The sequence below is a fragment of the Podarcis vaucheri genome (genome assembly GCF_965113315.1).
Source record: "Podarcis vaucheri genome assembly, chromosome: 5".
Lineage (NCBI taxonomy): Eukaryota > Metazoa > Chordata > Lepidosauria > Squamata > Lacertidae > Podarcis > Podarcis vaucheri.
In genome coordinates, this window is record NC_138763.1 from 11,373,722 (window position 1) to 11,517,900 (window position 144,179).

General features: G+C 43.6%; 2 protein-coding genes and 1 long non-coding RNA gene across 5 annotated transcripts; 2 read left to right on the top strand and 1 right to left on the bottom strand.

The window, feature by feature from the left end:
• The first annotated feature begins 52,733 nt into the window (after positions 1–52,733).
• On the top strand, positions 52,734–81,108 carry CCDC39 (coiled-coil domain 39 molecular ruler complex subunit). Its single transcript, XM_082224026.1, has 20 exons — positions 52,734–52,926; positions 56,306–56,425; positions 57,667–57,813; positions 59,742–59,900; positions 60,374–60,466; positions 60,559–60,687; positions 61,260–61,451; positions 62,554–62,657; positions 63,345–63,477; positions 65,660–65,854; positions 66,917–67,081; positions 67,591–67,728; positions 67,926–68,134; positions 71,824–71,947; positions 74,248–74,407; positions 75,969–76,075; positions 77,687–77,827; positions 78,011–78,190; positions 78,367–78,440; positions 80,590–81,108. The coding sequence occupies exons 1-20, from the start codon at positions 52,798–52,800 to the stop codon at positions 80,726–80,728; spliced, it is 2,838 nt and encodes a 945-aa protein (XP_082080152.1). The 5' UTR covers positions 52,734–52,797; the 3' UTR covers positions 80,729–81,108.
• A 542-nt stretch (positions 81,109–81,650) lies between these two features.
• TTC14 (tetratricopeptide repeat domain 14) lies at positions 81,651–105,070 on the bottom strand. 3 transcript variants are annotated; one of them, XM_082224128.1, is made up of 12 exons: positions 104,809–105,062; positions 93,813–93,937; positions 92,531–92,730; positions 91,177–91,261; positions 90,925–91,054; positions 89,847–89,999; positions 87,945–88,016; positions 87,191–87,310; positions 86,965–87,087; positions 85,870–85,987; positions 84,199–84,308; positions 81,651–82,563 (listed from the first exon to the last, which is right to left on the bottom strand). In XM_082224128.1, the coding sequence occupies exons 1-12, from the start codon at positions 104,952–104,954 to the stop codon at positions 81,660–81,662; spliced, it is 2,286 nt and encodes a 761-aa protein (XP_082080254.1). In that variant the 5' UTR covers positions 104,955–105,062; the 3' UTR covers positions 81,651–81,659. The 3 variants fall into 3 exon arrangements, with proteins under 3 accessions (XP_082080254.1, XP_082080255.1, XP_082080256.1); XM_082224129.1 differs by lacking the exon at positions 81,651–82,563 and having other exon boundaries at positions 82,659–84,308; positions 104,809–105,070; XM_082224130.1 differs by lacking the exon at positions 81,651–82,563 and having other exon boundaries at positions 84,197–85,987; positions 104,809–105,068.
• A 785-nt stretch (positions 105,071–105,855) lies between these two features.
• On the top strand, positions 105,856–108,753 carry LOC309532764. Its single transcript, XR_014220015.1, has 2 exons — positions 105,856–106,189; positions 107,191–108,753. It is a non-coding gene; the product is annotated as an uncharacterized lncRNA (long non-coding RNA).
• The last annotated feature ends 35,426 nt before the right edge of the window (positions 108,754–144,179 follow it).

Here is a 144,179-nt window from a genome sequence, read left to right on the forward strand (position 1 = left end):
AGGTGAGTGGGGCTGAGAGACTTCAGAGAAGTGTGACTGGCCCAAGGTCACCCAGCAGCTGCATGTGGAGGAGCGGAGATGCGAACCCGGTTCACCAGAATACAAGTCTACCGCTCTTAACCACTACAGCACACTGACAACGACCCTGTCTTTTGCAGATGCAGAGCCTCTGCAGGGATTGCTCCCCTCCTGTGGAGGATTGGGAAGGAAGCTGCACACCCGCCAGCCATATAGTTGGTGGGGCGCAGCTGGCAGGTGTGCAGGGAAAGGGGAGGCTGCCGGCAAAGCCACAAAGCTCCTGTACTCGCTAGTGCGTCCCTGAGAGGCTGGCGCCCTGGCGCAACGAACCACTAAGACCAATGGGAAAGACGGCTCTGTTTAGACTTCATCAGGCCTCAGTTCTGAAACATTTTTAAAACCAGGATTTATCCCTGGAATAATCCAGGTGAGATACTGATGAAACAGCAAACGTCTCCAAGCATGTGCAGAGTAATTTTTCTCGCACTGCTGAGCAATTGCAACTTTGGGGCTGTGAGGCTTCCAAGTTCCAGGGTAGAAGATGCGTAAGACATAGATTTGGCTAATCTAAACAGAGCAGCTTCTGCCATATGTCTCATCCCTGGCCAAAGAATGAATTAGATCAGTGGGAGGTGCTTTTTATTTTTTATTTTTATTGGAATTTTTATTTACAACATAACATAAACCCCAATACAGAATTACAATAAACATAACACACAACAATACAAACAACCAAATAAAAGACTTCCTTTATCCTGTATCTGGCCTCCTTATTTACTTCTTATAAGCTGTTTCCTTTATGAATAATTATTAGGATTTTTCTAATTACGTATAACTTAAATATCCACAAAGTCTCCTGCAGACATTAATCGAAACAAGTCCAGGTATGTACTGTATTTTAGGGAACTGTTTTGTGAAGTATACTCTGCATTTTCCCCATGCTTTTTGAAACTCTTGTCTAGTGTGATCTCTAATTGCCTCTGTTAATCTAGCCAATTCAATATACTCTAACACTTTGTCTTGCCATTCCTTTTCTGTTGGCACAATTTCTTTTTTCCAGTTTTTAGCAATTAGTATCCTTGCCGCTACTGTGGCATAGAGGAATATTTTCTGATCTTCTCTTGCTATACCTGTGTCCGTTATCCCTAGTAGAAAAGCTTCTGTATTTTTCATAAAGTTATACATAAACATTTGTTTAAGCTCATCATATACTATATTCCAGATGCTTTTGATTTTTTCACAGGTCCACCAAACATGTATAAGTGTCCCCTCTGTTTTACCACACAGTGGGAGGTGCTTTTTAAACCATCCCAGTGGTTTTGCACTCATTAGTTTGATCACTGGGAAACGGTGAAGTAGTCAACTTAGAAGTGCAGAAGTTCGTCACGAGCTCCCCAGGAGGGTCCATAAATATGACCACCCCCCGGAGAGTCAAAAAATTCAAATAGCTGTGTTGATCCAGTTGTGCCGTAGGAATATTTATAACGCACCCTGCAAGCTGAAGGTTCCCAGGGCAGCATAATAACAAGTTAATAAAATATACACCAAAATATCAGGGATGATGGGAATGACAGTCTAAGAACATTTTGAAGACCACAAGATCCCCATCATTGTACTATATCAAATAACCTCATCCTTAGAGGATGAGGGGGGGGGTAATCCTTTTTTTTTTGAGGGGGGGGAGTGGTATTCACTCAGGACTGTATTAACTCAAGGACCACCTTCCCCATATGAACTGACCCAGACCCTGCGATCATCACCTGATGCCCTTCTTCATGTGGCTCCTCCATGAGAAGCTCAGAGGGTGGCAACACAAAAACGAGTCCTTTTTTGCAGTGGCTCCTTGTTTGTGGAATGCTCTCTGCAAGGAGCCCTGCCTGGTGCCTTTATTACATATCTTTAGGTGCCAGGCAAAAACTTTTCAGCCAGGCATTTGGCTGATTAACATTCTATGGAATGGGGGATATTGGTTTGTTTTCCTTTTCCTTTTGTTTCATTATGCATTTTGCGTTTTCATTTTATATTTTATGTTGGACTCAGCTACATTAGTAAAAAAAACACCAGTGATTTTAATGTGTTATTAACATACAACACCAGGTGGTGCCAGAGAGCATAAAACCTTTCTGTGGCATTTTTACATAAGGTTTCCCCCCCCTTTTGTTAGAACGAGTTAATTTCTGACTAATTCATAGCGTCGCGTCCTGTGTGTGTAGATCCATCCATTGGGAACCACCCTGTAATCTTCAGGTGAACAGTGGTATTTAAATTTAATTAATAAATTAAACAAATAAATAATCACTAGTGAATATCCACATGGCAACTACATTCCTTCACCAAAAGCAAGCAAGGACCAAACTACAGGTGCCATGGGCTGTTTGCATGGAGCCAGATAGCAATGAAGCTACCATTGGATGTAGCAGAGGGTTCTGCATCACTTGTGATTTATACAACTTTGAAAAATAATACTTTGAAAAATAATACTTTGATAATATTTTTTATTAAGTTTTCCAAAAAAAGTACACATAAAATTCCAGTACATATTATAAAAGAATTCTTTTCTATTTTCGATTTCCCAACCCATTTTCCTTGATGCTATTCTTATCTCCCCTTTGCTGAAACCTATCTCCAATCTTTTTTTTTATCATAGTCGTAACTCAAAATTATTTCTGTTGCTCTTAGTTCGAAACCTGGTTGCAGATTCTTCATATTGTAATATTTCTCCAAATAATCCTTCATTTGAAAATTTATCCTTCAAATACAGACCTGATTTTAGCTCCACGGTCAACTTTGTAATTGGGTGTGTATTTAAAAGGTACAAATATTGTATTAGAAACAGTGCACAGGGATATCTTAAAGCAGCTAAATGGCAGCAGTGTCTGCATCAAATGCCTGCAGAAGTCCTTTAGTCCTGTCTGCTTGATGAGCTCAGAACCCTCAGAAGCTTTAAGAGTTGCTAGAGACAAATGGAAATCATTCCGACTTTTAACACATGCTTGCTTCAAACGTCAGTGAATGGCCGTTGTAAAACTGGAGTGGCCATTAAAACTTCAAAAGTAAAAGGGACGTCTGACCTGGATTTCACTTCCTTTTCCTACTTGAGAACCTCATCACCATCTCTAATTATATTGTGTCAGCCTGAATACGTCTTCAATCAACTTTTTTAAAACAAAAACAACCCTCACCTCCCCATATATAACTAACGGAGTGATTCTATAACAAGGTCTGCTGGGACTTGGGAGCTTCCTGGCACAGTAAGCCATCTTAACTCCCTGATGCTCAGCTCAGTAGGATATTTGCTGGTGTAACACCTTCATCCCAGCTAAGCCAAGCCCCACAGATCTTAAACTCATGTAAGTGCTGGAAAGGGGGCGTGGCAGGGGCAGGACTAGAGATGGTCACGTGACCTGGCAATCCTGCATAAATTAAGCCATCAAACAGGATGGTGTCACTCGAACACTATTTTAAAGACTCGTTTTCTCTCTGCCAGGCTTATGCAGGGGGCGTCAGCAGCCCCACTGCTGAACAGAGTTTGGATCTGGGGTAACTTCACGCCGGCTTAATTTATGCCAGCTTGCTTTACGTTAGCTTCTTATGCATAGGGTTGCTCCCCAATTCTTTGCCATTGCGGTCAGTCAATATCAGTGAATGAACTCCTTCAGGTTAATTCATGCACCAAATTAATTCCAAAATCCCCGAATTACACCTGAAAGTAGCTCTTATAATTTCAGAGTGAAATGAACATGAATTATGTTTCTTGCGAAGTTGAGTTTGAGGCAATTTTAATTCACCTCAATTTAGCTCCGTTTTAATCTAATAATTTAAATGCATTTAACTCTGTGCTTGCATTTCCCAATTCTAGCTATCTGAAACGTGATGCTGCTGTTTGAGATTTAAATATGATAATTGCTGGGGGGGGCATAAATAAAGCAATTGTTCACCTTACAATGTGCGTGTGTTTTGATGTTTTCTTAGTCTTCATAAGAGTATTTTATACTTTAGCGGAGCAGCTTGTAAAATTCTGAAGGCCGGTGGGGGGCGGAATTCTGAAGACCATGTGAATGAATTGCGAATTGAACTGTGAATTGAAGTGAAATGGAGTTAGTTCATTTTTAGAGGGCGTGAACTTGAACTGAAACAAATTCCTTTTCAAAATGTACAGTGGTGCCCCGCAAGACGAATGCCTCGCAAGACGAAAAACTAGATGAAAGGGTTTTCCGTTTTTGCATTGCTTCGCTAGACGAATTTCCCTATGGGCTTGCTTCGCAAGACGAAAACGTCTTGCGCTTTTTTTTAAAGTCGCTTGAAGAGGCGCAGTTGCGACGGACCGTGCTTCGCAAGACGAAAAACATCGCAAGACGAAAAGACTCGCAGAACGAATTCTTTTCGTCTTGCGAGGCACCACTGTACACTCCAAGCACTGATCTATTTCACTATAAGGCTAGTCTTCTGCAGAATGTTGCCTATGCCAGTGGTGGCCAAACTTGGCCCTCCAGATGTTTTGGGACTACAATTCCCATAATCCCTGACCACTGGTTCTGTTAACTAGGGATGATGGGAGTTGTAGTCCTAAAACATCTGAAGGGCCGAGTTTGGCCACCACTGTCCTATGCATTTCAATGTAAGTCTCTCACAGGATGCAGGTCTGAGCAGGGCCAGCCCACTCATGAGGCAAGATGAGGTGAGGTGACTGCCTCAGGTGGCAAGATCCACAGGGGCAGCAGATCCCAATGTAGTCATTTATTCCCCACCCAACCCCTTGTTCCTGATGTAGATCTTCACTCACCCTTTCTTCCCTGGCAGGAAGGGGGCGCCATTTGGTGGTTTGCCTCAAGGGCCAAAATGTCTTGGGTTGGCCCTGGTTTAAGTAGACATGTTTGGCTCAAGCTGAAGAAAAGGCAAGTGAGTAAGAACCACCACGGGTGCCTATGTCACTAATAATGACAGTTGTGAGGTGATATTTATGGCGTGCCAACCAAGCGTAAGACACGTTACAAAATATAAGAGGCCAAGAAGCTCACAATCTAAAATTCAACACAGAGGAGACACCAGAGAAGGGAAATGGAACGGAGGCAGGGGTTAATGGGGGAAGTATATGCATTTATTTCTGTTACAGATACTGAGTTAAATATAATAATAATAATAATTTATTATTTATACCCCCAGCCACTCTGGGCGGCTCCCAACAGATATTAAAAACACAATAAAATATCAAACATTAAAAACTTCCCTAAACAGGGTTGCCTTCAGATGTTTTCTAAAAGTCAGATAGTTGTTTGTTTCCTTGACATCTGATGGGAGGGCCTTCCACAGGAGGCCACTACTGAGAAGGCCCTCTGCCTGATTCCTTGTAACCTCACTTCTCACAGGAAGGGAACCGCCAGAAGGCCCTCGGAGCTGGACCTCAGTGTCCGGACTGAATGATGGGGGTGGAGATGCTCCTTCAGGTATACTGGGCCAAGGCTGTTTAGGGCTTTGAAGGTCAGCACCCAGACTTTGAATTGTGCTCAGAAATGTACTGGGAGCCAATGTAGGTCTTTCAGGACTGGTGTTATATGGTCTTGACAGTCGAGTATGGGAGTCTACGGGTTAAGCCCAAGACATAGAAAAAGTAGGGTTTGAGAAGAGATTTTAAGGAAGGAAGTGAAGTGGTATCACTGTGGTGCCTGGACAGCAGAACTGTTTAGGGTGCTGTACACAATTTGACAAATGATTTTGTATCTACTGTATACTAGTGCTTTACTATAGTTGGAGATCATGTCTCTGTAGAATCTGCATTTTAGCTGCTCTAACTTAACCAAGGGAACAAAGGGGTTGATACACTGCAAATCTAAAATGGTTTAACCACCGTAATTTCCCCCAAAGAATTCTGGGAATTGTCATTTTAGCAACCAGACATCTCCAATAGGGAAATCTCAGCAGCTGCACAATGCTTTACCCAATGGGCTTCTTGGAAGAAGCCATGCCAGTTAAACTAGCAGTCAAGAATCACGATGATCTCTTGGTTTGTATTGTTGAAATGTGATCTGTGAATGGTAGACGACTGATGCTAGGAGGGGATGCTCAATTGACCATTCCACACAGTTTTTTCCCTTGGAAATCTTGATGAAATATTTGGCAAACAAGGGTCAGATATGTATTTGAACTGTTTGTGAAACCTTATTGGAGTTGCCCCATCTCAGTTCTTTTCAACATCCTTCTAGAAACAGGGTAGGTTTCTTTTACCCCTAGAGACCTGTCCTTTGCCACTTGTTCACAAATGTATATGACTGGTTGTACCCTTGCAAGAGGGCATGAGAAGACACTCTCCTTCCCTTGATGATGGAGGCAGCTCATGTGTTCACTTGGGGGGTTTCTGCAAAATCAAGTACTACAGACCGAAGAATCACTTGTGGCAGGTAGGAAAGAAATTTCAATAAAGTAAACTCTCAGTATTATCAAAATTATACATTTGGGGCTGTTAGCATGGCCTAGAAAAAGATGAGGACAGGCTCATCTCATTAAATGAGAAGAAATAGTGGAATTAGCTTGAATCTAATTACAAACCACACTATCTAATGTAAAAACATGACTGTTTTTTCACTCCCATTCATTTTGGCTAGTAATTAGTTTTGGCCTCTAAAATGCCACCCTTTAATCATCCAAACACAGATGTGATTTGCCGTGCAATTTAATCTTGCTTTAATGAAGAACTAATGGACGCATCGCAAATTACTTTCCCTGTTGGAGAAAAATTCTATTTCCTGCTTTTCAAAAGATCAAGAGTATCTTGTGATAATAGCCCAAGCGGCCCTGGCAGCCTCCTTGCGCAGAGCAAACAAGCTCTTTTACTCAACTCCCAATTCAATGGAGAAAAAGAGGCTACAATTAGCAACAAAGCAGGGGAAACGGGGCATTGCAGCCGAATCACTTTCTGCAGCTCAACCCCCGGCAACCACTGCCTTGTTAGAGCCAGGTCTAAAGTGTCAGGAGCGAACAATGTGCCGTGATAAATTACTCTCTTCAAACAGCTGCACTGCTAATTTTCAATTATACACACAAATGGTTCTCAGATTGGAAGAAAATGGAGTGCAGGGGGGAGAATGGTTGTAGATTTCTCTGTTTGTTTGGCGGGGAGAGTGAAGGTGGGAGAGAAGCATTTCCCCACCCCAAAAAGAAAACCAGTGCATGCAAGATCTATCTTCCAATACCAGCTGATGAGCCATCCCAAATTGCACCGTATGGAGCACATCTTTCTTAGTTATCGTGGGTGGATGCAGGTGATCATCCTTCAGAGACTCATTCATGCCCTGCCCTTTAACCAAAGAGGCTCTGGGAGCTCTAAAATCAGTACTGAGATGGCCTTTAGGCTTACAATCTAAAAAGACATGGCACACGAGGAAAAAGGAAGAGGAGGGAGGAGGGAAAAGCAGGGCCAAACTCTTAAAGCTGCCGTTTTTATAACACAGCTAAGTGGCAGCAACTTGTTGCCAATGTCAATGGCACTTCTGGGTGCCTTGCCCTTTATTTGTTTATTAAACGTGTATACCTCCCTTCCTCTGTAGATCTCAGGGTAGTTTGCAACATAAAAATACAATATAAAAAAGACAAAATACATGATAAAAACAAGAACAAAAAACACAAACCAATGAACCGACCCCCATCATATCCAGGAGCAGATGTGTTGACAATGTCCAGGCTATTAGACCTAGGACTCAGCTACATTAGTAAAGAAAAAGCGTTTTAAATGTGTTATAACACTGTGACACCAGATGGCGCTGTGGAGTTCCAGCTTTCAGCAACGTGCTTTCCCATTATGAGGTTTGCAATGAATTTTCCTGAAACTTTTTTTTAAAAAAATGTGTCTAGTCTAGAGCTAGCCCTAGATAAACTGTGGGTTTGCTTGCAGTGCATACGTTCACAAGTCTTTGGCTCTGTTCTGGGCGAATAGCCCAAAGCCAAGAACCAGTAGTCTGAGTTGGAAAGCACCCTGCTATGTCTGTACCACCAAAAAGTATTTATTACAAATAGGAACCATTTCAGAAGCCTCTCTGCAGCTCTTCCCTCTCCTTGAAAAGCAAAATGCCTTATGGAGCGATCCTAAGAATGGGAAGCTACTTTAAGTTATACCAGCTTAAGTTAAGCAGGCATAAGAGCCAGACACTGTTCAGGATCAGGGCTACAGTTTTGGCGGAGCGAGTCTAAGCCTGGCAAAGGGAAAACAAGCCTTTAAAATAGAGTTTGAGTCACACCACCCTATTTGCTGGATTGATTTATGCCAGATTAACAGGCCACATAACCAAATCAAATGGGTTTAGGGTTCAGCCTCAGCCCCACAAGTATCCCCCAACCCCAGCCAGTCCCTGGAAAACCCTTAAGATCCACCAGGATTTGGGGACTTATGCCAGTGCAGCCTGTCTGAACCAGGCTCAGCCAGACATCTGCTGCATCCTACCTTTGTTCATCCTAGTGGATCTAGGCTGAGAATTGTGCCCTTAATGTGGAGAACCTACACTTAGGAACCCCCTGCCTCTTGATATCAGACACGAGCCTCCACTGTATTCTTTTTGTCATCCGCTTAAAACATTTTGGTTTAGGGAAGCTTATCCAGACATGTAGACGTTCCATGTGTTTTACCTATTTCTAGCTACTGTTAACTTTAAAAAGGTAAAGGGACCCCTGACCATTAGGTCCAGTCGTGACCGACTCTGGGGTTGCGGCGCTCATCTCGCTTTATTGGCCAAGGGAGCCGGCATACAGCTTCCGGGTCATGTGGCCAGCATGACTAAGCCGCTTCTGGCGAACCAGAGCAGCGCATGGAAACACCATTTACCTTCCCGCCGGAGTGGTACCTATTTATCTACTTGAACTTTGACGTGCTTTCGAACTGCTAGGTTGGCAGGAGCAGGGACCGATCAACGGGAGCTCACCCCATTGCGGGGATTCGAACCGCCAGCCTTCTGATCAGCAAGTCCTAGGCTCTGTGGTTTAACCCACAGCGCCACCCATGTCCCTGTTAACTTTACTCATCTCTTAAATGTTTTTAGATAACTGTTTTAACTTTTTTTATTGAGAATTTTTAACATGTATATTTAATTTTTGCAAGCTGCTTAGAGATTTTCTTATTTAGATAAATTTTTTAAAAAATGAATAAAGGGGCAGGCCTGTGGCCTGGACCCTAACTCTCCACCACTTCTCTCTGAGCTCATGCATCGTGTCTGAGGCCCCTGGCAATGAATCGTTGCTGTGCCTGAACTCATGGGCTGCAGTTCCTAATTCAGGATACGGGATCCTTGGCTCTGGGGTCTCTGGCATCTTGAGCTTGGGGTTCTCCAGTTCAGCGATGGTGCTGAGGTCCAGCGCCTCCTCCATCAGTACCACTAGTTCCTCAGCCTCTGGGTCAAGGTCACTACTGGGTCATGGCAGCAACCCCATGAGGTAGGAGAAGCTGGGGGGGGGGGACTAGCAAACATCCATATGTCCCAAGGAGTGATATTTTTGGAACTGAATAAACAGCACCCCAATTCAGATGGCAGTATTTGAGGACAATGAAGGTATGCTGTGAGCAGGGCTTTTTTCCCCAGCCAGAACTCAGTTCCAGCACCTCTCAGGTGGGCACCAATGCTTTCTGTTCTAAGGTGGGCAATAGCACCTTCTTCTTCATTTAGAAAATATAGCATATATACACAAAATACACAAGTCCTGAAATGACAGAGCAGGTAACACTCCTATCTGCATAAGCAGCGAAGGAACATTGTCTGACTGTCGGTAAAGTCATAGAATCATAGAGTTGGAAGAGACCACAAGGGCCATCGAGTCCAACCCCCTGCCAAGCAGGAAACATCATCAGAGCACTCCTGACATATGGTTGTCAAGCCTCTGCTTAAAGACCTCCAAAGGAGGAGACTCCACCACACTCCCTGGCAGCAAATTCCACTGTCGAACAGCCCTTACTGTCAGGAAGTTCTTCCTAATGTTTAGGTGGAATCTTCTTTCTTGTAGTTTGGATCCATTGCTCCGTGTCCGCTTCTCTGGAGCAGCAGAAAACAACCTTTCTCCCTCCTCTATGTGACATCCTTTTATATATTTGAACATGGCTATCATATCACCCCTTAACCTCCTCTTCTCCAGGCTAAACATGCCCAGCTCCCTTAGCCGCTCCTCATAAGGCATCGTTTCCAGGCCTTTGACCATTTTGGTTGCCCTCCTCTGGACACGTTCCAGTTTGTCAGTGTCCTTCTTGAACTGTGGTGCCCAGAACTGGACACAGTACTCCAGGTGAGGTCTGACCAGAGCAGAATACAGTGGCACTATTACTTCCCTTGATCTAGATGCTATACTCCTATTGATGCAGCCCAGAATTGCATTGGCTTTTTTAGCTGCCGCGTCACACTGTTGGCTCATGTCAAGTTTGTGGTCAACCAAGACTCCTAGATCCTTTTCACATGTACTGCTCTCAAGCCAGGTGTCACCCATCTTGTATTTGTGCCTCTCATTTTTTTTTGCCCAAGTGCAATACTTTACTTTTCTCCCTGTTAAAGTTCATCTTGTTTGTTTTGGCCCAGTTCTCTAATCTGTCAAGGTCGTTTTGAAGTGTGATCCTGTCCTCTGGGGTGTTAGCCACCCCTCCCAGTTTGGTGTCATCTGCAAATTTGATCAGGATGCCCTTGAGTCCATCATCCAAGTCGTTGATAAAGATGTTGAATAAGACCGGGCCCAAGACAGAACCCTGTGGCACCCCACTAGTCACTCTTCTCCAGGATGAAGAGGAACCATTGATGAGCACCCTTTGGGTTCGGTCAGTCAGCCAGTTACAAATCCACTGAGTGGTAGCATATTCAAGACCGCATTTTACCAGCTTCTTTACAAGAATATCATGGGGCACCTTGTCGAATGCCTTAAAAAAGTCAAATGTTTTAAGCAGTGCTTTTTTTTCTTTAAAAAATGTTTAGGGGTACTCTCATTTTGACTCAAGAAATTCACAATTTTATAGTTAAAATCGGGGGAAATAAATACAGCAAATGGACAAAAGTACAAAGATTCAGAAAATGTTTTTTGGGGGGATGCGTATCCCCAGAAAAAAGAGCCCTGGTTTTAAGAGTCAGCATTTTAAAATGGAACGATCCATTCTGGATTCTTGGGCCTAGCATCCTATAAACTGGGAATCTCTGCCGATAACGCCATTTGCCCAAAACACTTGCCTGATATTTTGCTGGCCAGGCCTGAGTCCATGATCTTCATGGTCAGTCAGTTTTGTGTGGGCAATGCAGACCATTCACCTGAGAGCACTCTGTTGAAATACAACACAGAGAAATCTTGCCCTTTAAAAAGGACGCTCAGCTAGTCCTTTATTTGTGCAGAATGAATGTGTTTGATGGGAGACCTGGAATCATGGTGGCTGTCTCCACTGGAGCCAACACACACACACACACACACACACACACACACACACACACACACACACAACATCCCTAACTTAAGGACAGTCACACTAGCTCCCTGGTCGGTGTGTCAGGAACCAGCCTGATTAAGGATGGTTGCAAGGGCAGCACTACCACCATGCAAATCTATGGTCAAAGTTAAGAAACGGGTCTCAAAATGCATATTTAGGTTAAGAGCGAGTCAACAGGTCTGAAGAGGTTGGAGAGGACTGTGGTTATCTGCCAGGTGAGCCCACCATGAGAATGAAAGCCCCTTTCATCCTGCAGGGGTATTGGTAGGGACCTTGCTGCCTTGAGTCTCTCCAAGGAGGAAAGGGGGTGAATTTAATTAACTAATTAATTATCCAAATTTAAATAAAGGAGCATTCATTGAGACACAACATTTCTACCCTTTGAAATAACGTTATCTCCCTAGATCCTATTTCTCTGTGAGGTGGTGAAGCTAGGTCTGGGATGCACAAATTAAGATGGTAGATCACATCACTTTCCTTAAAAGAAAATCCTTCCATATATCCAATGTCCCCACTGTGGAAGGACATGTGGGTCCAGAATTGGCCTCCACAGTCACTTATGGACTCACTGTTAAGAGCGTTTTCATGGAAGACAATCTTACTCGGCTATGAGTGAAGAATTGGCCTCCACAGTCACTTATGGACTCACTGTTAAGAGCGTTTTCATGGAAGACAATCTTACTCGGCTATGAGTGATCACCAGAGAAGAAGAAGAAGAGGAGGAGGAGGAGGAGGAGGAGGAGGAGAGAGATAAAAACTACTGTAACTTTTCAGGGAAAAGCATAGGCTAGAATAAGGTTACCGGGGACACTTATTGTTCGCTACATACATGTGAATGCTGAGAAAGCTGTAAATCCAGGGACTGTCCCTGGGAAATGAGGACGTCTGGTAACCTTAAGCTAGAATCCTACTGTATGATATTTAGTTTTCTCTATTGGGATAAAGGAAATTGTATCAGGAGCATTCAGTCATGTGAGCACCCACACTCTCCGGCACCCACTGGTCTTCTGCAGAAATGCCACCCAACAGGGGTTACACCCATGCCATACATTTAAAGCATATTTATACCATTTAACCAGCATGGCTTCCCCCAGAGAATCATGGGAACTGTAGTAATCACAGAGCTTCCAACCCAGCAGCTTAATAAACTACAGTTCCAAGGGTTCTTTGGGGGTAATCATAGGCCACAAATGTGCTTTTAATTAGAGATTCCTGGGATTGGGTTACTTGGCATTTAGCCACTAGACCAGGCATCCCCAAACTCGGCCCTCCAGATGTTTTGGGACTACAGTTCCCATCATCCCTGACCACTGGTTCTGTTAGCTAGGGATGATGAGAGTTGTAGTCCCAAAACATATGGAGGGCCGAGTTTGGGGGTGCCTGCACTAGACCATGGGTAGCCAATATGGTGACCTTCAGATGCCTACAACTCCCATAATCCTTTGGCCATGCTGGCTGGGGCTGATGGGAGTTGGAGTCCAATAACTTATGCATTATGTTGCTGTCCCACATTTGCAAGGACATTGCCAAAGCATAAAGTGCTTTACTTTTGCATCCTCACATATTTCTTGCCTGAAATGAAGTAGTTTCATTATAGTGTTGAAAACTGTTTTTTTTTTTTTAAAAAAAGGAAAAGGGGGGAGGAATCTTCAGCTTAAAAAAAATAAACAAGATTTCCCCCCTTTTTCTGATGAGTGCCAGCGAGTCTGTCTATAAGTTTCTCGCATTGATTTGCAGCTGACGGCTAAAAACGGCTTATACTGATTTTGTTTGTTTGGAGGGCAGATGATAAAACGTTCCACCCAAATTAGTAATGACAATTTTTGTCTCCAGAAATGTACATGCAAATGTAATGGTGTTTGTTGTCGTTTCAACATCTCTGCCATTATTGAAACAGAAGAGCCAGTACTAATTCTTGCTGTCATATTTTTGAAAAATGAAAATAAGGCTTTTAAAGAGTCGTCAAGGTTTTCAGCGTGGATCATTCACCGCTGGCATGCTCTTAGGAGAACACCCTCAGCCAAACAGCTAAACAAAAGCTAACTAGGGTTCTGGTTTCTAATCTTTTTAGGAAACATACCCTTGTGAGATTTCCAGCTAGAGAGCCGCTCTGAAATTTGAAGCACTGAAGTGGGGAAGAAAGGTGTGTGGATCTCTCAGACAGAGCCCTACAAACAAACAAACAAACAAACAAACAAACAAACACAATGCCCCACCAATCTGGCCAGGCCTCCCCAGCCATTCTGGCTGGCTTCTAGTACATAAAAACATAGTAAAACGTCAAACATTAAAAACTTCCCAATACAGAGATCTGGGTGTATGCCCCTGCTCCATAATTCATCTATTTATTTTATTTTATTAAATTTATATCCTAAAGGAGCCCAGAGTGGCAAAGACATCAGTGATAATTAAAAAGAAGGTAAAAACTTTTAAGACAATCTAAAAGCATCTAAATGTATATAAAAAGATAAACACAGTACCTACCTTTCAACCTTTCTCCAGTGAAAACAGGGACATCCTATTCCATATTATTAATAATAATTATTAATAATAATGTTATTATTTATACCCTGCCCATCTGACTGGGTTTCCCCAGACACTCTGGGTGGCTTCCAACAAATATAAAAACATAATAAAACATTAAACATTAAAAAAACTTCCCTATACAAGGCTAAAAGGGACGCGGGCAGCACTGTGGGTTAAACCACAGAGCCCAGGGCTTGCCGATCAGAGGTCAGCCAGAAGGTCGGCGGTTCGAATCCCTGTGACAGGGTGAGCTCCCGTTGCTCGGTCCCTGCTCCTGCCAACCTAGCAGTTCGAAAGCACATCAAAGTGCAAGTAGAAAAATAGGTACCGCTCCGGTGGGAAGGTAAACGGCGTTTCCGTGTGATGCTCTGGTTCTATTACTTTCTTTCACACACCTTTAACCTAATTTCTTGCTTCTTTTTCTATTACACATTGTTATCCATCTTATTAAATATTCCAGTATTTAAAACGGAACTTGTTCCGATTTTTCAATATGGTTTTGCAAGTATCCTTTAAACACCTTCCAGTCCCTGACTATCTTCTCTTTTGAGATTCTTCCAATTTCTCCCATTGTTTTGGATATATTGTAGTAGTCCAATACTCAATATGCTGGTTATTTTTACCTGGCCACGCTTCTGTTACGTTGCGGTTGTCTTGTAAGTTGCTTCCAATATTTTGCATGGGAAAATAAGGTGGATATTTATTGAAACAAATGATTTCCAGGGTAGGAATGCAGGCAGAGCAACAGCTATCTAACAGTGGAAAGAGGTTAGAGCAGGGGTCAGCAAACTTTTTCAGCAGGGGGCCGGTCCACTGTCCCTCAGACCTTGTGGGGGGCCGGACTATAAGCCATCCCCCCCCATGACTCTCTCCTCCCTTCTCCACAGCACTGGACAAGCCCCAGTGGCTGCTTACCTGTGTCTTGCGAGCAGTAGGGGCTGGCAGCGGCGGTGGAGGGACGATGAGCAGCAATCAAAAGGGCTCTGGAGAGGGGCTGCTTAAAATGGCGGTTGCTTGAGTGCTGCTGTTGCTGCTGGCACCAACCCCCTTCCTCCTCTAGGCAGGGCAGGGAGAAGCCAGGAGGAGGGAGGGAGGAGGAGGCGCTGCTGCCACGGGAGGGAGAGGGAGGGAGAGGGAAAGAATGTGCATGTTCGTAATCCATGCAGTGATTCCCAGACCATCCGCAGGCCAGATCCAGAAGGCAATTGGGCCCGATCCGGTCTGCGGGCCTTAGTTTGTCAACCCATGAATTAGAGCCTACATTTGAAATTGCACCAACGAATGGAGGTGGTAAAGATCACAGGGCGGTTACAAAATAAAAACACAAAAATACACACCATAGTACAGTGGTACCTCTGGTTGTGAATGGGATCCGTTCCGGAGGCCCATTCACAACCTGAAAAGAACACAACCTGCATCTGCGCAGGCCGTGATTTGCCACTTCTGCGCATGCGTGTGAAGTCATTTTGCATGTCTGCGCATGCGCGAGCAGCAAAACCCGGAAGTAACCCTTTCCAGTACTTCCGGGTCGCCACGGGACGTAACCTGAAAACGCGCAACCTGAAGCAAACGTAACATGAGGTATGACTGTAATAAACAACAACAATACCCCACCACCATATGCAATAAATTATGCATTGTATCCAACAAACTACAGTGGTGCCTCGCAAGACGAAATTAATTCGTTCCGCAAGTTTTTTCTTCTTGCGAGTTTTTCGTCTTGGGAAGCACGGTTTCCCATAGGAATGCATTGAAAATCAATCAATGCGTTCCTATGGAGACCGTCCGGGGACAGAGGAGAAGCGCAGCGTGCCTTCCCCTCTGTCCCCGGACCTGTTTAAAGCAAGGGGCGGCAGGGAGAAGATTGCTTCTCCCCGTTGCCTGCCCCGCAATCTCTGGGGACAGAGGCAACGGGGAGAAGTGATCTTCTCCCCGCCACCCCTTGCTTCAAAAGAGGTCCGGGGACAGCGGGGAAGATGCGCTGCGCTTCCCCACTATCCCCGGAGCTTGCGGGGTAAGCTTCGTTTTGCGAAGCAAGCCCATAGGGAAATGCGTCTTGCGAAGCGGCTAACAAAACAAAAAACTCCTTCGTCTAGCGAGTTTTTCGTCTTCCGAGGCGTTCGTCTTGCGGGGCACCACTGTATATGTACCCTTCTTATTGAGCCATGGGACTTTCTCTCTCTTCTGCCTCCACAAAACCCAAAAGGATCTTCCGAACAATACAATCAGTATTGTACTTACCTATCAGTACTGTAACTACCAGAACCCGCTTGAATTAAGTAGAATAGGAAAGGTCTCTACACGTAATCAGATCAATACTTTCTGTACTAAGAAATGCAAACTGACATGAATTCCGTGTCAAATTTATCCGAATGTAGAGATGTCCGTATGCTATTTTCCCTACTGTACTCATTTTTGCAAAGCAATTTTTTGCTAAAGCAATGCATTTTATATGTTATTTTCTTGAATACATGCATTTTTATGCATGCTTTACCCTAGTACAGTACTTTTGTCTGCATTACTTGGATGGAGACCTGCGTTGCAAGATCCAGAGAGGATTCTGTTTTGCTTCAGGTTGCACAAAGTGGGGATTAGGTAGGTGCACCTTTAAATGCGAAATTGAACTGAACTTACCTCCCAGAAAACATGCCTAGGATTGCTTTGCAACCCTCTTAAAGGGAAAGCTGTGCTGCTTAGCACTTCTTGCCCAGCTAACACTTATTCAGCAAAATCTATGGAGCTTGCTAGCCTTGTTTGCATTTAGCTGGTAATCTTTGCATAAGGATTAACTCCTCTCCCGCAATTATCAGGCTGCTGTATTAGAGACACGGGAAGGTTTTGGGTGTTCAATTTACATTTCCTGATAAATTCCATTTTGTTTTCTTTGCACAAACATATTGATCATTCTGATTTCATAGGCAAACCTATTTGGTATTAAGGCTTGGGATCCCTTCAGAACTGCCTTCGGTTAAAATTTAGAAGCAGTGCAGGATCTGATATTTGAGAGGATATGCAAACTCAGCCTCTGTTTTTGTGTGCCTGCTGTGAGTTAACTAGACACTGTGGTTTTTTTTAATGAAACAAAAAGCCATCATTTTTATTGCTTTCTTGTAGTTTGACTGGATTTGTTTTCTTTTTTCCTTTTTTTTTTGTTTGACTGTATTTGAGAGCGCTTTTCATTTCAGCAACATAGTAAAATCAGTGCTCCCCCCCCCCACAAATGATTTAGGGGTGCTCTCATTTTGACTCAAGAAAATCACCATTTTATAGTTCAAATCTGATAAAATAAATACATTGGTACCTCTGGTTGCGAATGGGATCCATTCTGGAGGCCCACTCGCAACGTGAAAAGCTCAACCTGAAGCACTGTTTCTGCGCAGGTGCATGGTGCGATTTAGCGCTACTGTGCATGAACGAGCGCGAAACCCGGAAGTAACCCTTTCTAGTACTTACAAGTCGCCGTGGGACGCAACCTGAAAAAACGTAACATGAAGCAACATGAGGTACAAAGATTCACAAAATGTTTAGGGGTATGCGTACCCCTGTATCCCCCCAGAAAAAACACACAGTGGCAGTAATGTTCTACAGGGCAACCTTGATACACCAAACAAATTCGAGCACAGCATATCCTCCAGCATGTCCCCATACTTCTGGGACATTTCCGGAATTACAGAAGCCATCCCAGCTTCTGTTTTGATCCTAGAATGTCCTGGATATGTGCCGGCGCTGGTGCTTGCAGTGATGCCATGCGTCTTTCGGTAACAAAAAACATGCATTCCAATTTTCACCAGGGGCATGTTGGTGGGAATGGCACAGCAGTGCAAAAAAAGAAGAAGAAAACAACAACAACAGTATTGCCCCTTGAAAGTGACCCAAATTTTGGGTTTCTGCCTTTCGGATATTCTGCAATGAATCAGTTCTCTTGACACTTGAAAGTTGCTCCTCCGGAGAGTGCCTCCCTCTACTAGTTGATCAGTTGGGCAGAACGGGGATGCCTGTTAGTAGTGGAGTCTGTTTTCTGCCTTTAAAGAGTAGAGTAGGCCAACTGTTATGCATCCAGTGGTCTGTGTTTACCTGAGCTTGAGTCTGGACTAAGGATTCTGAGCCCCTGGTTGTTGTTATTGATTAGATTTACGTATATACTGTCTTTCATGATAAGATCTCAGGGCAGCTCACAGAATAAAATTCAAGAGAGAAACATGAAAATAAGTAAAACAAAACATGTTGTAAGCCTCAGGTTTTAATCATGAAAAGGGGGCATACAAATAAAATTATGTATGTGTGAATGTGCATAGTGTAGGTACATGGCTGATTAATATTCTACAGCCTTTTAAATGCGTTTGGGGGAAGGGGGTTATTGTTTTGCTGTTTTCCCCCACTTAATTACTTGTTTTCATCCTGTATTTTATTCTGTGAAGTGCCCTGAGATCTTACGATGAAGGGTAGCATACAAATCTAATAAATAACTTGGCGCTGTGGGTTAAACCACAGAGCCTAGGACTTGCCGATCAGAAGGTCGGCGGTTCGAATCCCCGCGACGGGGTGAGCTCCCATTGCTCGGTCCCTGCTCCTGCCAACCTAGCAGTTCAAAAGCACGTCAGAGTGCAAGTAGATAAATAGGTACCACTCTGGCGGGAAGGTAAACGGCGTTTCTGTGAGCTGCTCTTGTTCGCCAGAAGCGGCTCAGTCATGCTGGCCACATGACCCGGAAGCTGTACGCCAGCTCCCTCGGCCAATAAAGCGAGATGAGCGCTGCAATCCCAGAGTCAGCCACAACTGGACCTAATGGTGAGGGGACCCTTTACCTTTATGTATGCTCTTACTGTGACTCCTATCCTGAGGCAGTGGGGGACCATTATACCACCACAGCAGATTCTGTTTCCAGTTTGGCAGCTAGCAACTCCAGTTGTAGATAGAGGCATGAATTGGGGCTGTTAGGCTCAAAGAACCCTCAACATCTGTTCCCATTCTGTGAAGTGGTTCTTACTTTGAAAGCACTGGGCAGATTCTCCTCCCCCCCCCCCCCCGCTTCTGCAACTCCTGCAGATTATTTTAATACTTTGCTAAGTATTTTAAGACAAACTAAGAAGTTGTGCCTCCTAATTATGAAGCAATTACCATACAAAAGGATTATTATTTTTTATGTTTCGAATAAGATGCCACCCCAGTTTCAGATGACTTCCTCCTCTCCTCCTAAAAATAAAATAAAATATGGCGACATGAAACGGAGAAGGAGGGAGGGGAAGAATCGGAGAGGCAATACTGAATTGTAACAAGCCACTTTCTTTCTTTTTTCTTTCTTTTTTTTCTTTTTTGCTGAAGTGGGATTTTACTCCTTCTAGTTTATAATCGTTACAGAAATTTAAACCTCAAGCCATTTCAGTCCAAGCTTATACTAAGCTTGTTAGTGGTTTCTGATGCTGTATATGATAGGGTTTCAGCATTACCATAAATCAGCAGAATTAACTATGATCTTCAGAAGCATGCTTGAAAGTGGGTGACAGAAGTCTGCAATTTGGTGCTCTGAATATTATGATAACATTCTATATTAAATGTTTATAATCTACTTATGGCTGAGCTTCAAGTATATTTTATATATTTGCGCTTTCCCCCAATATTGGAAATCAGAGGCTATCATGGCTTTCCGGGGCGACAATATTAGCAACCCCCCCCTCCATTTTATTTTTATTTATTAAAAAAAAAAAACAGAAATCAGAATGGCAACAAAACGGCGAGATGAAAGTTTCTTTCCTTCTAGAAAAATTATAGAAAGGTAATTGGGACTCTGTTTGCTAGTTAAATTATGTTTTAGAAACAGAAGACTAATACAGTTTGCAAACTGTCCAGGCATTATATAGGGAGAGGTCACTTTCCTCTACAATTTTGTCTTTTCCCATACTGAAACTAAGACTGTGTAAATGCCTTGCAGCAGAGAGCAGTTTCCCCCCTTATTGTTATTTTATAAACTTTATAACATAAAGCACCACATGAAAAGTACTATATTCATGTTACATCATTGTACATTGTACCACCCCAACAAATCAGAGAATAGTAGCATTAACAGTACAGTTCCGGAGGTCTGTTTGTAAACCAAAACAGGTTGTAACCCAAGGCACACTTTCGCCAATGGGGCCTCCAAATTTTTTTAGTTCATAATCCCCCCCAAAAATGGGCTGTAATCCAAAAAACGGTTGCAAACCGGGACATGCATTTCCGGGTTTGACGTGTTTGTAATACAAAGCGCATGCAAAATGCAAACCAAGATGTATGCAAACCAAGGTACCACTGTACCTCCTAGCCTTATACCCTAAAATTCTAAGCATACTGAATAGCACTGATTGATCTAGACTGAATCCTATAGGCTCTCACACATTACATTCAATAAGTTTACAATTTGTGTACCTGTGTACACTAAAAGTCAAGATGTACACTCATAAAGATATTTACATGTTCAAGGAGTGTATAGTCTGTGTACCTGTACACCCAATATTTTAGCTGTCTGGTTCACCAGAAGCGGCTTAGTCATTCTGGCCACATGACCCAGAAGCTGTACGCTGACTCCCTCGGCCAGTAAAGCGAGATGAGGGCCGCAACCCCAGAGTTGGACATGACTGGACCTAATGGTCAGGGGTCCCTTTACCTTTACCATCTTGGCTGTGAGTCCTGAAAGACCTGCTCCCTGCCTTGCAGGCCTTTTCCCACTTGGCCTGGGAGGGCAGAGCCCTGACTGACTCCAGCTACAAAAGCTGAGGCTGCTGAGCAGATTCCTGGAATGGGGTATTAGGGGGTTGTTGCTGTTATTGATAATAAATTTTTGCATTTTCATATTGGAGTTTCCTATTATTAATGTGGAAATCGTTCCATTTGGTTGTGCACTTTCTGATGCTTTATCATTTAGGACTACTTTTGTTACAAATGTATGTCGTTTCTTATATGTTGCAAGACGCCTTGAACTTGGTTTTAACGTCGGAAAGGCGTCATACAAATAAAATGATTGATTGGTTTGATTGAAGTGTACATTCTTTCATACAGTGGGTGCGTTCAGACACAATGATTATTGCATGAGTTTTCTGTGTTATAATGCTGGTGCTTTTGACCTGGTTTCTAATGTTCCTTTCGCAGTGTATTTTCTGTCGCGCAACAGAACTGTGGCTTTTTCACCAATATACTGCCTTGTCACACTGAGTTCCATTCACACCAGTGGGTGTGGTATGACACCACGGCAGATGAGTCAGAGAAGACCTTCCCCACAAACTTTATGCACATGTGCACTTCTGTTCCCCCTCAATATTGTCCAGTGATTTTTCTAGATTAGTGAGATGGCAAATTCTGAAAGCAATCAGCATGAACATTAGCACTAAACCTCTGCCAGATCATTGTTTCCCAAACTTGGTTGTCAGGGATGATGGGAATTGTAGTCTGAAAAACAGCTTGGCTACCCAAGTTGGGGAAACCCTGTGCTAGATTCTCCTCGATTTCCAAAAGTAGCTTTCATGTCATGTGAAAAATCACATAGGATGTGAAAATTATCAGATAAGAAGATGTTGGGGAAACGAAATGAAGTTCCATCTGAATGCAGCAAAACAATTGTACATGTGAAGAGATAGCTTGTATAGAAGGCTATAGAATTCTTCTTTCTGTTGTTGTTTAGTCGTTTAGTCATGTCCGACTCTTTGTGACCCCATGGACCAGAGCACGCCAGGCACTCCTGTCCTCCACTGCCTCCTGCAGTTTGGTCAAACTCATGCTGGTAGCTTCGAGAACACTATCCAACCATCTCGTCCTCTGTCGTCCCCTTCTCCTTGTGCCCTCCATCTTTCCCAACATCAGGACTTTTCCAGGGAGTCTTCTCTTCTCATGAGGTGGCCAAAGTATTGGAGCCTTAGCTTCAGGATCTGTCCTTCCAGTGAGCACTCAGGGATGATTTCCCTAAGAATGGATAGGTTTGATCTTCTTGCAGTCCATGGGACTTTCAAGAGTCTCCTCCAGCACCATAATTCAAAAGCATCCATTCTTCGGCAATCAGTTTTCTTTATGGTCCACCTCTCACTTCCATACATCACTACTAGGCTGAACACAAGATGAGCCCTGCAGGATCATACCAAATACCCTTCAGCATTTTGTTCCTATGGTGGCCAAACAGATGACTATGGGATGCTCAATAGCACATACAGTATGTGCAATAGCATTTTTCTGCTTATGTGCCCCAGCATTTGGTATTTAGAGGCACATATGTTATTGGATCTGGGACGCGGGTGGCGCTTTGGGTAAAACCTCAGTGCCTAGGGATTGCCGATCGCATGGTCGGCGGTTCGAATCCCTGCGGCGGGGTGAGCTCCCATCTTTCGGTCCCAGCTCCTGCCCACCTAGCAGTTCGAAAGCACCCCTAAGTGCAAGTAGATAAATAGGGACCGCTTTATAGCGGGAAGGTAAACGGCATTTCCGTGTGCTGCGCTGGTGCTGGCTCGCCAGAGCAGCTTTGTCACGCTGGCCATGTGACCCGGAAGTGTCTCCGGACAGCGCTGGCCTCCGGCCTCTTAAGTGAGATGGGCGCACAACCCTAGAGTCGGACACGACTGGCCCGTATGGGCAGGGGTACCTTTACCTTTACCTTTTATGTTATTGGATGCAGCATATAGCCACCATGACTAGCAGCTATTGTGAACTGATAACTACTTACATGTCGACTGTCAAGACAGTTACTTGTCCCTGTTCCATCTGCTCAGCTTTTGAATATATCATTTTTTAAAAAAGTCTCGGATGCGTTAGCTGAAATTCCTGCATTGCATAGGGTTGGACTAGACTAAATCACTCTTAGGGTCCCTGCCAACTCTACAATTCTCTGATTCTATTATTCTATATATAGCCTATTTCATGACTTTGATGCACGGTTTGCGTTGCCACATGTGACCATCAATTTGCCCTCATGAACCTGATTACTATTACACACAAACATCATTTGTTGCAGTGATCTGTCATATTTTCAGAAATACACACAATTCTGGCAACACAGGCCATATATTTCAGTGTTGCCAGCTTTCCAAATGGAGATGAATTGTCTGTACTATTTGTTTCACTTGAGGAGTGGATAGTTGAGCCCATGACAGGTGCCCCAAGGCTAGCAGCCCCAGAACTTGCCTGGGTTGCCCAACTCTCAATCCAGCCCTACTTATGACCGATAAACTGGTGTTATTGTTTTTACTGATACCAGTCTGATGAGCGGATCTGTTTAGGGTTTAAAGTTCGCATGACCAACATCTTACCTGTTTCCGAATTTCAAAAAAAATTCTTTTGTATTTTATTTTTTGGTGGGGTTAATTTTTTTTGTAAGACAGTGACACAATCAATTTCAGAAATATAGAAATGGTGTGATAAAAGAAATGTAGACCTTTGTCTGAAACTCTGTAGGTCTATAGCCTCGTGCTCCATCTGTTCTCTAAACATATTTTACTTAGTATAAAGTTAGACATGAAATATCCTGAGTGAATGAAACGTTCACTCACTCATTTCTGCGTACTGCCATTTTTAGAAGAGAGGATTTCAACAGGTGTGTCTTTCCCTCCCATTTCAGCACTGTGGTGACCAGAAAAGCCGAACCCTCCTTGCATTCTCTGCTGAAATACCAGCAAGTAAACTCCCAAAAAGATGCAATGTCCCTTTGCATGTACAGGGTTTTTAAAAAATGCAAACTGCATCAGCAAAAAGGGTAGAGGAGAAAGGCTGATAATTAATGGGATGGGATCAGAGCAGCAAGGAGATAGAATTCCACCCTTTCCTTGGATTCCTCCCCTGCTAAAGTCCAGGAAAACCCACTAAATCTAGCATTTGCAATGGGAGAATATTCCCCATCAGCACCAATGGGCGTTTACACCCAAATACAAACATTAGAGTCAAAGGAGAGGTTTTCATCAGGATGGTAGCAGGGAAGGAAACAGCTGCTTCTCTGCAGATCTAATTTGCATTCAAAGCAAAGGCTAGATAGTGCACAACATACATTTAAAGCACACAAACACCCACACCCACACCCACACACCCCGGCACTGTCAATAATTGTAGGAACTGTAGTTTAAGGGTGCCTGGAACTGCAACTCTCTCTCTAAGGGGCAAACTACAATTCCCATGGCTCTTTTTTTGAGAGGGGGGCTGTAAACGTATGGTGTGTACAAACCTGCATGTAAGATGCAAAACCACATCTAACATCGTATATAATTTGGCCCTAAATTAAGAGGTTGCTCTAATATCAAAACAACTCTCAGGGTGCAAATCTTGAGGTGATTTAGGGACAGCTGTCAGCTAACTCCTTCTTCACTTGGTGCAACTTCTAAGCACTAACAAATTCCTGTTTGTTACGCCATTGCTGGTCTCATTATTACTGCTTGATACATTCCGTGGATGTCTCCTCTTCTGCAGGTAGTATTATGTGAACCTCTCACCAGCTCCTTACGAGTGGACCAAATCCGGGGTCACTGAGCATGTGGAAGTAATGGACTTCCCCTGCTGTCCTTGCTCTATGCAGAATGCGTATTTGCTGCATCTACAGTGCTTAGGTGCCTCGCGGTAGAAGCGTCGGTAAATGTTATTCACATTGGCTCTTGGTGGCCAGACGCAAGACAAAACGCAGGATTAATCTGCGCCTCTGTGGAATTGGTGGCATGGCAAAATAGTGATACCTGCCCCGAGCCTGCGGGTTGAGACTGGGCTATGAATGGAACAAAATAAATAAAGGCGGCATCCGCGTTATCAGGAATGGAGTGAAGCAGAGCTGTAATTAATTACTAACGGAGACACAGTGCAACAGTTAAAGTAATGAAGCTAATTTATTAAAATAGAAGTGGCTCGGTGGGTGAGATAGCTTGCAAAGATTCAAGCCTCTGAAACAGGAGGCTCTTATCTATTTATATATAAAAGAATTCACCACCACCATCATCTTCCTAGTGGGTATGCATCACTCAACAAATAAGGCCACAATTATAAAGTCCCAGCACCAAGACAAAATATAGCTGAATTTTTCTTCTGAAAGTCTTCCTCATGGGTGATGTGTGAAGGAGGAAAGTCCTTTCTGGAGTTATTTGTTGATACCCGTGTTGCCTTGAATGAATTACTAAAGTTCTGAATTTAAAAAATAAACGAAAAGTGAAGTGCCTGAATATGACTTTTTACTGCCTTGAAAAACTTTTCTTCAGATTTTTCTGTTAGGAAGGGGTCACGGCCCCTTGAGCTGCTTCTCAGAACCCCGGCGATTTAACCAAATATTCAGAAAGAAGATTTCATGAAAAGAAAAGAAAAAATTAGCATGTCATACCCTGCCCTCTTACTTTGAGTAGGTGCCAGTTAAGATGTTAGGACATAACCTCAATACAACCTAAGTATGTATGGTTTGGTATTAGAGCCTTTGCTGTGGAGCAGTTTCCTCATGTTATGAAGGACTTTGCGGTATTCAGCTTAACAGAAGAGACACCCACCCACCCAATATGGAGAGGGAAGTAAGACTGCCAACCCCCCCCCCAAAAAAAACATGCTTCTGACCCTCCAACCACATCTTGTGCAGAAAGTCAGCTGAGGTCTGATTCCTTATCTTCCGCCTTGGTCACTGAAACCCTCTGACAGTTGTCATGGCTGCCATGACAACCATGCCACTGGCCCAGTGCATGTATCAGGCCATCTCTCTGAACCTTGTTTTTCTCGACTGGGCAGGAAGAAGGTGGTGTTGACATCAGTCCCTCGTCATGGTCAGATTGCTTCCTGTTCCAGGCTTTCAGCAGTTTTACCACTCTGTAGATGATTCGCCCTATTAGGATGATCCAGCCACGGAGGCTTGTTGAATCCAATGGGTTTCTGGACGGCTCTAGGGAATTTTTCTGGCTGATGCAATTGGCACTCCTGTCAAAGTCCTTGCTAACTTTTGGAATATCTTGATGACTCGGGCTGTTGACAAGATCACCTCTGAGCACCTTCTCCGACTTCTTGGAACTTCTCCGACTTCTTCAGATCCAGGCAATAGTCAGGAACCACACCTGTAGAAGTCTGGTTAGCGGATGCAGAAGGCGATTTTGACATTCCTTCAACCAGAGTATTCTAAAGTCTAGTTAGACAAAGCAATAGCCCCACCTGTTGGCAGCTTCAAAAAACAAACTCTGTGAAACTATGCAGCCCGATCCTATACACTTTTACTTGGCTTGCTCCTAGGTAAATGTGCGCAGGATTGCTGCCTTGCTGCTACTTGATTACATGCCATGCACTTCTGTTGAGTCAGTAATTGTTTGCAAAACCCCTTCTCTTCTTTGATAATCCTCTCATTTAATCTCGGAGAAAATGAGGCTGCAGTTCAGGTGTTAATTGCTCTGGAAAGTAGTGTAAGTGGCTGATAATGGGAAAGTTCCCTTCCCCAGACTGGTGAAGTCTATCTGAAGACTACATGGTCCCAGAGAGGTCATTTGGCGCAATGGCAGGGTCTTTCCTTCTATTCAGGGGCTTGTTATGAATATAAGAGGAGCTGGGTCCTTGCAGGAGGGGCAGGATTTTTGAAAAGGAGATAAAATATTTCAAAATGGTATACTGGTAAACGTTAGACATTGACAGGAATGGCTCCACTATGGAAGGCAAATGTGAGTCTCTCACATATAGGCTTCACACTGCACACAGCATGCAATATATCTTGCCAATAAATGTCCAGCAGTTGGTGCTCCGGATATCTGTGACTAAAAGAAACTACGCTCTGTGCAGGAAACAAACAAACCAATAAGACATGAAGTACATACAGGCAGAAGCTACCTCTAAGTTCCTGCTAACAATCACTTATTAGAATGAAGTGTGTATACAGGAGCACATATATTTCACGACTGCAATGCAAACACTGAATTTGGTATCAGCTATGGGAATCAAATCACATACCCTCCAACACTCCTCAGATGAAAAAAGGGGCATTTCTCACTCCCCTCACCCCACCCGCAACTGACCCTCCTTAATCCCCCATTTTTGTGGGGGACCCCCTCGCCACAGAGCATTTCCTGGCAGAAGAAAGCCACCACCACTGCAATAATGTGACACAGTGCACACACACCATTCTGGGAAAGAACACCTTAATACCAGTTTTATTTTATTTTATCCTTTGGTAGATTTACAAAAAGAAAAGCACACCAATAAATAAATTTTAGAAAGGGGCAAGATTAGACATAGAAGTACAAAGTACCGTATTTTTTCGCTCTATAAGACGCACCAGACCACAAGATGCACCAAGTTTTTGGAGGAGGAAAACAAGAAAAAAAATATATTCTGAATCTCAGAAGTCAGAACAGCAAGAGGGATCCCTCTTGCTGTTCTGGCTGCTGTGATAGCTGTGCAGCCTGCATTCGCTCCATAAGACGCACACACATTTCCCCTTACTTTTTAGGAGGAAAAAAGTGAGTCTTATACAGTGGTGCCCCACAAGACGAATGCCTCGCAAGACGGAAAACTCGCTAGACGAAAGAGTTTTCCATTTTGGAGGTGCTTCGCAAAACAAATTTCCTATGGGCTTGCTTCGCAAGATGACAATGTCTTCCGAGTTCCTGCTGGTTTTTTTTCCTCCCCCCCCTCCATTTTTCTAAGCCACTAAGCTGCTTATCAGCTGATCCGATCAGCAGATAAGCCGGCAAAAGCCGCTAATAGTGCTAATCCTCTAATCCGTCAATGGGCTTGCTTCGCAAGACGAAAAAAACGCTGGACGAAGAGAATCACATGGATTCTTTTCATCTTGCAAGGCACCACTGTAGAGCAAAAAATACAGTAATTTTTTAAAACAACAACAAAAACCCAAGACTCCTTCTTCTCCTCCTCTTCACTCCCCCTTTCTTCACACCCAGGGTGGCCTTGCCCTTTACCTGCAACTCAGAGCTGGTACATCACACAAGGCTAGGCCTCGTGGTGGCAGCCTCTCCAGCAGCTGCTACAAGCTGCTCAAAGGAGGAGGCAGACAGAGGGGAGAGGCCATGGGATGCTCCCTCTCATCCACCACTTCCATCACCACCATCACTCAGGACAAGCACTGCATCCTCCTCCTCCTCCCCCCCCCCCCAAGTTTGGCAGTGGGTGGGAGGAGGAATAGGGACTTTCCAAGATCAAATCAGACGCTGGGATGGCTTTTGTAATTCTGGGAATGTCCCTGGAAAATCGGAACACTTGGAGCATATGAAATCAGCACTGAGATAAACTCAGTTGTTGTTACAGTTACAGATAGGTAGCCGTGTTGGTCTGCCATAGTCAAAATAAAAAAAATCCTTCCAGTAGCACCTTAAAGACCAACTAAGTTAGTTCTTGGTATGAGCTTTCGTGTGCATGCACACTTCTTCAGATACATTAGTGTATCTGAAGAAGTGTATCTGAAGAAGTGTGCATGCACACGAAAGCTCATACCAAGAACTAACTTAGTTGGTCTTTAAGGTGCTACTGGAAGGATTTTTTTTATTTCAGTTGTTGTTAGTCAGCCAAAGGCCTGGTTATGGGGAAATGTTATCGCCTGGTGCCTAGTGAAGGCGCCAATTGAAATGGATCTAGAAAACCAGTTTCCTCCAGGAGCACCTGGACCTGGTCTGCGTGTGCATGTATACACCCATGCATAGCAGATACATGTAGAAGGGCAGAGCAAATCTAACAAGAGGTTGGAGAGGGGCAATCTGGTGGCAGTACCCAGGGCCATCTTAAGCATATCCAGCACTGTGGTGCAAAGCTCCCTCCGGCACTCCCCCCCCCATTTCCCAGAGTTTTTTAGGGAGGACGATGCTACCGGTGGGGTTGGAGGAGGCAGGCAGCAGCTGGAGGGCGGCTCCTCTGGAGGGGAAGAGGCAGAGGCTGGACGTGGCGCCTCCAGCTGAGCTGGCCGCTTTGTGCCACAGTGGCCATGGCAGATGGAGGCTCTGGGCACGACGCTGCTTTGACGCAGCATGGCGGAGGCGGGCAAGGGCGGAGAGCTGTTGCCAGGAGGCGCCGCGTCCAGCCTCCGCCTCTTCCCTGGCACCCTTCAGAACTTGGCGCCCTGGCGCCCCACGCCACTAACCTCTATGGGTAAGACGTCCCTGGCTGTACCCCTTCACCCCAAGCCCTACCAGCTTCTACTGGTCAGGGCAGAAGGTGTGGGCTTTCTTCGTCCTCTTTGCTATTCCAGCTCCAGCCCCCAAGGGATAGAAAAGCTTCTGGGGCAAAAAGAAAACAAGAACAAAAACAAAATTCAAATGAACATCAGCAAAGAAGAGGGATAGACAGCATCTTAAAAAGCAGAGACATCACCTTGCCAACAAAGGTTTGTATAGTTAAAGCTATGGTTTTCCCAGTAGTGATGTATGGAAGTGAGAGCTGGACCATAAAGAAGGCTGATCGCCAAAGAATTGATGCTTTTGAATTATAGTGCTGGAGGAGACTCTTGAGAGTCCCATGGACTGCAAGAAGATCAAACCTCTCCATTCTGAAGGAAATCAGCCCTGAGTGCTCACTGGAAGGACAGATTGTGAAGCTGAAGCTCCAATACTTTGGCCACCTCATGAGAAGAGAAGACTCCCTGGAAAGGACCCTGATGTTGGGAAAGATGGAGGGCACAAGGAGAAGGGGACGACAGAGGACGAGGTGGTTGGACAGTGTTCTCAAAGCTACCAGCATGAGTTTGACCAAACTGCGGGAGGCAGTGGAAGACAGAAGTGCCTGGCGTGCTCTGGTCCATGGGGTCACGAAGAGTCGGACACGACTAAATGACTAAACAACAACAACAACAACCACTGAAGGGTGGGGGGAAACCACAAGCCTGGTGTTACCAGCAGCTGCAGCAGGGCATGAGCAAAAGGTCATCTCAGAGAGGGAGCAAATACATATGGGAACAGGCAGTCCTTTCCGTTATTTGGTCTCAGAGACATTGAGGGTGTTGACTGTGTGGTCTTTGAGGCTCAGGTTGTGACCATGGCAGGAGGTGCTCAGGACAGATGCATCCTAGATACATACCGTAACTATTTTCCTAGGGTGGGGGGGGGGGAGAGGAAAAGATGCTGGAGGCAAGCTTGCATTCTAATAAATTCCTTTGACTGCTCTGAACTATTCATTAGAAAAATGAGCGCTATCATGTTCTTTCACTCTACATGTACTTCCTTCAGGGATAAATGCAGTGTGACATGTATCAATTTTTGTTAAATACGATGTAACAGGAGACGGAAGCTATGGGGCTACAGTTGGGGAGGAAGTAACCACAGATATCACCCCCTTCTCCCCACCCCCAATACCATTTATTTAACATGTCTTCCTTTAGAAAAGTTGGAAACACAGACATTATCCCAATATTTTTCTGCTTCTACCTGATATATAGAAGCTAACTAAATAATGATAACAGGTTGCTGAAAGCATTGTTATATACAAGGCTGGCTCTACCACTAGGTAGAGGAGCAGGGATATATCAGGGTACCACTAAAAGTAAAGGTAAAGGTAAAGAGACCCCTGACCATTAGGTCCAGTCATGGCCAACTCTGGGGTTGCGGCGCTCATCTTGCTTTATTGGCCAAGGGAGCCGGCGTACAGCTTCCAGGTCATGTGGCCAGCATGACTAAGCTACTTCTGCCAAACCAGAGCAGCACACGGATACGCCATTTACCTTCCCACCGGAGTGGTATCTATTTATCTACTTGCACTTTGACGTGCTTTTGAACTGCTAGGTTAGCAGGAGCAGGGACCGAGCAACGGGAGCTCTCCTCGCCGCGGGGATTCGAACCACTGACCTTCCGATTGGCAAGTCCTAGGCTCTGTGGTTTAACCCACAGCGCCACCCACGTCCCTCAGGGTACCACTAGAGGGCAGCAAATGGGCATTTGCTTACTTTATTATTATATTTTTGGCTTATGAGGACACCATCTTGGTTTTCTGCCACATGCTCCAAAATAGAATGGCCCTTTCTGTTTGCAGAAGTAATACAGTCAATGCTATGTTTTCTTAATGCACATTGTTAATCTGTCTAGGTGAAACAAGGCCCAGATAACAGGATTTGGAATAAGGCAAAATGTGGGGAGGTGTGTGGCTGCAACAAAAAGTTGCGTTGTGGAGTCTGGCTGTACAGGATTCCAGACACTCTATTCCATATACCCTCCTATTTTTCATTTCCACCTCCAGTGGTGTGTCTGCATGCACACCATACATTTAACATACGCGTGCGCACACACACACATGACTCCTGGGGAACTGCAGTTTACCCCCTCCCAGAACTATAATTCCCAGAACCCTTAACCAACTAGGGTTCCCAGGTTTCTTGGTGGTGGTGTGTATGTGTGCTTTAAATTTACGTTGCGCACACAGCCTTCTGTGCCAACTGAAAAGTCCAATACTTACTGGACTGTTTTGGGGTGTTGTGAAGGGTTGCATGTTGTTGTTGTTCTGTGCTTCTGCAAACCTCGGTTTTAGCAGCAAGTCTGCTGATACTCCCTTCTGTGTCTGGGTAATGCCATTTTGGCTACATAACGATCGACACAACCTGAAGATCAGAAGCAGAATAAAGACTACCTTAAAGGCTTACGTTGCACGCAAGTTTCTACATGAGTTGAAAGGACAGGGGGGAGAAGGGCAGAATATAGGGAGGGTTGTTTTGGGTTTTTTTAATCATTTTTTCATCAGGGCGAAAAAGAATAATCCAAAGCGTGTCGGAAATGGAAAACAATTTACTCGGGACTGTCTCCTTAAGTGTCACAAAACTCTTCTCCGGCTGCTGCGACATCCTCTAATGACATTACAGCTTGTGGCTCCCATCTCATCTAATCTGTTAGCAAAATCCGAAAGTCACTTATGTCAGTCTCTAATGCAAGCTAAATGAGTCTTCCCAGTAATAAGAAGCTTCGCAGAATTAGTTTTCGTTCTGCAGAAAATTGCCATGGGGGCCGACACTTTTATCTAAAAATTTCACTTGTGCATAAGCAAAAAACTCATATATTATTTGGTTACATTCCATCAGTGTGAGGAATAACATTGTGAGAATTCAATGCATGCTAATGATATATAGAAATCCACCTGCTTTCCGATAAAATGAGTTTAATTTTCTGTTGCCCACTGCCTGGTTGGCCTTTCATAAATTACTTATGCACAGCTATTATTAAAATAGAGGGAAAGCAAATTAGAAAGTCGGCATATCTCTCTACTGGATTTAACCAAGGCAGGACTGTGACAGCTAGAGTCAGCGTTTTTGAAAAAAAAACCCCCTCTCCTCTCTTGAAAATTTTTGCATCTCTATACAATTCTCTGCCACTGTTGTAAACGTTCTGACCTGCCTTCTTACCAAATTAACCTAAATCCTTTCTATTTTTCAACATTAATGGAATCCTCTAGAGTCCTGCTGATATATATTAAAATATATTTATTGGTTAATTTGAATTCCAGCCATATATTTTTTTTGTACTTCATTTCCTGGCACTTCTGTTATATCTCCCCAGTTTGGAGCTTTAGCACGAGAAACCTTACAAATTAAGATAAATGCATCTGACAATTATCAGATCAAAAACAACTTAACTTTCATTGGAATATATGATTGCAAATTTCCCTTCCTGATGAAAGAGAAAAATGAGGACTTTCTCCTTGAAACAGTTAATTGGATTTTGAAGCACTGTACATTTCAAGCAATTGGTACAGCTTTGGGCCGGTCTGCGACTATATGACCCCTTGGCTTTACAAACAGACAATGGGCTTTCGTTTTCTCGCAGGTCTTTCAAGTCCATAGTTCACGGTGACTTTAACTTTAATTTCTGTTAATGATATTATTTTGCTCTTTTTAGGATAAAACTTTCGTGTGATGGGTTTGAGCAACAGTGGCAATCCCATTAGCGTCTCAAATTGCACTCTTTTTAATGCTGCTTGCAGCATTATTTCATTTTATACTATCTTTTCACACACAAACACATTTCAAACGCGTACAAACACACATACATATGCACACACATATAGAGAATTTCCAAGTATTCTAGGAGATACATAATAATAAAGGGTAAAGAAAATTAAATAAATTGAAGCTGCAGCCTCTATCCATTTACCTAGGAGTAAGTCCCATTGGACTTAGTGGGGCTTACTTCTGAGTAATAATAATAATAATAATAATAATAATAATAATAATAATAATTTTTTATTCATACCCCAGCCACTCTGGGCAGCTTCCAACACACACAAAAATAATAATAAAACATCAAACATTAATAGTAACAATCTGATCCAATATAAAAAGTCACAATAACTTTAAAGTAAACATCTTATATCAAATAAAGCAACTTATATCAAATAAAGCAATATTTGTTCTGTGAACCACCCTGAGACCTCCAGGTATAGGTCGGTATATAAATTCAATAAATAAAATAAATAAATAAATATTCAATAATCCATTACAATCCATTAGTAGACCATACGTTTGCACTGTAGATTAAGCCTTTGTACAGTGGAAGCTGATAATCTAATAGTCAGAAACATTGGGTTGTAGCCAACATTAGTATTACTCAGAGCTGGATTTAGGTTTGATGAGGCCCTAAGCTACTGAAGGTAATGTGACCCTTTATATGTCCAGCTGTTCTTTGTCAACAGCAAATTGTCACTGTTTTTTGTGTTGAATATATGCTATATGGTAATTTATGGACCTAACAGGTATCTAAATCCATTATCACATAACAAAATATGCATTTTATCAAAGTAATTGTTGAACTGAAATGCAATTAAGAAGAAGTATAATAATAGTGAAGTACAATTAAGAAGTATATTAATAGTGAAATAAGTACTAAGCTCTAACTTAAAATGATTTTTTTATTCATAACGAACTTAAAAATGCAAACACATTGGCATTTGGCAATGTTCCTTTAGAAACACTATTTACAAGGACTCATAATTTTTTGGGGCCCCCCCAAGAGCGTGGGGCCTTAAGCTATAGCTTGTTTAGCTTATACGTAAATCTGGCACTGGTCTTACTCAGAGTAGACTCATTGAAAATATTGGGCATGATTGACTTAGGTCCATTAATTTAAATAGTCTATTCTGCACTGAATACAACCCCTTGTGGTTTCACTCAGGGATCTGATGAGAAGAAAGGGCAGGGGCTGATCCTGTTCTCGTGACTGGACTGTAGTAGCAGGGGGCCTGGTGAGAAAGAGCGACTCAGGGATTAGACTCACAACCACCCCATAATTGGGCCAGAGGAAGAGTGTTATTCATTGCCCCCCAAAAACCCACCACTTGCATTCAAGGGTTTCAGGTACTTGATATATGTCCATTTGGTGGGCAGGATAATTGCAAACTGCAAAGTTACTCATTTTCATTTTCTCCCTCTTTGACCTGTGTCCATGGAGCCCTTGTTGATTCTGTGCAGAAACACCACATTTTCTTGAAGTTCGAAGCAATGGCAACAGAAAAGGTGACCACTTACACCTTGCCCAAAAATAAGACAAAAGGGGTCATGGTTCTGCAAAAGCTAATTTGTGTGCATTGATGCAAATTTATAAATAATTGCTGACCTCCCTCACTGCAGATGGTGACAGCAGTCACAAAATTAAAAGACGCCTGCTTCTTGGGAGAAAAGCAATGACAAACCTAGACAGCATCTTAAAAAGCAGAGACATCACCTTGCCAGCAAAGGCCCGTATAGTTCAAGCTATGGTTTTCCCAGCAGTGATGTATGGAAGTGAGAGCTGGACCATAAAGAAGGCTGATCGCCGAAGAATTGATGCTTTTGAATTATGGTGCTGGAGGAGACTCTTGAGAGTCCCATGGACTGCAAGAAGATCAAACCTATCCATTCTTAAGGAAATCAGCCCTGAGTGCTCACTGGAAGGACAGATCCCGAAGCTGAGACTCCAATACTTTGGCCACCTCATGAGAAGAGAAGATTCCCTGGAAAAGACCCTGATGTTGGGAAAGATGGAGGGCACAAGGAGAAGGGGACGACAGAGGACGAGATGGTTGGACAGTGTTCTCGAAGCTACCAACATGAGTTTGACCAAGCTGCGGGAGGCAGTGGAAGACAGGAGTGCCTGGCGTGCTCTGGTCCATGGGGTCACGAAGAGTCGGACACGACTAAACGACTAAACAACAACAACAACAACAACAACAACAACTGTCCTCCCATCACTGCCATGGCTGTGGTACACCAGGAAAGCAAAGGGTGAGGCAGCAGCAAGGTTGGCATGCCGCAACCACATTGCCAGTGCCAATCCAGTATGCTTGCTGGCATGTTTGCACCCCGCTGACCTTGGTGCCACCTCATCCCTGCCCCTGCTGTTATGCTACAGCGATGGCAGTGCTGGGCAACACTTCTTTCTTATAGTTCTTTATCTTTAAACCAGACTTGGTCAAGGCAGCGTAGAGGGCACCTTCAAATACGGAGCTGTCCCCCAGCGCTTCACCACCACTCCCCAAAGCACTTAGCACCTGCCATGCCACCTGAGGTGGCTGCCTCACTTTGTCTAATGGCAGGGCTGGTCCTACATATAGGAAGAGCTGGAATTTAAGCCATTTTTTTCCTTATGAACACCTAATGGTTGCTTTATGTCAGGTGTCCTCAACCTCTGCCCGCCAGATGTTTTTGGCCTACAACTCCCATGATCCTTAGCTAGCAGGACCGGTGGTCAGGGATGATGGGAATTGTAGTCTCAAAACATGTGGAGGGCCGAGGTTGAGGAAGCCTGCTTTATGTGAACACTCCTCTGAATACCAAGTTTTAATATCACAAGGCTCAAATTTAAGTGATTGTTATGCTTACATGGGCAAGACTGGTTCACAGAATAAGCTTTAGTGGGGTAGGAGAGCTGAAAATAATGTCAATATATCTTGTATCTGCCGACGAATGCGCCCCTTGGGTTTCAGATAGCACATGGGAAATTTAGGGCTGCCATACATCCAGATTTTCCTAGACATTACCGGGATTTCAAAGGTGGAATTGATGTACGGGGGGAATTTCCAAAAGGCAGCACTTTGTCCTGGATCTTAGGCAAGTCAATTAAAAAATAGCCATTTTTGTGCTTTCGTAAAGGAAAGCTCAACAGCTTTTGGGGTGTCCTTGTTTTTACTTTTTGAAATATGGCAACCCTAGATAATACATGGGTCCTCCTGACACTTTGGGAAGGAAGAAACTAGGATTCCCTCTCCCACCCCTCATATTTTCAGTCTTCTTACAAACTCTTCAAAGATACAGGGGTTTAATCATGAGTACATCGACACATCAATAACTTCAAGTTTCTAAATATTTAGAAATAAATTTGCAAGTAACAGGCATTTAACATGCAGGGGAACACAAGCAAAGTTATCAACTAGAATCCGCCCATGTTAAAACTTAAACAAAAAGGCAAAGCAAAAGACAAAAGGCATAGCCTTCCAGTTAATGAACTGTAGTAATTAATAAGTAATAGTTAAATAACCCCCTCATTAGGAACCAGCTGCTCTCCAACTTCCACTGGGTCCTTCTGTTGCTTATCTTTCTTTAGTATTGTGTATGCTCTCTGAGTTGTCCAATGGTTGGGATTAAAATAACTTTCAGTTTGATTTATTATTATTATTATTCATTGGTTAGTTGCTTTATGCCTAGGTAGATAGTTTATGGTCTGAAGCTCAACATCATGTTTATGGTCTGAAGCTCAACATAAAAAAAACGAAGATCATGGCCACTGGTCCCATCACTTCCTGGCAAATAGAAGGGGAAGAAATGGAGGCAGTGAGAGATTTTACTTTCTTAGGCTCCATGATCACTGCAGATGGTGACAGCAGTCACAAATTTAAGAGAAGCCTGCTCCTTGGAAGAAAGGTGATGGCAAACCTAGACAGTATCTTAAAAAGCAGAGACACCACCTTGCTAACAAAGGTCCGTATAGTTAAAGCCATGGTTTTCCCAGTAGTGATGTATGGAAGTGAGAGCTGGACCATAAAGAAGGGTGATGGCCAAAGAGTTGATGCTTGTAAATTATGGTGCTGGAGGAGACTCTTGAGAATCCCATGGGCTGCAAGAAGATCAAACCTATCAATTCTTAAGGAAATCAGCCCTGGGTGCTCACTGGAAGGACAGATCCTGAAGCTGAGACTCCAATACTTTGGCCACCTCTTGAGAAGAGAAGACTCCCTGGAAAAGACCCTGATGCTGGGAAAGATGGAGGGCACAAGGAGAAGGGGACAACAGAGGACAAGATGGTTGGACGGTGTTCTCGAAGCTACAAACATGAGTCTGACCAAACTGCGGGAGGCAGTGGAAGACAGAAGTGCCTGGCGTGCTCTGGTCCATGGGGTCACGGAGAGTCAGACACGACTAAACGACTAAACAACAACATATAGTTTATTAGCAAAAAAACAACAACAATAAATTAATGCAATTTAAAACCAGATTTTTATTTAAAAGTGAACTATACAAAAATACATAAAATGCTTACTCAATAACATATTAATAAGGACAAGTCTTACCCCACCCCAACTAAGAAGAGCATTGCCACTGGAGGAACTTAATTCCCTAAGGCCTGACATCTGATGGAATACGATAAGCTAGCTACGATGGCTTATATCTTGGGTTGGTGTTTTTTTTTTAAGTTGCTGTTTATATTAATATTGTTTAATTTTACAATTAACAAGACTATCAATAATATCATATTCCTGTTTACAGATTGCATTGTGTTGGTTTTTGTTGTGTGTTACTATTTATGACCTTTTATAAACTGCACATTCTTGATGATTGGTACTCACGATACTATTGGGGTGGTCATACACGATTTTTCTTTCCATACTGGTTGTGCCTGCAAAATGTTTGGAGTTCTCACACTGCTTCATTTCCAACCAGTCACATATCCCATAACTTCCTGCTGAAATACCACAACTTATAATACTGCAACTGTTTTGGTTCTGGTTTTGTCCTTCTTTTGTTGTGCTATAGCCTCTCCAAACAGCAAAAATGTGGTAACATTCAGGAAGCATCATGTAACAAACTGAAGCAGAATAAAATCCACCACAGTTGTACTATTGCGCTCTCTCTCTCTCTCTCTCTCTCTATGTTTGTGTGTGTGTGTGTGCTTTAAATTATGTTCATTATTTGTTGTAGGTCTCCGAGAGAGTGACTGGTATTAGGTGATGAGCACACAAAATAATTAATTAAATAAGGACACATGACCCCCCCCAAACTAGTTCACCCCTCAATGTCCAAAGATGCTGAGAACCAAGGAAATTTCCCATGCACAATAACATCCTACACAGAACTGGGCAAGTACCTTTACCAAAACATTTCACTAAGCTACAAGAACAAGACAATATATGCCTCTCAACAGGCATGGTAGCAATCTCCTCCAACCCCCTAGGATGATGGGAAGCAAGACTATGGCAGGTGACTTGGAAGGTTCCACTTCTGGCAGAATTAACATTCTCCAGTAATTGGCTCACTGCCTCTTTAGCCGCAAAGCCATTGTCAAACAAAACTGGGAATAAGCAGGCATTTGACAAAGCATCATTTTGAGCATAGTATACTGAAAACAACATCCAAGTCTTGTTTGCGTAAGCATGCAAATTAGCTGGCTTAAGGGCAGAGAAAAAAACAGCGTTCCCTTGTGATGACTTTTTTTTTTCATAGAAAACTCGCTCTACTGTATTTGTTTGATAATGGATTCATGCCTATTGTCCTGCCCTTCACTCCTCATCAACAAGAGCACTTCAGTACAGAGAAATATGATTTTACTGCAGAGGAACAAAAGCGAGTGAGAAGGCAGAGGGGAGGGGAGAGGAGAAAACAGCGGATGGAATATTATTTGCATCTGTGCAAATAATGCATTGCAAGAAATATATATGCTGTTTTATTATGAGATAAAGCAAGCCAGCTTGTCTAGAGTGCACCTAGTGTACGGAGGAGGAATGTCTTTGTTCGAGGCAAAGTTCTTAACCTTCATGTATATTCCTCCTTGTACGTCCATTAGCTTTTCTCTTTATAAATCTGTTCACTTGCTAGATGCCAAAATGTGCACAGTGCATTTGCACAGGGCTGCATTATCATCAAAATGCCTTTCTTTCTAACAAGTGACACTCAAAATAAGGTTCTGCTTTTGACTGTGAGCACTGAGCTATAGATAGTCTCTAAAAACAAAACACACTTTATAGCTGCAGAGACAGGGAACAGGTGAACCTTCAGATGTTGTTGAGCTCCCATTAGCCCCCAGCTAGCATGGGCAAACGTCAGGGAAGATTGGAGATTGTTGTCTGGCAATAACTGGACAACCACAGGTTCCCCATCCCTGGCATAGGGCCTTTTGCATAATCAGTAACCCTGCATGATACAAAGTCCTCATTGCACATACAGAGCATGGATTTATGCACCTGTAGAGAGGCCTGTCCTGCTCTCATTCCTGCTCTTGTCAGGTGCTCAGTGAGTTTGCAGGGCAGCAGTTGAAGAAGGAGCAAAAAGGGTTTTCTTGTGTGTTTCTTTGTGGCTGATTAGCTGTTTTCCCTGTGTAAAGGTCAGAGGGGGCAGGGTTTCTGTTGAGGCAGGGGATTAGCTGTGGGAGGAGCTTGTCAGAGTTTGCAGGGCAGCAGTTGAAGAAGGAGCAAAAAGGGTTTTCTTGTGTGTTTCTTTGTGGCTGATTAGCTGTTTTCCCTGTGTAAAGGTCAGAGGGGGCAGGGTTTCTGTTGAGGCAGGGGATTAGCTGTGGGAGGAGCTTGTCAGAGTTTGCAGGGCAGCGGCGCGCGCCGCTAGGCGCGCGCAGTTATACCCATCTTTTAGATTTAGGGGAGCTAGTCTCAAACGTTTGTTGGGGAGACCTAGGTTTTTTTTTTTGTGGGGGAAGTTATTTGTGCTGTCTTCAAGCTTTTTATAATGGAGGACCTCTGTAGCCACCCCCAACGACACGATCTCAAGATGGAAGGGGAGGGAACAGCTGCAGTCGCCTGCGATTCCTGCGCAATGTTTGCCATCTTGCCAAAGGTTGCAGGCAGCTTTACCTGCAGCAATTGCATGTTGATTGCCCTTTTAAAAGACAAAGTCCAGCAACTGGAGGAACGTGTAGCTACGCTCCAAAGAATTAGAGAGCTGGAGCTCTTCTTGGAAGCAACAGAGCACACCGTCCCCACCGAGGAGGAGACAGGGGACTCCCCTGAGGAGGCTAGTTCACCAACACAGGAGCCAGATATATGGAGAAACGTAACTCAAAGAAGTAGGAGGCCCAGGGTTCACTCTGATTGTTTAGAAATACACAATCGCTTTGAGGTCCTCTCCCCTAGCATGGAAGACGAAGAGCAGACTCCATTTGAGGATCTCTCCCTCATTACAGTCGATCAGGTATATGAAGACGAGCAGCAAAGTCAGTCCTCAGGGAATGTGCAGGCGACCTTGGAACGGACAGCTCACGGAAGAACCCTGACCAAACCCAAGAGGAGGCGTGTAGTGGTGATAGGGGATTCCCTACTGAGGGGAACAGAAGCAGTGATCTGTGGGCCTGACAAGATGTCTCGGGAAGTGTGCTGTCTCCCCGGGGCTAAGATCCAAGATGTAACTGAACGACTGCAAGGAATCATAAAACCCACTGACAATTACCCCTTCCTCTTGGTTCATGTGGGAACCAATGACACTGCAAGCAATAGCCTCCAGAAGATCAAAAGAGACTACGAGGCTCTCGGCAGGAAATTGAAGCAACTAAATGCACAAATTGTCATCTCGTCTGTCCTCCCAGTTGAACGACGTGGCCCAGGGAGAGAGGGGAAAATAGTGGAAGTGAACAGCTGGCTTCGCAAATGGTGTAAACAGGAACGGTTTGGATTCTTAGATCACGGACTGCAGTTTCTTGAAGATGGACTTCTGGCAAGTGATGGGCTGCACCTCACAACGGTTGGGAGAAATGTTTTTGCCAAAAATCTCAGAAACCTCATCAGGAGGGCTTTAAACTGACTAATGTGGGGGAGGGAGACAGTGCTCCTGAAGGTAGGAGTATATCAATTAATGAAGATGATCATCCAGATGTCATAGACCAAATGGAGCAAACAGCACGCGGACCTAGTGGTGGGAGGAAAAAATCCTTAAATAAGAGACACGGGGGAATGATTAATGGACTTCAATGTCTGTACACTAATGCGCAAAGCATGGGAAATAAACAAGATGAGCTTGAGCTCTTGGTACAGCAAACTAAATATGACATAATAGGCATCACTGAAACCTGGTGGGATAAGTCCCACGATTGGAATGTAATAATGGGGGGATACAATCTATTTCAGAGAAATAGACCAGACAAGAAAGGAGGAGGAGTGGCGTTATATGTCAGGGATGTGTATACCTGTGAAGAGATCCAAGATTTAGAACCTCAAAGCCAAAGTGAGAGCATTTGGGTCAAAATTAAGGGAGAGAAGAATAACAGAGACCTCATTGTGGGAGTTTACTATCGATCCCCAAGCCAAACGGAGGACATAGATGATGCCTTCCTGGAACAGATGGCCAAGCATGCAAAAGGAAGGGAGATAGTAGTAATGGGGGACTTCAATTACCCGGATATTTGTTGGACGTCAAACTCAGCCAAGAGCATAAGGTCAAACAGATTCCTCACTGGACTTGCAGACAACTTCATTGTCCAGAAAGTGGGAGAAGCAACAAGAGGAACAGCCATTTTAGATCTGGTCCTAACCAATGTTGATGATCTGGTTAGTGGGGTAGAAGTGGAAGGATCATTAGGCGCGAGTGATCATGCTCTTCTGAAGTTTACTATACAGCGGAAAGGAGCAGCCAAGCATACTAGGACTCAATTTCTTGACTTTAAGAAAGCCGACTTCATAAAACTTAGGGAAGTGCTGTGTGAGATCCCATGGACAGCAATACTAAAAGGAAAGGGAGTTCATGATGGCTGGGAGTTTGTTAAGAGGGAGATAGTAAAAGCACAACGTCAGGCAATACCAATGAGACGGAAACATGGAAGGTGCCTAAAGAAGCCAGGGTGGCTATCTAAAGAACTTTTAACTGAATTAAGATTAAAAAAGGATGTGTACAAAAAATGGAAAAGGGGGGAAACCACCAAAGAGGAATTCAAACAAATAGCCAGCACGTGTAGACACAAAGTCAGAAAAGCTAAAGCACAGAATGAACTCAGGCTTGCTAGAGAGGTTAAAAGCAACAAAAAAGGCTTTTATGGGTATGTTCGTAGCAAAAGGAAGAACAAAGAAACAGTGGGGTCACTCAGAGGAGAAGATGGTGAAATGCAAACAGGGGACACAGAAAGGGCTGAACTCCTCAATGCCTTCTTTGCCTCAGTCTTCTCCGATAAAGAAAACAATGCCCGACCTGAAGAATTTGGAGCAAATGATTCAGCAAAGGAAACACAGCCCAGAATAACTAAGGAGATAGTACAAGAATATTTGGCTAGTTTAGATGTATTCAAGTCTCCAGGGCCAGATGAACTGCATCCAAGAGTATTAAAAGAACTGGCAGATGCGATCTCAGAACCACTGGCAGTCATCTTTGAGAATTCCTGGAGAACAGGCGAAGTCCCGGCAGACTGGAGGAGGGCGAATGTTGTCCCTATTTTCAAAAAGGGGGAAAGAGAGGACCCAAATAATTACCGCCCAGTCAGTCTGACATCAATACCAGGGAAGATTCTGGAGCAGATCATTAAGCAAACAGTCTGTGAGCACCTAGAAAGGAATGCTGTGATCACCAATAGTCAGCATGGATTTCTGAAAAATAAGTCATGTCAGACTAACCTGATCTCGTTTTTTGACAGAATTACAAGCCTGGTAGATGAAGGGAATGCAGTGGATGTAGCCTACCTTGATTTCAGCAAGGCATTTGACAAGGTGCCCCATGATATTCTTGTAAAGAAGCTGGTAAAATGCGGTCTTGACTATGCTACCACTCAGTGGATTTGTAACTGGCTGACTGACCGAACCCAAAGGGTGCTCATCAATGGTTCCTCTTCATCCTGGAGAAGAGTGACTAGTGGGGTGCCACAGGGTTCTGTCTTGGGCCCGGTCTTATTCAACATCTTTATCAACGACTTGGATGATGGACTCAAGGGCATCCTGATCAAATTTGCAGATGACACCAAACTGGGAGGGGTGGCTAACACCCCAGAGGACAGGATCACACTTCAAAAAGACCTTGACAAATTAGAGAACTGGGCCAAAACAAACAAGATGAATTTTAACAGGGAGAAATGTAAAGTATTGCACTTGGGCAAAAAAAATGAGAGGCACAAATACAAGATGGGGGACACCTGGCTTGAGAGCAGTACATGTGAAAAGGATCTAGGAGTCTTGGTTGACCACAAACTTGACATGAGCCAACAGTGTGACGCGGCAGCTAAAAAAGCCAATGCAATTCTGGGATGCATCAATAGGAGTATAGCATCTAGATCAAGGGAAGTAATAGTGCCACTGTATTCTGCTCTGGTCAGACCTCACCTGGAGTACTGTGTCCAGTTCTGGGCACCACAGTTCAAGAAGGACACTGACAAACTGGAACGTGTCCAGAGGAGGGCAACCAAAATGGTCAAAGGCCTGGAAACAATGCCTTATGAGGAACGGCTAAGGGAGCTGGGCATGTTTAGCCTGGAGAAGAGGAGGTTAAGGGGTGATATGATAGCCATGTTCAAATATATAAAAGGATGTCACATAGAGGAGGGAGAAAGGTTGTTTTCTGCTGCTCCAGAGAAGCGGACACGGAGCAATGGATCCAAACTACAAGAAAGAAGATTCCACCTAAACATTAGGAAGAACTTCCTGACAGTAAGAGCTGTTCGACAGTGGAATTTGCTGCCAAGGAGTGTGGTGGAGTCTCCTACTTTGGAGGTCTTTAAGCAGAGGCTTGACAACCATATGTCAGGAGTGCTCTGATGGTGTTTCCTGCTTGGCAGGGGGTTGGACTCGATGGCCCTTGTGGTCTCTTCCAACTCTATGATTCTATGATTCTATGATTCTATGAATGCATACGCAGGTGGCACTGTAGTCTAAACCTCTGAGCCTAGGATTTGCTGATCAGAAGGTCAGCGGTTCGAATCCCCGCGACGGGGTGAGCTCCTGTTGCTCGGTCCCAGCTCCTGCCTACCTAGCAGTTCGAAAGCACGTCAAAGTGCAAGTAGATAAATAGGTACCACTCTGGCGGGAAGGTAAACGGCATTTCCGTGTGCTTCTCTGGTTCACCAGAAGCGGCTTAGTCATGCTGGCCACATGACCTAGAAGCTGTCTGCAGGCAAACGAAGGCTCCCTCGGCCTATAGAGTGAGATGAGCGCGCAACCCCAGAGTCGTCCGTGACTGGAACTAACGATCAGGGGTACCTTTACCTTTAGAGAGGCCTGTCCTGCTCTCATTCCTGCTCTTGTCAGGTGCTCAGTGAATGCATACAGAAACATAAGGGATACTATGTTAGGGGAAGGGGGAGTGTGTACACCTCACATATCTGTTTATTTGAATGCTAGAATGTTTAGACCAGCATTTCCCAAACTTGGGTCTCCAGCTGTTTTGGGACTACAACTCCCACCATCCCTAGCTCCCAGGACCAGAAGAAGAAGAAGAAGAAGAAGAAGAAGAAGAAGAAGAAGAAGAAGAGTAGTTTAGATTTGATATCCCGCCTTTCAATCCCTTTAAGGAGTCTCAAAGCGGCTAACATTCTCCTTTCCCTTCCTCCCCCACAACAAACACTCTGTGAGGTGAGTGGGGCTGAGAGACTTCAGAGAAGTGTGACTAGCCCAAGGTCACCCAGCAGCTGCATGTGGAGGAGCAGAGACGCGAACCTGGTTCCCCAGATTACGAGACTACCGCTCTTAACCACTACACCACACTGGCTCTCGACCAGGGATGATGGGAGTTGTAGTCCAAAAGCAGCTGGAGACCCAGGTTTGGGAAACATTGGTTTAGGTCACTCCATGTTCCTTTTCATGGTGGGTCCTAGACCCAGAGAGAAGGCTGCACAGAGACATCAGGAGGGCAGCAGACCTTGCATGGGACATTTCATTTTTCTGGGTTCATGTTGAATGTTACAAAACCCTCTTTCTACTGTGTAGGGATTAATTATGTCCCGTCTGCAAAGCAGAACTATACAACAGTTTCGTATGACTTCACCCAACATGATTCTCCTGGTGAACTGTACAATAGTGAGTTATGTGATCCTGAACAACCCCTTCAGGAAGGCTGCTTGTGCTCATTCATGTGAATGCAGTGTAAGTTTCAGTGGCTTGAAATAAAACAAGATACTGACCCTTTCCCTTCTTTGTTCAGTCAAAAGTATTTGCAAGCCTGTCACTTCTTTCTCATTTCTGTGATGAGCTCCGTTTTGCTGCTGGCTGTAATGCATCTTTTTTTGTTTTTAGCAAAAGTAGCAAGTTCCCCCACGTTGCCTCAGCAATCACTATTAAGAATTCAGTTGCCTACAAGCCAAAGTTTTCTTCCTGTTCTAAAACTTTTGAGAAGACTCTGATTCCAACCCGAATGAAAGGAAGAGTTTTAACAAGGTGTTTGCTTGTGAGTTCAGCACACGTATTTCTAATCTGAACCAGATCAAACCCTTGCTTCTCTGTACGGCTACTGTCCGTTGTGTACTGAACCAGATCTTCAGTCATCTTTCAGCTGACCAGTATCTATAATAATGATTCCTTTTGCTTTTTTATTTTATTTTTTTAAGAACGGAAAGGTGACTAAGTTCTCCACACACGCACACTCCTAATGGCTTAACATCTCCAAAGGGCATCAAGTCTTTTGGAGTAGTAATGAATACGGATTTTTGTCTTGCGCACTGCATGGGAGAGGAACTTTTCAAGCTTTCCCCCATATAGCTACCATGAAAACTCGACCCTAAGCAAGGGTGTGAGTCACTGATGAATGCAGCTCCAAGGCTTCATGCTGTGTGCTATGAGAACTGAAAAAGGCATTATAAGAATGCAAGAGTGGGAGGAGGATGAAGACAGATTGTGGCTGTCAGGAGGTTATTAATAAAAATCAAAATGTGTTTTTATGAGATGGGAGCCATTTCCTAAACAATAAATTACTGCTCGGACTTTTGACATGCACCTTATATGTCATCTAAAGGCTGCAGTGCCCTTGCTATCATGGGATACATCTGCATGTATAACCAGTGTCTTGCAATAATAATGAAGTAATCTCCTGCTATTAACAGAATGTGCTAAACTTAGTATAGATTAGAAACCTCGGTCTTCTCTTGAGGTTGATCCAGACTGAAGCAGCCAGCCAGAGACTGGCTTAAAGCAGGAATGAGGAAACCTTTTCAACCCAAGGGCCACATTATCTCCTGGGCAACCTTCTGGGGGCCACATCTCAGCGGTGGGTGGGGCCAAAGGCAAAAGTGTGCGGAACAATGAATGTGAGTTCTGTATTATAGTAGAGTGGTTTCTACACACTACACACTCCCCCTCTGTCTTCTATCCGGGCAAACAAGAGGCATTATCAGTGTTCAAGGATGCATCCCAGCCAGGCAAAAACAAGGAGGGTGAAGAGCAGAACCTTTGAGGGAGAGGGAGTGTGGCCTGGGGGAAATCCCAAGAGCCAAATAGAAGGGGCTGAGAATACTTAGGCTGCAGCTGATGGGAGTTGTAGTCCAAAACATCTGGAAGGAGACAGGCTGGCAAAGGCTGAGCTACACTAACAGATGTTTCATCATCTTAGAATCTTTTTCATTTATTTATTTTTTTAGCTGTGGTGGTCTTTGTTGCTTTCTTGTAGAACCCCACTGCTCCTTGTCTTCTCCTTAGCCAATTGTTTCCCTCTTCTTCCCACATTCCACTGAATATCTGAAAAGTCAACGCATTTCCTCTTAATCTTTCCGCCATGCTCCTTCACCCTTTCCCTCACGTTGCTATTTTCTTAAAAACTCTTTATTGTTCTTATAGCTTTCTTCTGAAGCCTTTCCAACTTAACTTCCATCTTGAACTGTGGCTTCCAGAGCAGAGTCCTCAGGTGAGATCCTCCTAGCACTCTGTCAAGTGGACACTTCCCTCTCTTTTCTGGGAACTGAAGTTCTCCTTGAAGGAGAATAAAGAAGTAAACCAGACCTTGAAGAACAATTCCTTTGTCTCTCACTGGATGTTGAATGACGGGCAAAGATTGAGCACATATTAGATATGTGTTTGGAGACATTCAGGTGTCCCCCTCCCTGCAGCAGATGCCTTAGTTAAATTCTAGATTTGATTCCGTAGCACAGTGGTTCCAAACTTTTTGGGTGATTGTCCCCTTGGCTCCATAAACCCATCCCCAGTGTCCACTACCCTACCCTACATATAAAGAACATTATTCAGAATAGCAGTTTCGACAACCCACTAAGGAAGATAATGACACAAGAAAATTCAAAACAGTAAAAATTAGTTGTACATTTATAAAAAATTAAATGCCATTAACTTACCGTATTTTTTGCACCATAACACTCACTTTTTTCCTCCTAGAAAGTAAGGGGAAATGTCTGTGCGTGTTATGGAGTGAATGCCTGCGGGTGGCGGGGGGATCTGCTGCAGTCGTGAGCAGAGGATCCGTGGTTCCCCTTCCTTCCCTCCTCCGTGGCTCGCTTTGAAACAGCAAAGCGGGAGAAGAGCCGCTGAGTGGGGAGGAGAGAGGGACAGAGACCCTGCTTGCTTTAAAGGAGCAAAGCGGGAGAGGAGAGGAGTCGCTTACACGAGTGTAAGCGGCTCCTGTCCAGTTGGCTCCTTTAAAGCAAGCAGGCTCTCTGTCCCTCTCTCCTCCCCACTCAGCTGGCTAAATAGCAGCAAAGTTTTACAGCGAGCCGGGGAGGAGAAAGAGAAGCAGAGCCTTTAAAGGAGCAAAGCAGGAGAGGAGAGGAGCCTTCTCCTCTTATACCCCTCTTCTGCATTATTAACAGCATCCTTCTCCACCCCATGCGTGTTCCTTGTCCCTTGAGTGCTTTTCCTTCCCTCCCCACTTAAAACGTGGTTACAAAGCACGGATCCACATGGATCCTCAGGATTTTTGCACTGGGTCACCCCAAATTCACCATCAGATCACATAGCATGTCCATGGCTACAGCTTGCACCAAAAAAATCACGCACCCACTGTTGCCTGGGGCCGCAGTGGTGCAAAAACGTGGTTACAAAGCATAGATTCACATGGATCCTCAGGATTTTTGCATTGGGCTACCCCAAACTCACCGTCAGATCACATGTCTGTGGCCACAGCATGAACCACAAAAATCATACATCCACTGTTTCGTTTAGAATATTTTTTTTCTTGTTTTCCTCCTCTAAGAACTATGTGCGTGTTATGGTTGGGTGCGTGTTATAGAGCGAAAAATACGGTAATTAATTTAACCAAAGTTATTAACTTGATCCAGTGATACCAGCTTTTCGATGTCTGATAGTCATTGTTACCAGCGTTTCCTTGCTACCACCTAGATAATTCCACAGCCCCCCAGGGTGGGCTCCTGCTCATTTTGGGAACCACATACTGAAACTTTTTTGGTTTCATCAAGTGCTTTTAGAAAATTCATTTGATACAGGTTTGGACATTTACTATGCATATTATGGTTGTTGTTGTTGTTGAAAAAGCATGTAAAACAAAACAAAACAAAACAACAACAACAACAACAATAATTTTTTTATTTATACCCCGCCCTCCCCAGCCAAGGCTGGGCTCAGAGCAGCTTACAAGCAATAATAAAAACAAGATGAATGATTACAACTTGAAAACAAAAATAAAATACAACATTAAAATAATGGAACATTAAAATATTAAAATGTAGCCTTATCACAGGAGGAGAAGGAAAAGAAAAAAGAAAGAGAGGGAGGGAGGGAATCAAATTGGCTCCAAGCCAAAGGCCAGGCGGAACAACTCTGTCTTACAGGCATGGCGGAAAGAAATCAGATCCTGCAGGGCCCTGGTCTCATGAGGCAGAGCGTTCCACCAGGCCAGAGCCAGTGTTGAAAAGGCCCTGGCTCTGGTTGAAGCCAATCTAACTTCCTTAGGGCCTGGGACCACTAGGGTGTTGTTATTTATGGACCTTGAGGCTCTCTGTGGGGCATACCAGGAGAGGCGGTCCCATAGGTACGAGGGTCCTAGGCCATGAAGGGCTTTAAAGGTCAAAAGCAGCACCTTAAATCTGACCCTGTACTCCACCGGGAGCCAGTGTAGCTTGAAAAGCACTGGGTGAATATGCTCCCATGGCAGAGACCCCGTGAGGAGCCTCGCTGCAGCATTCTGCACCCGCTGGAGTTTGTGGGACAGCTTCAAGGGCAGCCCCGCGTAGAGCGAATTACAGTAGTCAAGCCTGGAGATGACCGTCGCATGGATCACTGTGGCCAGGTCAGGGCGGGAAAGGTAAGGGACCAACTGCTTGATGCGGCGAAGGTGGAAAAATGTCGCCTTGGCTGTTGCTGTAACTTGCGCCTCCATGGAAAGGGAGGCGTCAAGGATTACACCCAAACTCTTAACGGAAGGCAATGGCATTAATTGGGCCCCTGCAAGAGAAGGGAGTTGGTCCCTCATCCCCATGCCATCCTGACCTAGCCATAGGACCTCTGTCTTTGAAGGATTTAGTTTCAATCGGCTCCCACGAAACCATCCAGCTACAGCTTCCAAGCATCTGGTCAGTGTGTTCGGGGCCGAGTCGGTGTGGCCATCCATCAGCAGATAGAGCTGAGTGTCATCAGCATATTGGTGACAGCCCAGCCCAAAGCTCCGGATAATCTGGGCAAGGGGGCGCATAAAGAACAAAACATTAGAACAAAACATTCCAAAAATCGCATTGAGGGGAAAAAGAATCACAGGTGAACAGTGCATCCTCCTTACACACGCTGGAAAGAATGTATCTCTATATTTTATATTTTAAAATATTTGTTTTGTTTTATTGGGCCCCACCATATTTCTGATTAGCAGGTAGTTTATAAATATTAAAATAAAATAAATAAAAGGGAGGATCACTCCATTCAAAGTCCACTGAGGGCTCGTCCACACGGCCACTTGCCCTGTCGTTTTCCCGCAGGGAAACCCAGTATTTACCGCTGAATTGGAATAAACACCAATCAGTTTCTTTGTAGCTTGATGTTCCGATTCAGAGGTAAACAGTGTGCTTACCTGGGAAAGCGGCGGGACAAACGGAAAATCTCTTGGACCCATACTTTTTAGGCATGAGACAAGCAGAAGTGTGGATGAACCCTATGCCTTCCTTCAGCCTCACCTTTCCCAGTCTGTTGACTTCTCTGCTACGTCCTTCCTTGCTCCCGGACTCCCTGTCCCTTCGTTTCACTGCATAGGAACAGAGGAAGCTGCCTCTTATTGTGCCAAACCATTGGTCCATCTAGCTCAGAACTGCCTTCACCGATTGGCGCTGGGTTTCCAGGATTTCAGACAATATTCTCTTCCAGCAATACCAGGAGACATCTGAAGGCAGCCCTGTTTAGGGAAGCTTTTAATGTTTAATAGACTATTGTATTTTAATATTTTGTTGGAAGCCGCCCAGAGTAGCTGGGGAAACCCAGCCAGATAGGTGGGGCATAAATAATAAATTATATTATTATTATTATTATTATAAGGATCGAACCTGGAACCTCCTGCAGGCAAAACAGATACTCTACTGCTAAGCCCTTACTCTATGTTACGAGGAATGCAAAGGGAGACAAATTTCCTTATCAGTGCATAGGAGAAGCACGTGATAAATTTCCTCATCACTAAGCTGTTTATCATTTATATATTACATTGATATACCACCTTTATCTTCCAAGGATCTCAAAGGGGTGTACATCGTTCACCTCCTCTCCATTTCATCCTTACAACAACCCTGTGAGGTAGGTTAGGTGGTGACTGGCCAAAGGCACCTGCCATTCTGTTTCCCATATTCATTGTGGATAGAGGCAAAACCTGTACGCCTAACCCCAACTGCCTTGGAGTAAGCCCAGCTAAATTCAATGGTACTTATTTTCTGAGTCGAGGTGGTTAGGTCTGCAGCTCACTGTCATTTGATGACCAAGGATTATTTTTTGTTTTGTTTTTGTAACATGGGTTTAAGCCACTAGATATTTCCCCCCCCCTTTTGAATGCGAAGGGACTCTTCAGGAGGTATACATATTTATTTATTTTTTAAAAAAATATTCCCTTGAAATATACAGACACGCAGCACCATCTACTGGAATAATGACATTTTAAGTAAGGGAACATTGTCATAAATATTGGTTCACATGACTAGGTGGGAGGGAGTCATGAAACAAATATATTGTGTGTGTGTTTGTGTATAATTTCACATACAGTGTAATGCTCAGCGTAGCCTTTCCCAGTGTTTTCTTTTGCGGAGGAAATCTCTTCAATTGCACATGTATGGGCCGAGAAAAGGATTGCAAGGTCCCTTGCCCCCGCTGTCCCCCAATATCTCTTGTGCATCTAAGAAATGAATTAACAGGCAGATAAATTCTGCATAGTTTGTGAATATCTGTCTCTCATACAGCAGGAAACGCACAGCTTAAAAAAAAAATTGATTGAATCGGTTTTTGACATACGGTGGGCGTGAGTAAATGGGAGTGAGGCACCCACTGTCTGTGCATACGTGCACCTTGGTTTTTTAAAAAAGCCTTCCAAACATAATGTAGATCTCACCTCCCACCCCCTCATTTTTAAACTGTGCTCTCCAACGACACATACTGCTGGCTCACGTTATAAACCAGGAACTTATAGCGAAGTATTCCGTATAATAATGGGCACTTCCAAAAGACCTGCTTATGGAGCATTCATCCCGATTCGTTTGCAGGGAGATCAGACAAAAGTCAATGAACCTTTCAGCGCGTCAGTTCCGCAAGAAATCTGAAGACCTCCCAATGGCGCCACCTCAATTAGCAACAGCCAGGAAACACTCTTAGCTCTTATTTTAATATATATGATTTAATATATGACTATATATGTTGTTGTTGTTTAGTCATGTCCGACTCTTCGTGACCCCATGGACCAGAGCACGCCAGGCACTTCTGTCTTCCACTGCCTCCCGCAGTTTGGTCAAACTCATGCTGGTATCTTCGAGAACACTATCCAACCATCTCGTCCTCTGTCATCCCCTTCTCCTTGTGCCCTCCATCTTCCCCAACATCAGGGTCTTTTCCAGGGAGTCTTCTCTTCTCATGAAGTATTGGAGCCTCAGCTTCACGATCTGTCCTTCCAGTGAGCACTCAGGGCTGATTTCCTTAAGAATGGATAGGTTTGTTCTTCTTGCAGTCCATGGGACTCTCAAGAGTCTCCTCGAGCCCCAGAATTCAAAAGCATCAGTTCTTTTGCGATCAGCCTTCTTTATGGTCCAGCTCTCTTCCATGCATCACTACTGGGAAAACCATAGCTTTAACTATACGGACCTTTGTTGGCAAGGTGATAAGGTGATGTATCTGCTTTTTAAGATGCTGTGATGTCTCTCTTTTTTTTTTTGCTTTTTAATATATATATATATGCTTATATATATATATATATATATATATATATAAAATTAAAAATTTATAATATATATATATATATATGGGAATCTCATCTATATACAGTATGTGGGAATTAAACCCAGATTCAATGTGGCTGGGATATCAGCCTATTCTGACGCCTCCGACGTGGCGTGCAAGCTGCGAAATGTTCGTGCGCACGATGAGCGCTATAAACACTGGTCTGGAGGCGCCTCGTGTTGCCGAGTCGCTGCCGCCGCCCCCCCCCCCACCCGCCGGACCCCGAGTTTTATGAGAGGAGGGGGCGTAGGGAGAATCCCGCCCCCACAGCACCGCTCTTGGCTTTATAAACCCGCCGGGCCCAGGATGAGGCCTGCCTGCCTGCCTGCCTGCCTGCCTGCGCGGCGGTTGCCAAGGCCTCGCGCCGGCCGTTGCCAAGGCAACCAACGGCGCGCGTCTGGCTTTGCTCAGGGCCGGCGGCGGCGGCGGCGGCGGGAGCCCCGAGCTGAGGAAGGGGCGCCATGAACGCCTTGGGCGACCGCGGCCATGGCGGAGCCGACTCCGCCGCTTCGATACTGGCCGAGCTCGACTGGGACGACGGCTTCGCCATCCCCGTGGCCAACGCGGAAAACAAGGCTCTGGAGGACGAGGCGAGTTGGCGGGACTGGGTGGGGTAAGAGAGGCCAGGGCGGGTGGGGCGGGACCCCTTTGGCTCCATCTCTGAGGGCCTTGGTCAGGCCGCACCTGGAGCGCTTTGTCCCGTTTTGGGGCGCCATCATTGAATAAGGACATGGGCAAGCTGGAACACAGGCAAGAGACCAAGAGGATGAAGGGTCCGGAAGCCTAGCCTGATGAGGAACGGTTGAAGGATTGGCATATGTTTAGCCTGGGGAAGAGGAAATACAGTGGTACCTCGGGTTACATACGCTTCAGGTTATATACGCTTCAGCTTACAGACTCCGCTAACCCAGAAATATTACCTCGGGTTAAGAACTTTGCTTCAGGATGAGAACAGAAATCGCACAGTGGTGGCGCGGCAGCAACGGGAGGCCCCATTAGCTAAAGTGGTGCTTCAGGTTAAGAACAGTTTCAGGTTACGAACGGACCTCCGGAACGAATTAAGTACTTAACCCGAGGTACCACTGCATATCCACCTTTCACATATCTTCAGGGGTGTCCCATGGAAGAGGGAGCTAGCTTGTTTTCTCCTGCTCTGGAGGGTAGGACTCGAACCAGTGGATTCAAGTTACCAGGAGGAAGGAGGTGCCAACTAAATGGCAGGAAGGACTTCCCGGCAGTGAGAGCTGCTCGAGGGTTGAACGGCCTCCCTCGGGAGTCTGCAGACTCCCCTTCCTTGGAGGTTTTAAAGCAGAGGTTGGATGGCCATCTGTCCCCTGGGTGCCTCGGTTGAGATTCCTGCGTTGTGGGGGGTTGGACTAGATGACCCTCGGGGTCCCTTCCAAGTCTACATGTCTATGATGCCGATTAAAAATGAGTGGGGCTGTAAAGGCTCCCCACTCCAAATGTTACTGGAGCGGGGAGGAGTGGGATCTCATGGAAAGTGAATTGTGGGTTGGGTGATTTTGGCCGACCAGCCCCCCCAAGTGCAGGAATTTCCTCAACTATGTGCTTAGTGTGCCACAACCATTGCTGATAGAAGAATTGAAACCGAAGACCCCCCCAACCCCCCCCCCCCACAAAAGTGTCCACCTGTTTTCTCATTGCATTATGCTCTGGTGCAAAAATTCTTCCAGTCAAACTCTACTTCCAAGGATGCTCTGTGTGTGTGAAATATGTGTGTCTCATCTTTGCATAGGGTGTGATGGGGACATTTCAGTCTTTCCCCGGTACAGAGATACAGCAACATGGCACTGGAAGCGAATTTAAAGAAGAGCCTTGCTTCTAGGCCTTCAGTCACACTTAGGGGTCCATCTAAAACTGGATTCCAAGCAGCAACTGGTTGTGGTTCGAGGACCCGACCCCGGTGAAGTGAAATGAAGACACAAGGACACGTGATATAAGGTTAATGGGCTAGAGAAAGGCCACAACTTTATTGGTTACAGCATTTGAAAAGGTATTGGCTTAGGCATTGGATCGAAACAAGTGGGTTCTTCACCAGTAGGTGGAGCCTGTCGATGCTGATCCGACTATAGGCTCACCCCTGCTGTCACCGAGGGTCGTGCCAAGGCCTCCCGCCAAGCAGGCATCGGACGAATACACGACCCCCAGATTCCTTTAACGGAATACCCCTAAAAATTGAAGGCATAGGCGATGGCCACACCTAGCACTTCCACACAGCGCAACACATTATTCCAATGCCTAACCTACCCACCAATACCACAAAAAAGTTGTGACGATTGCTACGAGGTAGGCGAAAAAACCAATTAGCCTAGTGCCAAATGGAAAAACTCCTACCAGGCCCCCCCAGCCAACCAGGGCGACCAACCTAAGGTCCATAGCAAGGCCGAAAAACCTGAGCCCTAACTAAAGGGAGTGGAGGGTGGGTGACTCGTGAGGGGCGAAGGAAGGAAGAATGAGGCCGGGCGAAGGCTGGCGCTGCAGCAAAATGCTGCTGAACACGCCCCCACCGTGGCCCCCGGTTGGATGGCCACCGAGGGGGCGTGAGCGCCAGCCAGGTGAGTGGGCAGCAGGGGGCCACGCCCCCTGCTAGCCGGAGCTCGAGCCCCGACCACAACCCCTCCCCTCCCCTTCGGGGAGGAGAGTCTTTTTCAGAGGCATATACTGCCACAGTGCATTTAGTTGTCATGGCTAAGAGCTGTTAATAGACCTGTGAGGCTGCTGCTCCATCTCTGCATGAGTACATCTACTTTGGGCTTGCTGCCTTCCAATGCAGAGTGACTAGTGCAGAGCAGAGGCGGTTCAAAGTAGGAATTTTCTTCAAGGGCAAGAGCGAAGAGTTCCTTGAATTCAGAGGAGAAAATAAAGCATGCCTCAACCACCTGGGGTTTGGGAAACATTGTGCTGATGCAGTATGGTGCCTTGTAGGGCTGTGTTCTGCTCTTTATATTTCCGGAGCTGTCCGTAATTGGTCAGAAAAGTTGGCTTAGGAGAGCACGGCTGGATCAGAGTAAAGGTCCGTCTGCTTATTTTAGTTCAGCGTTCTGTTTCCTTACACTGGCTAACCAGATGAGGTACGAACATGAGCTGGGTGTAAAGGCGGCCTTTATTGTTTGTGCCCAGCATATGGTATTCAGAGATGAATTGACTTTGGACATGAAGGTTCCAAGTTAGCTATAATAGCTAATAGGTGTTAAGAGAGTGCATTTATGTAATCATTTTAAAAGGCCATTTAGGCTAAATGCCATGTGGCAGTAAATTCCATTATATATGCATTATGGTTGGAGTTTGTCCAGTCTTCTGCACGAATAAATTTTATATCCAACCCAGCCTAAATCTATTTTTACACAGGGTTAGGCTGCGTGTATTGGTTAAACTGTGGCAAAGTATGGCAAACAGGGAAGGAAGTAGGGTTAACTTGCCTTTAAAAGTGAATATATTTTATGGATGGCTGTGCTGACATTCCCATTTACTGTGTGTTTCCAGTGCTGGTCGTTTAATGCATATGTATCCTGAAATTTGGTGCAAAATGCTACTGTTTGATGTATTGTTTCTTAAAACAGCTTCACACTGATTGGATCCTTAAGCCTTTCTTAATTGCTAATTTGTTTCTAACCAAAGTGTAAACACCTTTGCATGGGGTAAAGACATCTCCACCCTGTCAACATACCTTGGTGTGTACACAAACAAACATATCTGATGAATTGAAGATGTTGTGATATAAACAGCTGGTAAGGGGAGTACTGTGAAACATGCTGGGCTGCTAGTGGTGAAATGTGAATGCACCACTTTATTTCTGAACAAATCACCAAATATGTTCATGTATGAAGACTTTGAGGTTTTTCTTCCCCACCTCTAAATGCAATAGTATCTAAAAAACCTGGCCATCTTTTGATCTTCTAATACTTCTAATATTTTGTAACACTAAAATATATTGAATTTTGTTTACAGCTGCAAAAATTGCAAAAAGAAAAGGCAAACTTACAAAATCAGTTGACTGACTTTGAAGACCGTATTGCTGCAATGACATCACATTTGAAGAACGTCAGGCAGGAGTTTAATTTGACACAGGTAGATGCTTAAGAGCACTTCTTTGGTGAAATACATGTGTAATGTAGTCCTGTTCATGTTTATTTTGAAGTAAATCCCACTGTGTTCAGTGAGGCATACTCCCAACTAAATTGGCACTGGATTTCAATTTTATCTAAATATACCCATCTTTCTTCCCTTCAAGGTAGTAAACATAAGATTCCATGTGATCTCCCATCCAGACACTAACCAGAAATGTTGCTGTATTACAGCCTTTCTGGTCTGCCATCCTATGCACACTTATTAAGCATAAATAAACTTAATGGAATTTACTTCTAAGGAAATATGTTTAGGATTGTTATGCAGAGCTGTAATCCTGTGTGCAATTATTTGCAAATAAGACACATTTAACTCTGCAGGGTTCACTTCTGCGTAAACATGCATAAGATCAGGGTACATGAAACAGAAAAGGGGTGTTGATCATTGTTACTTATGTTCATTGTTTATCATTGTTGCTTGTGTTTTACATCGATTATTTCCAAACATAATTTTTAAATGAGTTGTATTCCTCTTTTGTCAGTAGGCAATGCATGGCGGGTTCATAATATTTACAAAAGAAATGTTATAAGTAAAATGATATCATTGATAGTGTGGGCACTTAAAGATTTAATGGATTTTTTATAAGTCAAAGGGATTCTAGCAAAAATGAGAGATCTTATAACTGGTTATATTTAATATGCTGGTTCTAGATAAGATTACGGAACTTCTTTGTAAGAGATAGAACATTTTATCTGGAAAAATAAATGATTATTAATCATGACAGTTAATAATTTCTGTCAGTTAATTCATATAGCAGCTCTTGATATTAAGATGTTTGCTGCAGTTACTTTTTTTGAATGAAATAGACTCCAAATTCGTAGAGAAACCCACATGAATATAATTAACACTACATTTGTTCTGCTCCGGACTACAGAAAAATAAAATAATGGATTCAAAATCTCATTTGAAATGTTTGCATCACTTGGATAGCTAACCGTAGGAAACTGCTTCAAGAGATAATGCTGGATCTTTTGTTATACAAAACTCATACCTTTCTAAGTCTCAATACCTGTCAGAAAGGTTCTTGGATATTTACTTAAGTGGAATTCCTTAGTTGTATGTTTTATAAATTTCCATCCATTTTTAACTTCAATTTCTTCTAAAAAGGAAACAAACACAAAAGGTGCCTTTAAATCATCACTGCTTGTTAACCCTGAAAAATAATTAATTGCCTTTCTCTTTAGTCTCTTTTCAGAGCCAGGCAGAATGAAATTGAAACTGAGCAGCATTTTAAATCCCTCGCAGAGAGAGAAGTGGGGCGACTGAAAAGCGAGATTCAAAGACTGGAGAATGAAATGGTTTCATTACGAGAGAAGAAAAATAGTCAAGAAGTATGTTTCAAGTATTTCATCACATATCTGAAAAATATATTCCTAAAGTTGGAAGCTTTCTCTGCTGCTATTCTTGCACTGAGCTTCTCAGCTGCATCAAACAAAGGACTTCACACAGCAACAGTTTTGATATTCATACTGTTTTATTGCAGCATTCCCTCCTAAAGTATTTTAATGATCCAAGTATTTAAGGTTTTTAATGCAAGATTAGGGTACAATGTGGAAATGGTTATCTGAACTACTGTTTTGGTTTACTTTACTTGGTCACTTTAACATGGTTGGTTAGAAACTTAAAAAGCTGTCAGACATTTAGTTCATCTAGCTCTGCTTATCTACAGCCTGTCCCTGCTTATCACTCGATTTTGCAGGAACTGTTTACTTGGGGCAAAACTGTACTTAATAAGAAGCAGTCTCTTATTGAGGCACTCATATTGGGCTATTGTTGAGTTGCCTTGGGATGTTTTATGAGGTGTAACTCATAAATGAAGTAAGTAAATATTGTTACAGGCCACCCTAATCGTAGCAAGAGATTCTGGGTTCTTCGCACTTAACCAGGGTTTTTGATTCCTTGGAAAAATGAGGCACAGCAGAGTTTGTGCGTCTTAGAAATATGGTTTATTCACACATATTCACACCTGAAGCCTTCAATGGAGGGGGAGTTCACAGTATTAACATTCCAAGAGGGGCTTGTCCTTCCCAGCAGCACAAGCAATGAATTCAGAGGCTTAGCTACATAACTTGTTCATCCGAACTGAGCCAAAGCTGGGTAACCGGAGGCCAATGTAAATTCCTCAGAAGGGGCAGTTTAGAGGCATGGCAGAAGTGGGACCAGAGAGGGAGGACTTCATCTGCATCCTAAACCCATTCATCTTGGTCACGTCCCTTGGCAACCCAGCACAGAACACTATTTTAAAGGCTTGTTTTCCCTCTGCAAAGCAGCAACAGCCCTGCTGCCAGATGAGCTTTAGATCTGGTGTAACTTTATGCTGCATTATTTTCCCAGGCTTGCTTTATGTGAGTTTCTTGTGCATAGAATTGCTCCCTCAATAATAGTTGGTGTTTGGCATGGATTTATAGTAACAGATGGTTTTATGCATATTATTGGTATGCTGTACTGATGTTTTGTCATATGGCATGAGAATCCACTGTGTACAATTCCACTGAACTTGCAGAAGAAGTAAGAAGTGTCAAAAGAAGTCTTTGGATCCCAGCAATGATAATGATCATTTTTATCTCCTCCAAAAGGGTCAAACTAGAGTGACATGTCAGCTGTGCTAGGTGTGTCTCTGCTTTTATGCAAGTTCCCCTAGCCAGCTCCAGTGCCGGAAACTAGTTGGGTAGAGAGAAAAAATGTTTAAAGCAATGTAGAAGTAAGGTTGGAAAAGGGGATTGCTTTTTGTCCCCTTCTCCACTCACCTCTTTTGCTGTAAAGTAGTAGATCCACTTCCAGTTCTGGTTTTTATATGAATAGGGTAGGTACATGCTTAAAACACATGTGACTGTCCCGTCATGTCTGGAACAAATACACATATATAGGAAAGATTTGGAAGCAGCTAGTCTGTCCCCTTACCTTTCTTGGAAGCAGTCATGTGAATTAAAGTCCTTTCAATGTGATGAGTTAGTCATGGCCCTCTGTTATAAATACAACCTGTTTTTATTTATTCGGGCCCATCACTCCCATCTACTGTAACTCAGTGTCTTCAGACTAGTCTTCAGAGTAGGATTTCAGATTACTGGAGGGGCGAAAGGTAGAGAACCAAGAGATACACAAAACAGATTCTGACAGTATTTAAACTCAATATTTTCCACAGGTAAGCAGCCTCAAGGTAGCCAGAGCATATTTGTTTGTTGGGCTAATAAAAATATGATATTGTATGTTATTTTTATTACAACTCCTTCCCCCCCCTTTTTCCTTCCTACTATATTAGAACAATATTTTCAAAGTGACTCAGAAGCTGGAAGCCTTAAGATGCCAAATGAACTGGGACCAACAAGCTTTGGAGGCTTGGTTAGAAGAATCTGCACGCAAAGACAATGATGCAGTTGCAATCCAGAAGTATGCACAGCAAGATGATGGCAAATTGCAAGTATGTATATATTTTATTTAAAGTTCATGTGTAACACGCCCCCATCCCCGCAAGTCCATATTACTTGCAGCATCTGGTTGGATAGGAAAGAGGTGTAGTGCCGTACTAAGACATGAGATGCGAAACATGGATGTTTGCAACTATTATTTCTTTATTAACAGCATTTTACAACAAAATAAGACAATATCTAATGTGAAAATCTGGAGTGGATTATGAGGGGTGGGTGCAGAATGGAGGAGAAGAGGTTTGGTTGTGCAAAGTGGTATTCTGTTGCATGAGCAAAACAGCCACATTCGATACTGCCAATGGAGTTATAAGTAGATGGTCCCGATAATCTTTGAGCCCTTCCTAGCCTTAGGATTTTATGACCTGAGGTTTTCTGAAAACATGGCAGTGGTAATGCTTTATTAACTTCTAACTATTTTATAGTTAGAGTTCAGTATTTTTAAAAGTATGTTTCATTATCTTTTCAGATGTTAACTCTACAGATCGAAATGCTGACTGTACAATGTAATAACAGACGCAGAATTCTTGACAATGAGCTTACGGAAACCTTGGCTGCTCAGGTTTGTCCACTGGAGAATGGGTTTTGCAGTAATACTTCAAGTGCTTCTTATACCTGGTATACATTGTTATTAGTTTCCACTTCTCTTTACAGATAGAGCTGGATAAAACAGCTGAAGATTTCCGCAGGGTTCATCATGAAAGACAAGAACTTATCAGGCAGTGGGAGAGCACCATAGAACAAATGCAGAAAAGAGATCAAGAAATAGATAAGTGTGCCTTGGTAAACTATTTTCTGGCTTTTTGACCTCTTAAGATATGTAATTTCATCTGGGCTTCCATTTCCTAAAGAGCTGAATGTCATATGGGTTTTATCATATTGGTCACCCCAAAATATAAACCGCACTCGTAAAATGAGTTCTCTTTGGAAGAAAAAAACCGCCATAAATCTCTGGCACAATTTTAAAAACACATGCAACCTCTAGACTCGTCTCACACATAATAATACTGGGCAACCAATGCCACCTATTGAGACGGTCGGTTGATCTTTTTACTAAAATTACTAAAGCTCTCTGTGGTTCCTGAGGCCTCATCTTAAATCACACCTTCTCTACCTATAAGTGCACAACTAAAGATTGTACTCAGGTTTTATACAAGCCAGATTTGGGGGGAAATGTGGACTATATTCGTACCAATACAGTATATAATTGGGTTTTCCCATCATTAACTGTTAAAGCAAGAAAACAAAACAAACAGTCCCCTGAAGAACAAATTTAACTAACATTTTTTTTGCAATTCTTGGTTTGTTGATCCAGTAGCATGGTTACAACTATTTGTATATTTTTCTGTGCCTAGCTTTTAGCACAGGCAAGGCGGGCAATCCGTGCAAAGGAAAGTTTGCTTAAAGACAAGGTTCAGTTTTTGGCAAATGAGAGCGGTAATAACATGGAGTACGAGAAGAGAATAGCCGTGGCTGATCGGCTGGCTACCAAACTGAGGCTAGATTACCAAAAAGAGGAGGCCAATCGAAATCAGTTCCAGGATGAGGTAATTTTAACATCATATATAGTCTGGAGACTTTAATCTTTTTCAGTTTGGAATGTCACTTTGGAACAAAATGTCTGCCCATGCTGTCATAGCAGAAATATGCTGTAAACTTGAGAAAGTTAAAACGCAGCAAAATGAAGACACCTTTCTAGAACTGATAGTCCCATTATGTCTGATGTTTACTAACAGATTCATCAGAAGAAGTTATAATCAAAACTTGCTATGGTCAGTGCATGTAAGGGATATTTATACATATGTGGCATTTGTCCAGGGGTTCAGACTTTGGGCATTGGCATTTGAATTGGGAAAGCCGTAAAAATGCCCATGATGCTTTGTCAACTTTACATCTTTTGCCAAATGAAGTAGTAGGTTTATTCTCTCGTTTCACCTTTCAATTTAATTTTATGCACATAACTAAAATCCCACACGGCTATAAAATCTAGCCCCAAATTTTAGAATTTATCATTTTTACTATGACTGTTATTAACTTCTAGAAGTCCCAATTCTGTAAAAGGTTTATCTTTCCCACCATTACTTCAGTCTTGTGCTGAACGTCATCAATATTTTCTATTTTCAATATGGGAAACTGTGGCTTGGCAACCATGTGAGTTTGTGGCTCAGCAGCTATTTGAACTTGAGTCACCCAGATCCTAAGATCAACATTTGTGGCCTAGTGAAGTGAAATCTGTGGACTCAGTCCACTGGAGTGGACTTTGTAATTTATTCCTGCACTTCACAATCAAGTAGCATAAACTGAGAAAAAGCCAATACTATACACACTTTCATTTCAATAAGGTTTTTGATGGGAAGTTCACAGAGAAATATACATAAAATTTAAAGTAAAAAGGTATGAAAACAAGGGGTGCGCACCTAAAATTGGGAATGTTTGCATGACAGAAATGCAGGTTTTCTGTATCAACGTAATATTTATAATAGCTAGCTGTTAGTAATAAAAAATAAAGTCTGTGTTACAAATACAAAATCTGTGTTACAATACAAATGTGGGAAGTTGGTGGGCTGCCTGACAGCTATGATTTCAAAATGACCACAGTACTCTGAATAAACACTTATGTTTTCAATATTCATGAAACCTAACCATTAGCTGGATACCTTGAAAGCTACTGTGGATGGAACTGCTTCTGAGTTAGAAGCGATGAGGATGAATGTAGCTAACCTTAAAAAGGAAATCCAAGAGAAAACTTTAAGGTAGGCATTATAAATGGTGAAATGACTGCTATAGTTATTTTAAAAATACTTATGTAACAAGTACTAGAAGAATATATACTTTAGACAATGATGAAAAACAATGGCATGGGCAGAGTCACAAATATGACTATTTAACATTTACTGAACCATTTTTTGTTAGCTAGGTGTTTTTTTTAAAAAGACTTAGGGAAACTTCAGGACTTGGAGCATAGTTTAGGACAAGGTGCCGTATTACCTGGATGCTAAACATTGTCTCCCCTACCTCCCCAGATAGAATTTATTCTCTTGTCTTCTCTTTTCCATACCAATCTGTAGATTCTCTCTGAATGGTACAGTATTCCATCCATTCTCTTCTACATTCTGGAAAAGTATGAGAGTTGACCAGGAAATTCCCAATTCCATTTTTGATAAAGCTTTAAAGGTGTTTCCTGATTCGTATCTTAATATGTGATAAGCTATTAAGTGTAATAAAACTATCTGATTTATTTTGTCTTTAAACTATATCAAAACAATGGCTGAAATTTGGGCTCCTTACTAAGTAAGTTGTTAGAGGTCCTAAATAGCAAATTACATTTCTTAGAGTTACATGTAGTTTATATTAATTTGAGGGTTAGGGATATTAGCTCCAGTTTTCTCTTTTGAAAATTATATGTAACTTTCCTTCTCACCCCATAAATTTGTGCTCAGACTAAACGTGATAAAGGACCAGAATGACAGTCTTGCGAGTAAACTGAAATATGTGACAAACCAAGCACTGACTTTAGAAGAAAAAGCAGCCAGAATGGAAGAGCTCCTGAAAGAGAAAGAGAAAAGTGTCAAGGTAAAAGCAAATATATATAAAAAGCATACTTTCTTTCACTGTTACCAGCAGTTTGTGCCATTGGACATGGATACCTTTGACAATTTGGTTTCAGTTTTTATATGTTACTTTACAGAAATATTTGTTGTCCATGTGAGCTCTATCTGATTAATCATTTCCGCAATACTTTGAACTTCCATTAAGAACCGAGATAAACGTATAAGAAATTTTGAGATGAAAACCTGTAAGATCAGGTGTATGCCAGACAAATGTGTTTTGACTGAATTGGGAATGAGATTCACAGAGGAAAGAGAATCAACAGTTCTAAGGTGAAGGAACTCAAATGTTATAACAAGCACCACAAAAGCAAAAATCCTTGAATCACCCAATGAATCACAGAGGATGTAAGAAAAGTCTGGTCATTATTTCCACATGGGATTTTTTTTTTTATAAGTAATTTAAGGAAAACCTATAATAATGATCCTTACAGGAACTGTTCATACGAAGCATGAAAGGTAAAAATGAACAGTATTTTAATTACTGTTCAGTTGTGCAAAGCTTTAACATTCTGGATGACATTATTTCTGGTCTAAGAGGCTCACAATCAATGCCTGTTATAAAATCATACAATTATAGTTGGAAGGGACCACAAGGGTCATCCAGTCCAATCCCCTGCAATGCAGGAATCTTTAGTCCAATGTGGGGCTCAAACTCAACGACCCTGAGATTAAGAGTCTCGTGCTACTGACTGAGCTGTCCCAGAATCTTCATAAGGAACTTGAGTATCAACAATCTGTATAGACACAAGAGGTAGATTAGTGCCCTTGCTAGCACTGACAAAATATTTTATTGAAATTACTTAAGATGGGAACACAGCTCAGTTGTCTCCACTCCTTAAGCTTAGCAGCCAGTCTTCCAAAATGGCTATTTTTGCATAATGGTCCTGATCTTGTAGTATTGGTGAGACAACATGGACCGGTTTGTGACACTGGACTGTGCTCTATTCTAAATGCTAATTTTTTGGCATATGATACTATAACACTAGACCTCAAGTGACTTCATAATTCAACAAGAAGCACTTTAAATTCTTCTTTGAACTTAAGTATAGAATTTTCTAAATGTGGATTAATAGTAGTTGAATTAAAATAACAATAAGGCAGAGAACCTGAAAGCACTGAAATGAAACAACCTGACTGCAGACTGCAAGAGATTATCCGTAATATTCTTACGAGGGCAGCTAAACCATGTGCAGTGCTTCTTTCCTTACACAGGAAGTGGATAACCCGAGAGCATAGCAGTTCCACAGCTGAGGGGTGATAGTTTAACTAGGATGAACAATGTCTGTAATGTGTTAGTCATAAGTACGCTTCCCATCAAAATTAGCCATGCTTGTCTATTTGCCACATCTATTAATTCATGGTGAAAAGATGTGGGCAGGGAATAATGCACTCAAAATTGCTTTCTTTCCATTTGAGCTCCTGTTCCTCAGTGGCTGCCCCCAGTCTCCTTTGTAGGAAAGCAGTGTTGCTGGGACTGAATCTCATTTAACTCACTGTATGTTTTAGGATCTCTACGTGTTATTAAAATATCTGAATTAAGGTCTTAATCATTTAGAAAGAATGAGATCTCATTTCAGTCAAAGTGAATTATATTTTTGTGTCCAGTTATGGTAATTGCTAACAGTGTTTTGTAGATTAGTGGATGAATAATTCTTACGGACATAGCGGTCTGCCCTTTAGGTAGATGAGAGAGATGAGAGAGATAGAATTGGCTGAGTGGTTGTCTTTCAGGTGACACTTTGCAACAAGTTACAGTGGGAGTGAGAGTGGGAATAGCCTATCTCTAGAAAGAAGAGGGAGAGGCATGATGGAGGTGTCAGATAAGGGGTGGCCTGGGTGCCAGAGCAGAATGGGTGCATATCCCAAAGAGGGACAGACCCATCCAAGGTAACTAATCTTAACTCTGGTTAAACTTAAAAGTGCATCCTTGTGTAGTCATTTACATTCTTAGGGTGCTTTCTGGTTATCACTGTTTCGCTGGTAGGATTCAGAATGAATGCTTAATAAATAGCGAGTGTCATATAACCTCCATGCAAACATTCTACAAACAAATTGGTCACCTGGAAGCAACCTTGGAATTGGAAAGATTGATAAAGCAACAGATAGCACAGCATTCACATTTTGAACGTTTTTAACACCATTAGGAGAGAGAGGCACTGGAACAACATCTGCGAGACAAACAGTTCAAAAGAATTAAGGAGCTGCAGAAACTTAAAGACAAGGAGAAGTGTCGCTCAGCTGAAATAGATGGACGCAAAGGACAGCTGAAAAACCTACACAGTCGCTTATGCCGGGTGGATGCTGAGACACTCAAACAACAAGAACTCATGTATAAGCAGGTAAGGGATAACAAGTTGTGTGTGTGTGTGTGTGTGTGTGTGTGTGTGAGCAAAGGGACATCTGCTGCAAGAGAGGGTTTTTAAAAAGAACGGGAAAGCAGAGGTAGACATTTAAGAACTGGGAGAACACCACGGGCTGAGCACTCCTAATTCTTAAACATTCACTTTTGACAGGTGTCCCCTTCCTGATAAATTTCTCCTTTCTTAGCACAGTCTCCTAGACTTTGTGATTTGAAATCCAAATGTGATTTGATGATGGCAGAAGCCAAAAATGGTCAAGAAATCATTTTAAGCCTTTCACTGACATACATATAATTGCATGTATATTTTCATTGTGTAGTTCTAACAAAATCTAAATCAGAAGTGTTTGCAAAATACAGTATTAAGTAAGAGAATATTTATTTGAGTTCAGAGTTAATAAAGTTATTGTTTTATCCTTCAGTTATAAAATATATTTATCTGATAGTAAGTGTCATTGATATTAGAGGAAGCTATTTCTAAAAAGGAAAAAAAAATCCATTTACTTGGAGACTAATTCCATTTACCTCCAAGTAAATATGTTTGGAATGGGATTGTATGATTTCCAAATCAGCTTTTTGCTATGGCTCCTCTGAACCATGGCTGCTTCAGGGTAAATTTTTGAAGCGATACAAGAGATGAACATGCCCAAATCCTGTTATTTGTTAATGGGATTTGTATGCATAACTCCTATGCACCACTTTGAAAATTTACCCCTTTTTATCAGCATCTACTGGTAGTGGTAAGATTGCTACTCAGCTGTAAGCCTCCCTAAAGCAGACTCTCTCTGGGTTGGGGACTCTTTGTTATATTTTTAGAAGATTACTTGGGAGCCAACATTGCACACCATCCATTTTAAGACAGTCTACAAATGAGAAGGCCTATAGGCCTGAAACAATTGTACAGGAACAATTACTTAATTAGGTGCCTGTCCTACAGCTAATTTTTTTGTGTTAATGTTTTAGCATGTATAGAAATGACTCTAATTGTTTGCTTTTCAGCCTCTCTGTTCATTTTATATTTTGCCTAAAATATTTTTAACAGGATTTTTACATACAGCAAGTTGAGAGAAGGCTGTCACGCTTGCATGGGGAGCTTAACACAGATGAGAAGCAAGTTTTAGAAGCAAAAGTTGCTGAACTTTCGAAGATAGCAGAAGAAAAGAAACAAGCATACAATACTCTACAAGCACAGCAGAAGAAACTCCAGGTAGTATGGCTTTTCATCTCATGGGATTGCACCTACAGCAATGATTAATTTATAGCCCACATAATGGTCTAATGTAACTCATTGTTTGGAACTCAGCACATTTGTCCTCAGCCAATATCAGGACAGAGGTGTGGTTGGGAATGCCAGTTCTATAGGGGGAGATCTAATATAGTGTGAGCAGGCATCCTTGCACACTTCTCTTTCCTCTTCTCTAGAGGATCAGGGACCATTTGAAGCATATTTTGGGGGTGCTTGGGGAATGCTGGAGTGGGGAAAAGAGAAACTAGACATCTTGTGGTAGTAGGTTTCTGTTATGCAAGCAGATGGACATCAGTAGATGTCACCCATGTTTCGGGCTTCTTGGAATAAGGAAGGGGTTTAAATGTAACCTCAGATGCCTGAAACCTAAATACATTTTGCTCAGGTAAGGATCTGGGATGTGGCAAGGGTCTACTGATAACAAAACAGTATTTATGACCAAACTAAAAGCAACTCTTTCTTTCTTTCAGAATGACATCCATTTTATCAAGTTGGCTATGACTAAGACTGGAGAAGAAATGGCTGGCTTGACAACCAGAGTAGATGAGCTAAATCTTTTCACTGAAAAATCAGAGAAGCTACTAAAAAAAGCCAGAGCAGATAAGCAGGTATAAATAAAAATAATTATTATAATGCTGACCCGCACAGATTCTTGGGTTCTTTGCACTGACAGACTGTCCATGGCCCTTGGGCATACCTAAATAGATGTGTCACAAGTTTGGAAACCAAACTATTAAAAAAAAAGTTACATCTCAGGAGGCTTTGGATTTAGTGCCGAATATTCTTTTTCTTTTGCCAACTGAAGGATATGTTGATTGAAGATAACCTCCTGAAACTGGAGCTGAAACGTGTAAGAGATACCCTGTACAACAAGGCAGAGCAAGTTCTTTCCCTGGAAAAACGGAAGCAGCAACTTCAAACGGCAATGGAAGAAAGAACTGCAGATATCAAAGTTCATAAGGCAATGATTGAGACACAGATAAGGATAATAGAGCAGGAGCGTCAGACTTTGAGGTATTTGCCCTATGTGCTGCATGGCGGTGGGAATGGATTTCTCTTTTCAAGGAAACACATGATATTGAAGGAATCACTTTGGAAGACCAACTTTATACTTGCTGCCTTTCTCAGCCTTGGTAGTTAGCTAATTACAGTGGTGCCTCGCAAGACGAAATTAATTCGTTCCGCAAGTCTCTTCGTCTTGCGGTTTTTTCGTCTTGCGATGCACGGTTTCCCATAGGAATGCATTGAAAATCAATTAATGCGTTCCTAGGGAAACCGCCTTCAGACCAGGTCCGGGGACAGTCTGTCCCCGGACCTCTTCTGAAGGCTGGGGGGGGGGGGACAAGGGCTTTTCTTCCCACCCCCAGCATTTTAAAAAACCCCGGGACAGCGGAGGACTTCTCCGCTGTCCGGGCGATCTTAAAATGCTGGCGGGCGGCATTTTAAAATCACCCCGAGACAGCGGAGGACTTCTCCGCTGTCCGGGGCGATTTAAAAGCCCCTGGGAAGGCAGGCAGGGGGGACGAAGACTTTCGCCCCCCGCCCGCTTTCAGAAGGTGTTCCCCCCCCCTCCACCCCGCTTCGGGGCAGCGTTCCGAAGCGGGGTGGCTGGGGCAGGTGTTCCCGCCCCCCCGCCCCGCTTCTGAGAAGCGATCTCCCCGCAATCACTTGCTTCAAAAGAGGTCCGCAACCTCTTTTGAAGCAAGCGGCTGCGGAGAGAAGCGATCTCCCTGCAGCCGCTTGCTTCAAAAGAGGTCCGGGCTGCCCCCGGACCTCTTTTGAAGCAAGCGGCTGCGGAGAGAAGCGATCTCCCCGCAACCGCTTGCTTCAAAAGAGGTCCACGACCTCTTTTGAAGCAAGTGGCTGCGGAGAGAAGCGATCTCCCTGCAGCCGCTTGCTTCAAAAGAGGTCGTGGACCTCTTTTGAAGCAAGCGGCTGCGGGGAGAAGCGCGGCCGCTTGCTTCAGAAGAGGTCCGGGGGCAGCGGGAAGCGCTTCCCGTTGCCCCCGGACCTCTTTTGAAGCAAGGGGCGGTGGGGAGAAGCGATCTCCCCGCCGCCCCTTGCTTCAAAAGAGAAGACCCGCTGTCCCCGGGGCAAGCTTCGTTTTGCGAAGCAAGCCCATAGGGAAATTCGTCTTGCGAGGCAACTCGAAAACGAAAAAACCTTTCGTTTTGCGAGTTTTTTGTCTCGCGAGGCGTTCGTCTTGCGGGGTACCACTGTACTGATGTACCTGTGTGATTGGTTGTCAGGAATTGCTATTACTTTGCTGCTTCTAAATTTCCTTGTACAAGAACTCTAGACACACTCAATACTTATTCTCAGGCAGGGTTCTGTTACTAGGAGCCTGCTTTTATGCCTGCCTGCTTGCTTGCTTGTTTATCGCATTTGCACCCTACCTTTCTATAAAAATGTAAATCAGCAAAGGGCCCAATAAAGGCTAGCTACAGTCAGTTACAGAAACCAAGATACGAGCTTCAAGGACCTGGTTTTCTACAGCTTTAAGAAATCGGGAAGTAAGAATCTTTGTGCAGCGGGTGGTTAAAGCCAAGTGGGAAATCAACACTCAACCAGCTGATTTGGCAGCCCTTTTTTCCATTCTCCTCCTTCCATCCACAGCCCACGCAATAGGAAATTAGAGTGATTTAGTGTGACTGGAGCTTAACCCCTCGCCAAGCAGGCAGGCTCTGTGTGTTTTTCCTGTGATAATTACATGACTAATTGGCACTTGCATATAATTTGATTTGGGGTTGCTTCCTGCTGTTGCTTATTCTCTCTGAGCAGTGGCAATATTAAGATACAATCAGCAGGGGGCAGCTTCTGCAGCTGTAAGACTGAAATGCCAAACCTTTAAATATTTGGGTAAGGTTCCTTGGATGGCAGCTCCCCACGATGCGGGAATTTGCAATGTAATGTTGAATTTGTCTCCTTCTGTGTGTGGGGATTTGAGCCAACTGTGAGTCGGGAGGACTGGGTACCAACAGCAACTACAATAGATGGGTATACCACTAGCCTAAGTACTGTGTTGTCTGTTTTCAATAGCGACATCATCCACTCTGCTTTAGGGTTCACACACAGTCTCACTAAAGGGAAGATGTCCCCAAGGATGTATCTAGATGGGTAGCATTTGGAAAGTCTTTTACCAAGGCAGCACAGACTTCATCTCAATCTACAATTGTTAAATTTAACAAAAGAAAAGTAGCTTTTGTTAACGGAAAAATCCAAGGGCTTCCTTGGACAAAAAACAAAGACACCAACTTGGAGCAAAACAGCAGCCTGTAGGCTTGGCCTTTATTGAACTGTTGCAACAGGGTGCTCCCCTCACTTGCAGGAGAGAGGAAAGACACAGAAAAATGGTGTGCAAGGCCTTATAAAAACTTTTGAAATTCCCACCCTGTAGATTAAGACCACCCCCAGAAACATCATGCATACATCACAGAAAGGAGGGGTTGAGGGAGGAGTTGTGGTGGTAACCTGAGTGTCCTGTCACCTGGCTGGTTCCCCCTTTTCCCCTCCCCATGAGTACTTTCCAGGTGACAAAGGGGAGTTTCCAGTTTCCTGCCCCCAGAGGGAAGATCTGATCATTGTCCTTTGTTCCAGTCCATGCTGAATCCACTCCCGTATGCAAGTTCTTTGTGATCTTGATTGTCTTCTGTCTAGGACCATCAGGGTTGGCATAGCAACTGGGCAGGGCTCCTGTGGATGTGCTGGTATGCTCAAGGGATTATGGTGGCCTGTATCAAACCTTCCCCATTTTGTAGTCCTTCCTTCATGGAGTAAAATAAAAGTGGAACAGTGCAAATCCGATGTATGGTTGCTTTTCTATGAATTTATAACAGAAGCATAGTGTATGTAGTGTGTGAGTGTGAGTGTGTGTGAAGTTTGTACAAACTGAATGATTGGGGGGGGGTTTCCTGCAACACTATGAAATAGGACAGTTCTCTGCCCCAAACCATCTCTCAAAGCGGCTTCTCCTCACTAGATGAGCTGACGGCCAGGATTTTGTGCATACATTTGTATGTAGTTTGTAGCCCTGCTCTTACTTGGCAGTCACAGGAAAACCAAAAAGACATTTCAAAGAAAGGATCACATATGTCTGTGGAAGCTCCATGGTCCGGGTAGGAGGGACTGCCGGGAAACCCAATCTCAGTGATGCACAAAGGCTTTCCCCTCTAGCCTTCAGCACTGTCCATATGTTCTATGGACATGAATGGGCCTGTAGGTTTAATAGCCTTTTTCCTCTACTGATTGGAAAGGAGGATCTTTGTGGAATGCTCTCCTCAGGGAAATGCACCTGGCACCATCATAGTCAGGCTAAGAAAATTTTATTTACCTAGGCTTTAGGTGCTTAAGTTAGCCTCTGCTGTGCTGTTAATCTTTCAGTGGGGTATAGTAGGACTTGTTTTTCTTACTGTTGGTTGAACAATTTAGATTTGTATTGTATGTTTTTTAAAAAATTGCTTTTAATTGCTTTTAATTGCTTGCATTTTATTTTGCTGTAAAGTTGCTTTGAGTTTTCTTTTGTATAAAGCAAGTAATAAAAGTGAAACATAATAAAATAATAATTACTTTCAAGTCAAGCCCCAGTACCCCCAACAGGTGTACCTGATTTCTTAAGGAAACGTCGTCTCACTTATTTATGACCAAGAGTTAAATGATTTTCTTTCAAACCTGTTAGTCATTTTCTCCTATTCTTCTCAAATCAGTTCTGAGTTTCATGAGCGACTGGGTAAAATTGAGAAATTGAAGAGCAGATATGAAATCATTACCGTTGTCATGATGCCCCCAGAAGGAGAAGAGGAGAAAACTCACACTTATTATGTCATCAAGGTAACCTTCCAGCTTGGATGCTGCCCATGAACTTGTTGAATTATCCATACTTCATCTCCAATCTCTGCTGTTTTCATTACTGGGTATCCTGCGTCTATTCAGTGTAGGATTGGACTATGGGTTGGTTCATAACTTCCTGATCTGCCACTTCAACATAGAGATCACTGAAGTAATCTCATGGATTCGAGGGATTGTGCAATCATCCCAAGGGTAAATGAGAGAAAATATCCACAACTATCTTCAAAATCAGAAGGAATAGACAGGGGGGTGGGGGGTGGGCCAAACAACTTTTTGTAGTATTTCTGACTACACTTGTTATTGAAGAAGGAAAATGTGGCACTTTTGACATTGGCCTAGGAAGCAGAAGTGTGTGTTGCCATTCAGTCTAATCTTTCCACTGGTGGGCAGGGCACGTTACAATTTCAGTGCCATTTAACAGTAAGGGTGTTGCTTTATAAGAGGAGTCTGTGGTCAAAACCTTGAGAGAGGTTTCATGTGACCATGTGTGTGGTGTCTCAGAAAAGGCTTGTGGGGGGGACTAAATGTGTTTATTCCTTTTCAAAAGTTATGAACCATAACAAAATCTCCATCACTCCGCCCCTCCCCTTGGATCAACCTTTTCATTGGGTCCTGATCCAAAGTTGGTAGACTGGGGTCAGATAAAATTTCTTCATTGGCCACTTCTGACCATATACCTAGAAGAGTTTGGATTTGATATCCCGCTTTATCACTACCCGAAGGAGTCCCAAAGGAGCTAACATTCTCCTTTCCCTTCTTCCCCCACAACAAACACTCTGTGAGGTGAGTGGGGCTGAGAGACTTCAAAGAAGTGTGACTAGCCTAAGGTCACCCAGCAGCTGCATGTGGAGGAGTGGAGACGCGAACCCGGTTCACCAGATTACGAGTCTACCGCTCTTAACCACTACACCACACTGGCTCTCACCTACACTTAGGGCTTATTAGCAGCCCCCTCCCCATTTAACTGAACTCTGATTTATCCAACTGTTTTAGGCATTCTTTTGAACTGAATAGGTTGCACATTCTCTCCCCCTGCTTTTTCATAGCTTCCTCACACACTTTTCCTGCATACCTCATTCAAAACATGCTGGGTACTATTCATAGGGTTTTAGCTCCACTTTTGCCTGCCCTTCTGCAAAGTTGTTTTTAAGAAAGTATGCTGCACTTTGTTCCCATGCTGCTCTTCTTATTATTTAGGCTTGGAATAGGTTTGAAAAATAAAAGTATCTATTAAAGGTTGAGTAACTGCAGCCTATCCCACTCCTTAGGTTCTGTGACCTATGCCCACCCTACCGTTTCATGAGTCTTTTGGGGGGACAGGCAGTACAGTGGTACTGATGGATGCGAACGGGATCCATTCCAGAGCCCAGTTCACATCCAGAGCAGAATGCAACCCGCGTCTGCGCGTGTCGTGATTTGCCGCTTCTGCTCATGACGTCATTTTGAGCGTCTGCGCATGCGCGAGCGGCAAAACCTGGAAGTAACGTGTTCCGTTACATCCGGCTCGCCGCGGAGCGCAACCTGAAAACACTCAACCTGAAGCGACTTTAACCTGATGTATGACTGTAGTTTTAGTGGAAAACCTCAGGGTTGCTGGGTGGCCCTGTTAAACATTTTCACAGGTGATTCACAGAACCTTCCTGCTGTTGAATTGCCATGTATCAAATATGCAGCACATTTGCTGTTGATTCACGCAAGCCTAGAAATCTTTGCATATGTCCAGATTTTCACCCAGGATTGAAAACAAGCAGTGTTATGAGGTGTTATTAGACAATATGCACTTGTGCTTAACTACTTACCCCTTTCTGATAGAGGATTCACAAACCCTCCAAGTGTCCCTATTTTCCAGGGACAGTCCTGGATTTACAGAAGCTGTCCCAGAATGTACCAATTTTCCTTAGGACGTCCCTATTTTCATCAGAGAAATGTTGGAGGGTATGGAGTTAAGCGACCCCCGAGCCAAGGCGATAAGTAACTATACAACCTTAAGAAGACATCTGAAGGCAGCCCTGTATAGGTTTTTTAAAAAAATGTTTAATTATGTTTTTATATATGTTGGAAGTCACGCAGAGTGGCTGGGGCAATCCAGTCAGATGGGTGGGGTATAAATAATAAAATTGTTGTTGTTGAATAGGATGTCCCTCTTTTCATTGGAGAAATGATGGAGGGTATGGATTCTTTAATAAATACCCAAGTGTAATACTAGAGTGTAAGGCAGACGGGGACTGGGTATTAATCTTGAGATTCTGAAATCTGTTAATACTGATTTTTCTTCTTTCAAGGCTGCCCAGGAAAAGGAAGATCTTCAGCGTGAAGGAGACGATTTGGATGCAAAGATCCAGCTAGCTGAGAAAGAATGTATTGCCCTTGAGAATACTATGCATGTGCTTAATAACTGCAACAGCAACTATCGAGACACATTCAAGGCAGTCACAGAGAAAAGTAAGTAAGTAGGGTAAAAGGCTAAAGTCCAAGAGCAAATGGAGATCAGGAAAGGACTCTGCTTACTAACTGCTCTGCCACAAACACTGCAATGTAATTTACTTTTTTAGTCCTTCTAGGCTCAGAACATGCAATCTTTTCCATGTGATGCAGTGAAGTTATGGATGAAGATGATCAGAGTTAAAATCTTTGCACAACCATGAGCCTCACTGCATCACCTGGGGCTGGAAATGCTTGAGCCACCTAAAAAGATGTTGGATCATTGGGACTTGAAATGCAGGTTGCATTAAGCAACACAGTTCCTTCCAGTGATTTCAGATGTACCTTTTTCTCAGAAGCAATCGTTTCCTAAGTATAAAAGGCAGGTTTAATTACAACAGAAGTAGGCTATGCTACTTACACTGAAAGTGTAGCCGACTATAATATCACAGTACAAACTAGTTTGGAAAACAAACTAAATTGGAACTTTAAAATCTCCCCCTTTTATTTGTACCTGAATATTAAAATAGTGTTTTGATGACAGAGAAAGCATTTGCAGTTAACTTTTGCTCCCTCTGCTGGCTCTATTACTTTATTATTATGCCATCTTCATTAATAAGTTGCGAGGATTTTTGAAAAACTGCCATGTTAGGCAGTTTTAAGAGAGGAACTTCTTTAGCATTTATTATATAAGGCATTAAAATGGTATTTGAGTTGACCATAGAGCTGGTTCACACAACACAGTAAGCCAAGCTATGATTTAGCAAGACTGAACATGCAGACTCCCAGGGACCCAGGAGTTCACAGATACTTTGCTCTGCAACAATCCCTTTTACCACCCTTAGACATGGTGTGTCATCTGAATTTTGATTTGCAGTTAGGGTCTCCCTGAACTAATTACAAGCTGCAACCAAGAGCAAACCTAGAAAGGGCCAGAGGGGAGCAAAGCAAGAACAAGCACCTATTGGGGAACCAGCATATTCACACTGAGTCATAGTCTCCCCAAGTCAGTTTCACTTACTATGTTGTGCGAACCAACTTATGACTACAATCAACACTGAACCAGGGTTAAGCAATGTCTCACATTAGGTCTGCATTAGCCCATAAACTTTTCAGTCAAGCACACTGCATAATATTGTCATTCGGATTAGTATAAGGTACTGTGAATTTGTGTAGATCTGATCACTTTTGACATCTCATTGCAGACTAAATGTTTTGAAGTGGAACAGTTTTGTTATGCTGGAAGCAATTCATGCAGCCTCCTTTGCTGGAACGCATATCCTTTCCACAGTCCATCATTAAATGAGTGTCCTAGACCTTTTAATAATTTAAACATTTTTAAATTAGTGCATGACTTTAACATCTGCTTCTGTTTCTGATCATGTTTATGGTTGATTGTGCCTGTAGCGGTGTGGACTTTCGCCACTTTTAAAAACCCTTGCTTAGTTTACTGTGGTTGGTTCCCTGTATTTATTTAATAGCTGTATTTGACTAGACTGGGTGTTTTTAAAGTAATTTTTCCTGTATGTTACCTAGAGGTAAGGCAACCAATAAATTCAATAAATAATTGTATTTTTAATAGGTGAGGAGCACCAAGAGAAGCTGAAATTGGAAAACGAGAAAAGAGCTGCGGATGAGAAATACAGATACAAGAGAAGACAGATCAAGGAAATCCAGGAAGATATACAGGTAAAGAAACTTCTATCTTAAGCTAAGGTTTAAGCCACTCTATAATCCTTATCCAAATTTAAACTTTTCTAGCAACTTTGTTCTTATATCTATCCACTTCCTCACACTGTGAGGTGCCACCTTTGCTTTGCAATTGGACAGAAAGAGGTGTAAAGGGAGGAATAGAATGAAGCAAATTCTGTGCAAATATCCTATGAAGAGTATTTATTCATTCCATATTTTGCAACTGTCACTGTCTTTCCTACTTTCCTACCAGTTCTTTTGAAGTCGTGTAGATTTTAAATTGCTTTATATATTATTGCTTTATATCATATATATATATATATATATATATATATATATATATATATATATGCTTTCGTAGATTTTCACGGGTACAGGAATGCAGGTTTTGGTGTCTTCGGGTGTCTTCCCGTGTAAGAGTCGGGGTGTCTGTGCGACGTTTCGACGAGGTCTCACTCGTCATCTTCAGGCTGGTGCTTTCGGCTTCTTGTTACTGGAACAGAGCAGAATCTGGTGTTTGAGTTCCTATAAATACTGTTGAGGGGTGTGGTGTATAGCCTCCAACGTTCTGGGCAGAGAGGAAGTTCCTAGATTAGTGTGCCACCCCTCAACAGTATTTATAGGAACAGTATTTATAGGAACTCAAACACCAGATTCTGCTCTGTTCCAGTAACAAGAAGCCGAAAGCACCAGCCTGAAGATGACGAGTGAGACCTCGTCGAAACGTCGCACAGACACCCCGACTCTTACACGGGAAGACACCCGAAGACACCAAAACCTGCATTCCTGTACCCGTGAAAATCTACGAAAGCATATATATATATATATATATATATATATATATATATATATATATATGCTTTATGTATTATGTTGGGAAAGATGGAGGGCACAAGGAGAAGGGGACGGCAGAGGACGAGATGGTTGGACAGTGTTCTTGAAGCTACCAACACGAGTCTGACCAAACTGCGGGAGGCAGTGGAAGACAGGAGGGCCAGGTGTGCTCTGGTCCATGGGGTCACGAAGAGTCGGACACGACTAAACGACTAAACAACAACAACATATATTATGGCAGGAGAAAATCAGGATGGTACCCACTTCCTCCAGTCCACGCGTTGGGTGTCACAAAACATAGGGACCAGGCCCTCTAGAAGTCAGTGTTGGTGATGCTATTGGTGATAAAACTGCACCTATGCATTTGATTACACAGATAGAGGCTCCTCTAAAAACATGAGAAGTAGCAATGCCATTTAAGAGTAGAAGTCGGAGGAAGGCATATTGTTCCAGACTACACAGCCCCTACTAATTGTGTTACCCTTTGTACATTTTTTGTACTTTTTTATTATTGAGTATGTCTTACCTGGTATATGACCCAGAAATTTGCAAGGGTGGAATATAAAGGAAGTAACAAGTAAATCACTAGTTCCTTGAGCTTTCTTCTAACTCTGATATCATACTGTTGTTTTCATTTTACAGATCTGAGTTACAACTCAAGAAAGAGAGAATGTGCCAATGTGTATTTTATTTTATTGTGTAGCATTTATTTATTGTTATGGATTTTTAAAATGGCTTCAAAACAGGTTTATGTACAAACTTGTATTTCTCCAGACCATGCAGGGTAATCTTGATACTCTTTTGAAAGAGGAGGCTCTCTGCAGAGAAAAAATACAAGAGAAAGAAGCACAAGCTTTGCAGTTAAGTAAAGACATAGATGACCAGAAGCCAAAACTAGAAAGAGCCACAAAACAGGTTAGTTTAAATGAAGATAGCACTATCATTATTAAATGAATTGTTTCAATTTCAATCAAAAAAGATAAACATTGTCCGTTACTGCTAAAATATTTACTATATAAAATCTGTTAACATGAAATCTAATTGTTACCATAGCAGCATCGATTAAACAATACTTGTAATACTTTTCTGTTTAAAAAGGTGGCCCGAGTAACTAGAGAGATCCGAGCATTAAAGAGGACTCAATCAGAAACACAAGAAGAACAAGATATTGAACTTCGTTCATTGAAAGAGTTCAGCAGATCAATTGATATAATGCTGCACGAAGTTGCAGAATCAAATCCAGATTTGAACACAATACTTCAGAGATACTTCGAACAGGTACTCTCTTGTGTTGATAAATCTGCTTCCAAAAAACACCACCAAAAACTTTCAAAGACTTGCAGACCTTAAACCCACACCACAAAATACGGCAATTTCAAAGTAATAGCCCAATATGAACTTGGTATGGTTGTTTATATCCAGTAATGGTTAATACCACAATACTTTTTTTTTAGGCTTCTCTCCAGCTTCAGATTTCTTCTCGGCTTAGCTTTCGGTCATCTCCTCACAGCTCATCCTCTTCAAATATGTAAGTGCTATTATAAAAATGTTTTAATCTTTGTTACTGTATAGTGACCACAACATTTATCCAAAGAGGATGGGGGAAATGGTCTGTATGCAAGGTAACTAATCTTTCCTGACTGACCACTTGGCAGGAGCTAGGAAGAGAACACACCAGTGACTCACAATTTCAGTGGGGAATAAAGGGGAGAGTTGATTTGTTACTGGTACTCTGCACACAAGCTGTCACTAAATACAGCAAGTAGAACTTGATGATCTACTGGAAAAGGAGCCCCACTTAATTTTGGTCCTGACTTTTGACCAAAGAACAGTCGTTCAGTGTTTATGGAGCTTACTTTTTCAGCTAGAGCAAAATACAACCATATTCACACTAGTATGGCACTTAAATCACCCTCATGGAGTACTAAGGAAAGGAGTTTTAATTATTCTGTGAACCCCCGAGATCTTTGGATGAAGGGCGGTATACAAATTTAACTAAATAATTAGGCCAGGCATAGGCAAACTTGGCCCTCCAGATGTTTTGGGACTACAACTCCCATGTTCCCTAGCTAACAGGACCAGTGATCAGGGAATTGTAGTCCCAAAACATCTGAAGGGCTGAGTTTGCCTGTGCCTGAATTAGGCCTTCAACAGCATCTAATAACTGGCACACTTTCCCCTGTGGATGGACTTCAAAGGCAGCAGCAAAGGAAAACACGGCAGTATTCAGTGCTAGAGAAGACCCATTATTATTGAAATTTGTTAGTCACTTAATTTTTCCCAAGGCAACCCAAAGCGACTTAAAACCAAACCAACAACCCCCAAATGCATTAAAACCAAGGGGCAGGGAGCGGACATTAAAAACCTCCCACCCACTTCTAAAAGGCCACAGATAAAGGCCAAAGCCCTGGTTATAAAGTTTTTACCTGACACCTAAATATATACAATGACGACGCCACAAGAGGGGAAAGCATGCCACAAACAGGGAGCCACTGCAGAAAAGGCCTGCTCTTATGTTTCCACTCTCCAGACCTCCCACGGAGGGGGCACATGAAGAAGGAAGGACCTTGATTATGATTGCAGGTTCTGGGTCGGTTCATATGGGAAGCGGTGGTCCATGTGTGACAAGCAATTGATAGCAGTAAAAATAAGCTTATTTCAACGATCCTTTTGAATGTGGTGTAAAATGGACTTTAAGAGGCCATTCTTGGCCTAATGCTTTCGGAGTGTTGCTTCATGCATTTAAACATACTGAGCTCATTTCAATAAGCTGTTTCTTAGCATGTGCTGAGGTCATCGCCTTTTGGTGGTGGTGGGGATCTTGACTGATTGGAGCAAGGTCTCACAACAGTCACAGCAAGTACAGTGGTATCTTGGGTTACATACGCTTCAGGTTAAGAACTTTGCTTCAGGATGAGAACAGAAATCGTGCTCCGGCGGCACGGCAGCAGCAGGAGGCCCTATTAGCTAAAGTGGTGCTTCAGGTTAAGAACAGTTTCAGGTTACGAACGGACCTCCGGAACGAATTAAGTACTTAACCCGAGGTACCACTGTACTGAGAAGGGATCCACTGAAGACACTATGGAATCAGGTAGTACAGGCCGGTAGAGCAGCATTGATCACCTGCCAAGCGTGGTTCTTGGCTACCAAGAGAAAAGGGAGAAAGGTAGCAGGGGGCTTGGTGTGGGTGTAGTGGCGGGCGTGTCAGATTGGCCCTGCCGCTGTTCACTCCCTAGTGCCATGCCCTTCCCTCTTGGTAGTAAGTAGCAGTGTAGAGGATTAGGAAGCAAAGTGAGCAGCACTGCCTCACTGGCCGCAACTGGAATCAGACAGTAGCAAAGGCAAGAACCTCACATGCCAAGAAGCGTAGCAAAGATAGGGAACAGCACCAAGAGTACTTTATGGGTGAGGCCATGCCAAGTTTACCACCGAGAAGACCCTGTCTTCTTCCCCTGCTGCTGGGACAAGTGCTCAGGGAGGTTCATTAATATCTTCCTGTACTGCTTAAGATAATCATGTAAGATTCAGTGGAGGGACCAAGGCATGGTCTTCTCTTTACATTAAAAAAAAAAAGACAGGATTTTTTTCACTGCTAATATGGATGTTACAACATCGTATTGTTTTCTGCAATATTCAAGATATATTTATAGTGTGACATCTTTCCTTTTGTCTTCTAGGTCCCCCAAGAGTTCAGCTTCATCTGGTGCTCAACTTAAAGTTGTATCTCTGACTTTGAGTCCCAATGCAGAAACTCTTTCACGTCCTTCTAGCCAAAGCAGCTTTTCTGGAACCTCTCGTAGCAAAAGCCCCAATTAGCTTTCAATGTTATACTGCAGGGAATGTCTTAGAGCTTTTAAAGACATAAATGATTTAATGTTTACCTACTATTTAGAAATACTAATTTGCTAAACTGCAAGTTCCTTTGTGGAGAAGTAATTTAAACATTGTTTACTTTGGGTTATATCAAACAAGCTGAGTTACTGGAAAATAGAATAAAAGTTGTTTTTTTAAAAAATCCTCAATGAACATGAAGTTATTTAATAATTTCAGTAGCCTAAGAAGACTGGCTTTAATGTTTCACACTTCTTCAGGTTTTTAAAAGATTCTGTAGCTTTAACTAATGGTAATCTTTAGAAAACAATATCAAACTGTGCTCCCCTGCCCTACCCGTCTCAATAAACTTCCTCTATTCATGACTCGGCTTAAGTAGCATCTTTCACTTAAAGATTCTGAGAGCGTTGGGGAAGTTTTCCTAAGTCTTCTTGCTTAAGAGGCCCCCTCTTGACCCACCCCCAAAAATGATTCAAGTGAAAAAGCCACTGGATGATCCACAGACATTAAAGAAAACCAAGGAAGTTTTATAAAAAATTTAATGGCAAGACAGGCTATTTACACACTAATGGCACATTTTTGTTTTTATTAACAATACAAAGTTAACAGTCATTGATGCCTTGGAAATATTCCTTCTGTAAAGTGCAATTTAGATGCCAATTAAGCACAGGTGGCAGTCTTAATAGTAGTAAAGTTTCTCAGCCAATCACGCTATCACATATGAATATCCAGCAAAAGATATTTTTTTAAAAAAAGATATGATGTAACTCTTGCATATTTGCCATTCCCTAAATCAATATCAAGTAGAGGGAACAGAAATACCCCCCCCCCCTATTTTTCCCCATTAAGAGTACAGACTCATCAAGTGATTAGAAGCTGAACTATACTTGCATCTTTAAAAAAAATAAAATAAAAATCACTGGTTTTTCTGTTTACTTCCCTTTTCTCGCTCAAATTCAGCAATCTGATTAAATATGTTGACCAAATTCTGAGGCAGTTGTTTCTTAGCACCAGTTCCAGACTGTCCTTTACCATTGAGTGTTGCTTCTTCATCTCGCTCCTTGGCTTTTGTGGTTTCCCTTTCCCTGCTCTTGGGTTCTCTCTCACCTTTAATCCACGCCAATTCAGGTCTGTTGTCAGCACTGTACCTGCTAGGCTCATTTATCCATTGGCTAGTATATCGGTTGTAGTGTTCAACTGATTTTGTTGAGTAATCGGACCCTGTTGGAGATGTGGAGTACTTTGTTTGGCTTGGGCTGTGCTTCTGATAATGATCCTTCTTTGATTCTTTTTCTAATTTTCCTGAATATCTCATCTTGTTCCTGTCATCAGACTTTCTACGATACGAGCCTGTACTATCCCTCCTATCAGAAGAAACTCTATCTAACTTACCCTGTTTTTCAGTTGTGTTACTATTTGCCTGAGTCTTGGAACTGCTGTAGGACTCTCTAGAATCTTCAGACCTACCTCCATAAATATCTTCAGCGGCAGAAGTCCTTAATAGAGAGTGCTCTCTCTCTCTTACCTCAGCCTTTTGATAGATTAACCTGTCCTGTCTCTCCAGCAGTTTCTCCATTTCATGCTTTTGATTAAGGAAGGAAGCAGAGGTATTGGCTGGAGGAGAGTAGCAGTCATCTTTCCTACTCTGATGTAAGAAACTCCTAGACGTGTGCTTTTTAGAGCTGCGTGAGGACACGGACCTGTTACGACTCCTTTTTTTACGCTTTTTGTTATCGGAAGAGGAAGAGGAGGAGGCAGATTCATCTGATGAAGAACTGCAGGAGGAAGAGGAAGTTGACCTTTTCTTTTTCTTCTTCAACCTAAAAGTTTTAATTAAGCATGAGGTAATGCTGTTAGCATTAAAAATGCAGTATTTTTTTGGCAAATATTTCCTACTTAGCTGTTGAACTATATACATTTTATGGTTTAAAAATTTCCTGGTAGTCAGGTTCAGAAGCTTGACTATTACTCATCTCATCAAGATGACCAAAATTACCCACCAAGTAGCAACACTAAAACAGGCATCCCCAACCTGCGGCCCTCCAGATGTTTTGGCCTACAACTCTCATGATCCCTAGCTAACAGGACCAGTGGTCAGGGATGATGGGAATTGTAGTCCAAAACATCTGGAGTGCTGAAGGTTGGGGATGCCTGCACTAAAATGTAAAACAGTATTTGAAGACCATGCAGCTGCTGTAGGAATTGCTTTACCCTCCCCTTAAAAAAATAATAAACAGTGGATTAAGTTCAGTAGTGTCTCATTTTGCTTACCAACACTCATTAGATTCCTAACTGAAATGCCATATACACTTCCTTTCTTGCCTTGCCTTATGTTCCCCCTTCCTCAAAACTAATATTTTTCCAATAAAGTTTTGCCTCAACCCCTTAATCTTTAAGCTCTGATATGTGAAACTCTATTTCCTCACATTCATCTCATACTATTTTTGTCTCTTCCCCTTCTCTTTTCTGCTTTCTTCACCTGGGTAACAATATAGACTGTAACCTTACAAGAGTATTGACCTATGTTTATTCTAAAGTACTATATACAGTTATGGTACTGTATAAATAATTTTGGCAGTTATTCAGCTTTACCTATGAAAGACTAAATTGAGTGATTCAATACTGGTGCCTAAAGATTTGAAATTGGGAAAGGTATGTTTTGCTTCTTCACATGAGTGTAATGACTTGCACAGGTTGCTTTGGTTTAATTTCTGTCAGGTTCCCAAGGATTGTATGCTCCAAGAAACAAAAGGTTGCATATGGTGAATGGTACAAAAAGAGGAGTAGGGCCAAAGGAATTTTCTTTCCATTGTCTTATATATATTATCCTGTATCATCAATGCAAAAGAGTACAAGACTTGCTTATAACCAGATATTTTGTATATAACAAGAGGTCACATTTTCCCCACCCTCTGTGGTTAAGATTCCTTAATGTCCATGTTCATGTCACAGTAAGCCATAATGGGTTACCATGCATGAATGACCTGAACTCACTTCGCTGCTCCCCAATACCACTAGAAGGAAACAAATGACCCCAGATTTCATGGTTAGTTTCATTCCATACAAGCCACTGTAAGTCCAGGCTTGTTCATAGTGTACTGATTGCTGTAACCCTACAATGCAGTCTGACTAGATGGCTAAATACCTGGTTAAGAGCAACCCATTCTGTTCTCTTATGAAATGTGAATTAAATAATGCTTAGGGCATTCAAAACCATGCCTCAGAGTTCAGCTGTCATTACAAAGGAACTTCATGCTTTAATCTTCCTCATTTATTCCCCGAGACTTTAAAAAAAGAAATAACTCTTGTGAAGGTTCTCATTAGCTTTTTTCACTAGTAGGGAGACACACACACACACACACACCACAAAATCAGCTCACCAATAACCACGAATGCCTTACTATACTTACAGTACCAACAAGGCTCTATAGATGGTTGAATATAATGGAGGTTACCTTTTTTCTTCTTTTAAAAGCTTACGCAGTTTTTCTGCACTTGTTTCTATTTTCTTCTCTTTTTGTCTCTCTTCTTTCGCAGCTTGTTTCTCTCTCATTTCCAGAGATTTCTTTTTTGAATCCCAACATTGAAAATATTCCATTAACAAGCCAGTGTTGACCCAAGGTCCCCCCCCCCCAAATTCCACCCAATATTCACACAGTTTACACCAACCCCAAGGTATCAGATCCAAAAAGAAAGGTATTCAAGGCAAAATAATTGTGTTCAAATGGGATGTTAAGCATTGAGATGAACAAGTATGGCATTAAGGACCATATTTGCAGTTTAAAACCCATACATTAAAAGCGAATAATAGTAAAAGGACCAAGATGGGAATTAGCATCCATTGCCCAATACAATGACATTAGTAATTCAGAAGGCATAAATGGAAAAAATAGCAAAGTGGTCGGCCATACAGAATTTACCAAATACAGAGGCATCAAGGAAATAATCATTATTTGGATTTTTGCGTAAAACGTGATCCAAATTAAAACATAATTGGAAGAGGCCATGTATGAATACAAACCATATGGCAACCGTATCACAGCCCAGTTTGATGCATGGTTTACACACGTAATCATATTCCAGTGGGTTGTTGATGAGCAGCACCAGAGGTCAGACACAGCAGCAACAGTTCCAGTTCAGAGGAAAATGCATTGAAGAAAAACATATCATCAGTATTACAGGAGGGCAACTGTTAAGTCTCAGCAGTAACTCAAGTCAACTTTGCATGTGCTTGTTTAGATTTCCCCCCTCACTGTCTGATGCTCCCCACCAAGGGGAGAGAGGTGCATATACGAAGGGGGACACAGAGTCTATTTTTACCAAGCTTCCATTTACAGGCTGCTTTTTTGCTGGCATGTTATGTGGAAATGTCTCGGTAAAAATAGACATGGCATCCCGCTTTGCATGTATTCTTCTCTGCATGACGGAGGAGAGGCAGCATGTAGCGGGGAAAAGCCCAATACTGGCACGTACAAAGTGACCCTCAATGTGTTTCAAACATGCACGCTATAAATAAATCTCATCTGGAAAACTTTTATTACCAAACTTTGAGGGCATGCTAACTAACCCTGTCGGTTAAGGATCTCTGAAAATTATATTCAGTTGTAGGTAATCAGCAAGCTCATGGCAGAGCAGGAAAGCTGAATCTAGTTGCTGGATCAATATCCCAAGTTACTGGCACCAGTGCCAAAAGAAAAGGCAACCTTTTCTTTTGCAGGATTTATTTTGGTTCTGCTGGAATTAAGTTCTTGTAAGCCTCCCTGTGCCAACCTTGTAATCTGATCCCAAGCATACACGTGCTTCAGAAGCAAGCTTAATTCCAACAACACTTATTTCCGAATAACTGCTCTGAAAGTTCACTTAACTACTCAATACGGGTAGGTCCTGTTGGCAGAACTAATCTGATTGAGGCATCTTGAATCTAGCTTCAGTGCCATATTTTACCTCTTCACTCAAATCATCCCCCATCCCTGACTTAGCAGCAGTTCAGAAACTCCACACACATCCAGTTTGATAGCTGCAACCATGCTCCCAGTAAATGACCCATGGAAGCTTGCAAGGACAAAAAGTAATGCATGCCTCTTGATGCATTTACCTCAGTCAACTAAGAGAAAGTAAAGAATCACCTGCATCTGCTTACGAAGTTTCAACAAGGCATCTTCGGCTTCTTGAAAGGTCTCATCTATGTTTAAAGCCTTCTTGTAGTAACTCTCAGCATTCAACAGCTTATCTTCCTCTTCTAACCTGGCAGATGATTTTATACGACATGTAAAGTATTCTAACTACCAGTTAGCCTCAGCTACATTTTTAGAGTGAGATCACTTTATGCTTAAGAAACGCTGACATCCTTTGCAATCAATCCATCAGCATTATAACCATGTGGGAACATGTTCCCATGTACCTCCCGCCATGCAAATGCCATTGGGCTGAACCTGAGCACAGCGAGGCATAACAAATTTCATAGCAGAGGTGATTGTGCGACATGTTAGGGCACTAAATAATCAAGCGTCTCCTAGGTATGGTTTACTTCAGAAATCCTTAGGAAGAGATGGCAGTGAAATGACAGTTCTGCTAACTGAATCCAGCATTTTGCATGATAAAAAGAAGTTACATTTGAAACAAAGGTTAGGATGCGAGATGCAGCAGATGTCCACAACCATATAGTAGGAAGGACAGCAACGAAAAAAGTAGATGCCAAGGTATGGTGGGATGGGTATGATTCGAGCTGGGTTTTCCTGGCAAACCACATACAGTGGTACCTCGCAAGACAAAAAACGCGCAAGACGAAAAACGCGCAAGACGAAAGAGTTTTCCGTTTTTTGAGTTGTTCCGCAAGACGAATTTCCCTATGGGCTTGCTTCGCAAGATGAAACGTCTTGCGAGTTTGTTTCCTTTTTCTTAAAGCCATTAAGCCGCTAATAGCCATGCTTCGCAAGACGCGGAACGGGTTAATTTCGTCTTGCGAGGCACCACTGTAGTGACATTAGCAAAAGGAGCCTGTGCCTTAATCCCAGCCCTCTAAAACAGCAAGTTTTGTTGACACAGATAATTTTTCCCACCTCTCCTTTGTCTTTGAGATAGTAATGAATGTGTGTGTGAGGTGGAAAAAACACTGACTTCCCTGAGCACAACAGCTTTGGCTAAGGATCCTGTAAGTACAATACTGCGGGGGGAAATGAAAGACGCTTATATATTTGGCCCAGTCACAAGGCAACACTTACTGTCCTCCCCGTTCAACAAGCGTTTGGCAAAGGTATTTCCTGGCATTTCTGTGTGTTGGACAGTTTTCTAGAGCAACCTGAAAATCATCAATTGCTTTATTTAAGCTTCCTTTTGTTGCATACCTAGAAGGGGGGGGGAATACCTTGTTAAGTACAAATATTTTAAATTTGCTCATAAAATTATTTAAAATTCTGCATTCTAGCTACAAATCAAACAGACACTTACAGAGCTCCACGAGCTACTAAGGCTTCAACATTTTGCACATCTATTTCCAGCGCCTTGTTGTATTCATTCATAGCATCCACATGGCGGCCTTCTTTGAAATAATCCACACCAATCTTGACACTAAAAAAAAAAAAAAGGCATTATGAATATTATGGTTTCTATATGCAAATCAATAATTGGGTAATTTGCTGCAGTAGTTCAAACTTGATAAGCTGTGAAGGCTAGTGACATTCCTAATTTTCTTTAGCTCCTAAATCTGCCTAATGCACTTTTTCTCATTATCATTGCAGATTTTCTCCAAATTCCTTAAAAATCAGTTTTAAAATGCAGTGGAGTTTCCTCTAGTTACATGAAGATAAGGACAGAATTCTTTGGGGACTAACCTTATCTCCTATCGATCCTCCATGGGGAACAAAGTAACATTTAGCACTTTTATCCACATGTAGACAAACAGGAAATGCAATGATAGGAAAGCTCACTCCAGTCTTGTGAGCCAGAAGTACATGATCCAGAAATATGGCTAAATGGGAAAACTAGTTAAGTATCATCACACTTAATTTTTTTTTAAGTGCCTCCTTAAATATCTACGTTCTCATTTTACAAGCATCTCAGCATGGTTCCCAATCATCAACCAGAGGAACTTGACAAATGGCTAATGTCCATTTCAAGCAAATATCACGATCCTGGGAGGAAAATGATAGTTCTTTCCAATCTTACATAAAACATTTGCCTATCAATATGAAGAAGTGCATACCATTTTAAGGCCCAGGAGGCTGATTGTTTTTTCCTCAAAGCAATGGCAAAATCTTCTTCGTTGAAATTTTTACTAGGGGAGAAAAATAAATCAAGGAACATTTAAATCACAGATGCATAAGAGCTGGAAGGTACCTCCCAGGGGTCATCTAGTCTAACCCCCTGCAATGCAGGAATCCCAACTAGATCATACATGACAGGAGCCATCCAACTTTTGCTACAAAACCTCCAAGGAAGGAGAGTCCACCACCTCTTGTGGGAATCTGTCCCACTGTCCAACAGCTCTGACTGTCAGAAAGTTCTTCCTTTCTTGCAACCTGAATCGACAACACCCTTCTTAAAATCAGTAATCTTTACATAGACGACTCAAAGCTAAGTTTTGGCCCCTGAGATGTCCCCATTAATTCCTTCTTTATTTCACCCTGCCTTTAGGCAGAAAGGTAAGTATCAGAAATATAAAGTGTAGTAGGTAAAACAGAGGTCTGTACAGGATAAGGGACCTACTGCTCAAAAGTAAACTGATCACTAAAGGAGGGCTAAAGGAAAATCTAAAAAACTTGTACCCTAACTGGCTCCAGCTGCTGCAGTCTTGTTTGTCCGCAAAACATTTAGAATGAAAAGCAAAAGGACTGATGGTATTTTAATTGATGTGTACCAAGTCTCACTGCTTCATTGATTTAGTGTATGCTTGTGGAATATTATATGGGAAATGCAAAAATGTTAACATTTAGTATGTGAGGCCAAAATAGGCAAAGGAGGACCTTGCCCCTAAAAACGTCTTTATCTTGCCTTCAATAAGTTTCTCTGAAGGTCGTCCTCAGGTGGCATTTGACTTTGATTCAGTTATTAAAAATAAATAAATCCTTATCCTCTCTCTGCTGGAGGGGCTGTGGTAATTTTGGATCCTATTTTCTTTTTTTTATGGGAATGCAAAATTGCTCACATATTCTGGACCACAGTTTCTGATATTATTTCTAAGATTATTTCCAAATATGGTTTTAGCTCGGCTTTCACTAAAATGGATTCTGACCTCACTATCTGATACAAAGATTTAGGGTTCTTTTTATTGACAGCCGCACACTCGCTGATAGCATGCTTTTGGAAATCTAAGGTTCAGAAACATATGGGAGATGGCTATCTCAGAGCAACTACTCAGGCACAGAAAGGTAACAAAAGGTACCGCCAAGAGAAAACTTTATTGAAACTTTTGTCTCCTTTCTTTTTGTATGTAAGGGCATCCCACCGACTACCCAGATTTGTCCATGGAGAGGCTATATTAACCATTAATGTATTAAGAATATGTTTGAGATGATACTACACAATTAACGTAATTTTAAGTGGATATAGTATTACGTAACTAGATTTGTACCCAATTCTTATTACAGTATTGTTATTTTGGAAAATAAAAATTTGATTTTCATTTTATGCTGTAAGCTGCCCAGGGTGGCTGGCGAAACTAGCCAGATGGGCGGGGTATAATGATGATGATGATGTTGTGTGGTGAACGGAGGTGATGTACATGGTTTTCCACCTCTTCATTTAATTCCCACAATAACCCTGTGAAGTAGGTTAGGCTTTATGGCTGAGGAGGAATTTAAACCCTGGTCTCCCAAGTCCTTTAGCCACTAACCCACACTAGGTGGCTGAATTAGTTTAAATCTGGTTGTGGATCAGAACATTAACCTGTTGCCCAATATAAACTATTTGCTTTGTTTGTTGAGGAAGTTTAATAATAATTTAGTTGCAAATGGAAAAAGAGCTTTTCCTGCACTCTTTTTTTGTTTTTGTTTTTAAAGTAATGGAAGTTTCACTTTAGTGAGCAATCTCAAAATAAAGTAAACCTGGAAGCTGCCTAAGGTTTAAAAGAACTGCAACACTTTCTGTGAAGAGGTGCCTTATATACCTTTGTAGTCCTCTCATTAAGGATGGTGGGCTGGATTCATTCAATCCTAGTTTTCCTACCAGAAACTCAACTACAGCTGGATTGGCAAAGCCCAAGGAATGATGTAAAACTTTATCATATGTTTCCAAACTGCTGGATATTTCAACACTTTTCCTGGGGAAAGAAAAAAGAAAGGTAGCAATTATGAGAATTCTGTCTTTGATTCCACCTTGACAGGGACATCTTTCCCATTCTATTTCTAACACAGAAATGATGAGGGACAAGCCTAAAGATACATGGAAAGATGCCCAACTCACCCACCTCCTCAAGGGCTACTGGCACAGCCACAAAATAGTTACTTTGTGAGGAGTTGCTAGTCATAAAATGTTCGTAGCACTTCCCGCTCTGTGCCTCCATTTGTTTTCTGAGAGGAACAAACACAACCTCTCTGTCTCCATTGACTGGATAGGGTAGCCTGCCTCAATCTAGCATTTAGAGACTGAATGCAAAATGTTTCTCCTCTTCACAATGAAGTGAATGTAAAACTCATTAATGGGCTAGAAACACACTGCACGTATCTAAGAGGTCACTGCATGAAGCATGAGACTTGGAATGTGCCACATTAAATATTTTGCCAGCTGCTTCTGAACTTGTGTGTACCCCATCCCCAACTCCTATTGCAAGTTCAAGGAAAAGCTTAGAAACTTTTGCTTTTAGATAACCATGGGTTCCTGTTGTCTGACTGGTAATAATGGTCCGTTACACAGGCCAGCTTCAAGCCACTGGTAGTTGGCTTGTTTAAATTAATGATAGTGATGACTATAGTTCCTAGTTTAGACAAAAAGGGCAAAGTGTCATTAACTAAAAGGAAATTAAAAGCTTCAGAAATCCTCCCTCTAGACTCACAGGAGGAGCAGAGGGAAAGGGACAAAGTGTGTAAGCCCAGAAGACTAGGATGACTTATGTAGTGTGAAACTATGGTTGAGCATTATGTTTAAATGTGGCTAAATATTTCATTCTATTAAGGAAAGCCCAGTATGTACTGAAGAGTTTATTGAGCCACTAAAGAAAGAAGATGCAGTATATTACTGTTTCATACCTGTAGTGCAGAGGCAGATCTTCTGAGCTGATTACTCCTAATTTGGTACTTGCTAGACTGGGCGATAGAGCAGAGCTGTGCAGTGATACTGTGAGCTTTTCATGGTAGCGATCAATATCCTTGATTGCAGCTATTAAAACACAAAAAAGGCTTGATTTAAACAGCAGAATATCCTGTCAACATATCCTGAAAATAAATATGAAGGGGGAATCTAGTTGTGAGGCAGTCAGAGGCTAAGTCAAATTAACTTGCCTTGGATAAGGTCACCTGTTTGATAGTATGATAACGGGTCACCATGGCTGCTCTGGGAAGGCACATCCCTCAATGGACAAAGAGCCTGAAATAGAAACCAAATGACCAAAAACTTTAGCATCCTTTACCAGACCAGTAAATGTTCTTGCTGGTGTGGTGTAGTGGTTAAGAGCGGTAGACTCGTAATCTGGTGAACCGGGTTCACTTCCCTGCTCCTCCACATGCAGCTGCTGGGTGACCTTGGGCTAGTCACACTTCTCTGAAGTCTCTCAGCCTCACTCACCTCACAGAGTGTTTGTTGTAGGTGAGGAAGGGAAAGGAGATTGTTAGCCGCTTTGAGACTCCCTAGGATAGTGATAAAGCGGGATATCAAATCCAAACTCCTCCTCCAAGGGGAACACATATAACTTGTATAAATGAATTCTCAGGCCAGCTATATTCATTGCAGGGAGGGGTTTACTTAGGAGAAACCATGTTGGTCTGAACTTGCTGTAATGGCAACACTGAAGATTCAGTCCTGCTGACATTTTAGCTCCAAATCACAAGGGGAGGGAACAATATGTGCAAGGGAAAACATGGTAAGAGAGGTGGATTTGTGTTTTCTTCCTATTTTTGCAGTGTTCACCAGCGCGGCTGTTGCTGGTCCAGCCCCGTAATACTCCCAGTGTCCCACGTAGGTTAGGAACTGCTGTAAAGCTGAGAAGCTCCCAGTAAGATGAGAACGTGATCTGACAAGAGAGCCTTATGGTAAGGCAGTGAACATGAAGTCACCTGCAGATCCTTCTTTTTATGTTTGCAGGGCCTCATGAAAATCTTTGGCCTCTCCTCCAGACGAAGAGGCGCTTCTCCAAGCATAAATGCTTCTTGCACATTTTCCAGTAAGATACATACAACTTACACTTTTGCTTAACACCCTTGAGCACAGAAAAAGGAAGCAGAATTCATTTGAAAACAAATTCTACTCAGCTACCACAAAGCAAAATACATAAATGTTTGCAAGAATGTAATTTTGAGATGTCTCCCTTTTTAAAGAGCCGCACAAATGCTACCAAAACTGCAACAGAGTTCACCTGAAGGCTTTTATGTCCTCAAAATAACCTTTAAACAAAAACAAAAAACAAAAAAAAAGAGAAACGTTTTGCTGAGGTAGCGAAACAACTTCTAGCTCACCACTTTTCAAGGCCACACTACAGTAAAAGCTTTAAACTATTGACTGTCCCACAGCACACATCTACTTTTCCTGAGCAAGCAGCTCCCAATTTGTTGTACAAAAAGCTAACACAAAACAAAATGATCCATCAGAAAGTGTCTCCAGTGCAAGAATTTACATGTGAATAGTTATCATCAGACTTACAGTGATCTCTAGATCTGCTATCTCTCGAGTGACGCCACTTCGAAGGCAGAACAGCACCATGAAAAAACCAAATTCACGAATGGAACTAATCCTTCCAATCACTATGTCCCCACGCTCAATATCACGGAAAAACAGCTCTCTCCTCTCTGCACTGGGAACATCCATGAACTGCTCCAAAGGTGGCATAGTAGCATAATAATCTTCAATTGGGATAAAAAGAGTCTTGTTGAAATAAAATATTATATAAACAGTTTTTAAAAATATATTACCCACTGTATCACATAAAAACATTTTAAATCAAAAACTGCTACCTTACAGTATAACCTTTCACATGCCTACTTCAGCGGGACTAAAACTCACAGATAAGTGGGTTTAAGATTTCACTCAACAGAACAATCCTAAACATGCCTACTTAGAAGGAAGTTCTAATGAATTCAGAGGGGCTAGGGGTTAGGATTGTAGCCACAGCTTCTTACAGCTATTCACAATTTTGACACACAGGCCACTTAGCACACTCCTCCCCTGGCCCAAATTAGTATTTAAAGAACTTGTCTACTTGCACCAGAGCTGGGACTTGACCCCAAAGAGAAGAGATCCCAGCTCTGGTGCATATATTAAAATCACATTTATTATATATAGTGGGACAGACACAGAATAACAGAGAAAATACTAATAAAACTATTTCCCCAATGAAAATTGGTGTCTGAAAAGGATCTGTAGTTTTTAATTCAAAACATCCACTTTCAAGCTTCACAAACTTCAGAAAATGGAAGATCTACACACAATGAAAACCAAGTCCACCTGTTATACAGTATGTTTCTTGATATATGCATATATTTAAACATTTATTGATTTATTTTACTTGATATAGGAATCCTAGGCAAGTGAGAAGCATCAGACATCAAATGATGTGTTGTGCAAAGGCTTTGGCACTATGAAGCTATTCTGTATTCTACCACATTTGCAAATACTATTCCAACTACATCTGAAAAATGTTGCTTAGCATATTACTGTTGACTGGAATACTAACAATGCTTGAACTCTAAATCAAGAAGTAATGTGAACGGATTATAGCAGTACTGTTTTCAAAAACTGCTTTAATAAATATTTCACTTCTAATACTTCAAAGAGCAAAATATTTCATATGAAGGTTTTCCTCAATTTTTCTAGACCATGGGGTGAAAGAAGAAAGAAAGAAAAATTAAGGAGATGCACATATCAGCACGTACCACTAATCACAATATGACTTACAACTTCTGCCTTGTCTTAGTAGAAATCTTACCTTCATTCTCTTCATTTGCTTCTGTTGTTGTTGGCACATTTGTTTTCCAAGCATGAGAAAAAAGGAGATCAGCTTTTTTTGCAATGAAATGCTGTATCTCAATATTTTCAAGTCCTCTTTCTTTCCTGAAACAGAAAAGAAAAGAGATTAGCACCTCCTAAATCAGGGCCCACCAACCTGGGGTGACACCTCCCATGCTACCCACAGAAAGGTCTCTTTGCATCGATAAAGGTAAAGGTACCTCTGGCCGTTAGGTCCAGTTGCGGCGCTCATCTTGCTCTATAGGCCGAGGGAGCCGGCGTTTGTCTGCAGACAGCTTCCGGGTCATGTGGCCAGCATGACTAAGCCGCTTCTGGCGTACCAGAGCAGTGCACGGAAACGCCATTTACCTTCCCACTGGAGCGGTACCTATTTATCTACTTGCACTTTGACGTGCTTTTGAACTGCTAGGTGGGCAGGAGCTGGGACCGAACAACGGGAGCTCACTCTATTGTGGGGATTCGAACCACTGACCTTCCGATCGGCAAGCCCTAGGCTCTGTGGTTTAGACCACAGCGGCACCCGTGTCCCTTCTTTACATAGACCTGAGCAAATGTTCCCTCAAAAAGCCACTCTCCAGCCCCAGGAGCCTTCATAAGGGAGCCATTTGCAGAGAAAGAACTGAGGGGAGAGAGACCCTGTATTGGACAGAGCGGGTGGTGGGTTTCACTTGTGCTGCCCCACCTCCAGGCCAGAACCTTCAGAAGGGAGTTGCTGCCACGGGCATTATGTGTATTTTAATGAGCTGAATAGAGTAAAAGATTATGAGTCGTGGGTGTGTGGAGGGAGTGATGTATGAACTTAACAGTGCTTAGTTTTTTTTAATGGCTGCTATTTTGTTAATGTTGTCAATATTGTTTTACAGATTATAAATGCTGTATTGATTTGTTAAGCATACAATGTGGCTTTTGCTTTAACTGTGATGTTTAACTTATTTTTTAGTTGCTGTTTTGGTAACAGTGTTTTATAGATTGTAATTGTTTCACTGAAGATTTGTTAATTGTTCTGTATGATTTATGCTATACAGGCAGTGACTTTGAGGTGCGTCTGATATGGGTGCAAATGCAAAGCACATCATGCTGAACCCAGAAGTGACCCAAAAAGGTCACAAAAGGGGGTGGGGAAGGAATGGCGTGTTTGTAGGCTTTTGCAATGGGTGTTCTGATTATACACGATTTCACGTAAGCGTGCAGTGCCAAGGCATGCAAACCCTATGCAAATCGGTCACTTACTATATTTGTTATTGTCAGGGGTTCAGGAGCAGAGACGCAGAGAAGGGAGGAAACAGAGAGCGAGGGGGAGGAATCCGAAGGGAGAATGAGTGATGACGACGACCCGAGATCTCCAAGCCTAAGCAGTGAGTCAGAGGACTCCCAAAAGGGAGCCCCAGTGAGCAGAGCAAGGGGAGGATCCGGGGGGACACCCCAGGAGGAAGGGAACAGAGGGGATTCAGAGAGCAGCAGCTGGAAGTCGGGACCCACGCTCAGGACTGAGAGCAGCAGGGAGGAAGTTAGCCAGACATCGGGTGCCGGAGACTGTCAGCAGGAGGGAGGGCACGCGTCAGGGGTGGTCACGCCCTCCTCAGAGAGCGAGGCGACGGTTAAGAGGAAAGTAGGGAGTTGGGCGCGCGCGCCAAGTTCAAATGCAGAGGAAACTGGCGCAGCAAGCAGCCCGGAGAGGGAGCCGGGTCCCAAAGCCCGCCGAAAGGAGGAGGAAGGAAGTGGGGGGTCTTCAGCGTCGGAAGAGTCTAGGAGGGAGGAGACTAGGAGAAGCAGTGGGACCCAGAGACGCAGGGAGAGGCGCAGGAGGTGGAGCAAGGCTAGGGTATTAAGCTGGTGCACAGGGGGCGGAGAGTCAGACGAGACTTCGCCGACCTAAGATGGAAGGTGTAGAGCTGCACGCTGCAGTTCAGAAATGAAACGTGTAACTCAATAAAGACTCTTATAAAGTGAACGTTGGCTAGCGTGGTCCTGTGTGAGCTGGGACCCGGTGGCAGCTCTGACAGTAAGTCTCGTCTCCAATTACAAAGAAGTTCCAGACGCCTGAAACACCGCAGCGGGAGAACACGCAGCGAGGGCTGAAGAGGGGTGTCTGGACTCAAGCTCACAAAATCGGCAGGCATGACGGCAGAACAGCGAATCGCTACTCTGCAAGAAGCAGTGACACAATTAAACACGGAGATATTAGCATCCCGAAAGAGAGAGGAGGATGCAGCGCTCGCCTACAGAGATCTCCAAGCCAGGTTTGAAGCGTTTGCCAAGCAGGTACAAACGGGACCCAAGCCGGAGGGGGTTGGGTTGGCAAGGAGATCAGGCGGTCTTGTGCAGCATTTTGATGGGAACCTGCAACAGTACCCCAATTTTCGAGCAGACGTACTGTGTGCACTGCAACTGCTGGCAAAGGACTTTAGAGATGAGGAAGAGAAGGTGGGGTTTATCCTATCCTATTTGCATGGAGACGCTAAAGCTTGGCTGCGCAATTTGTGGAGGGATAAGGATCCAGCGCTTCGAAGTGCGGATGCCTTCATCAAAGCGATGGATGCATGCTTTTTATCTAGCATAGATGTGGATCTTGCACGACGGGAGATACATGGACTTAAACAAGGCAGGGCCACGGTCCGACAGTACCACGCACGCTTTTTCGCACTCGTCAGCGCCTTAGAATGGGACCGAGATTCGCCTCCAGTAAGAGATCTCTTCTGGGAGGGTCTCAGCAACCCAATTAAAGACGAAATTGCGAGAGGGGAGAGACCCAAAAGCACGCAGGAGGTGGTCCAGAGGGCGCTATCTGCGGGAGTGCGGCTGGAAGAACGCCCATGGGCCAGGGAGGAGGGGCGTAGTGGGCGCGAAGCAGCGAGAAGTTTTTCCTTCGTTCCCAGAGAAGCAGCGCGTGCGCAATCCACGCCTCCGCCAGGAGGGGGAGCAGAACCTATGGAGGTGGGAGGTGCCAGAGCTCAGTCAGCAACCAGAGCCCTAGCACCAGGAGCAGGCAAATCTAAGACTCCTAGAGGGACCCGGAAGTGCTACATCTGCGAAAGTCCGCAACATTTGGCGAAAGAGTGTCCCCAGAGGAGCCTGAAGCACACTGCAGCCGCTGCTAAAGTGGAGACAGCTACACAGCACAAAGACCCTCTGCAGGGAAACGACGATGTCTGGCTGGAGACGGAAGTCCTGGGGCCCAGCCAGACGTATCAGTGAAGCAGTCCCCAGAGATCTTGCAACCCACAGACCCCCTCCCGCCCAAACCGGTAGTGCAACTGACCGCATCGCTCCAGCTGCCCAATGGACTCACAATAGACGTCCCGATCACGGTGGACTCTGGGAGTAATGCAGATTTTATGGCGCAGGATTTTGTGAAGCGACACGCTATACAGCTACTGCCTGCCACTCTGCCCCTGCAAGTCGTCACGGTGGATGGGAGAGAGTTACTAGGGGGGCAAGTGGTGCAGCAAACGCCGCCAATGGTGATGCAATTGGGTAACCACAGGGAAGTCATCAGCTTTAATGTCACTCAGTTGTCGGACACTCCCATCGTCTTGGGCATGAGCTGGCTGGACAGGCACAGTCCGACGCTGGCGTGGTACCAGAGGCAGCTGATCTTCGGTTCTTCTTATTGCGCTGAACACTGCATTATGCCCAGAAGGGAGGGGGAGGAGGAAGAATCGCAACTGCAGTTGGGGACGCTACACACAGTTCCCCACAAATACGCGGACTTTTTGGAGGTCTTTTGCGAAAAGGAGGCGGACAAGCTACCCCCTCACCGGCCATATGACTGCAAGATTGACCTCCTGCCGGGGGCGACGCTGCCTAAGGGGAGGCTATACTCCATGTCTGAGGACGAAATGCAGGAACTCAAACAGTTCATTGATCATAATCTGGAGCGTGGCTTCATCAGAGAGTCCAAGGCAGTGGGGGGCAGTCCCGTTTTCTTCGTGAAAAAGAAAGACACGCCCCAAAAAAGGCTCGTTGTGGACTACCGCCTCTTGAACCAGATGACCAAGCCGTCTGATTACCCCATGCCCCGGATTGACGACCTCCTCGCGACGGTGCGCAAGGGACGCGTGTTCACCAAGTTGGACCTACGAGGGGCGTACAATCTCATCCGCATACGAGAGGGCGATGAGTGGAAAACCGCCATGTTCACGCCCCTGGGCACCTACGAGTACAGAGTTATGCCCTTTGGATTGCAAAATAGTTCTCACTGTTTTCAAGCTTTCATGCATCACGTATTGGCGGGGCTCCTCTACAAGAAGTGCGTCTGCTTCCTGGATGACATCTTGATATTCTCTGAATCGCAGCAAGCTCATGACCAAGACGTGAGGGAGGTGCTGAGGAGGTTGCAACAACATAGACTGTACGCCAAGCTAGAGAAGTGCCAGTTCGACACGACGGAGGTAGATTTCCTGGGATACAAGTTGTCGGACAAGGGACTAGCCATGGACAGCACCAAGGTTCGCGCGGTGTTGGATTGGAAGAGCCCGCGAAACCGGAAGGAGGTACAGCGGTTTGTCGGCTTTGCCAACTTCTATCGCAAATTTATCAAGGGGTTCGCGATGCAGACGGCGGCCATTACGGACACGCTCAGCTCCAAGAAAAAGAAATTCATCTGGACAGAGCAGGCGGAGCAGTCCTTTCAAGCGCTCAAGCGTCTCTTCGCGTCGGAAGAGCAACTGCTGCATATCGACCCCAGTAAACCGTTGAGGGTAGAGACAGACGCGTCAGACAGAGCCGTGGGAGCCGTCCTGCTGCAGCGAGACCCGCAGGGGGTCTGGAGGCCGGGAGCGTTCTACTCCAGGAAGCTCAGCAAGTCTGAGCAGAACTACACCATCTGGGACAGGGAGTTGTTGGCCATTCATGCAGCGTTCAAAGCGTGGAGGCATTTCCTGATCGGCGCCAAGCATACAGTGCAGGTTTGCACAGACCACAAAAATCTGGAGCACTGGCGCACGGCGCAGTTCCTGAACCAGAGGCAGATACGTTGGGCAGAGTTCTTTGCGGACTTCGATTTCCGGATAGAGTACGTCCCAGGTGACACCAACATCATGGCGGATGCACTGTCCCGGAAACCGCAATACCTAGAAGAGGTGACGCCAGCGGCGGCCATGCACATCTTCGCACCGACGGCGTGGGCGTGTGCCGCAGCTACGGTAGACCTGGATGCGGTGCGGCGTGCGTTGAGGGCCGACTCATTCGCGCAAGAGAAGATGGCAGAAGTGCACAGAGGCACGGCTAACTCAGACGAGTTCCAGGTGCGGGACGGCTTGCTCCTCCATAAAGGGGCCGTCTATGTGCCTGGGGACGAACTTCGAGCCAAGGTACTGCAACAGTTGCACGACGCACCCACGGCCGGTCACTTTGGCACAGAGAAAACGGTGGAATTAGTCGCGAGAGACTTCTGGTGGCCCAGGCTGAGAGGGGAGGTCGCGGACTACGTCGCGAGGTGCGACACCTGCCAGAGGGCCAAGCCGGTACACAGACCGCCGGCGGGACTGTTAGAACCGCTGCAAACGCCGTTTGAACCGTGGGAGAGGGTGGCCCTAGACTTTGTCACGGATTTACCCAGCTCGAGGGGCAAGACAGCTGTACTAGTGGTGGTGGACTTGTTCACCAAGATGGCACATTTCATTCCGTGTGCGAAGGTGGCCACGGCGGAACAAACCGCCAAACTGTTCATAGATCACGTGTTCAAAGTGCATGGTCTGCCGCGATCTATACTGTCCGACTGCGGACGCCAGTTCATCTCGACTTTCTGGCAGAAGTTGATGGGATTTCTAAATGTCAAGGTCAATCTGGCATCGGCGAGACACCCGCAGACCAACGGGCAAGCGGAGAGGGTCAATGCCATCATGCAGCAGTACCTGAGATGCTATGCCAATCAACAGCCTGCGACGTGGGTGGATTACCTGCCGCTCGCCGAGTTCGCTTACAACAACACGAAGCACGTGTCCACAGGGGTGACGCCGTTCTTCGCCAACAATGGGAGGCATCCCAGAACCTTCCCGGGACTGGAGAGAGTGGGGGAAGGAGAACCACAGACGGCAGACGCGTTCGCGTCAGAGTTGCAGGCGGTCCACGATCAACTCCGAAGGCAGTTGGAGCTAGCTAAGCACGCCTACAAGGTGCAAGCTGACAGGCACAGGCGGGTTGGCGAAGAGATCCACGTAGGAGACTGGGTCTGGTTGGCAGCCCACGCAGTGCCGACCAGGTCGCTAGCCAAAAAGAAGTTGGGGCACAAGCAAATTGGTCCGTACCATGTCGAAGCACAGATCAACCCGGTAGCTTTCAGGTTGGCGCTGCCGGAGGGCTCCAGGATGCATCCGGTGTTCCACAGGTCGGTGCTCACTCCCTACAAGGCACCGCACAGATTCCAGGAGCCCGGGACGGCACCGAGTCCGCTCCGGGAGCGGACGGAGACGCGGGGGGTGACGCAGCGGGACACCATCAATGAGGTCACGGAGATTTTGGACTCCAGATGGGGGGAAGAGGGAGTAGAATACCTCCTAGCCAGAGAGGGCACCCGGGCCAGCGCCAATAGCTGGGTGCCAGACTACGCGTTGGAGGAACCCCTGCTCAAGGACGAGTTTCATGCCCTGTTCCCACACAGACCCATGCCAGCGAGCTTCTTCGACGACTGGCTGTTCACGCCCACACTTTCTTCCAGCACGTTCCATGGATTCGACTCGGACGGGGACCCCGCACTGAGCACCCGTTCCCCAGAAGAAGCACCGGCGGGTTCGGCGTCAGGCACCTCGCATTGGTGGGACGATCGACCAGGGGAGCAATGGCGCCGGAAGTGGCTGGAGATGCCAGGTCGAGCGACCGACGCAGAGACTGACGCGGACGTGTTCGGGGAGGACCTTGGGTTCGAGCACGGCGGTACAGAGATGGAAGCGGAACAGGTCAACGTCGACGACCGCGAGGAGGAAGAGTCGGAGGGTTTCAGTTGGCGGCCAACCACGGGGAGCGAACTGTATCCGGCATTCCCTCCCGTGATGAGGGAGCTCCCAGCACCCACACCTGAAAGCGGGGAGGGGGGAAGGGGGGGCTTCGAGGGGGGGATGGATGTCAGGGGTTCAGGAGCAGAGACGCAGAGAAGGGAGGAAACAGAGAGCGAGGGGGAGGAATCCGAAGGGAGAATGAGTGATGACGACGACCCGAGATCTCCAAGCCTAAGCAGTGAGTCAGAGGACTCCCAAAAGGGAGCCCCAGTGAGCAGAGCAAGGGGAGGATCCGGGGGGACACCCCAGGAGGAAGGGAACAGAGGGGATTCAGAGAGCAGCAGCTGGAAGTCGGGACCCACGCTCAGGACTGAGAGCAGCAGGGAGGAAGTTAGCCAGACATCGGGTGCCGGAGACTGTCAGCAGGAGGGAGGGCACGCGTCAGGGGTGGTCACGCCCTCCTCAGAGAGCGAGGCGACGGTTAAGAGGAAAGTAGGGAGTTGGGCGCGCGCGCCAAGTTCAAATGCAGAGGAAACTGGCGCAGCAAGCAGCCCGGAGAGGGAGCCGGGTCCCAAAGCCCGCCGAAAGGAGGAGGAAGGAAGTGGGGGGTCTTCAGCGTCGGAAGAGTCTAGGAGGGAGGAGACTAGGAGAAGCAGTGGGACCCAGAGACGCAGGGAGAGGCGCAGGAGGTGGAGCAAGGCTAGGGTATTAAGCTGGTGCACAGGGGGCGGAGAGTCAGACGAGACTTCGCCGACCTAAGATGGAAGGTGTAGAGCTGCACGCTGCAGTTCAGAAATGAAACGTGTAACTCAATAAAGACTCTTATAAAGTGAACGTTGGCTAGCGTGGTCCTGTGTGAGCTGGGACCCGGTGGCAGCTCTGACAGTTATGTTCTATCATGTTATTATTTACTGCTTATAAGCTGCTTTGGGATTCATTTGGATGAAAAGCAGCATAGAAATGTAATAAACCAAATCAAACTCTCTGCTTTTACTGCTCAATTCCTGTCTGCACTGACTCAGCCTTTCCTACATGCAGCATGCACCCTTCAAAACGTGCAGGTTTGGAAAGTCAGACAGGGGCATATCCACACTCTTTTGTGGTCCTATATATTTTTTCCTTTAAAGAGGGTGAAAGAGGAGAGCGCAAAATATGGTCTGAAGCTCAACATCAAAAAAACGAAGATCATAGCCACTGGTCCCATCACCTCCTGGCAAATAGAAGGGGAAGAAATGGAGGCAGTGAGAGATTTTACTTTCTTGGGCTCCATGATCACTGCAGATGGTGACAGCAGTCACGAAATTAAAAGACGCCTGCTCCTTGGGAGAAAGGCGATGGCAAACCTAGACAGCATCTAAAAAAGCAGAGACATCACCTTGCCAACAAAGATCCGTATAGTTAAAGCTATGGTTTTCCTAGTAGTGATGTATGGAAGTGAGAGCTGGACCATAAAGAAGGCTGATCGCCAAAGAATTGATGCTTTTGAATTCTGGTGCTGGAGGAGACTCTTGAGAGTCCCATGGACTGCAAGAAGATCAAACCTCTCCATTCTGAAGGAAATCAGCCCTGAGTGCTCACTGGAAGGACAGATCCTGAAGCTGAGACTCCAATACTTTGGCCACCTCATGAGAAGAGAAGATTCCCTGGAAAAGACCCTGATGTTGGGAAAGATGGAGGGCACAAGGAGAAGGGGATGGCAGAGGACGAGATGGTTGGGCACTGTTCTTGAAGCTACCAACATGAGTTTGACCAAACTGCGGGAGGCAGTGGAAGACAGGAGTGCCTGGCGTGCTCTGGTCCATAGGGTCACGAAGAGTCGGACACGACAACGACTAAACAACAACAACATATTTTTCCTGCTCTTTCAGATGTAGCAGGCTTGCATTTCCTCAAAATTTCAAAAGGTTCCCTACCCCTGCCCTAAAGGAACAGTGTTCCAAATGAGAACTTGGCAACTTAGAATCATAGAGTTGGAAGAGACCACAAGGGCCATCGAGTCCAACCCCCTGCCAAGCAGGAAACACCATCAGAGCACTCCTGACATATGGTTGTCAAGCCTCTGCTTAAAGACCTCCAAAGTAGGAGACTCCACCACACTCCTTGGCAGCAAATCCCACTGTCGAACAGCTCTTACTGTCAGGAAGTTCTTCCTAATGTTTAGGTGGAATCTTCTTTCTTGTAGTTTGGATCCATTGCTCCGTGTCCGCTTCTCTGGAGCAGCAGAAAACAACCTTTCTCCCTCCTCTATGTGACATCCTTTTATATATTTGAACATGGCTATCATATCACCCCTTAACCTCCTCTTCTCCAGGCTAAACATGCCCAGCTCCCTTAGCCGTTCTTGATTACTTGATTACTATAACAGCATCGTAGATAGAAAACACACTATCTCATTCTAGTAAGTCTGCTGTAAAGTGCACAACTTTGCTCTTCCAGCTGATGCTTTGTAATTATATGTTTAGGAACATGATTGTCTAATTCTGCCTTGAGCCACTTTTGCATTCAAAACACATTAGCTCTTAGTCAGCTACCCTTTCAGCCTTTAGCATATCATTAAACATATGTTTCTTTCTTGATGCCATTAAACTGATATCTGTACAGTCCTCAGTATGTTTATTCAGAATTCCTATCAAATTTAAAGACGCTGCTTCCCTAGTACGTTCTGGAGTCTGACATAGCTGGTTGGTGACTGCCAATGCTATATATGTACACACACACCCGTATATATATGCTCGTGTTTGTTATTTGTTTATAAAAATATTCCTATGCCACTTTATCATAAGAATATCAAAGCAGCTTAAAGTAGTATCTGTATATAATAAAAGCACATAAAAATTAAAACCGGAGACCATCACTTAACTGTTATGGAAAGATGTGTTCTTAATTGCCTGCATAAGCTTGCCAGAATAGAAGTTTTTCAGCAGACATTTAAAAGTTTAAATAGACATCCCTGCTCAAGTTCTCATCATTACCACCATCAACATTTTACTTGTATGCCACCTTTCCATAGTTAAAACCATGATCAAGGCGGCTGAATCTATTGACACCAATATTCCACAGGACTGCGCCAATGACACCAGAGGCTTTGTTTCATGTTAATGTCAAATGACTGTCACCAACTCAGAATAAAACCAGCATCATTCCTGCAATGATCTTAAGTGATCAAGCTGGGATATGAGGGCACAGATGGATGGCACAGAAGTACTAACATCTAACTGCTGTGCTGGAGGAGGATTGGGGCTTTACATCATACAACACAGAATGCCACATTGGGGGGGGGGGGGAACGGACATGTTTATGTTGTGGAAAGAGGGAGGGTGCTCCAGTGGCAAATTTCTAGAAAGACGCTGAGCAATGGAGCAGGTGCGTTGATCACAGAAGGCCCCGTGTTCAAATCCCCAGGTAGGGCTGGAGAAGAATCTTGTCTGAAACCCTTTGGTCGCTGCCAGTCGAGAGCCACCCATTTTGAACTAGATGCACCAACAAGCTTGACAGAGAATAGGGCAACTTCCTACAGCTACAGCCTGCTTTCAAACCTTATCAAGCAAAACCTGCTGTGATATATTTAAGAGGTGTGTGTGTGTGTGTGTGTGTGTGTGTGTATATATATGGTATATGTTTAATGTTTAATAGGTTATTGTATTTTAGTGTTTTGTTGGAAGCTGCCCAGAGTGGCTGGGGAAACCCAGCCAGGTGGGCGGGGTATAAATAAATAAATAATAATAATAATAATAATAATAATAAAAGCACCTACACATGTTCAGAGGCGCTCTTTCATGGGATAATACAGAGCCTCAGGGGCGGGCTGCAAAATAAAAACAAACCCTGGGAGAGCTCAGGCGGCCAGACTCTTCCTCTCAGGGTCGCGGGTTCGAATCCCACGCCGGGCAAAAAGGATTCCTGCACTGAAAGGGGGTTGGACTAGATGACGCAACACGCGCCCACCCAGAGGCCCCTCCCCCTCCACGAGGAGCCCCGCCCCTTTCCCCTCCCCCCCCAGCCAAGGCAGGGCCCGCTCACCTGACTGGCGGCAGCGCCTCCAGGCCAGGCCCGCCAGGCGGCAGGAGGCCTCGGAAGTCGGGGTTGTCGTGCTGCTCTGTGCGGAGCAAGGGGAGCAGCGCCGGCCCGTGAAAGCCGAGCGCCTGGCGGAGCAGGTCCCGCTCCATCCCCCGCGCAGTCAGCCCGCCTGCTCCTCCCCCTCACGCAGAACGATCTACGCGACCCGGAAGGGAAACCTTTCCGTAGACTTTCCCTCACGCCCTTCTCCCCGCGCTGAAGCAGCGAATTCGGCGCAGGCGCAGAGGGGAACCCCGCTCGTCAGCATTAAACTCCAGTCGCGAGGAAGGGGCGGGGAGGCGGAGCTTAGCGAGGAAAGGGCGGGAAAGGCCGTTGCTTCGCCCTATTTACCTCACGAAGTGGTCGCGCCTCAGTAAAAGGCAAAATGCGTTTCTCTATAGCTTCGCGAGGGGAGAACGGAGCTGGCCTTAAATATAATAAAATGAATTTTTCTTGCCCTTGTGAAGTTTCCTTCTTTCTTTCTTTCTTTAGTGCATGTTATGTACTGAGTTGACTAGGATCCAAATTGCAGCAGTCTGATTGGTCCTAGAACAATAGGATTCAGAATGCAGCAGTCTGATTGGTCCAAGAACAATGCAGCAGTATGATTGGTTGGCAGGAACCACCCAATCCTGCTCCAGATATAAGTGAATCCACAACCTGATTGGCTTACAGTAGAATTCCAGAATTAACCAATCATGTGCAGCCCATTGTGTAAATAATGTATATAAAGCAGATACTGTGAGGGGACATTCATTCATTCCTCCTCACCACTATGAGCTGAATAAAGAGCATGAAATCACTTTGCGACTCTGAGTATATTTCAGTGCAGTAGCCTAATGTCATTCAGAGACTCATGAAATACGACAGGCGCGCGCACTCTGCACTTTCCAGAAACAATCGAAGACATTTTTGGTCCCCATAGGCTTTCCCAGCTGGGCATGGGAGCAATCCTAAAGATGAGAAATCAGTATAGAATAAGATTTTTCTGGGGGGTGGGGGTGGGGGGGTGGGGTAGGTGGAAATTCCTGATCTAAACTCCATTGAGTGGCTGAGGGGGCCTAAACGGGAGCATGAAAACGAGCCTTTAAAATAGAGTTTCGTTTCATAACATCCTTTTCGGTGGCTTCAGTTGAGACAGGTCAGACCATGCTGAATTGGTTCAGGGTGATTTCAGCCTAAAGCCCCTTCCTATCTAGCCACAAATTTGGGGGTGCCCTCCTTTCCAGGACTTAAGACAGTTTAAGATTTGGCAGGGCAGATGCTAAATTAGAAATCTCCAAGCTCAGCTGGAGATCTGCTGGATCCCAACTACTCATCCTGGTGGATCTATTCTAGCCTTAAGGTTGTGTCCTAAATGGGTCTTTGCCATGAGTGTCTATTTTGGATGATATTACTGGTAGTTTTGCTTTCAATGTTTATTTCTCTCTTTTTTGTTATTTTTTATTGTACATCACCTTGAGATGTTCACATATAGGCGAATAATAATAATAATAATACATTTTATCTGTTTGTTTTTTTAAGTAGGGGTTTTTGTATATATTGCTGATGACATTTAAATATTGCTGCAAACATTTCTGAGATCATGGTTTTTTTCCAACCAGTGGCTCTTGTCCAGGTGTGTTAATTGTCTTACTTTAAATGATTTGAGGATCCTATGTCCTTTTAAAATGTATTTTTTTGGGGGTGGGGATTTACTGGGTTGTTTTTATTTTGATTATGTATTTTGTGGTTTTATATTTTGATTTTATTCTGTGATTTGATTTTATTCTGCGGTATATAAATTAATATAATAATGGTTTGTGTGCTGTGCCAACAGTTTGATCTCATCCCCAAAACGCAAATTCTTCCATTGCCTCCAGAGACTGGTGGATGCCAGGACATGTATAATTAGACTTCGGCACCACCTAAATATTTTTTTTTCAAGCAAATGGTTTGTAAATTTACTAAATAAATAAATAAATGCATAATGTAGGCAAAAAAATAATAACCAGAGAGCTGATAATGAATAATGGGTTTCATCCAAAGCTCTGTGAGCAGCATCCTATTTGCACAAGGGGACTTCATCTTCTTTGAATCTGCCCCAGAGGGTCCCTGCTGGTGGGGGCCAAAGGAGAGAGGTTGGGGACGTTGCCTTGCACTAGTAGGGAGCCTGTCGTGCAAGTGGAACGACAGGGTCGGATGCGACCTGATAGATATCATAACGATTTTTGAGAAGCAGGATGACGGTCCAGGAAAAAACACTTCCACGCTTCTCCCAATAGTAGATGCATCTGTAGGATCAAAAGCCCCTTTTGTAAGCACAAATAACCTATTTGAATTCTACCCACTGTCTTGTATCCACAGCCATGGAAGCATTAGAACGGATCGGCTTGTCTCCTGCAAGAGCACCCACACCTGCCAGCTATCTCAGCCAGCCCACAGAACTTCCATCTCAGCTAGTGAGGCAGGATGTCAAGGAAAATGGAAGATTTAGCCTGGCGCTGTCCAACTGTTGCTGATGCTGCCTGCTATCCCGGTCACCCAGGGCTCTGTGTTTATTCTGCCTGGAGGAGGCTTTGGAAAGAATCTCAAAAAGTACTGAATTTAGTTTGCAGTCAAGCCACGGAAAAAAGAAACGCATTGATAACTGGCAGGGCATTTTTATTTAAGAAAGTGCATTTTTATTTAAGAAAAATGTCATTTGCATTTGTTGTTCGCCTCTTTGTTTTCCTTTGAAGAGTGGGATAAAATGTTCAACATCAATAAGGAAGTTAAAGAATGCTGTTCCTGATTGTTATTTTGTCTGATGAATTTGTAAATCACTCTGCCCTAAAGATGTGTAAATATTAGGAATATATACAGTATACACACAAACACACACACGAACCAGCTATCACACGAACCAGCTATCACATTAATACTTTGCTGTTCTAGAGATGATGAGAAATATACAATGGTATAACTGAATTTCAGATATGCTACAAAACATACATTTACTAAATTACCAGGCAATATGGAAGTGAGAGCTGGATCATAAAGAAGGCTGATCGCCGAAGAACTGATGCTTTTGAATTATAGTCCTGGAGGAGACTCTTGAGAGTCCTGTGGACTGCAAGAAGATCAAACCTATCCATTCTGAAGGAAATCAGCCCCGAGTGCTCACTGGAAGGACAGATCCTGAAGCTGAGGCTCCAAGACTTTGGCCACCTCATGAGAACAGAAGACTCCCTGGAAAAGACCCTGATGTTGGGAAAAATGGAGGGCACAAGGAGAAGGGGATGACAGAGGACGAGATGGTTGGACAGTGTTCTCGAAGCTACCAGCATGAGTTTGACCAAACTGGGAGGCAGTGGAAGACAGGAGTGCCTGGTGTACTCTGGTCCATGGGGTCACGAAGAGTCGGACACGACTAAACAACAAATGCCAACATCTGACATCCCAACTTGCTAATTCTGAAAGGCAAACATGGCCTCCAGATTTTATAAAGCTTGATCTTAAATGGATTTTATCAAACTTTACAACCAGAATGGAAACTTTTATCTTCCTGCGAGGTTTGGTTTCAGAATAGGATTGAAGCCTAAAACACAATGACATTCAGGGTCCTTGAAAAATCTGCAATGTGCAGATATTCCACTAGAGGGTGAAACAAGATCATGTGAGTCTAACCAACTGACTTAATTATTATTTTTTTTAAAAAACCCCTTATTTTTGTGTGCACCTATGTATAGTCTGTAAGTATGTTCGGTATCTTCGTATGTGCAGATAGATACAGTACATATATGTTTCTATCTACTGAATAGATAGATTTCTACCAAATGTTTGTAATATGGATTCCAAATCTGTATGTTATTGTTGCAATCCTGCTTCTCTAGTCATGTTTTCACATGGCTGACTCAGACTTAAATATCAATAAAAATATTGACAGGACACCTTTCTGAGTGCAACTCTTCCAAGACGGTTTACATAATACTATAATGATACCAACAATACAAAGTTAAAGATAAAACTACAGTGGTGCCCCGCAAGACGAATGCCTCGCAAGACGGAAAACTCACTAGACGAAAGAGTTTTCCGTTTTGGAGGTGCTTTGCAAAACGAATTTCCTATGGGATTTCTTCGGAAGACGACAATTTCTTGCGAGTTCCTGCTGGTTTTTTTCCCTTTCCCCCCTCTTTTTCTAAGCTGCTAAGCCGTTTATCAGCTGATCCGATCAGCAGATAAGCCGCTAAAAGCCGCTAATAGCGCTAATCCGCTAATCCGTCAATGGGCTTGCTTCGCAAGACGAAAAAACCGCTAGACGAAGAGAATCGCAGAACGGATTCTTTTTGTCTTGCGAGGCACCACTGTACTACAATCCACCCATAGTTAATGCTGTTCCATTTATCAATGAAAACAAAAAAAAAAAAATCCTTCCAGTAGCACCTTAAAGACCAACTAAGTTAGTTCTTGGTATGAGCTTTCGTGTTTTGACTATGGCCAACTGGCTACCTATCTGTCAATGAAAACAGTGATTGCTATAACATCAATAGTTCAAAACAAAACATCCCAATTGAAAAAGATTGCCATCGGAAACTGATCTTCATAGCCTTCTGGAGATCCTTAGACCCTATACACAGTCAATAATAATTTTTATATCCTGCCATTCCTCCAAGGAGCACAATGTAGCATGCATGGTTCCCTCCATCACCCCCCCCCCCTATTATCCTCATAACTCTAATGTAGAGATAGTGAGAGATAGTGATTGGGGTCAAGGTCACTTGGTATGCTTCCTGGTTGAGCAGGGTTGGAATCTGGGTCTCCCCAGCCCTGATTCAACATTTAATCACTGCATCACTCAAGTTCTCAGTAAAGGGCTATTGCCCTTGTGTCCTGCTCATGAACTTTCAGAGACATCTGGTTGGCCATTGTGGGAAATAGGATGCTGGATTAATGAACCATTGCTCTGATCTAGCAGGGCTCTTTTTCTGAACGTGAGCTCCTCTGAACACAGTGGGACTGGCTCCTTTGAGTATGCCTTGCCCGTCTTGGTCTTAATTCACTTGAGGATGCCTCTGCAACCTTCTGCAGAGGTTTTTAAGTATTTCAGAGCCCCAAGTAGCTTTTGGGTTCATTCACCCTTGAGCAATTAGCATTTTTTTCTCCCTGCCTCTGTGTTGGTTTAACTCACACCCCCACTTTCACAGCATGCATAACCAGTAGCCTCTAAAGAGCAATTAAATCCAAGTGCCCATTGAACATTTAATGAAGCAGAAGCTCCTATCTTGCCCCAAAGTCATTAGCAGCCCCCATTCTTGTTTGCTTTAAATGGTATTGCGGTTTAAATTATCCAAAAGCAAAAAATAATAATCAAAAATCTAGAGAACACGATTAGTCTGAATAACTATCAACAAGAGGCAGTATTTAAGTTGTGGAAAAAATGAAGGAGGCACAATTTAACTGATATTTCAAATTCTAGACTGGTAATAATTCATGTTGCTGCAAAAACAGCCTTAAAAGCAGTGGCGGAGCTTCATGGTCCGGCACCGGGGGGCGGAGAGCAGGCAGGGAAGGGGCTGGCGTGCGTCCTGGGGGTGTGGTGTGCCTCCCATAGGGACGTGGTGCATGTCTTGGGGGCATGGCGCCCAGCGCGGGCAGGGGTGCAACTGCGATGGCACCCCGCCGGGATTGCGCTGCCGGGGGCGGTGTGCTCCCCCGCACGCCTCTTCCTCCATCAGTGCTTAAAAGGTAACAATTTTATAGCATAACATGCACAAAGTGCTATGCTAGGATGCCAGAAACATAAACACAAGTGTGTAGTATATAAAAAAGTAAGCGATGAGGTAAGAGAGAAATGAACTGCCAAAATTACGGACTGTGATACTAAAGTTCAAATGTATGTAAAATAATTGAACATTGCTTTTATTAGATATTATATTATTGATACCATTCTAATCATCATCTTGTCATGAATGGGTTCAGTTCTAATTAAATTCAGTGGGTCAAGTTGCATCCACATGGCACTCGACGGTTCTCTATTAGTGCTGCAATCAATAATGGATGTTTAAAAACTTTGTAAACCAAAATTACCTGCTGGATCAGGCCTGCGGGAAACCTTTTGGTGTTTGTTGAGGTCTTCTTAAAAAAAAAAAAGCTCCTCATTTAAACTTTTTGAAATATGGCAACCCTAATGATGTTGCCTCTTACCTTTTCTCTAAACTAAAAAATCCCACATGTAGCAACCTTTCTTCAAATGGTTTCATTTTGGTTGCCCTTTTCTGAACCTTTTCCCAACTCTACTATATCCCTTTTGCGGTTAGGTGACCAGAACTGTAGTCAGTATTCCAAATATGGTTGTACCCAGTGCTCTTTTTCTAGAAAAACAGGTGCCAGAACTCACCATGAATGCCACCTTGTTCTCTTATAATGGTAATGATGCCCACCTGAGAGGAGCTGGAACTGAGTTTTATTGCAGTTTTATTGCATCAGTATAGGAACCCGCTTTATACTGAGTGAGATTGCTGGTCCGCCTCATTCATTGTTGTCTACACCAGGAATAGGGAACCTGTGGTCTGCCAGATTTTGCTAGACTACAACTTCCGCCATCCCTAATCATTGGTAGCTGGAGCACTGCTTGGAAAAGACACATATCAAAGTTAAGGTTTCAGAGAGATCTGCGACACAAAAAAAGATAAATAAAAAAACCACACAAAACCATCAAAACCTTTAAAGGTAAAGGTAAAGGTACCCCTGCCCGAACGGGCCAGTCTTGACAGACTCTGGGGTTTGTGCGCCCATCTCACTCAAGAGGCCGGGGGCCAGCGCTGTCCGGAGACACTTCCGGGTCACGTGGCCAGCGTGACAAAGCTGCATCTGGCGAGCCAGCGCAGCACACGGAACGCCGTTTACCTTCCCGCTGGTAAGCGGTACCTATTTATCTACTTGCACCCGGGGGTGCTTTCGAACTGCTAGGTTGGCAGGCGCTGGGACCGAGCAGCGGGAGCGCACCCCGCCGCGGGGATTCGAACCGCCGACCTTTCGATCGGCAAGCCCGATCAAAACCTTTAAGCAGGGACAATTTTAACGAAGCAAGGGAAACTTTGCTGCAAAAACACTTCCCTGGCATCAGTTGATTTCCTGTTGCGGCCTGACGTCTGCTATAACTCTCCTATTCCAGAAGTCGTGGGGGAGAGAGTACAGCTGCTAGGCTTGACTGTCATGTTTCCTGTTTAGCAGCTGCTCCAGAACACATGCTGCTACTTAGAGCAAGGGAAAATAGAGGCATCAACAGAATGACACAGCAATCTTATTCTTTGAAAAGCTAAATATGATTGCATCCTCCCCTCAACACAGTTAACTCCTAAAGAATGCACAGTGGAGGCAAGGAAAGGACAATTCATTGGGCCGAGAAACATACCTTCTTTCCTAGAATCCTTGATCCGTATTTCCTTGAGACATGAGTTTGCAGCCACTTAATTCTGCAGGCAGTTTCAGTGGGAGAAAGGGAAACCATTATGGAATCAATTGTGGCTTTCTATGATGAGGAAAATATACAGCATAAGCAGTTCAAAAATTTCCCCCTCGGTGAACTGTGCTGTCGCACAGTTTATCCACATGACACATCATAGTGATTAATGCCAACTGCATGGCAAACCTCCAGGATAAACACAAATTGCACATTTTCAACGGAGAAATTGACAACAATCACATCCTCTGGGATTTGTAGGAATCAGTCTCCAGCAGCTGGAATTGTTTTGTGTTACAACATCTTCCTTGCTCCTCTCACTGCTGCTTTAGCACTGTAGGGTTGTCAGTCGCTCATAATTTATGGCTTCTTCGTACTTCAGGAGCTAAGAATGGAAGAAGAACCTACTGGATTAAGCCAGCGTCCCATCTAGTGCGGCATTCTGTTCTCACAGTGGCCAACAAGATGCCTATGGGAAGCCTGCAAGTAGCTCCAGATTGCAACAGCATACTTCTCACCTGTGATTTCAGAGCAGCTGCCAGTCAGTCCCAGGGTAGCCAACATGGTAAAGATAACTGCCTAGGTAGGAGAAGTGATTGACATTTTCCAACATTACACCACTGAGTTGGATTTGTGGTGTTGCAGAGGGGTTATTTTGTACTTGTTGGTGCAGCACTTTGGTTTTTTGGATGTTGAGCGAGCGACAAGCCAAGCTTTTCATAAGCTTCTGCAAAGATATTTAGGATGGTTTGGAGGTCATCCTCTTACTACGTTGTCATCAGCATATTGAAGCTCTATGACGGAAGTTACGGTAACCTTACTCAAAATAAAAAAAATCCTTCCAGTAGCACCTTAAAGACCAACTAAGTTAGTTCTTGGTATGAGCTTTCGTGTGCATGCACACTTCTTCAGATACCGCATGCACACGAAAGCTCATACCAAGAACTAACTTAGTTGGTCTTTAAGGTGCTACTGGAAGGAATTTTTTTATTTTGACTATGGCAGACCAACACGGCTACCTATCTGTAACGGTAACCTTACTCTTTGCTTTCAGCCTGCTCAGATTGAAGAGCTTTCCATCTGTTTGATATATGATTTCTACCCCAGTGGGGAGTTTCCCCACTGATTCAATGACTCTTCAACATCAACTTCATTGGACTGGTCATGTTGTGCGGATGCCTGATGATCGTCTTCCAAAGCAACTACTCTATTCCGAACTTAAAAATGGAAAGTGTAATGCTGGTGGTCAACAAAAGAGGTTTAAAGACTCTCTCAAGGCAAATCTAAAAAAATGTAGTATAAACACCGACAACTGGGAAACACTGGCCTTCGAGCGCTCCAGTTGGAGAACAGCCTTTACCAAAGGCGTCATGGGCTTTGAAGACACTCGAACTCAGGACGCAAGGGAGAAACGTGCTAAGAGGAAGGCACTCTTGGCAAATCCACACCATGATCAACTCCCGCCGGGGAACCAATGTCCCCACTGTGGAAGGACGCGTGGGTCCAGAATTGGCCTCCACAGTCACTTACGGACTCATTGTTAAAACTGTGTTTATGGAAGACAATCTTACTTGGCTACGAGTGATCGCGAGGGAAGAAGAAGAAGAAGCCAACATGGTGCCCTCACCAGATGTTGCTCCTCTTATCCCTGACGATTGGCTATGCTACCTAGAAGCTGATGGAGGTTGTTGTACGACGACCTCTGAAGGGCACCACAGGAGTAGACAACAGTGTGCTAGATAGTCCAGTGGTATAGCACAGCTTTTTATGTTCCTAAGAAGAAAAGGGAGAGAGGGAAGAAGAAACCCAACAGCATCTAAACGTTTCCCCTCCTGATTTTTCTTAACATTACCTTTAAAAAACCCCTCTATCCACTAAGGAATAATTACACTCCTTTGCAGTGTACTTGTGAACTAATTATTAATGAAAACACCAGCTAATTAATCCCTGCAGCTCTTCTGCCCACCAGGCCTATCGGCTTGTGTGCCAAAAAAGGAACTGAGGAGGCTGATGGTTGACTGGGCAGATGGAGGAAGCTTTTAATGATAAACTCTTTAGCTTCTCTTTCACTTCTTTTTTTGCTTTTGCAGTTTAGGGTGTTTTTTAAATTTAATTTTTTTAAAATTATTATTGGGGGCAGGATGTTGAATGTGTAAATTTTGTTTTTAGGATTGTTGGAATCAATTTGAATAAAAAGTGAAATATGTAGGGAGACTCATGTGCACCTCAAAATCGTGTTTTCTCAGGAAACCGTAACAGCAGCCCCGCAGGGTAGGACCCCATAAGAATAACCCCAATGGGGCACATTGGGACAATTTTTCCTGTCCCCCTCCTGCCCCACCCTGCAGCATGCATAGGCTCTTAGCTCTGACTGAAGGGAGGGAGAAATTGTGAAGGGTATTATACATATGCACAGACTTCCTATTCTCCTTCATGTACATGTGTGTGCAGAGGAAATAACAGAGCTCTGTCATATTGTATGGGCATTTCTCCACACATGGGTATAGTGCCCATTCAGGGAAAAAGTGCAGTCCTCAACATGCAAGTTGGCAACGGCATGGACTCCACAAAATTCATTCTTAACTTGTATGGCTCGTGCACAGCAGAGATAGGGAATCTGTGGAGCAGCAGATGTTGCTAGACTACAAATCCCATCATGAACAGCCGCTGGTCAGGCTGGATGGAGGTGATGGAAATTGGAGCCCAACACCTGGAGGCCAGCAGGTGCCTCATCTCTGGTGTGCGAACTGTTGCTGTTTTGTGGGAGGGATTCAAACAGATGACCCCCAATTCAGGTGGTGCAATTGGAGCCAATTTGGCGCTTCTGGGCAACTAATCCGCTTCCAAAACAAATCATACTTTTTTTACAGTAAAGAAAGGGAAAGGAAATTTCACTAAAACATGCAGGATAAAAGTGAAGAAGCATGTAGTTGGGGTTTTACTTATGCAACTGTTTAAGCCCCATTTCACTGTGTTTGGATGAATCAGGGAAAGTTAAAGGGATTTTTTTAAAAAACAAAAAATATATCAGTAGCAGCTACTGCTTTCTTTCTTTTTTAAGCACACATGTGGATCTACTGTATCTGGGTTACCCTTTGCCCATACGTTTATACTGATGCCTGTTTCTGTTTTTAACCCAGTTTCTTGTTGACATTAGAGGGTAACCCCCCACCCCAGCAATCAATTTTTGTATGTGTAGATAGACTTTTCACAGTATGATCATTATTTCTTAATTACTTCATGCCAAGCCCTGGGAGAAATGAAATGTTCTCCTTAAACATCAGAAAAGCAAATGGCAAGTTCTTTAAAAATAAAAAATATAAATAAATAAATTTGTGTGCAATTCTGCAGAATACAACACTCAAGGGAGGATTAGGGTTGGGTTTTCCAGCGCTGGTCTTCATTCTGAGCCATTTTCACGATTCAGTGCTACGTTGCCCCATGGGGTAGGAGAAAAGACTACAGTTCCCATCATCCCTGGCCACTGGTCCTGCTAGCTAGGGATCATGGGAGTTGTAGGCCAAAAACATCTGGAGGGCCGAGTTTGAGGAAGCCTGCACTAGTGCAATGGGCCTTTCCTTCCTCTCCTCCCACCCCATACCTCTCATCTCCTTTGGAGGGTTGGGGAAGTCTCAGAACAGAGCATGGGGGAAGGAGAGAAGAGATCACGCCATTGGGCAAGCAGAAATTGTAGCACTGATGGAACAATCTCCCTAGCACGATGTTGAATACAACCCAAGGAAGGTCTTCCTCATGTTGAAGTTTAGATTGTAAGCTCCTCTGGCCTTTCCTCTTTTATTTAATTAAGCAACATTTCTATTCAGTTCTAGGGATGTGGGTGGCGCTGTGGTCTAAATCACTGAGCCTCTTGTGCTTGCCGATCAGAGGGTTAGTGGTTCGAATCCCCGCGACGGGGTGAGGTCCCGTTGCTCGGTCCCAGCTGCTGCCAACCTAGCAGTTCAAAAGCACGCCAAAAAAAGTGCAAGTCGATGAATAGGTACCACTCCCGCGGGAAGGTAAACGGCGTTTCCGTGCACTGCTCTAGTTTCAGTGTTCCGTTGCACCAGAAGCGGCTTAGTCATGCTGGCCACATAACCTGGAAAAATTCTGCGGACAAACGCCAGCTCCCTCGGCCGTAAAGCGAAATGAGCGCTGCAACCCTAGAGATGTCTGCAACTGGACTTAACTGTCAGGGATCCTTTACCTTTTTTATATTCAGTACTGGATCAAGTCCCCACCCTGGAAAAGCTGGGATTCAAGTCATCTCCCTTCCCTTCCCAAAATACGATAAATACTATTTATCAAATGATAGCAACATCACCAAGAAACTAGCATCATAGACAAAGCCACAAACTAACCCCCTAGTTCAAAGCTACCTGCCTCCTCCCTAGGTCTAGATGTGCTTGTGGAAGTCTATGCTCTTTTGCCTTACTCACAGCTGTGAATTACTCACAGCTAATTCAAGGACGCAGGTGGCGCTGTGGGTTAAACCACAGAGCCTAGGACTTGCCGATCAGAAGGTCAGCGGTTCAAATCCCCACAATGGGGTGAGCTCCCATTGCTTGGTCCCTGCTCCTGCCCACCTAGCAGTTCAAAAACACGTCAAAGTGCAAGTAGATAAATAGGTACCGCTCCGGCAGGAAGGTAAACGGTGTTTCCGTGCGCTGCTCTGGTTCGCCAGAAGCGGCTTAGTCCTGCTGGCCACATGACCCGGAAGCTGTACGCCGGCTCCCTAGGCCAATAAAGTGAGATGAGCGCCGCAACCCCAGAGTCGGTCACAACTGGACCTAATGGTCAGGGGTCCCTTTACCTTTACCTTCAATTCAAGGATGCAAGCCAGTGAGGTGGGATTGCTTGCATTTTCCACAAAGAGGCAAAATTTGAGAGTATTGCAACACAGACTGTTCCAGTAGGCGGCGGCACCAAATTGGGTGCATTGCAAACATTTCAGCCAACAGGTGAAAGTAGCAAATACTATATATTCCTTCCAGCAGGTGGCAGCAAAAAGGCTCCTATACTTCCTTTTGGTCTATGCAGATCTAGCCAATAGGAAGTGCCAAAGCAAGATCTGCTAGTGTGGCTCACAAATCTCCTATCCTGCTAGTGGTTTCTAGGAAAAATAAGCTTAATTATTTGCAATTTCCAGCAACAGGGATTTTTTTGCCTAATGCTGTGGTGATCCTTTGGCCATAAAATGTTGAAATGCGTCAGACACATAGGCTATTTATAGCAATTAGAGGTGTTCCAGATTCGTTCCACCAAACCGGAATAGCGCTGCTTCATCTAAGTCAATTTTTGTCCTCGTTTTAGTCACCTTATGTTGGAAGTTCAAGCAATTATTTTAGTAATGCAGAACGGGTGACCAAACTTACCTTATCAGGTTGTGCCCCTCCCCAGCCCCCGAGTCTTTAAATAGAACAGCTGGTACATTTGCAGGTTTGTCTTTGAGGGTGTCCAAAGCATTTCCATATGTTTTTCTGCAATGGTGAGCTAGAGTGGCCATGATCTCCTCCTCTTGTGTCTTGTTTAGATTGTGAGCCTGGGAGCAGGGCCACTGCAACCCACCATAGGCGCTGACTCCATGGGGCTTGAGGGGGCCCGAGCCCCCTCAAAAATTCGTTTGGGGGGGGCTCTGCCCCCCCAATAATCTCTGCCGCCCCTCCAGCAGAGCGCCATCGCCGCCCCTCTCCCAGCCCAAAATGCATGCCTCCTGCCCTCCCTCCCGAGCAAAAGCTCCACCCAATTTCCGCTCCGGAGCTGATTAATAGGCGCAGCACGCTCTCCCCTATTCGCTCACGAGGAGGCGGCGCCACTTTATTTGCATATTCATGAGCTTATTTATTATTCATGAGCTTTCCCGGGGCCCCCCAATATTTTTTATAAGTCCGCGTCCCTGCAACCCACCACTAACCACTAGCCACCCTTGCCTTGGGTCTTGGCTTGGGAGCAGCACACACACCTTGCTCCGGAAAGATCACAGAGTTCCGAGCTGCCAGGTAGCCTTTTCATGGGAAAGAAACACAGGGCGGCATCATCCGCCAGAAAGAAAGCTAAGAGGAAGGATGGGGATGTGGTGTGGCTTCCTGTATTGCTGGGGAGTTTTTGCCTCTGCACATGAGTCTGGGAATGTTCTGATCAGTTCCCATTGAGTTCATGAAACAGTATACCCTGACCTGTTCTTAATGCATTGCTGACCACATCTACGGAACGTGATTGTTGTATTCTTTCATGTTATGATCAATCATTAGTAATTGTTTTAGTCTTGCTATATCAATCATTAGTTAAGGAGGTTTTCATGCCTGTCCAATTCCGTGTTCCCTGTGTTCCCTTTCCCAGCCTTTCTTTTATTGGTGATTAATGCCTATATGTAATCTTTGCTTTGTACTTGTGTTAACCAACCAGCACATACGTGGCAATGCTTGTAATATTCAATAAAAGAGACTCCTCGAGACTTGCTCAAGAGAGGCCTCCCAGATGACACCTACATACTCGTCTGTCGTTCATTTTCAACCCAACACTGTATAAAAGCGTGTTTATAGCTGATGAAATAAATTATTATTATTATTATTATTATTATTATTATTATTATTATTATTATTATTTTCTTTGCAGCATCTAAAAAATATTCTGGCAGCATGCTCAACTGCCTGTCAAGAGGTTGCCAGTCAAATCTCCCAAAGGAGGGACTTCCACCACCTGGGTGTTGCAAGTGAAAAGGCCCAGCCAATAATAACGTTGTAAGCCCAAAATGGCTTATCTTCTGAGTTTACGCCAATGAAACTCAGAGACAAGAGGAGTTAGGAGTCCATTGTTGTTTATTGCAAGGCAATAGTTTACAGTTGAATTGCTTCGCAAAACTGCAACCCCACCCAAGGGTCCGGGCGGTGGCATTTATAACATTTCAAACCAAGGATTTCAATTTTCACCAACCATGTACATCATTACCTCATGCATTACCTCGATTTTCACCATAACACATGCACAATAAACGTTAGCAATTTCTGGTGATTCAGCTGTGATTCCCACCGCTCTGTTAAAATACTAATTTCTGTCACATTGTGTTAGTGTGCATGTTGGGAACCTGTGTTACGTGTAGCCATTTGACCATGTATCAACTTATGTTCTAGCTTATGCGCTGTAGCTTTGTGATTCATATATTAGCTGTACTTCTGCCCCAATGGGGGGGCCGGCAAGTTGCAAAACCATCAGTTTCATAAAGCAACAGGTTACCCTAACTTCTCTATTAGAAGCACACTCAAGGATTTATAGGGGTTCACATTATCACATTTATTGTGGCCCTTTGGACCACCACCATAATAATAATAATAATAATAATAATAATAATAATAATAATAATAATAATAATTTATTACTTATACCCTTCCCATCTGGCCGGGCCTCCCCAGCCACTCTGGGCAGCTCACAACAAAACACCAAACCTTAAAAACTTCCCTAAACAGGGCTGCCTTCAGATGCCTTCTAAAAGTCAGATAGTTGTTTGCTTCCTTGACATCTGACATCCACAGGGCGGGTGCCACTACTGAGAAGGCCCTCTGCCTGGTTCCCTGTAACCTCACTCCTCACAGGGAGGGAGCCACCAGAAGGCCCTCGGAGCTGAAAGATGGGGATGGAGACACCATTAGGGATCTCTAATGGCAAAAGGAGATTAGGACATAGTAACCTGAAAGACTGTCTACTCCTGCACAGACCTATAAAATCATTTAGAATATCTGGAGAATTTTGACATGCCTCATGCCCTACAGATTATCATTGGGCGGTGACTCCCAAAACGGGCAATTTTTTCTGTGGCCCCTGTACTATAGAATGCCCTTCTCTCTGCCATACATGAAGCAGCAATCAACTGTTCCTTCAGACCATATCCACACCCAACGTACATTTAAAGCACACTGAATTCACATTTAAAGCACATTAAAAGGTAAAGATAAAGGTAAAGGGACCCCTGACCATTAGGTCCAGTCGTGACCGACTCTGGGGTTGCGGCGCTCATCTCGCTTTATTGGCCGAGGGAGCCAGCATACAGCTTCCGGGTCATGTGGCCAGCATGACTAAGCCGCTTCTGGCGAACCAGAGCAGTGCATGGAAATGCCATTTACCTTCCCGCTGGAGTGGTACCTATTTATCTACTTGCACTTTGATGTGCTTTCCAACTGCTAGGTTGGCAGGAGCAGGGACTGAGCAACGGGAGCTCACCCCGTTGCGGGGATTCAAACCGCCGACCTTCTGATCGGCAAGTCCTAGGCTCTGTGGTTTAACCCACAGTGCCACCCATGTCCGTTAAAGCCCATTGCTTCCCTCAAATAACCCCAGAAACTGTAGCATAGAGCTATAATTCCAGCACCTTTAACGAACTTCATTTCCCAGGATTCTTTATGGGAGGCCATGTGTGTTGGATGTGCATTGAATGTGATTTAATCATCTGGATATGCTGTCTTGAGTGGTGGAATACACATCACCAATATAAAGAAGCCCTGGGGCGTTAGCCTAGCCCCCACCCAGAGATCTGCTTCTGGCTGGTGGTTGTTGTTGTTCAGTCGTTTAGTCGTGTCCGACTATCTTTGCATGTGCATCTCATTCAGTGTCTCTATCTTTGCATGTGCATCTCATTCAGTGTCTCTATCTTTGCACGTGCATCTCATTCAGATTTTGTTGTCGTTTAGTCGTTTAGTCGTGTCCGACTCTTTGTGACCCCCTGGACCAGAGCACGCCAGGCACTTCTGTCTTCCACTGCCTCCCGCAGTTTGGTCAAACTCATGCTGGTAGCTTCGAGAACACTGTCCAACCACCTCGTCCTCTGTCGTCCCCTTCTCCTTGTGCCCTCAATCTTTCCCATCATCAGGGTCTTTTCCAGGGAGTCTTCTCTTCTCATGAGGTGGCCAAAGTATTGGAGCCCTCAGCTTCATCCCTGGCTGGTGGTACGCACACACAAAATCTCTTCCAATTATTCTGATACTGCTTGGAAGGAAAGGAGGGGAGAAAATACTTTTTAGCTCTAGGGGGAAAGAAAAAGGAAGCAATCAGGAAGGAAAGAATCGTGATAGTGTGGAACAATGGGGCAGCTTCAGAAGGCAGGTGCTGCTAAAAAGTGAGGTCACGGCCTCCAGGCCAGAGGTTGCCCAGCTGTGCTACAGAGATAGCAGAGGTAGAAGTCTGTTGTGTATGCCAGGCCCAAATCGATCACGAAATTTTGTTGATGGCGCCACAGCCCATTATATTCCTCCAAAGCGCCTTCCTTACAATATACAAGTAGTTATATTACAGGGATAAATCCTCTAATTTACATCCCTTCCATGAATGCTTTATACATCCTAAACCTATTTTTAAGCTTTGGTGCCACAAAGATCACAACTATTCCGTCAGTGGGTATCTTAAAAAAAGAAAAGAAGAAGCACACATTCAACAAAGATACGACGATATGTGAATGTTCAGCTTGGGTTTTCAATCGTTCTTCCTCTCGGCTTGGTTGCCGATGTGAATGAAAATTAGTCTGAAAAGCATGGGGTGATAAAAGCCTTAGATGAATGGTAATTAAATTGATACAGCCCTGTAGCTGAGCCCTTCACTGCTCTTAAGGTTCCGACTGCCGCCGGCTGAAATATTCTCTGCTAACTCATCTGCTCTTTAGTATTTAAGTTGCATGAACTTGCACATTAATTCTAAGTGGCTCAAAAGGTGGCAATGGAGTTAGTGTTGAATGGGGACTCCATCTCCTCTGACTCCATGTGGTTCTTTCCCCCTGTGTCAGAGGAGACTGCCTTGTATCAGGCCAAGTGATTGCCCAGCCAGCCAGCATTGTCTACTCTGACTGGTAGTGGTTCTTCAGGGTCTCAGGCACTATAAATGGATAAATGTGGTTTAAATGAATGGCGGATGTTAGACAAGGGGCTGTCCTGTATTTTACTAGCACATTGACCTTGGGTCCTTTTCTGGAAAAAACACATGTTCTCCCTCTGAAGAAAGTCATTAAAAAAAAATCTTTCATTTATTGCAAGCTGTCAGAACAAGCACAATGTGATCTGATGCAATCTCAATGCCTTATATCAGATGATTTGTATTTATAGGAGACCATTAAGAGAAAATACAAGCGATCAGGAGGCTGGGAAAACGAGGCAGAATATGTAGGAGAAACTCTCTAAATCAAAGATACTCCCAAGATTCCTTGCGTGATAACTTGACAGTGCCTATTGTGTGACATTTTCTGTTTTATGAAGAGGTGTCATTTTTGTAAGAAAACAGTAATTTATTATTTGCTTATGTATGAAAGGAAAATATTAAAACCAACACAGCTTTAAAATTGGGCAAGTGGAGTCATGGATAGCTGTAACTCAGAGAAGGGGAACCTGTGGCGGCCTTCCAGATGTTCTTCGACTCCAATTCCCATCAGCCCCAGGCAACACAGAATGATGAATGGCCACACCCAAAGGCAATAAGTTCACCATCCCCTCTGTAACTGATTCCTCTACAGTCGTACCTTGGTTGATGAACTCCTTGCCGCAAACCCAGAAGTGAATGTTATGGTTTGCGAATGTTCTATGGAACCCGGGCGTCCGACGTGGCTTCTGCGGCTTCCGATTGGCTGCAGGAAGTTCCTGCAGCCAATCGGAAGCTGCGCCTTGGTTTCAGAACGTTTTGGAAAGCGGAATGGACTTCCAGAACGGATTCTGTTCGACTTACAACAACTGTACAGCAGGAAATGATATAGCTCAGTGGTTCTCCAAGGGTGCAGCACAGCACACTACCGTGGCAAGAGAGGATGGCAAGTGTGGCGGAAAGATTTAAGGACAATCAAAGAAACATTAAAACATTTCAGTGCTGTATGGTATAGTATATACCATTTTTTTATTTGCAGAGCATGGATAGATACCTTTTCAAAATGAGAGCATCAGGGACAATCCTGAGGACCATCCTAGTTGTGTTTTCCAATGTATTTCTTATCAGTGAAAAATTCAGCGTAGCACAAGCAAATTTATATTCTGAAAGTGTGGCCCAGATAAAAAAAGTTTGAGAACCACTGGTATAGCCTGCTTCTGAGTGTTAGCCTTAGGGCAGAGCCAGCATCTTTGCTTTGTAAAAACTAGGTGCTGTGTGACTAGATGGTGATACAAGACAGAACATGACTCTGCCAGTGACAGATCTATATTCAAATTTTATATGTGCAGCTATTGGGCTACAATCTGCATTCAAGAAAAATCAAGTTTTTTTTAATAAATAACATTTATATGCAGGAGCTCAAGGCCCAGGACATTCCAACTAATTAAAATTCAACTCCACGCCGGGAAGAGCTGGTGGATCAAGTGATATGCAGGTCTTGTTTCCCAGCAGCAATTCCCTGTGATCTTACAAAATAAACTCCTGAGGGTAGGAATTGCTTCTTAGTGCGACATGCATGTACCTCACAGGGTAGCTTTGAAGAAGGAATGAGATGCAGGTTACAAGAATGCCGGTGGTTGCCACACATTAAGCTCGCTTATCTGAATGAATGGTTATCTTATCATCTCCTGGCAAATAGAAGGGGAAGAAATGGAGGCAGAGAGAGATTTTACTTTCTTGGGCTCCATGAACACTGCAGATGGTGACACGAAATTAAAAGACGCCTGCTTCTTGGGAGAAAAGCAATGACAAACCTAGACAGCATCTTAAAAAGCAGAGACATCACCTTGCCAACAAAGGCCCATATAGTAAAAGCTATGGTTTCCCCAGTAGTGATGTATGGAAGTGAGAGCTGGACCATCAAGAAGGCTGATCGCCGAATAATTGATGCTTTTGAATTCTGGTGCTTGAGAGTCCCATGGATTGCAAGAAGATCAAACCGATCCATTCTTAAGGAAATCAGCCCTGAGTGCTCACTGGAAGGACTGATCGTGAAGCTGAGGCTCCAATACTTTGGCCACCTCATGAGAAGAGAATACTCCCTGGAAAATACCCTGATGTTGGGAAAGATTGAGGGCACAAGGAGAAGGGGACAACAGAGGACGAGGTGGTTGGACAGTGTTCTCGAAGCTACCAGCATGAGTTTGACCAAACTGCGGGAGGCAGTGGAAGACAGAAGTGCCTGGCGTGCTCTGGTCCATGGGGTCACGAAGAGTCGGACACGACTAAACGACTAAACAACAACAAAATCTGAATGAGATGCATGTGCAAAGATAGAGATATAGACCATCTTTGCAGGATAATTTTGGGCTGGGATGGAAGATTCCCCAAGTGATTTGCACACTCATTGTACTTAAGTAGATTGGTAATCTTCAACATGAAAGCAACTTCTGTTTGGGTGCCCTTTGTTGGACACATATGCTAAGACCGTTACCGAACTCTGACCTCTTTATAGAGTTGCCATATGTCTTCTTTTTCCAGGACATGTCCTCTTCTTCATGGGCATGTAAAAGGAGAGTCATCACAGCGATCCATAGTTAAAAGTAGAAGTCATCAAATGAGGCCTCTTTTTTGCTCTCCAAAATATGGCAAGCCTACGAGTCTTGTGGTGATGAACTCGAAAACTCAGAGTTTACAGATACACAGCAAAATCACACCAGGGCCAAAAATACAGCTGCCATTTAATAAATAATCTCCCCATAAACTTTTCCAAAGTGAGCAGAAAGGGCTTCATCAAGTAGGTGGCTGTAACCGTAAGAAGAAATGTCAGGTGGAAGGAGAAAATGATAGTTACCATATATACAAAAATCCAATAAAACCTTTGTGGGCCTTATTCAAAGCATTTGAAAGTAAGCCAAATGTCTTTAGTTACATCAGTGGTCTAATAAAACATCAGACAAGCCAAACACAAAAATCAATCGGATTTGACTCTTGCATATAAACTTTATAAAGGAAAAACAATCCTTTTTCAAATCTCCACTGTAAACAGCCCTTTTTCACACACAAAAACATAAATATCTATGCACCAGAGGCTTTGAAGCTGGAGGAGGAAAATGAATAACTGTGTATGGAGGAAGTTTTATTAATTGTCCTGGAAACATTTTTATTGATGGCTATATTGTACAACAACAAATTATTTCAAATGGCTTATGCTGAAATGCACTATATACAATTTGACTTACCAAGGTTTTATTATTGGAGTGCTTGTATGTATGATAATTACTTTTGTAATGAAGAATTTTATACTCACACCCCCCTTTGGGCTATATCCAATGTTAATCTTACTTAGAGTAGACTCATTGAAAATAATTGAAAGAACTAAACGGGCAATCCTATGGCAAGATCTACTGGAATGAACAGCTTAAGATGCAGTAGATCTTTGGCTCAGCTGGCTGATCCCCATCTTGTCTGAGTCCCTAACTTTGGCACATCTAAACATGTTGTCTCACCTGAGGAGGCCAGAGTAAATCCTAAAAAAGAGCGCTCCAGGGGTGTGGCAGGGGCAAAACCAGAGCAGGGACTGGATCCTAAACCCATTGGACTTGGTTACGTGAGCTGGCAACCTCACACAGAACACTATTTTAAATACTTGTTTTCCCTCTGCCAGGCTTAGGCAGATGAACAGAGTTTGGATCTGGTGTAATTTAACACCACTTTCTTGTGCATAGGATTGTTTTCTAACTTAGGTCCAGTAATTTTAGTGGGTCCGCTTGGAGTATAACTTAGTTGGGTGCAACCCTTTGCTTTGGGCTGCCTAAGCCTGCTTGGAAACAGATTGTGCTCTGGTTGTCTGAAGTTATCTACATCAACACATCTGATATTCAACATTATGCAAAGCAACTATAACAAAAAAGGCTGGCACAAAATACGGATGAAAAATGTTGGGGTTCTGTTACTCGACTATGTATTCATCTGAAAGCTTTGCGCAACTGAAAATGTATGGAAGAGAAATGTAGAAATTACACACATCGCTGATTCTTTTCTTCAATTACAGGTTCCATTCCCATCCCTTATGCTTCTGCAATAATGAAGTGTCAGAGAATGTCAGCAGCATATAACTGTGATATTGTTCGGCCCACATTGCTTACCAGTTCATTTTGGGGCACAATTTGAATTGCTGGTTATTACACATAAAGCTTTAAGCAGTATCCTGCCCGAGACAGTCTGCTCACCACAATTCCCACCAGAGACCCTGCTTCATATGATATTATTTATTTTATTGAAAATCAGTTATAAAAGGCTTCATATTTAAAAACCTCTAAGTGGTGAAAAACTTAAAAACAATAAACAGTATAATAAAAAAAACCCCAACATAAAACCAGTAAAGCAATAATCTCTCACCACTCAGTAATTGGGGTGCCGTGTAACAATGGCATTAGTAGATCAAATGAGCCCATATTCTCAACACATCCGTTACATCCTGTTATGTACTGAAGTTCTCACCCTGGGCCAGCAGGGGGATACTGTAGATAGTTATGCAAATAAGGGATCGAAATTGACGTTCAGTGATTGGATAGTTTTAGAAAATTGTTACAGTTACATTGTACTGGAGCTCTATATAAGCAGGCTGACCGAACCCTTCAGTTCAGTTCTGTCCTGGCCTGTGAATAAACAAGAGCTGTTTGAAGAATCGCTGTGTCGTCTGATATGTTCACCCACAACTTAACACATCCTATGATCAACAATACAGTACCAAAAAATGACTTTGGATTCACTCTAGTATTCCTATAAAGAAGCAACAAAGAAGCCTAGAATGGATTTTATACAAAAGAGTATCCTGCCGCCTCCAAACCTAGGATTTCTTCCTGCCAATGATGATGCTTATAAATGTGTGTGTTGCTGCCCTGGAACTAGCTACAATTTTGCAGAATTGTCTTAAGTCACCCTGCTTGGAAAAGGGATGAGATATAAGAATAATAACTGGTCAAAATGTTAAATGGGATGAGCTCACAGGTTGAGGAGATGATTTCTCTTACAAATCTTTTACAGTAAACATCCATGCAAAGGAATATTTAATTGAAGTGCTCTTCAACAGAATGTCTCACCGCAATCCTTGGAACCCAAGCCAAGGAAAAGAAATTAATGCCGAATGAGTGGTAGTGGAACTTTAGTGGAAGAAAAAGCCCTGGACTCGGTTCATGCAGACAAACAGCATATATATATATTCCTGTATATTAAGGATTGTGTGAATCAATATATTATGTGGATCAGCCCTCCAGAGATGTACTCTTGCTTTGTATGATTTATTATTTATCCATAGCAAAGGTCTCAGCATAAAACAAAGGTTGCCACTAAAATCTTATTTTCTTTAGTTAGTCTGTTTTCATTTTGCTTTTGCCAAGGCTAAAAAAAAAGAAGTTTTTATTAGTAATGTGCCCAACTTTATAATGGGGATGAAATCTGTATACTGTATTGCAAGTTCCTCTTCTTTCACTTGCAGACAAATGTTGCACCTACTTGCTTTCACCCCAATGCTAGGCTAGAACGCAGAAAGCCACCTTAAAGCAGGGCAAAGTTTGTTGCTCCATCTAACCCAACATTCTTACTGACTGCTCAGTTGCTCTTACTGACAAGAACTCACCAGGATCTTGGGCAGAGAGAGACCTTTCTCCTTGTTTCACCTGAGAATGCCAGGAATTAAACAAGCATCTTCTGCATTGCAAAGCATTTTGCTCTACTATGTCGGGTCCTCCCTTAAAGAGGGCATGTATTGCGGTGAGACCTGGACAACCGACACCCTGTGTTGTGGGTGGGTATGTTTGCACAGCCACAACACCCGATTGGTAGGTCCCTCTAAGCTGAGTGCAATCTGGCCAATGGGATCTATTTATGCCCATGCACATGACCCAGAGCTTCCTCTTTCAGCGCGTGCATTCGGAACACCTGCCCACCTCTCCCTACTTTTAGGGCTTTGCGCTTGACCTTGCTATGCTGTCGTGTGTCTGTCGTTGGGACAGGGGCATGGCAGGAATTTCCCCCACTTGGCTGATTGGCTGTTGCCATTTGGGTTTCGCCTGCAGCGTAGCAAATCATCACAACTTGTAAGGTTGCAGATAGGCTCTGGTTCAGGTGATAGGGATGGGAGAACGCTCTCGCTATCCCTATGTGAAGGGTATTCCATTAAAAGAATCCAGGGACTCGATGGTTTGGTCAACCCCTGAGAGGGGGTTGTGCCCATGCCTGAGTCCAGGGGGACATTTGGGTGGTGGAGTTAGCCCGTTCCCGGCCTTCCACTTATCCAGGTGTTTACCCTTGGCTGGCCTATGCTGGAACCCTGGGTCAGCGCTACCTGCTTGGCAGGGAGCTAGTCAAACCAGAGACTATGCAACCAGTCACTTTCTGTAATCCGTAAAGTTGTGGCCTAAATTCAGCCAAAAACCAAAACCAAAAATTTGAGTCATGTGTGAATTTATTTAGGGGGAAGGTTTCTGGGTCTGGACACACAATGAGTTATGGCTTGGATGCAACCCCATCACGAAAAGACTTGTTTATTTGGTATACAGGCGTCTCCCCTCTTACATGGGGGTTACGTTCCTGGGTACCGTGTGTATACATGTACAGCGGGGAATACCATCTAAAAATCCTGTAAACACCCTCTGGAAACCCTTTTAAAAAACCAGCAGCACTTACCAGACTGGCTTGAATGGTGGCAATGGTGGCTCTCGGTCTTCCTCATCACTGGAAGACGACGTGGAAACTATGACAATGGGGCTACACCAGTACCTTGGTTGTGATTCAAGATAGGCCATGCCATTTTTGAAATTTTGCTGCTCTTTTCAGGCTGTTTTTACCTTTTCATGCTTTCCCCCCAGCTCCAATCAATTTTAAAAATTATTTTCCGTTGCTGTACGCATACGTGGTCGCACAAGTTGAAGGAACGTAAATTGGGAGACGTCTGTATTTATGTCCTGTAGCATGAAGAAAAGTGAGGCAGCTGCCTCGGGTGACAGGATCTACAGGGGCTGCAGCTCCCGATCTTTGTTCCTGATGTAGATCTTCCTCACCCCTTCTTCCATGAGGCCATTTTGTGGACTGCGTCAGGTGCCAGAATGTCTTGGGCCGGCCCTGCCCTGCAGGCAAGAAACCTTTGGCCCTTCAGATGTTGCTGAACTACAGATCCCATCATCAGGGGTCATTGTTCATGCTTGCTGGGAGTAATGGTAGTTCAGCAACAATATGCAGCATCAAAGGAACCAAAGCTCAGAAACTGGAAACTTCAAGCCCAAAATTTAGAACAAGTCTCGAACTATAAATATTTAGGAATGGAGGTCCAGGCATCAGGATCCAACAAAATTCACATTAAATCAAATGGGAGTACTGGAGCAAGATCTGCAAATGCTATCTGTCAGGGAACTGACATCGGAGCGAGAGGCGAAGGGGAGGCTCCCAGATGATGCTGGCGAAGGACCCAGCAGTAGGGGGAGAAACAGCTCAGGAGAGGGGGAAGCCAATCAGCGCAACACTGGGGATAAAGGGAGGCAGACGGGGGAAGTGGAGAGAGGGCTCAGGGATTCTTCACTGGACATCAGTGAGGAGAGTCCAGGTCCTCCGCTATCCACGCCTTCCCTGCGCAGAAGACTCCCGCGCAGTGAGAGGAGGAGGAGACTGGGTGTCAAACAACTTTTATGTTGGAAGAGGTTCAAGAAACGCCCACTGACGGATTCTGCCAGTGACTGAGGCAGCTGCGATGAGAAGGGGCTGTGCAGTCAGAAAGGTTTAACAAGGCAAATTAACCGAGAAAGGCACCAGCTTACGCACGAGTAACTCATACCCATTACACTATCCTTAATTTTTTTAGAACTCAAGGGGGTTTTTATGTCCCCACGGCACTAAAATTATATTAAGCCAAAACGTTGGCACAGCTCCTTTACGGATCCTTTTTGGGCCCACCTCCCTCCTCGTTCATCCCCCTTGAAAGAGTGCAACCCAAACTCCTCAGAACCCTTCTACAAGTTCCCAGATGCATTTCAAATGCATAGGTCAGACTAGAAACAGGCACGATGAAAGTCGAAGCTTATATTAGCCTAACATCAATATATAAGTGGCTAACTCTGAAACTGCCTCCCTGAGGAATAGCCCCACTGATTCTGAGCGACCAGTTTCAGTCTGGCTGGCAGACAGCAGTCTTAAACACTCTTCAGAAATTGGGCCTTGCTCCCCAAACCCTCATAACTATGGGCCTGGGCCAAGCTAGATCCGTGCTTAGGCAAAGAATCTTGGACATAGAGAGACAACAGGACAACAAATCAGGTCTTAGTTCTCCCACTTCATTTTTAAACTCTCCATTCAAAAAATTTCAGGGCTTCTATGGCTGCTTTTGTTTCCTTAGGTTCACTGCCTTTGTTTCCCTTATTCTGTATTAGCTATATGCTTAATACATTTAAGTAGCCTGTTGGGGGAAAACCAATACATATATCTTAGGGCCTGTTTCAAAAACAAGAAATTCTGGCCAAAGTGGTGAAACTGCACAGAAGATGGCTTGGTGGTTATTTTTAGGAATGGAAGGGTATGTCAGCAAGATTTGGGTCCAAGAACGGGTTTAATTAAGTGAAATAGAAATTTGTAAAATGAAGCACTTGCTAATTGGGGCAGCAAGACGAAGCAACAAGAATAACCATTATTAATTGCTCATAGGCTCTCTCATTAATGGATTTCTTGCTCCGTGCACTGATTCTTGAATTGCTTCTAACATTCTGCTGATGAATCAGCAGTAAATTGCACACTTTATGTTGAGCTTGTCTAGAATTATGTAGGAGTGTTTGCTCTAAACAGCCAGATATGATGAAATAAAATGTGAACAGGATTTTGATGATCCATTGACCAGCCAACACTAGACATTTAGGCTGTGTTGTTGTTATGCAAACACTTAGCATTTTGCTATGACTATGAGGATATGCATGGGACTTCTTTCACACTAACATTAACTGCCATGGGCACGATCCAGTTCTTTCAAGAGTAGAACATGAAATTCTCTGATGCCATTTGTGGTAAGTCACAGAACTATAGTCTGGGCATCTCCCAAGACAGTGAAGTATTCTCTGGCCCTGGATTGGAACTTGCCCATTCAGGTTCACAATTAGACAGGAAGGACTATAAAAGACTTCCTGTCTCAGCCAAGACATTGCCAGAGCAACAATGGCCTTCCTGTCTCTGATGCGTTCTGGCATGTTCTTCAGCCCTGATTCCCTGGGAACAACTCCTGGTTTCCTTTCTTAACAGCTGCTGATGACTCAGCTCTGATTCTCACATGTTCACTGGGGATGTGTGCATGTGACAATATCCCTTAACCCATTCATACATTCATTCATTTTCATTTCCCTGCATATTTTGTGTCACCTGTGAACAGCTGCATTATTAAGCACCTAAAATTACAAAGAGTTCTACAAAAATTCAAAATATCACAGGCCCTGCCTGCAGGCACAGCAGTTTAAAGCCCACCAGGTCCTTTTTAACAGAAGAAGGCAATGGGGACAATTGCCCTGGGGTGAGATCGTACACACCAGCATTGACAAATGGGATATCCCAACTGAAAAGGGGGGAAATACATTGACAGAGGGTGCTGTTGTGAGTAGGAAGCATGCATTTTCAACGAACATTCAGTCTCCAGGTCAGGGCCAGCCCAAGACACTTTGGCACCTGAGGCGAACCACAAAATGGCGCCCTCCCCTGGGGCTCTTCTGAACAGAAAAGGAACCTTTTCCATTATAACAGGACACAAACTGGCTTTGTTGCTGCGCTGTGCAACTCAGCTGCTGTCATCCAAGGTTTTTTGACAAATTGTAAGTCATGAAGCCCTAAAGGCTGCCGCTCTGATGGTTCATCAAAATATATACTGTGTTTTAAGACATGTTCCAGTATGGTCGCACCTCTCTGCTTTCCATATAACTTTGCATGCTGAAAGGCCATTTGAATCTTGCTCCAGAGAGGTGGGAAACACAGAGAAGGAATTGAGGGACCTACTTTTGTGTTGTTACATAACAACTCAATCCCTGCTGAGCGGTAGCAGGATTCCAGCGGTTCCAGGCACTCACAGGGGGTTGTGTTTCCTTTGAGAGTCCAGACACGGCAGAGGCTGTAGCATTTTAAGACAGATGGTTTATTTTGCACCTGTAGAGACCTAGAGTCTTCCATGGAGAGGGAGGGAGTTCACAGTCTTACATTTCCAGCAGACCTTGTTCCCCAAAGCAGTGTGATATTACAGTCCAAGGTATCCTGCAAACCATTCCCTTCCTTCTCTCGCAGCCTCCCAAGGTGCTTCTGCCCTTCACTTGCCTGCAAGGAGTTCTGCCTACTTCCCTACTTCTTCCCAGAAAATCCTTTGCCAAAAACCCAAGCCTCCTTCCTGCCACCTCATACCCCTTCCTGTGACCTTGGCTACCTCTGTATTGCACAGACCTGGGGGGATTCCCCTTGAGTTGATATGGATTGTCTATTGTTTCATGATGATTTACACCCAGCTATTCCAGCCAGGCTACTTTGCATAGGCTACACCCAGGAGAACTGCTGCACTCTGTACTTTCCACTTCAATATCCCAGATATTAGCTATATACTGACATGCATTGATTTACTTGGTTTAGAGGGGCTTCCCTCCCCCCAAATTGAGAACAGTATGAAATATTCCCATGGATCATGCTTAAAACCAAATAACATGTGTTTTCCAAACAATTAATTGCAGTGGGTCAAATACTCATCCCTTAAATCATTCATTTTCAGAGATTCTGATCGCTTCCCTCTTTTGCATAGCTGTCAACTTACAGATTTGAAAATAAGGGACTAGCAGCCTTGAAAATAAGGGACCAGCAGCCAAAATAAGGGACCAGCAGCCAAAATAAGGGACCTGCAGCCTCACCTGTTCCACGCACTCCAGTCTTCCTGTCCTCCTGCAGTCTGGTCAAACTCATGCTGGGTAGCTTCGAGAACACTGTCCAACCAACTTTGTAACCAGAGGTTCAACTGAATAGAATCTGAATCACATGCACCACAAGGCCTATGCAGCCTTAACTTAAGATGGCTCCCCGGCCTGGCTTTGCACTGCAAAGTTTGGAGCAGCACGTGCAACAAAATGGTGTCCAGCATTCAAAAACCTCCTCAGCTTGCATTAACTAGCCACACACAAGGCATGCAAGCTCCACCCCCCAGTCGTTCTTAGACTTCTTATTGGGTGAGCAACACAGCCAAGCAACACAGTTGGAGCCTCCCTCCTCCCTGGCCGGCAGGCAGGGAGGGAGGGAGAGGAGCTGCTTACTTTGAAATTTAAGGGACATCATTTAAGGGACATCCATCAATAAGGGACAGCAGCGGGACATGGCGCTGGAATAAGGGACTGTCCCTTCAAATAAGGGACACTTGACAGCTATGCTTTTGTGAGTCTTGGAAGCAACAACTAATAGTTCAAAATGTTCATTTCAAGCAAGGCATCTACAGATTCCTCTGAAATATTTATCTATTGTTTCTCTGACATTAACAGATGCAAGTGAAAATTTAGCATTCTGGGCAGCAAATACTGAACAATGATTATTAATCACTCATCAAACTTTTCTTTTAGTGCAACATGTCTTAAAACCTCCATCTTTTTCAGATTCACGGCAGTCCTGTTGAAAAATCTATTAAGGGATTAAGCAAGTTGTTGTTCATTAAAGGGATCATTGTCCTATCTATCGCGCATTGCAGAATTATGATAGTACATTAAATCATATATTTGGCTGAGAACTCCATGTAATCCTAGTGCAGCAACATAAATTCAATGGGCAGCCCATCATAAAAATAATTGCCTGACCTTTATCCTCTCAAGATGAGCTTTTATTTTAGAACTTGTAGCAAAAGACCTCTTAGTGCTAAACATGAGCTGATCCACCTAAAACATGAATTAATTTTTTAGTGCAGCTATATTTGAAGGCAAGATACTTGCTCATGCTGAATTTGGAGGCTTGATCTTATGGCATTCAAATATTAATGCAGAATATTTTGTGTTTCACTGAATATCATGGGTGGAACTGCAACACTTCAGGGCATTGGCATATATGTATATATAGACATAGCTGCATTGTGGAGGGCATGTGTACAATCTTTAAAACAACAACAACAACAACAACAACAACAACAACAACAACAACAACAGTATTTCGGGCATAACTGCCAGGAGGTCCTAGACATGAGTAGGAGTCCGGCAGAGACACATGCCCAACTGGCATGTTCTCTCCCTCTGGTCGTTTGTTCAGGAGATTTAAAAGCTTTCTTCTGCCCAAACATCACAGCGACTGATACCAAGAGGCATCAACACACTTCAGGATCAGCAGAGTATAAGCAGTCAGCGTTCAGACTCAGTAGCGCAGCAAATTTGGCTAAACTACGTTTATTTACATATATACACTCGGAGCATCTTAACTCAGCTCCTTCCTCTTCAGCATCAGACAGCAAAGAGAAAGAACAAAGCACAAAAATCCTCTATCATGGAAACACAGTAATAAAAACATCCTGTCTCCGTCACTTCCCACATTGAGGAATGAAAACATACACCGTCATGTGATAAAAACAATCCCATGACTGCAACACGGGAAAAGAATCCTAACAACAACCACGCAGCTGTGGTACCTGAGATCATTTTAACTAGGATGGATGCCTTGTGGCCCTCTAGATGTTGTTTGCTATTGACATGATCTCTCCTGAGTGCCCTCTCCTGCCTCGTTGAGCCTGCTTGAAAATTCAGAAGGTTACCTATCACTTCTTAATTATTTCTATTATTATTATTTCTATTATTTTTAATTGTTTATTAAATTTGCATTTGAATAAATTTAATCCAAGTATAATTTAAAATGTTGGTTTTCAGATGAGAAACCTCATTGCATTGCTCATAACATTAAATCAAAAAAGTTTAAAAAGAAGATCACAGTTACTGGATTTTAATGTTGATGATGGGCTAAAGTAAATTGAGCATGAATTTCCTTGCACATAAGAGTCCTGATTGATCAAACCAAGGACTCATCTAATTCAGCATTCTGTGTCTAACAGCAGGCTGCCAACTGGAAGCAATTCCTGCTTCTGTGTGTCTGAATATAATGTATTAGCTCTTATTATAATGACTCAAAGTTGTTGAGTTGTTGTTGTTTTAATTCCCTTGAATATGAACTGATGGTTCCCACTTTAAATGCAGTGGAAAATAATGGCATCTTGCTGAAAAAGCCACAGCAATCCTTGAATTAACACTATCCACTTATTTCATGGCCATGAAGGGAAGATTGGATATGTTTGCTTCCAGTTTTAAACAGTTTTAAACAAACCACAGTTCCCTGTGGTTTAAACAGTTTTAAACAAACCACAGTTCCCTGTGACACTGGAGTTCTGTGAATGGTGCGTTAATGAGAACAAGCCAGAATCAAGCTGTGATTTCTGATTCTGGGTTGTACTGAAACAATGGTTTAAACAAAACACAGTCCCTCGGGTATGGAAACTGGATGATTCCAGTTTCTGCTTCTGACACATGAAAAGTGTGGACCAATGCCTGTATTTGCAAGAAATACAGGTTGACACCTGAATGGATTTGTGTATTCAGTAGGAGATGGTAATTACCTATCTCTGAAAAACAAGCCCTTCTGCTTTCTTTTTTAACCTTTCCCCTTGCTAAGGAATAATAGGTTCCATGTACTAGTATTTTCCTCCTAATTCCTCCTAATTGCTGAGATACACTGAACACCAGAATCTCCTTTCTTGCTGTGATTTGTGCTAAGCAGAATTTTAAAATAAGATGTTCCATTTATACATTTATGGCTCAAATCTTTATTTCAGTGGTTTGTTCACATGAACTTCCTGCTGCTCGGAGAGCAGAAAGCGAAAGATGGCTATTGAAATGTATTATCTGAACAGTCTTCTCTGCTGTGTTGGAATTAGGAGGAAAATATTAGTACATGGAACCTATTATTCCTTAGCAAGGGGACAGGTTAAAAAAGAAAGCAGAAGGGCTTATTTTTCAGAGATAATTTCTACAACTGCTTTCTGACTACATGCCTATAAATATATTGAACTCCCCAGAGGAAAATAAGAATGCCATAACTGTATTGGTGAGCACTGAATGGCAACCCCTGTGGAGTGCCACCACTTTTCAACGCTAATCATAATGTTCCATCAAAGAGGAAGATGAGGCTCCCTTCTGAGTTTTTAGCATTGGCAACATCTTCTCTATCACATGGGGGGGGATGGTGATTATTTTATCCCATTCTTTCTAGCACAGCCTGAATTTGACCGTTTCCATGGGCACAGAGAGGCCTTCTCTATCCTTTTCCACACACGTTGTCCTTCTGTCGTTGGATTAAAGAGGCAAGCAAGTCGAAGAGCATGATCAAGAGCAAAGGAACACCAGGATCAAAGTGGGAAAATGTACAACACAGCCTGGAGAATGGGTGTACTGACAAAAGCCCAGTGATAAAACATTAACGGCTGAATGAAGGGTTATGGAGTCATCGTAAGCTTTCTACAGGTCAGGTAGACTGTAATATATGCACTTGGAAAATCATACTTCTTGGTGATCTCAACAGAACTCACTTTCTAAATTGCATCCATGCAGACAGACCCTGTGCATGTTTACTTCTAGAGATCCAGGTGCTCTGATGTTCTAGATCCATTTCAATCGGGGTCTAGGTCTGGTTTTGGCACAGAAACTGCTTTGGCTGCCCTATGCAATGACCTCTGTCAGGAGAGAGACGGAGGGAATGTGTCTTGTTAATTGTCCTTGACCTCTCAGCGGCTTTCAGCACCACCAACCATGGTAACCCTCTGGAGTGGCTATCCAAGTTAAGGAGGTGGGTGGCACCACTTTGCGGTGGTTCCAGTCCTACTTGAAAGGTCGTTTCCAGAGGTTGATGCTTGGGGAGTTCTCTTCAGCCCTGTGGAGCCGTCAATGTGGGGTTCGTAAGGGTTCAATTTTATCTGCCACGCTGTTTAACATCTACATGAAACAGCTGAGTGGAGTCATTCAGAGTTTTCGAGGACATCGTTAGCGATATGCTGATGACACTCCTTTATATCTGCAGGTGTGGTGGCACTGGAGGTACTCCCCAGGAAGGCTTGCCTGGTGCCTTTGTTACAGATCTTTAGGTGCCAAGCGAAAACATCCCTCTTCTCCCAGGCATTTGGCTAATTAAATGATCTTTAAAATGGTGATTGTGTTGGGGAGTTGTTTTTGTTTGTTATTATGGTATGTATTTTTGTGCTTGAATATTGTAAAGTGCCCTATAATATTCAAATGAAAGGTGGCATAGAAAACAAACAAACAAACAAACAAACAAACAAACAAACAGGCCCAATGTTTTCAGTGGGGCTTTATCCCACGTGAGTGTGCATAGCTTTGGTCCTTTAAAGTGTAATGGAGATATCAGGGAGGTTGATTAATCACTCTTTTGTCCGCTTTGTCATTTTGCAATTAGGAAAAATAAAAACAATGTAAAAAAAAACACCCAAATAAATAAAGTTTTGCAGACTTACAAACAATGAGAATCAATTCTGGCGGTATTTGCTCAACTGATTTCTGTTCTTGCCCACAGACAAACATGCAGACTGCAGCACTTTCTGCCTCCTTTTCCATTTTCATCAGAATTGTCTGACATCTTTGTTTGGAACCTACGGTTGTAAGCATTTCTGGAAAAGGATTTACTGTACTGCTTCTCATGAGTATGTAAGTGCTCCGACAGCACAAGTAAGCTTTATTTAACAGGTACAAAAGTTATTTCTGCAATTGCTTCACAGGAAGAGTAACTTGGTGCATTTATATCAAACCAACATTTTCAAAAATTAAATGTGCAGTACCTGTCATACATCTCTTCTTATGTTACCTAAAGTGTTCATTTTCTGTATTTTACTATTGATTGTCATGGTTGAGAGCAGTGGTGGATCTACATTTGGGGAGCCTTGAAACTTGAGCTGTTATCTTCTTCAGTGGGGTTGTTCCATGACAGATTGGAACACCTTTACAACATCTGTGCTGCTGACATTATGGAAATGCTGGAAGCCAAATAAATATTGATTGATTATTATCACTATGGTTGATGAAATCTTTCCAGTAGATATAGTTGTTGATTCTTTACTGTGTCTTCTGAATTATGCTGACAGTAATATGATATGCAGACAATTCAAACTGCAGATATTATGCATCCTCACATTGGCAAGAATCCTCTGCAATAAATTTTGGAAGAAGAACTAGAAAGCAAGCAAGTTGGAATTGATCAGGGGTTCATTAAATTAACAGTTTAGTCATTTAGTCTTAGGGGCAAAAGCCCCCAAGAGCCGCACTCCCTTTAAAGAGCCTCCCTTTAAAGAGCGGTCTTGGGGGCTTTTCCCCGAGGAGAGAGAAGGGCAGCCCGTCAGTGATCCCCAGTTATTATGGAATGCATGCAGGCTCTGCTCAGCGCTCCCTTTAAAGAATATATTTTTTCTTGCATTCCCCCTTTAAAAACTAGTTGCGTCTTATGGTCAGGTATGTCTTATGGAGTGAAAAATACGGTAATTTCCCATATGAACATCTAGTTGACAGACCTGCCTTCTACACAGAAGTCACTCAGAATTCCAGTACACCTCTGATTTTTCACTCTCAGCTGTGAATGGCGCTGGAGGAGGAGGAGTGGGGGTGTTGCCAGGAAAACAGTCTCCCTCCTTTACGGTCCCCATCTGGATTGGACTCCTGTGACTGTTTTGGAGCTGAAGAAGGAATAATAAGGGAACCATCTACTTTTTATTTAATATTTGTTTTGGGAATTTCAAACTGTTATGCATTCAGAAAACACCCAAGTGGTGTACAGAAATAGAAAACAATATAGCTATTAATGCAAGCTGCTGTTTTAGAGTAATTTGCTTGCAAGTCATGATAATGGCATCATAACAGATAAATACCATTAGCTGTTAAATGAAGGAGGCAGGATATATATCTTGACAGCTATTACGCATCCCGTAACTTTCCTAAGTAAAGGGTGCAAAACCTCATCAGTTCCTGAAATTTGCAGTGTGCGCACTGCCTAGACTCTCAGTGCAGGCGGATGCCTTTTCATTTTCCACCAGCACAATACTTTCAATTTTTAAAAAAGCCGTGCTATTTAATCCAGAAAAGCGTTGGCTGCACGGTCATTATAATTACTTTTGAGAACAGCTTTGTCTGCGATGTGAGTGATCTAGCAAGCATATCAGAATAATATTATAATGTTCCATTAGCACTCCATTGTGCTGCAAAGGGGGTGCGGGGAATGTGGGCCAGGACGTTCCGAAGCCTTTTCGCAAGCAGAAAAATGAGCAGAGGGTCAGGGGAGAAAAGAGAAAATGCCAGATTTGGGGATTTTTAATTACAGCTTTCCACAGGAAAATGTGAGGGAGAGCGCAGGAAGGAGAGCTAGCCTGAGTACCACCTGATGCTCAAATGCCAGGGAGCTAAAGCACCTTAGCTAAAGGTAAAGGGACCCCTGACCATTAGGTCCAGTCATGGCTGACTCTGGGGTTGCGGCGCTCATCTTGCTTTACTGGCCAAGGCAGCCGGCGTACAGCTTCTGGGTTATGTGGTCAGCATGACTAAGCTGCTTCTGGTGAACCAGAACAGCGCATGGAAACGCCGTTTATCTTCCCGCCTGAGAGGTACCTATTTATCTACTTGCACTTTGACGTGCTTTCGAACTGCTAGGTTTGCAGGAGCAGGGACCGAGCAACGGGAGCTCACCCTGTCGCGGGGATTCGAATCGCCGACCTTCTGATTAGCAAGTCCTAGGCTCTGTGGTTTAACACACAGCACCACCCGCGTCCAACATGCCAAATTAAATGCATCTGGTGGCTGCTCCCAGACTTTGGAACTCCCTCCCTAGAGAAGTTAGACTGGAGCCCTCATTGTTGTCCTTCCAGCAACAGGTGAAGACTTTCTTGTTCTACAGGGACTTGACTGCATTCATTGAAAGGGCTGGTGCCATGCTGCTTTTATTGCAATTATTTGTATGGTTTTAATAGAACACACACACACATACAAACACACAACCAATGTTTAATTGCTGTTTAACTATTTCTGTGTTTTCCGTGGTTCATATTTTTATCTGTAAGCTGCCTTGATTCCTGTCTGGGGAAAAAGTTGGAGCATAAATTGATAGGAAACATTAGGAGAAGAATTGAAAATAAAATTGCTGATACCATTGCAGGATCCAGAGGAAAGGAAGGAAAAGCCAGGGGAGGATAATGGTTTCAGAACCAGCCTGGGTTCTGATTCAGCAAGTAATTTCATATAGAGTGGTGCTGATCAATTAGAGGTAAAAAGGTAAAGGACCCCTGGACGTTTAAGTCCAGTTCAACTTGACTATGGGGTTGCAGCGCTCATCTCGCTTCAGGCCGAGGGAGCCAGCGTTTGTCCACAGACAGCTTTTCTGGGTCATGTGGTGAGCATGACTAAACCGCTTCTGGCGCAACGGGGCTTTGTGATGAGTGCCAGAGCACACAGGAATGCTGTTGAGCAAATAGAATCACTAGTGAGCCCAGAAACTCGTTTTTTTAAAAAACCTTTCTGGACAAAAGCTTCAAGATAAATTCCAAAATTGATTGGGTCAGGGAAACATCATTTGTAGTCAGCCTTGGCATAGAGACTCCTTGGCTAGCATGATTAAATTTAAAACTTGGATGATGGACCTAAAAGGGCACCCTATTGTACTGACGGTTGACTGGACGGCATTGCCCAAGGTCTTGTCCAATGACATCATCTCCATTGAGGTGACCTGTTTAACTCCTTCCACTACTTTCCGCATCAAGAAGGCCTCTTGCAGCCTCTTCCCTTTTGCTGAAAAGTGAACCAAATTGAAGTCATTCTTAAAACCCTATAGGCAATATTGGAGTGGACTGTCTCCCAGGCTCTTCAGCAGCATTCAAAGAGCTACTGAATCCCCACTTTTAGGAGCCTAAGATGATTTATTATTTTTCCTTACTCATAGCCAGAGCTTGAAGCTCTTTTATGCTGCCAGGCCCTCAATACCAGGAGCTGCAAGAATTGTCAATGAACCATGAAACTGAAGAGGTCATATTTGTCTTAGTCAGATATAAAAATGGGTGGTGGGTCAGCTATTTATCCTGTGCCAGCTTGTCTTTTCACAGAGACGGTTCGTAATAAGTTTCTCCATATAACATTAACCTTAATCTTTGGCTTAAAAGAAAAAGAGATCAATGAATAGTGTAGGGTCCATTAAGCTTTCAGCATCACCAGTTCCTGTTGGAGGAATGCAGTATCTATTTTTATATTTAAAAAAGAGGTGCATTAGGCACTTTAAGGCCATGCAGCTGGAACCAGGAAAAGAAGGGGAGATGTAACAAACGCCTGACACGAAGCTCCAAAGAAGGAATGTTAAGTCAAGCATTTTGCAGATTCCTTGTACGTATTATGGTGTACACATAATGCATTTTTGAGAGAGAGAAAGCAGGCAGTCCTGACGCGAAAACACTTTTGTCAGTTACTCCTACCTTTTGAAAATGGCTCCCAGGTCCAGACCTGTAAACTATCTGTAAACTGAACACAATGGGATTCAAAGTCCTCCACTGGATCTAGACTGATCTGGAAAACACTATTTAAAAAAAATACGCTATTAAAAAAAAGCTCCCAATGCAAGACAGATCGCTCTGTACAGCGCCCTCTGGTGTCACATTTTTATAACACATTTTTAACATTTTAACTCACCAGTGTAGATTAGTCCCTCTTCCACATCCCCTTAAAGAAATAAATAGCTATGTAGTTAGCAGTTTAAACATTTGTTAGTCTCTAGATCAAACTGTGCAACTTTTTGTGTAGCACTGCGAATTTAATTGTACTTATATTAATGGGTATATTATTATTATTAATAATAATAATAATAATAATAATAATAATAATAATAATAATAATTTATTTATACCCTGCCCATCTGGCTGGGCCTCCTCAGCCACTCTGGGCGGCTTCCATAGAAACCATAGAAACCAAAAATACACGAAAATATCACACATATTAAGTCGCAACTGGACTTAACTGTCAGGGGTCCTTTACCTTTACCTTTACCTTTATATTATCTGCAGCTGCACCTACTATATCCAAACTCTGGAGGACAGCGGACCTGAAGTTGATCTGGCAGCAACTACACTAGAACTTGGCTTTAAACTTGGCTCAGTTTGAGCATGCTGAAATAACCAAATAGATAATTTCTACATCGCCACCAATTTCCACATGGGCTATAGAATCATAGAATCATAGAACTGTAGAGTTGGAAATCCCCCCAAGGGTTATCTAGTCCAACCCTCTGTAACGCAGGAACCCTGCCCACAGCCGTCCCTGGCTGTGCTTGAACCACCAACCTTCTGCTTAGCAGTCAGACGCAGTAATCCATTGTGCCATTAAATGCACAGTTGCAAATGAGGTTTCTCCCTCCAGCAATGCGTGAGAATCTGTGGCAGGTCACTTATAGCTGGAGTGTCAACTTGTGGGGGCCCAGATAAGCCCCGCCCCACATAATCAATATCAAGATGCAGTGTACACACCCCATTTGAATGGCAGTGCCCATCAACTTGTGCCCATCAACTTTGGGGGGCCCAGCCCCCCAAACTTTTTATGGGGGGGACAGGGTGAAGGTACCTCAGACCCTAAAAGTTTGTGCCTATGCTTATAGCTAATGCAAGTGATGTGATTGTCTTCCTTGCACAAGATCTTGTGGAGTACAGGATCAGGTTTAAGGTGCTGGTTTTAACCTTTAAAGCCCTATATGGCCTAGGACCCTCGTACCCATGGGACCGCCTCTCCTGGTATGTCCTACGGAGGACCTTACGGTCTTCAAACAGAAACACCTTGGAGATCCTGGGCCACAGGGAGGTTAGGCTGGCCTCAACCAGAGCCAGGGCTTTTTCGGCTGTTGCCCCGATCTGGTGGAATGCTCTGTCACAAGAGACTAGAGCCCTGAGGGACTTGACATCTTTCCGCAGGGCCTGCAAGACAGAGCTGTTCCACCAGGCCTTTGGCCAAGGCACAGTCTGACCCCCTCTCTCCTTCAGTAATCTTCACAGAACTCTAGCCCAATGGTTGCCATTAATTTGATTCTGAACTGATTTTAGAATGTATTTTAATTAATTGACTGTGATTTTATGCAAATTGTGCTATTTTTACTGTTGTTAGCCGCTCTGAGCCCAGCTTTGGCTGGGGAGGGCGGGATATAAATTAAAATTTCTTCTTCTTCTTCTTCTTCTTCTTCTTCTTCTTTTTTTTTTTTTTTTTTTTTTTTTTTGCTGGACTCCCCAGAAGAGGAAGTCAAGCTCTGGTGTTCATCTACATGACACAATAAAATTAAGTTCTTCTTCTCTAGGACGGCTGACACTTCGATGGCTGCTGCCAAATTGACTTGGAGAACGAAGTCCCAAGCCTGGCAGGCAAGTGCCCAAGTCATAAAGGACATTCTTGCTGACAGCCTTCACCAAAAAAGGCTCAGGAATGGAGTTGTGTCCTGTCATTTCTTGAGGCTGGTTCCTCTGGGTCACACTTGAAGCCAGAATGGAACAGTGAGTAGTGATGCTTCTTCCACAGCTGTAACTTGTGTTTTTTCTCTTCCCTTTTCCCAGCAATGAAACCAGACCTCAGGCCTTTAGGCTGTCAATCCTTTTTTTCTTATTGTGTAGGCTGCCCACTAAAAATCTTATGTTTCATTTTGTTTTTAAATACTGATGCAAAATGAGATCTGAGAAGAGGCAGGAGTGTATTAGCTATCTGTATTAGCTATCCCCACAAACCCTCTTTGTGTGCTTTTAATGGGTCAACATCCTTAGTAAGGGATCAAAAAATGATCTAATTCATACTTCTTGGTTACAACCAAAGATCAGCTGTCCTCCAAAATTTTCATTTCTTTGAATTTTGCAGTGCAAATCTCCAACAGCAAAAGTGTGAAAAAAATCCAAATATTAGGATTTTTTTTAAAGAAAGAATTGGGTCAGAGACAGACAAAGAATTACTGTATTTTTCTGTTTATAAGACTAGGTGTGTTTTTTAACCAAAAAATCAGGTTTGAAATTGGGGCTCAT

Coding starts and splice junctions, on each gene's coding strand:
- TTC14 (XM_082224128.1), bottom strand. CDS start 104,954: ATGGAGCGGGACCTGCTCCGCCAGGCGCTCGGCTTTCACGGGCCGGCG. Junction 90,000..90,924: donor GATCTGCCTCTGCACTACAG/GTATGAAACAGT, acceptor TTCTTTCCCCAG/GAAAAGTGTTGAAATATCCA. Junction 87,088..87,190: donor TTAGTAGCTCGTGGAGCTCT/GTAAGTGTCTGT, acceptor CCCCCCTTCTAG/GTATGCAACAAAAGGAAGCT.
- CCDC39 (XM_082224026.1), top strand. CDS start 52,798: ATGAACGCCTTGGGCGACCGCGGCCATGGCGGAGCCGACTCCGCCGCT. Junction 65,855..66,916: donor AAGAACTCATGTATAAGCAG/GTAAGGGATAAC, acceptor TATTTTTAACAG/GATTTTTACATACAGCAAGT. Junction 71,948..74,247: donor ACACTTATTATGTCATCAAG/GTAACCTTCCAG, acceptor TCTTCTTTCAAG/GCTGCCCAGGAAAAGGAAGA.